Source organism: Cynocephalus volans, chromosome X, assembly GCF_027409185.1.
Source record: "Cynocephalus volans isolate mCynVol1 chromosome X, mCynVol1.pri, whole genome shotgun sequence".
NCBI lineage: Eukaryota > Metazoa > Chordata > Mammalia > Dermoptera > Cynocephalidae > Cynocephalus > Cynocephalus volans.
In genome coordinates this window covers 130,360,954-130,505,132 of record NC_084478.1, presented here as the reverse complement: position 1 = coordinate 130,505,132, position 144,179 = coordinate 130,360,954, and the positions used below count along the sequence as shown (strand labels likewise).

Sequence of the window (144,179 nt, the reverse complement as noted above, 5' to 3'; positions counted from 1 at the left end):
CTCAGGTCTTCTGATTCTCAGTTTAAGCCAACTTCCTTTATACTTGGTTGGTTTTCCATGGGTGATTGTTAGCTAATTTCAAGTGAAATTTAGTCAATACTATTTAATGATTCACTATTGAATTTTCTGGATATTTTGACTATTTAACTTTTTAAAAAATTCAGTTCCTTAATATTTCTAAGATGTTCTATGGACATTATTAGGTACATGAACGTACATTTTGTCTTTAAATTTGTCATGAAATATATAAAAATATTATAAAGCTAGCACAATTTGAAAATTATATTACTGATTTTCGTAGTAAATATTGGCTTCTTTCCCTCCTGAACAGGTCATTATCCAACTTTTAGAGGTGATGGATCGTCTGCATAGAGGGGAATTGGTTGCTGCAATGCTCCGTAACCGGTATATTTATGGAAACAGTCTTCCTTATAAGTTATATAATGTCTCTCCTTCCTATTTGTGTATAGCAGGTACCAAATAAATGTTTTTTAATACCTGGCATAAAATAAGAAGTATTTACTGTGTGAATAACAGAATGACTGAATGCCAAAGAAATGGAATAAAGAGGATGTTAATGACAGTGTGTCCTGAGCTAATGAGAAAATAGAGACTATAATTAGAAAATATGATTGGTATAAATTGTGAACACTGGAATACAGTCAATAGAGATGTTGATTTGAATTTTTAGTTTTAAAAGCATATCTGTGAATAGATACAGGCATCCACAGCTTAAGAATAAATATCTCAACAATGTATTTTTAAAAATAGGGTTGCCCTGTGATAGCATATACATTTCTGTTATTTAAAAATCCAGTTAAAATCTTTTCAGGGAGTTACTATGAGACATTTAGAGCTTCCTCTGACAATTTAAGATTTTAAATTCATGGTTTAAAGAAACATAGCCTTGTTTTGCAGGTGTTAAAGAGTATCTCATTCTCAATAGCTTGATTGTACAGTTTTGGAGAAGCATTTAGAGTAGCATGTTAGAGTTGTCTGTACTAGCAGTGTAGTTTTAAGCAAGTTTCTTAATCATTCTCTACCTCAACTTCCTCATCTATGAATTGGGGCCAGGGTTGTTGTGTGGATTAAATAAACATGCAGTGATGTGTGTGTGTGTAAGCGTGTGTATATATGTATATGTATGTGTGTGTATATCTATATGTACCTATATGTATATAGATATGGAGAACGAGCATGAGTGAGGGAGCTTGGCAAACAGTAAGGGGTATATGAGTGTCGGTATTATTGAAATGCAAATGTGAAAATTTAATTGTTTTGAAAATGTAGTATTTGTGTTTCCAAATTCTGAGCTGCTTTAAAATACAGGTGTGCTGTAACAGAAAAAGAAAAGGTGGGAGGGAACATATATAAAGTCACTGTTATTTGGCAGATACTATAGAAAGAATTTTATGTAGTAATAATATTAAAGGAATATCATATGAAGGGTGCCTGTTTGTTGGAATGTATACTATCATCTGGGCAAGGGTGGGATACTGACCATAGATAAGATTTGCTCAGAGATACAGAAAGCAGGAAAATCATAGCAGAGATAATATGTGGCCATGTTTGGGAAAAAGACAGAAAAGGAGTAGATTGGGGGATGTTGGATTCATTGCTGTGTATATCAGTAGTTCCTCTTTACTGAAGTGTAATATTCCATTGTTTAAATAAACCACAATCAATCAATTTTCTTTTTGATAGTCATTTAAGTTGCATCCAGTATTTGGCTACTATGAATAAAACTGTTATTGACATTCTTGCATATGTTTTTTTTTGGCCATATGAACTCACTTTCTTTGGATATATACCAGGAGTGAAATTGCTGGGATATAGGATAGGCACACACACACACACATACACACAACATAACATAGGTTGTATACATATAGTGTGTATACACACACACACACACACATGCACACACACACACATAATTAGTAGAAACTCCCAAACACTTTTCTAAAGTGGTTGTACCCATTTTATACTCCCACCAATAGTAAGTGAGAATTTTCATGAACTGTTCCTGTTGTTAGTCTCTTTAATCATGACCATTCCCAGGGTATGTAGTGGTTCCACATTGTGGTTTTCACTTTACATTGTCCTTATGTCTAATGATATGAGTATGTTTTCATGTGTTTATTACATATTTGGATATCTTTCAGAAGCATATGTTCAAGTTTTTTACCCATTGATTTTTAGGAGTTTTTAATTTGTTCTGGGTATTTATATCTATGTACTGTGAATATTTTCTTCCAACCTGTGGCTGGTCCTCCTGTATTCTTATTTGTGTCTTCTGATGAACAGTAGTTTTTAAAAATGATTTTCAATTTATTATTTTTTTTTATGATTAGTGCTTTTTCATCTTGCCCAAGAAATCCTTGTTTTTCTAAATTTTAGGCTTTCTTCAAAAAGTTTTATGGTTTTAGTCCTCACATTGTAAATGCATTCTTGACCAGAAACCAAAGAATGAACTTATGTGCTGAAGACCAGCTCCAGTCGAGTTGTGGGTACCTGAAAAGGGAGAGGGAGGGTCGGTGAAAATAACAAACACAGACAGAGACCTCAATGCATCAGTATGCACGTTCTCTCTCTGCGGGCTGTCAGCATGTTGCAGCTGGAGCCCAGTAGAGCATGAGACAATGCCTTTTATTGAGATTTTTCTCTGCAGGGGGGTTTTGGGTATTATTTTTATTGTATCAGCAAGCTTAAATCAATAGTCCCAAAATCAGGGAGGAAACTTTTTTAGAGGTCAGCATGTCTTAGGTGATCAACTCGTGCTTCTTTTTCCTGGAATCAGGTTTATCAGATTCAAACCATCCCTTCATTGTCTTGAAGTTATCTTGTGACCTTTTTCTGTTAGCAAACTGTGGTTAATATCCACCCTGTTAACAGGGTGGGAGCCAAATGTAAAAAGAACAGTGGATATTTGAGCAGCATTATCATGCACATTTTAAGGTTATGCATTGGCTGTGGCCCTGTAATCTTGATCTAAATGTTAAAGTGTCCTTGTGCACAGCACCATCCCTCACAAAACCAGTTACACTCTCTTATTTTTCTAAGATCTAATTTTGCAGGTTTAATAATTTTACAGCGTATATTTTTATCCCAATCATATAATTTCCCATTAATACCAACCATTCTCTTGCCATTAGTATAATCTCCAGTAAATGATGTTTGCCAACTTACATTAGGCTGCAGCTCATATTTAGTCATGAGTGGTGCTTTTGGAACATATGTTGGTGTGGTCAATTTTTCATAAGGGGATAATTTTGAATTGTCCAATTTACTCGGATCCTCTGTGGGAATGTTTAGTTCAATGACCGTATAATTATTTGTGTTATTTTTATAATCTTTTGGGAATTCAGAGAACTGCCACGCTAACCAAAATATCGAAAGAGAAGGCAAAAGCCACGAAGCCGAGGCAGGAACCCTTATGGTTGTAGCAAGTGCTCATAGCTGCGGCCTTGCCAGCAGCTCTCCCTCCAGCGGCCTTGCCAACTCGGAGAGGGCAGCCCAAGCTGACTCCTTTAGGATCCTGCCATGGCATGGACTGCGCCACTTATGGCCTAGATTTCACATAGAATTTGAGTAATTAATAAGACCACTTTATAAAAGAAAAGTCTCTTTGTACTTTTAATTCTAAGTTAACGCCTTTGTAAATGGCAAAGTAACTGAATGGTAACTTGAGCTAAGCCTGGCACGGCATAGGGAACTAGTCTTATGATCCCTAGTTTATAACACAGTGGCTTTTGATTTCCTTCTTTTATAGTCATTCTCATTATAAATAAGACACCTTTGAAAGTAACAGATAATTCTGATTCTAAGTTATCTGTTCTAGAGCATAGAAAATGATGGGAAGCTGCCCAATTTATTTTATAATGCTGCATAATTTAGATATCAACACCTGAGAAAAATGTTGCTTGCGTGCATCACCAATTATAGATCAATTTCAAATTTTAAATAAAATAAAACCAAACACATTCAGGAATATATGAAAAATAACCTTTGTGATGAAGAAAGTTTTATCTCAGCAAGGGAGTGGTTTAATATCATCAAAGTTATTCATATACTGCATCCTATCCATATGTCTCATAAGATAAGAGAGTTAGAGTAAATGCAGAAGGAGTTTGAAAAAATTAAATGCCCATTTTAAGAATAAAATAAAAATTTCAAAAAGTTAGTGATAGAAACTTGCTCTCTTAACAAGAAAGACTGGGCAAAGACTTTATGAATAAGACCCCAAAAGGGAACAAAAGAAAAAATAAAAAAATGGGATTATATCAAACTAAGAAGTTTCTGCACAGCAAAAGAAACAATTAACAGAGTGAAAAGACAACCTACAGAATGGGAGAAAATATTTGCAAACTATGCATCTGACAAGGGATTATTATCCAGAATATACAAAGAACTCAAACAACTTGATAGTAAGAAAACAAGTAACCCAATTAAAAAATGGGTAAAGGAGCTGAATAGATGTATCTCAAAGGAAGATATACAAATGGCCAACAGACACTTGAAAAAAATGCTCAACATCACTCAGCATCAGGGAAATGAAAATGAAAACTACATTCACATATCATCTCACCCCAGTTAGACTGGCCATTATAAAAAAGACACAGAATAACAAATGCTGGTGAGTATGCGGAGAAAGGGGAGCCCTCCTACACTGTTGGTGAGACTGTAAATTAGTGTAGCCATTATGGAAAACAGTGTGGAGGTTTTTCAAACAACTACAGATAGAACTGCCATACAATCCAGCAATCCCACTCCTGGGTATATACCTAAAGGAATGGAAATCTTCATGTTGAAAGAATGCCTGCACTCCCATGTTCATCACAGCTCTATTTACAATAGCCAGGATATAGAACCAACCTAAATTTCCATTGGCAGATGACTGGATAAGGAAAATATGGTATATATACTCAATGGAATACTACTGAGCCATGAAAAAGAGAATGAAATTCTGCCATTTGAAGTAACATGGATGACCTTGGAGAAAATTATGCTAGGTGAAATAAGCCAGGTACAGAAAGAGAGATACCACATGTCCTCACTCATAAGTGGGAGCTTAAAGAAAGAAGAAAGAAAGAAAGAAAGAAAGAAAGAAAGAAAGAGAAAGAAAGAAAACAATAATACATTGAACTTTCAAAAAGAACAGAACTGTGGTTATTGGAGGTGGGAAAAGGGGAGTGGGACAGGAGATAGTGAGAAATTAGTTAAGGGTCACAAAGGGTGATTATGTTTTGTAAACATGAGTATACTACTTATTCTGATTTGATCACAACATATTGCACATATGTATTGATATTCAAATGCTGTATCCCACAAATATATATAATCAAGCATGTTTCAATAAAAAAATTTAAAAAACTATCTAAAACCAAAAATCTCTTGGATTCTGGTCAAGATGGCAGAGTAGACAGTCCCCAGCATCACCCCCCCCCCCCACAGTCAACCAATTTACAACTGTTAAAAGCAACGACTGCCAAGCTGGAGCTGCAAGAGCTCAGGGAAAGAGGAGAGACCTATGGAGCTCATAAAGGCAGGAGAATCCATGATGAGAGAAAGAAAGGACCACTCTGACAGTTTTGAGCACTGACCACTTCAAGGCTGGCCCTGGTGAGCACATGGAACATGAGCTGGCAAAAGCTGCTGCTGTGCCCTTTGGATGAAGTTGCTTGGCTCAGGCCAGTAAGACCACTAACAGAGTCCCTGTAGACCCACATAGGAGTGAGGGGCCACAGACAACTGAAAAAGGAGCCACTCAGAGGCTGGTGAGTCATTGCAAGGGACTGGCACATGGCCTGTCCCATGGGAAGTGTTTGGGGTATGGGGGGGTGGGGGATGGGGGAGACTGGCCCACTGGGGGAACACTGGGGCACAGCATAGATAGCTGATCTGCACCCCACAATCAGCACAGGATCACTCAGTGGAAACTGGTGAGGAATATAGAACTGCAGGGGGTGCCATTTGCTGAAAAGACTCAGGCCCATACCAGAGTTTCTACACAACCCAGGTGTACTAGATTTCACAAGTACTGGAAGTGCTTACAAGGTCAATGATTAAAACCTGAGCTGCACAAAAAGCCTTCCCCAGGGGATCAGCAGCAAAGCAGCAATTTAGCTCAACTACAGGACTCAAGTTCTGGTCCCCACAGGAAGTTCCTCCATTTTAGAAGTAAGCAAAGGACAACAAATTCGTTCTAGTGCAGAGTTTGAGTGGTGGGAACAGCACATAATCCAACACAGAGCTGAAAGAAAGAACAAAATACAACCAGAGACAAAGTTTTGACATTAATGAGTGAAGGTCTAACACGACCAAAGAACACCTATAAAACCTAGAAGGACCAGAAGCCCCCTGGGCTCCCAAGCTGTGGTTGGGGGGCCTGAAGGCCTCAGCCACACCCCCCTGATGTCCACATCCAGCCCAGTGATGACCAGTGAACTGCCGCCAGAAACACCCTGGGCTCCCTAGCTGGGGTAGGGGGGCTGAGGGTCTCAGCCATGCCTACCTGACATCCACATCCAGCCCAGCAATGACCACCAGGCCACCACTGGAAGCGCCCCCAGCTCCCAAGCCAGGGTGGTAGGGAGCCGAGGGCCTTAGTCATGCCTAGCCAATATCTATATCCAGCCCAACAACAACCACCAGGCCACCACTGGAAGCACCCTAGGCTCCCAAGCCAGGGTGGGAGTGGGGCCAAGGGCCTCAGCCACACCTACCTGACATCTGCGTCCAGCCCAGTGATGACCACCAGGCCACCACTGTAAGCACCCTGGGCTCCCAAGCTAGGGCAGGGAGGGGGCCAAGGGCCTCATTTACCCCACCCCTATGTTCACATCCAGCCCAGTGACTACCACCAAGCTGCTGCCAGAAGGGCCCTGGGATCCTGAGCAGGGGTGGTTGGGAGCTGAGGGCCTCAGCCATGTCCCCTGATGTTCCCATCCAGCCCAGTGACAACCACTGAGCCACTGCTGTATGTGCCCTGGTCTCCCAAGCTGGGTTGGTCAGTGGGCCAAGGGCCTCAGCTACACCCCCCAAAATCCACAACCAGCCCAGTGATGACTGAGCTGCCACTGGAAGCCCCCTGGGCTCCCCTGCCAGAATGAGGGAGGTGCCACAGGCCTCGACCAAGCCCCCCTCTCCTTCCTTCCTCTTCCTCCCACCTTATTACTCTCCCCTTTCTCCTCTCCCCCTTCCCCCCACATCCCCCACAACATCTTAGAATGTAAAAACATAATAATAATAATGAATAAATAAATAAAGCTATTGAATAAGACAGTAAAAAATAAATAAAACCAAAAATCTTAAATTTTTTAAAAAAATTATTTTTATTTATACATATTTATGGGGTAGAGAATTGACTATCAGTATTTGTGTACAGTATGTAATGATCAAGTCAATATCATTAGTATGTTCATCATTAAAAATTGTAATTGCATTTTGTGTCCCTTATCTAATTACTCCCTATCTCCTCTCCCCCTCCCCCTTTCCCACCTCTAGTAACTATAGACCTGTTCTCTCCTTCTGAAAGTCCCTTGTTTTATTATGGTCTTTCTTTGTTTTTTAGCTCCCACTTGTGAGTGAGGACATGGGGTATTTCTCTTTCTTTGTCTGGCTTATTTCACTTAACATAATTTTCTCCTAGCTCATCCATGTTGTTGTTGCAAGTGGCAGAATTTCATTCTCTTTTTTATGGCTGAGTAGTATTCCATTGTGTATATATACCACATTTTCCTTATCTAGTCATCTGCTGATGGGCATTTAGGTTGATTCCATATTTTGGCAATTGTAAATAGAGCTGCGATGAACATGGGAGTGCAAGTAATCCTTCAATGGGTTGATTTCCATTCCTTTGGGTATATACCAAGCAGTGGGATTGCTGGATCATATGGCAGTTCTATCTGTAGTTGTTTGAGGAACCTCCATACAGTTTTCTGTAATGGCTGTACTAATTTACAGTCTTTCCGACAGTGTAGAAGAGTTTTCTTTTCTCCACATCATCACCAGCATGTGTTATTCTCAATCATTTTGATAATAGCCAGTTTCACTGGGGTATAATGATATCTCAATGTGGTTTTCATTTGCATTTGCCTAATGGTTATTGATGTTGAGCATTTTTTCATGTACCTGTTTGCCATTTGGCCATTGAGTTATTCCTTAAGCAGCACCAAAAGAAGGATGCATACAATTATCATTATTTAATATGTATCTATAAATTCTGGTCAATGACAATAAAGGGCATAATTAATGGATAGGAGACAGAATTATCAATTTTTCGAAGATAAATGGTTTTGGGAAAACTGGATATTCACATGCAAAAGAGTGAAACTGTACCCTTATGTTACGCCATGCACAAAAATAAACTCAGAATGGATAAAAGACCTAAATGTAAGACAGGAAAGCATAAAACTCTTAGAATAAAACATGGGGGCAAAAGCTTCTTGATATTAGCCTTGGCAAGTGATTCTTTGGATATAACACCAAAAGCTCAGGCAACAGAAGCAAAAATAAACAAATTGGTACTACATAAAAAGCTGCATGGCAAAGGAAACAATCAGCAAAATGAAAAGGCAGCCTTTGGATTGGGAGAAAATATTTGCAAACCATATATCTGATAAAGGGTTAATATCTAAAATATTTAAGGAACTTGGACAACTCAATAGCAAAAACAAATAAAAAACAAATAACACAATTACAAAATGGGCAAAGGACCTAAATAGACATTTTTTCCAAAGAAGACATAGAAATGGCCAACAGGCATATGAAAAAGTGCTCAACATCACTAATCATCAGGGAAATGCAAATCAAAATCACATTGAGATATCACCTCACACCTGTTAGGATGGCTATTATCAAAAAGTCAATCGGTAACAAGTGTTGTCAAGGATATAGAGAAAAGGGAACCCTTATGCACTGCTGGTGGGAATGTATATTAGTACAACCATTATGGAAAACAATACGAAATTTCTTCAGAAAAACTAAATATAGAACTACTGTATGACCCAGCAATCCCTTGGTTGGATATATACTTCCCCAAAATAAAATCAGCACCTAATTGAGATATCTTCCCTCTCATGTTCATTGCAGCATTATTCACAATAGCCAAGATATGGAAACAATCTTCAATAGATGAATGGATAAAGAAATTGTGAGGTATATAATATTTAATGGAATATTGTTCAGTCTTTAAAAAAGGAGATACTGCCATTTGTGACAACATGGGTGAACCTGGAGGACATCATGTTAAGTGAGTAAGTCAGACACAGAAAGACAAATACTGTATGATCTCACTTATGCAGAATCTAAAAAATAGTCAAATAGAAATGGAGTAGAAACATGGTTACTATTGGCAGGGAGTGGGAAGAAATAAGGGAGAAATAGATCAAAGGATACACACTTGCAGTTATGTAGGATGAGTAAGTGTGGAGATGTAATTAATGTACAGCATGAATACAATAGTTAATAATATTGAATCGTATACTGAAAATTCACTAATAAGAGTACATTTTAGGTGCTCTTACCACACATAAAAAAGGCAACTATATAAGATGATGGATATGTTAGTATGTTTGGCTGCAGTAATCATTTTACTCCAAGTATACCAACACATCATGTTGTATATCTTAAATATATACAATAAAAATAGAAATAAATAAAAAGAGGATAAGCTTATATACCTATAAAAGCTAAGCCTTAAAAACAACTCCTTAGTTGATAGGATAAGTAAGTTACAAAAAGTTGTTGGATATAAATAAAAATTGAAAAACATCACTTTTCATCTGTATCAGAAATAGCCATTTAGAAGATATAATGGAAAACAATCCATTTACAATTGCCACAAAACATAAATATTTAGTTATAACTCCAACAACATCTAGGACCTATATGAAGAAAGTTTTAAAATTCTGCTCAGAGACAGGAAAGACGACATTTAAAAAATAGACATACCGTGGTCCTTGATTAAAAAATTAAATGTTGGGAAGTGAAATTCTTCCCAAATTGTTCTATATATTTAACATGCACTTAATAGGATGTTTAAAAATTTGCCAAAGTGATTCTTCAATAAGATAATGAGTATATGAAAGAAATGTATCCTTATCACTTAACACAATGTCTGGCACATAGTAATTGCTCATTAATTATTAGTAAATATATGAATGGGCTAGTCAGAAAAATCTAATAATTTGTTATGTTTATATTTCAACAAATATTTATGGTGTCACTGCTAAGTGGTAAACATTATCGTGTGCTAAAACATGATGAAAAGTGATGAATCCTTTTTCTCATTGACCTTATATTTTTGGGGTGGGGATGTAGTCAGATAATAATCAAATTTGTATCATGGAGAATAATGCTATGAAAAGTTAATAAAGCAGGTGGAAGGATAAAGAGTTAAGTGTGGGGAGTGGCAATGCAGAAGGGTGTTAACCTCTTGGTACTTGGGTGTTTTTAGTCTTGTAGTCTGCCATCCATCATATATTTTACCCTATATGAAGTTTCATGCCAGTGCTTTATGAGGTGCAAGGAGAGGTCAGCCATACATGGCTTGCTTTGTTGCAAATGGCATCTTAATCTGAACAAACAACCTTATGCACACATTATGGTAATATCTAGAAGGGCACATTGTATTGAGTCACTTTGTTGTGGTGGTGATGATGTTTCCGATGGCATTCCTAGATCTAATAAGGACTTCTGCAATGATGTGTAATGCTCTGATAGTGATCCCATACTTTAAAAGTACTCTTTGATAGATAAAACATAGTTCAAAATATTGTCTGGTATTTGCAACACAGGAGAAAGAGTGCCAATCACTGTATAATTGTATATTTATCCCTTTAACAAACATTATGTACCACTTTCTGTGCAAGGTGCTAGGGATATAGCAGTGAATGATAACACATGGTTACCTGCCTAGTGGGGAATACACACAAGTAATTGTATTTCTCAAGTGTTGTGAAAAGAAAGTATAGACTGCTATTGAGTGAGTGTGACATATATACTCACCTGGTCTTGAAAGGTCAGGGCAGGCTTCCTTGGTGAAGTTATGTTTCCTCTACTTCTCTCCATCTCCAGTTACCATTACCTTAGTCCAAACTGCTGTTATCTTTTGCCTGGACTCCTGCAATAAACATATTGCATCCATCCCTTTCTCTGACTTTTATCCACAAGTTGATACTGATAGAAATAGACGATTAAATAAACAAATAAATGGGGGAGAAAAGTCTTCCATACAGAAGAGTTCCACATTTTATGTGTGTGTGTTGTGTGTATATATATATCTCTCTCTATATATCACCACCCCCAGGAAGTGGAACTTCATCTTCCTTCCCCCTTGGGTGTGGATTTGATGATTCACTTCCAAAGAAAAGTGTGTGGAATGGAAAAAATGGTACCTTTATAATGAAGAAATCTGACAAATACTACCTGTGGTAGACAGAATAATAGCCTCCCAAGGATGTCCACATCGTAATTCCCAGAACCTGTAACTATGATACTGTACATGGCAAAAAGGACTTTGCAGATGTGATTAAATTAAGGGATGGGGAGATTATCTTGGATTATCTAGGTGGGCCCAATCTAATCACAAGGGTTTTGACAATAGGGACACTGGTTAGAGTCAGAAAAAGGAGATGTGATGATGGATCCTAAGGTTGATGTGATGCCCTTTGAAGATGTAGGAAGGTGCCACAAGCCAAGGAATGCAGGTGGACTCTAGAAGCTGGAAGAGGGAAGGAAACTAATTTTCTCCTGAAGCTATGTCAACAATTGATTTTTGACTTCTAACCTCCAGAACTGTAAGATAGTGAATTGGTGTTGTTTAAAGCCACTAAGTTTGTTGTCATTTGCCACAATGGCAATAAGAAATCAATATGCCCTGTTTTCAGAGCCTGATGCACAGGCTAATATATTCCAGGAGCTGTAATTTCTGACTTGATGTAAACACAGTAGAGGTATTAATGGTGTGTTGTAGAAAAGGGGCACACAGTAGACAGGGACAGCACTCCCGCTGCTTTAAAAAGCAGCACCTCTGCCAGGTCTCAGATTCAGTGCTGATGCTGGTTGTTCTGACTCTTTCTGTCTACAAGATATTTAGCAGTAAGCTGAGGGTGGCAGGATCAGAGGCTATTAGCTATTTGTTATTTAAAATTGAACATTCATGTATTTATCTACGTTTTCTTCATCCAGTTGTATAATTTATGCTCATTGTGAAGTATTTGTAAAAATTACAGAAAAATTACAATCCCGCTGCTCCAAAAGCACTGTTAATATTTTGGAATTCATAAATGCAAGTGTTTATTCAACAGGTGAAGATTCCCCAGTATTGTAAACACGACATGTCCAAGCCTGTCTAATCTTAGCCCCCGCTACCTGCCTCCTCATCGATAGTCTTGGCTTCATTTAATGACACCACCATTTACTCAGTTGCCTGCGTCAGAAACTTGGGCATCATCCTAGACTCTTTTTCTCATCCCCTCATATTCAGTCACCCACCAACTCCTGTTACCCCTTCCTAGTTATTTCTCCAATCTGTTCTTTCAGCCATTTATTCTTATTACTACTTCCTTAGTTCAGGTCTATGTGATTTGTCACCTAGATTATTATAATATCCTTTTTTTTTTTTTGCCTCTAGTCTTAGCCTCCTCTAGTCTTAGTCCACCCCCCCACCCCTGATAGTTTATCCCTCTCATTGCAGCCATAATGATCTTTCTGAAATGTAAATATGTTCATATCATTTCCTTGTTTAGATTTCTTCAGTGGCTCCCAGTGTGGCAAGTCCTCTCATATGGCTCCTCTCTACCTCACCAACATCATCTCCTGCCCAGAGCATGTGTTGCAGCCTCCCCCAACATTGGAAGGTGACATGTTCCCTAATAATTCCATCCTTCTTTCTGGAATGCTTTCTTTCATGTTCTTGGCTTAACCAACTCCTGTTTATCCTCCAGGACCCAGCACAGGTATTAACTCTTCTGTGAAACTTTTCCTGACATGTACGCCACTGCCTTTTCCAAGCAGAATTAGGAATCCCTTTCTTATGGCTCCCGTATCATTGACTCTGATCTCTGTGGTGTCAGTGGTGATCAAAGTCCCAACAGTAGTGGTAGTTGTATTGACAGGAGTCGTTATAATAGGTAACTTAAATAGCATTAACTTTGTTCCAGGTACAAATCTTTTATATATATTAATTTATCTTTTTCTTATAATAATGCTATGAAGTAGGTACTCATCCTTATTCCCATTTTATAAACATGGAAATTGAGACACAGAGAGATTAAATAATTTGTTCAAGGTTGCACAGTTAAGCATGGATTCAGGGTTCAAATGCAGCAAGTCTGTCTAGCTCTAGAGTCTGTGCATTTAACCATGTGACAGTTTGTCTCCTTTTGTGGATTATGAGATGCCTGAAGATGGGAGTTTTGACTGTCCTATGTCACCTGTCCTGTTGTCCTATTACCTAAAACTAATTTGTCGTAGGTAGTTAATGGTTAAACCCTTCCCATGATGAGACAGGGCAGGAAGTGAATGAAAAGGAATGTACCACCCCGCCTCTTCCAATCAGAATTAGGTGTTTCTTTCCTATGGCTCCCATGTTACTGACTCTTTTATCTGTGGTGTCAGTAGTGGTGGTCAAAGTCGCAATAGTGAGAGAAGCTGCATTGAAAAGAGTCATTATAATAGCTACTCATGGTGTTTACTCTAAGGCCAAGCCAATTTTGCTTGTTTTTGGTGTGCATACATTTATGCTGATATATTAATGCCATAATTGATCAAAACAATTTTTTCCTTAAAATGTTTTCACTTTCATCTTTTTTATTTATTATTTATATGATTTTTTTTTTAAATCACACTGAAAGCCATGATACCATCCTGGACTCAGTATGAAGATATTAATACTCATCCTAGAGCAGATACCTCCCCCTTTGTGCCCTCCACCCCCCCCTTTTTTTTGTAGAAAGAAAGTGGTTACCCTGCCTTTTGCAGGGATGATAAAGAATATTCCAATAACTGTTTATTTCTGTGGGTATCTTAGGTATGCTGCCAGGGAAGTCAGGATAAATGCTTCTGTGTAGCAGGATTGTTATTTATTTATTTTGAACACATGATTGTACATATCTGTGAAGTACAGTATTGAATATCAATACCTGTGTGCAATATGTTGGTGGGACTGTAAATTAGTGCAGCCATTGTGGAAAACAATATGGAGGTTCCTTAAACAAGTACAGACAGAACTGCCATACGATCCAGCAATACCACTGCTGGGGATATACCCAAAGGAATGGAAATCATCGTGTTGAAGGGATACCTGTACTACCATGTTTATTGAAGCTCTATTTACAATAAGCAAGAGTTGGAACCAACCTAAATGTCCATTGATGGATGACTGGATAAGGAAAATATGGTATATACATACAATGGAATACTACTCTGCCATAAAAAAGGATGAAATTCTGCCATTCGCAACAATGTGGATGAGCTTGGAGAAAATTACAAATGAAATCAGCCAGGCACAGGAAGAGAAATGCTGCATGTCGTCACCCGTAAATGGGAGCTAACAAAGAAAAAAGACAGACCACAATAAAACGTTGAACATTCAGAAGGAGAGAACAGACCTATAGTTACTAGAGGTGGGAAAGGGGGAGGGGGAGAGCGGATACGGAGTAATTGGGTAAGGGTCACAAAAAGTAAATATGGTTTGTAATGATGAACATGCTAATCATATTGATTTGATCATCACATACTGTAGACAAATACTGATAGTCAGCTCTGTACCCCATAAATATGTATAAATAAAAATAATTAAAAAATAAATAAATGAATGAAAAGAAAGATACAGCAACCACATTAATTCATTGAATTTTCAAAAGGAGAGAACAGAACTCAGGCCACCAGAGGTGGGAAAGGGGGAAGTGGAGGTTAGCGAGAAATTAGTAAAGGACCACAAATGATTACGTTGTGTGATGATAAACAGAGTAATTATCCTGATTTCCTCCTTTTTAAGTATATCATTTTATGTCCTTTTCATCTTTCCAAAAAATGCAGTTGCAAGGTGGTGAGTGTTACAAGATTATGTAAAATTTCCAAATCCTAAACGACAGTTGTGTCATGTTATATTTTGGGTTACGTGTGACAAGGAATATAGACCCATGAAATAATTCAGAGCCTTAATTAATGTGAATGCTTTTAAAAAATAAATAGCCAGAGGACAAAGTTTTTCCTTATCTTTCTAGTTATCAGTGGTTTGTGATAATTTGACCGCATCCCTCCCCCCAGCACTTCATTTTCTTTCTATGATTGCATCAATTCAGATTACAATGAAAAGAAAAAGAGTAATACATTTTTTCCCCTAGAAAATCTTGCATTGGATTATAGTTTCCATGCCTGCCTTTGGGGCTTAGCTATGGCAATTTAAAGCTTTGTTATCCACAAATAGCCCTGCTATGGGTCTCCTCTGAGAGCCTGAGGCCTTAATCTGACATTGAGGGAAAGGAAACATGTCTTTCTCCCTTCCTGACGATCTATGTATGCATGCTGTGTTATGAAATGAATTATCCTGAAGGTGAAGACGTTTTCCTGTATCAGCACAGCATGGCATAGCTGACATAGATACGGGCTATAGAAATCTGTTTTAGGGGAAACAAGTAACAGAGGTGGTGAAGTGAATTCAAATAAAATTTAAAGTTATTTTTGACAAGAAGAGCTGTGCCTAGATGTAGATGGTGTCATTTATTTTCCCTGGCACATTATTGCAAATACCAATATATAACTTTGTCCAAACTTATCTGAGATCAGCCGTTGTCCAGAGTTGGCAGGCCTCTCAGGCTTGGCTTGGCTCCCACTTTTGCCCTGTTAAGCGTGGGTGACTGTTCTGAATTGGTGGAAGGCAATCTAGAATACACTTTTCTCTCTAGGTTCCCTGAGGCAGTGCTAAAACTGAGAAGGCCTTTAGGGAGAAATAGCTATTTGATCTCCAGACCCCACTGCTTGCTCCTCCATGTTACATTTATCCTTTGACCGAGTGACATAAAGGGGAAAATTCATAAATACTAGTTTTTGATCCCATACTCCTATTCATTTCCCATTAAGGGCAATTTACCTGATTTAGCCTTCTGTTAAAAAAGCAGAATGCAATACTGAGTTTGGAGTTGGAAAAGCCCTGTTTTTTGGTCTTGGTTCTGCCAACATAGCAGTGGCAGTTTATTTAACTTGCCACCAGTTTCTTTCTTTTTTCTTTTTCCTTTTTTTTCCCCGTAACAGAAATGCTTTCTTTGTCTTGTCTTGAAAATTAATGAGATGATATGCTTGAATCACTTTGTTCTCCCTGGAAGGTGGACGCTGAATAAATTCAAGTTGATTTTTTGAAAGGAATTGAAAGTAGAATTAAGGCTATTTGTTTTTCTAAGAATAGTTGTGGCTCCACAAATAACAGACTACATTTCTTTAGAGATAGGAAAAGATTGCAGAGATAGTGTTCAACTCTCTTAAATGTAAAAAGACACGGTATCTGACAGGTAAAGGTGAGAGAACTTCTCTAAGTTCACATAGCAAGGGAAAGAGCCAAGATGTGATTACCTAGGTTTTTTGATGCAATTAAGTGTTATTTTTATCTGAAACCTGCATTTCACACATTTAATGCAAAATATAACCTATGTTTAAAACTATTCTGTTAGATTTTCAATATTATATAGTGCATGTGATAAACTTAATATTTACATTTAAATTGGTGTAGGCTTTACTGTTCATTTTTATGTGTAAAGTACTTTTCCTCTTAGCTAAATAATTCCAGTAGTTTCTTTTCTGTGGGTTTGATAGAGAATAAGTATTGATCTAATAATCATGAGAGATAGGGAGGTGGATAAAAATAGAATGGAAACTAAACCGAATCTGTTCTAAACTTTGCTAAGAGTGCAATTCTAGTGTATTATTTGGCCTTAAACATATACTTAATGACACACCTACGAGGGTACTTCAAAAAGTTCGTGAAGAAATAGAATTAAAAGATAATATGAATTTCCATGAACTTTTGGAGTTACTCTTGTACATCCGGGCACAGCTCTTTCTGTTAACAACATTGTTAATTCAATTCCAATTCACTCTTCTGCCTCAGTTGTTTTGTTACCCCTAAAACTGATTACTCAAATCATTACATGACTTCTTTCTAGCTATGTGTAGCCCCATGTGTATTAGTTTCCTATTGCTGCTGTAACAAATTACAGGTATCACAACCTCAGGGCCATAAATAACACTGATTTATTATCTTACAGTTCTGGAGGTCATTGGGCTAAAATCAAGGTATAGGCAATACTGTGTTACTTTCAGGAGGCCCTGCAGGAGAACCCATTTCTTTGCCTTTTCCAGCTTCTAGAGGCCACCTGCATGCCTTTGCCAGTGTCCCTGTTCCTCCATCTGCAATGCCAGCAATGATGAGTCAATTTCTTCTCATATCTCATGACTTGGACCTCTGTTGCTTTCCTCTTCCAACTTTAAGGACCCTTAGAGTACACTGAGCCCACCTGAATAATCCAGGTTGATCTCCCCATCTCACAACCCTTAACTTAATCACACCTGCATAGTCTCTTTTGCCATGTTAGGCAACATACTCACAGGTCACAGGGATTAGGAATCGGACACCTTTGGGGGCCGCTATTGGGCCCACCACACCCATACCAATGTCAACTATACCATGCTGTGTGTTTTCCTTTGGAGGGTGTTAGATTATTGCTATTTTTCAATTAAAAAATCGTTTTCAAAAATATTAATCATAACAGAACTGTGGTTACTAGATGAGAGAAGGGGAGGGGGGTTAGGGAGAAATTGGTTAATGGATACAAAGAATGATTACGTTTTGCAATGATGAATATGCTGATTTTCCTGATTTGGTCATCACATATTATACACAAATACCATCCACTCTGTACCCCACAAATATGTATAATCAATTATATTTCAATAAAAAATATTTGTCATAAATCCTTATTTCAATGCCCCCCCACACAAGAGAATTTCTACCCATTATAGATAATTGTTTAATATTTTATATATATGAAAAATAAAGAAATTTTGAAAAATGCAGAAAAGAAAATCATACATAATTCCCTCTAATGCAAGCCGTTTATGTTGGTATATTTTCTTTCAACCATTGTTCATGCGTATACTTACCACAGTCATAATGTATGTGCAATTTTGTATTTTACCTTTCTTATACAATGTGATACTGTTAATACTTCCTATTGTTAATAGTCTTCCTAATAATCATTTAATAAAAACATAACATTTCTCCTTATAAAATCACTCTAGGTTCATTATGGAAAATTTAAAATATACAGAAAAGTATAAATAAAGAATAATTTCTAATCCCATCATTCAAATTTAACTACTGTTAACATTTTGGTATATTTCATTCAGTCATTTTTTTCTTCCTGTTTTTTTTTTATAAAGCAAAATTGGACTTATACCTTAAGTATTTTCATATCATGCTTTTCTCTTAATAATAATGCAATGTTAACATTTCCCATTTAACATGTTATATGAAAAAAAAAATAAGAAAATACAAATCATACATAATCCAATTGAATAATATTACAGTTAACATTTTGGCCTATATTCATATAAAATGTATGTGTGTGTTATTATTATTACAAAAATGGGCTTATTTTATACATGCTATTTTCTATTTGTGTTTTTCACTTAATATATGAAGGGTATTTTCCTGTGTCCCCGTTTCTCTTCAGCATCACTCTATGTAGTATTATATGGGGTAGCTTATAAAATGCTTAAGACACTATCTGGAACATAATAAACACTCAAATGTTCTTTGTTCTTGTAATTGTTGACATCAGCCTCATCATAGGTATTATTTTATTGTATGTGTGTACCAAAATTTGTGTTAGCATTTTCCTATCTACAAAACTTTTTCTTTTGAAACATTCTCAAATTTACAGACAAACTGCAAGATCAGTATATAGAACATTTCTTTTTCTTGAACCATTTTACAATACGTTGCTTATACAATGCTCATCAGCCTCAAATTCTCTAGAGCATAATTCCTATAAACAAGAACATTCTCCTACATAACCTAACCTCAATTCAACCATCAAATTCAGGAAATTAACATTAATACATTATTACTACATTCTAATCAAAGCCCATTAAAAATTTTCCAATTATCCCCAAAGTGCTCTTGATTAAAAAAAAAGTTCAGAATCACGTGTTGCATTTAATTGTAATGCCTCTTTGGTTTTCTTCCATCTGGAACACTTCCTCAGTCTTTCCCTGACTTTCATGACCTTGACACTTTTGAAAACTGCAGACCAGTTATTTTGTAGAATGTCCCTCGGTTTGCATTAGTATTAAAGGTTCCTCATGATTATATTCAGGTTTTGCTTTTCAGCAGGAATTGCATAGAAATGATCATGTATTTTTCTCATTGCATCCTATCAGGTGGCACCTGGTGTTGATTTGTCCTATACAAACTTGATAACTAGATTAAGTTGGTATCTGTTAGGCCTCTCCACTGTAAAGTTACATTTTTTCTTCTTTCTAATTAATGGTCTTTCTAAGAAGGTGGGGAGTATTTTGAAACCATTCTTATTCCTCATCAAATTTTCAGTATTTATTGCATCAGCATGGAATCATAGTTTCCTATTTTATTTAAAAAGTTACAATCTGTTATTTATTTTGTTGCCAAATGGTCCTGGATTTGGACAGTAAGAGCCCCTTCAAGTTGTTTTCTGTGTCCTTTTGACATGCCTCCATCATTCTTACTTACATTCAAATTTCATCTTGTACTTTCCAAGTGCTTCCTTAGATTCTGGTTCATCTTGTACTTTTTCTACCTTTGCTCTGAAATCAGCCATCCTGGTTCCTTTTAGTAGAGAATAGTAACTAGAACCAAAATCTATGTTCAAGGAGTGCTCATTGCTATTGGAGTATTGCTCCCAGGTCCTTTCAGGGGACAGAGCTAGGACACACACACACACACACACACACGCACACACACACACAATTTATACCTATATTTCTATATCTTTATGTATTGAAAACCATGAGTTCCCACCAATACCTCAGATTAATACCATAGGGTTCATTCTAGTTTTCTCCCTTTCCATGATTTCACCTCTCAGTCGTTGGCATTAAGAAGCATCTCTACCATTATTTGGCCAATCCCCCCATATGTAGCCAATGCCCTGTCGATGCACTCTTGCCTCCCACACTCTGAATTCCCTCTCCACTCTGCTTGGCCTCCAGCAATCCTGGCTGTGGCTGCTGCTTCCCTGCATGAAAACACTCCTCATTTTATTCACCTCTCAACTCACTGTGCTAGGTGGATATTGATGCTGTCTTCCTGCAGTAACACTTTCCTCATCCTCTCAAGCCCCACAAAGGGTTTTCACCATGTCCTTTCCCCAGGGCATGCCTACTTTGGTTGGCCCCACTAATGTGTTTTGGACTGAACTGTTCAGGAAGGGGAAGGGAAAGAACATTTTCTGTACTTTGACTTTTATGCTGTTGTCACCTTTTCCCTTACAACCATGATTTTTAGTGAATATATTACCCTTCTCTTAGATGTTTAGTTATCTTACATACTTTTTGTCATGGTGGTTTTTGTAAATAGTGCTTTCCTGCAGTCAACATCCACATATTTTTATTATAATTTATGGGATTTTTGCTTGTTAATTTGAGTACTTTTCTTCAAATGAATATTAATTAGCTTACTGGTTTATCATTTATTACTGGCTTAATTTTTACCTAATTATGTTGCAGAAATAAGGTGTTAGAAAATGAGGCAGCTGGGAATAAGATGATTTTTCAGATAATTATGGTATAATTTATAGAATCACTACTGTTTTTGCATAATAATCATTTTTGAATGGAGACGATTTTAAAACCTATGGCACAAATAACCTATTCCTGGTTATTAGGGTTAGGAACATGAGTTCAAAAAGTCCTAGTTCCTTAGCATGGCATAGAAATCTTTGCTAGCCCCACTTTTTGCTACTTCTCATTTTGGTACCCTATGCTGTTACAGTATTGCATTATTTGCCTTTTCCCAAATATGCCACAGTTTTTCATATTTCTGTGATAGTGTTGGATTACCCAGAAGGTAGATCAAGCACATGCTCAGAGCACCAACCATGCATAGGTACCAAACAATGAGGAGAAAAAAAAAAGAGTATTTGATATTTCATGAGCATCACATTTGTCATCATCAAACAAATTAGATCTTTGTTGTACTTCCTTACACTAAATTTACAGTTTAGAATTATTTTATTTTGAAATACATGTGAGGGAGGCACCACAGCCTTTTTTGTAATTAAGGCCTCTAAAGGTTTATTCAGACCCTCCTCTGCCTTTGCTCTTGCTGGATCTTAGCACTGTGAACCCTGCTTCTGACAGAATTAAATGCTATTCCATCCCATTGCATTTTATTACACATTTATCATAAAACTTAGCAATTGTGTAATAATTAATTTTTAATAGTCTCTCTCAACTAGACCATAAAGTCCATGAGGAAAATGACATGCTCCTGTCTAGCCATCCATTTTTTGCATCTAACTCAGTGACTTATGCAGAGTAGGACTTATTAAATGTCAAACCAAATAATTTATTGCCTTGTTTATAGATGCAGATTAAATTATTTCTTTTAAACTGTAGGAGACTTGATTCACTAGCATCTGCTAAGATAGAATTTGACATGTTCAGGTAGTCTAGTTTGTTAATATATCAAACTGTTTAAAGAATAGGCAGTGTTCAGAAATAAGCAATCTGAAAAAGCCATAGGATTCTTATGCAATAATATGGTTTACTGGTGGTTTTTTCTTCCAGCTTGACCATTGTTCTCAGCACCACGCTCAGCCAGTGAGCAAACCGGCCATCCCTATATAGGATCCGAACCCGTGGCCTTGGTGTTATCAGCACCGCACTCTACCAAGTGAGCCACAGGCCGGCCTCCAGCTTGACCATTGTTCTAACAATCAGGATACATCTTTAGGTTTTCTAGATTTATTCCTGTACATATATGTTCATTCACTTGTGTTAATTTTTTAAAGATCAAAGAACCTTTTCAGTTAGGTTTGGACCAGAGTTGTAGGCACTTCTGATTTGTTCAGTAAAGACAGTTTAAAAAGAAAAAAAAAAAAAAATGTAAAATTTTGTTGGTTGGATTTCACATGACCACTAGCTCTTTTTCTGCTTAAGCGTCCTCTATGTATGGCCTGAAGGAACCATAGAATGGCTTAACTCATTCCTATCTATAGGGACAGTCCTGACACATACTACAAAAGGGTTCCAAAGGTTATCTTTTGAGTGTGGGGCCATTTGAGTAGAATGATTTCCAACGGCAGTGGTTCCCATGTGCCAGTTAGCACATGGAAGTTGGTTCGTTACAGATATTGTCACAGGTCTGCAGTGAAATACAAAAAACAGCAGTATAGTGATTTTCCTCAGAAAGTTAACTTTATTGATTATAAAGTACCATCCTTTATTCTGAGATTGTCCTTCATACTTTTTGGTTGTTAAAATGCTCATTTGCCCTTTCTTTAATAAAAGATGGTGATCAGGGATTGTGAATCTGTACCCTTATTTTTTGAAACCCTTGAGACAAGATATATTTCAGAATTAAGGTTCTATTTGGATTTTAGAACAGTAATAAAGTCCATGTATCATATATTACATAACAGCACCAGCAGAGTCTGAGGTGACACCCCATGATCAGTTACAGTAATGTTTCTACAGCGAGACATAAGAATATTTATACTAAGTGAGAGAAAAAGCCTGTGAATAGCCTCATGTCAGTTAAGGTCAGGCTTTTCTGCCAGATCAATTCAGGTCAGTTCAGAGTTTGCTGCCAAATGAGTTACAGGCAAGAAAAAAGGGGAAATTTGATTTCCAAACGTTTGGATTTTGAAATCGTGGATAAGGGGTTGCCTTTTAAATGTTTTTATTTTGGAAAATAAAAGTTGGCTACCCTATCTAGGACCCCAAAATGTTTTTGAAATTTCACTGGTCAACAAAATCCCAAAGCATGGGAAACACTCCCTTGAAAACTATTGAAGTGAGCATAACTTTACTTTTATACTCATTCCTAGCCAATAATAATGTTCCTCTCTATTTTGTTTGCAAAACTGTTGGTTATAATCCTTGAATGTTGCAAGATTCTCCTAATATACTTCTAATTTAAGTAAATTGAAATTGTTTATCTCGTAGCAATTTTAAGAGGTTGGGGCAGGAGAGAAGGTTGTAAACTAAACCCATCAACAGTTGCCAGTGATAGGTTAGGCTTCTCTGATAGAGATGAGTTCTAACCTGAAAGGTTCTTGTTTGTGTTTGTTGGGCCAAATAGATTAGTGAACTTAAGACTCTAGAGGTTGGTCTGTAGAAGGGAAGGGCAATGTCAAATAGCCGTATGAACTTAGGTTAGCTGATTAATCTTTGGTGTTTATAGTTTATGTTCTCATCCATCAAATGAGGCTAGCAGTTTCCAGCTCACAATTGCAACGTGAGTTAGCAGCTGTGAAAATACTTTCACAGCGAAGGCCACTTTAACAAGTCAAATCGTTATTCTGAGGAATAATTTATATAGTATGAACTAATAGAATCAAAGCGATACAGCTACACAATTCTTATCCTAGCAAATTTGTCCAGAAATACATGTGGTAATACATGTATTTGACCTAGCTGGGCTATAATTTGGCTCTTGCTTAAAAACAATACGAGTATTTCTCTGTTAACCAATGTACCAGTTATCGATTTATTGCTCCTCAGCTTCAGATTCATCCTTTTTTGCCTGCTCTGTGAAAATGGGCCTGAACCCTTTAATATCCGTTTCCTTTACCATCTAGCACTGAACTTTTGTCAGTAGAGGGTGCTGGAAAGGCAAGTCAGGAAGGAAGGGTTTTACTTCCTGGTTCCTGTGTGCTCGCTCAGCAGGCTATTCCTTGGGCATCTTCACTCGTGCCTAACTTCTTTGCGCAGTGGTCAGTAGCTTTTCTTGGTGCCCTCAGAGACAGTTTTGTAATAGAGTGCTTCTGGTAGGACACTTCACCGAAGGTACATTTCAGACATGTTCCAAAGAATGGGTTCTGGCAAATTCCAGCAAATGAGCACTACAGAAAATTCTCTGCCCTTCATTGACCTACACCTGTGCCTTCTCCAGTAAGGTGTGAATCTCAGCCCTGGGTGGGAGGCACTTCCTTGGGTGCTGTATCTCAACCCTAAGGGAATTGGTTGCTCCTGATATCTGTGATTCTTGTATTTTGTAGAATTCTTATTACTAGCCAATTTGAAATCACTCCAACTCACTGTTAATCCAATCCCCTGTCATAGTTAAGAATTCCTTATGTGAAACTTTCTGAGTTCAAATTACTGTGTGATTTCCATCTCCCAATCAGACTGAGACAGATGCAACCATGAGCCACCATGTATTACTTGCAAGGTGATTCTTAAGAGATGACGCTATTGTACCTGTAGCTAAAAAAAATTAAGACAACACATTTCAAATATTCTTTAGGGAAATGTCTTAAATGCCATAAAGTCGAGCTGTTCTTCCCATAGAGTCTCTGTGTATCTGTGTACTCCATCTCTGTCTCCATTTTCTTCACCTTCACTGTTCTTACTCTTCTCCCTTTCTCCCCCTATTTGTCTTTATAAACTTAGTTTCTTTTTACAAATTTTTTTTAAAGATTTCTTTCTAGGTATTTTTTATTCATTTAAATTTTTAAAAAATTTTGTCATTACACAATGTAATCATTTTTTGTGGTCCTTTACCAATTTCCGAGCCTCCCTTCCCCCTCCCCTGGTGTCCTCAGTTCCATATTCTCCTTTTGAGAGTTCAAGGAATTATTGTGATTGTTCTATCTTTCCTTCTTTCTTTTTTTGTTTCTCTTTTTTTTCAGCTCCCATTTATAAGTGAGGACATGCAGTATTTCTCTTTCTGTGATTGGCTTATATCACTTAGCATGATTTTCTTGAAGCTTATGCATGTTGCTGCAAATGGGAGAATTTCATTCCTTTGTATGGCAGAGTAGTATTCTGTGGTGTATATATACCCCATTTTCTTATCCAGTCATCTATCGATGGACATTTAGGTTGGTTCCAACTCTTAGCTATTGTAAATAGAGCTGCGATAAACATGAGAGTGCAGGTATCCCTTCGACATGATGTTTTCCATTCCTTTGGGTATATACCCAGCTGCAGAATTGCTGGATTGTATGGCAGTTCTATCTGCAGTTGTTTGAGGAATCTCCATACTATTTTCCATAATGGCTGCACATATTTATGGTCCCAACAACAGTGTAGGAGGTTTCTCCTTTCTCCAAATCCTTGCCAGCATTTGTTATTTTCTGTCTTTTTGATACTGGCCAGTCTAACTAGGGAGGGATGATATCTGCTGTAGATTGGATGACCCCCAACCTCACTGAGGTTTAATCCCCACTGTAAGTGTTGAGGATGAGAAATCCTATTATGGTAATTGAAAACTGGGGCCTTGAAGCGGCGATTAGATTGTAGGACCATGCTGTAGTTTATGGGTTAATAATGGAGGTCAGGGGCATGTTTCTGAGGGCTTTAAAAGAAGAGCACATAAGAGGTTAGCCTCTCTCTGCTCTGTCATTTCCTGCCATGTGAGAGCCCTGTGTCACTGTTGCCACCACCAAGACCCTCACGAGATGTGTTCCCTGGACTTTGGACTTCCCAGCCTCAGAAACTGTAAGCAATACGTTTTGTTTTCTATAAATCACCCAGTTTCAGACATTTTTTTATAAGCAACAGAAACAGGCCAATACGGAAAACTGATACCAGAGAAGTGGGGTGTTGCTTATAACAAATACTTGAAAATGTGGAAGTGGCTTTGAAACTGGTTATTAGGCAAAGGTTGGAGGAGTTTGGAGGACTTAGAAGACAAAAAGACAAGGGAAAGTTTGGAATGTCTTAGAGATTGGTTACATGGTGGTGGGCCGAATACTACTAATAGAAATATGGACAGTAAAGGTCATTCTGAGAAGATTTCAGATATAAATGAGAAGGGACTTATTGGAAACTGGTGCAAAGATCACCCTTGCTATGAACTGGCAAGGAACTTGGCTGCATTCTGTTCATGCATGTATTAGTCCATTTTTGAGTTGCTGTAACAGTATACCTGAGACTGAGTAATTCATAAAGAACAGAGGTTTATTTGGCTTTACATTCTGGGACAGCTATATCTGGTGCAGGCCTCAGGCTGCTTCTACTTATGGCAGAAAATGACAGGCCACCCCACAGGTACAAGCAGATCACATGGTGAGAGGAAGCAAGAGAGAGAGAGAGAGAGAGAGAGAGAGAGAGAGAGAGAGAGAGACTCTTCCCACCAATACATAGCACAGCCAAAACAATGCAATATCTCATCTACTCGACTGCTTTTGGGACTTTGTTCATAAACTCTTTGCCCAGTCCTACTTCCTGAAGTGTTTCCCCTATGTTTTCTTTTAGCAGTTTTATAGCTTTGGTTCTTATACATGTCTTTAATCCATTTTGAGTTGATTTTAGTATATGATGAGAGGTACAGATCTAGTTTCATTTTTCTACATATGGGTGTCCAGTTTTCCTAGCACCACTTATTGAAGAGGCCATCATTTTCCCAATGCATCCTCCTGTTGCCCTTGTCAAATATCAGTTGGTTGTAAGTATGTGAGTGGATTTCTGGGTTTTCTATTCTGGTCCATTGGTCTGAGTGTCTGTTTTTATGCCAGTAACATGATGTTTTGTTTACTATAGCTTTGTAGTATAGTTTGAAGTCAGGTAGTGTAATGCCTCCAGTTTTATTTATTTTTTTGGTTAGGATTGCTTTGGCTATTCAGGGTCTTTTGTTATCATTCCATATGAATGTTAGGATTGTTTTTTCTATTTCTATGAAGAATGTCATTGGTATTTTGATGGAGATTGCATTGAATCTGTAGATCACTTTGGGTAATATGGACATTTTCACAATGTTAGTTCTTCCAATCCAAGAGCATGGAATGTCATTCCATCTTTTTGTGTCCTCTTTAATTTCTTTCAGCAGTGATTTGTAGTTCCCATTGTAGAGAACTTTCACCTCCTCGGTTAAATGATACCTAGGTATTTTATTTTCTGGTAGCTTTTGTAAATGGGCTTGCTTTATTCATTTCTATTTCTAATTGTTCATTATTGGAATATAAAAAAGCTACTGATTTTTGCATGTTGATTTTGTATGCTGCAGCTTTACTGAAATCATTTATCAACTCACAGAGTTTTTTGGTAGAGTCTTTAGGTTTTTCTACATACAGGATCATGTCATCTGCAAACACGGACAGTTTTACTTTATCTTTTCCAATCTGAATGCCCTTTATTTCTTTCACTGACCTGATTGCTCTGGCTAGTACATCCAACACTATGATAAATAGGAGTGGTGAGAGTGGGCATCCTTGTTTTTTTCCTGCTCTTAAGGGAAAGGCTTTTAGCTTTTCCCCATTCATGATGATATTGGCATTGGGTTTGTTGTATATGGCTATTATGTTGAGATACTTTCCTTCTGCACCTAATTTGCTGAGAGTCTTTATCATGAACTTATGTTGAATTTTGTCAAATTCTTTTTTGTGTCTATTGAGATAATTGTATGGTTTTTGTTCTTTATTTTGTTGATGTGGTGTATCACATTTAGTAACTTGTATATGTTGAAGCATCCTTCTGTCCCTGGGATGAATCCCACTTGATCATGGTGTATAATGTTTCTGATGTGTTGCTGAATTCTGTTTGCTAATATTTCGTTGAGGATTTTTGCATCTAGGTTCATCAGAAATTCTGGCCTGCAGTTTTCTTTTTTTGTGGTATTGTCTGGTTTTGGTATCAGGGTGAGTGATGCTGGCCTCATAGAATGAGTTTGGGTGAATGGCTTCTATTTCAAGTTTTTAGAATTGTTTGAAGAGAATTGTATTAATTCCTCTTTAAAGGTTTGGTAGAATTCAACAGTCAAGCTATCTGGTCCTAGGCTTTTCCTTGTTGGGAGACTGCTGATTACTGTTTCAGTCTCATTGCTTGTTATTGGTCTGTTCTGAGTTTCTATTTTTTCTTGGTTTAGTCTTGGTAGTTTGTATGTGTCCAAAAATGTATCCATTCCCTCCATGTTTTTAAATATGTTGGCATATATTTGTTTATGATAGTTTGAAATGATTCTTTGTGTTTCTGTGTTATTGGTTGTGATGTCTCCTTTTTCCTTTCTGATTTATGTTATTTGGGTCATTTCTTTTTTTTTTTTTAGTTAACATAGCTAATGGTTTGTCTATTTTGTTTATCTTCTCAGAAAAACAACTTTTTGTTGGTTTATTCACTGATCTTTTGCATTATGTGTTGGGTATCTTTTTTATTTAGTTCTGTTCTGACCTTGATTATTTGTTTCTGTCTACTAATTTTGGAATTGGATTGTTCTTGTTTTTCTAGTTCTTTGAAGTGTAGTGTTAGGTTGTTATTTTAGATCTTTCTGTTCTTTCAATGTAAATGTTTATTGCAATAAACTTCTTTCTTAGTACTGCTTTTGCAGTATCCCACAAGTTTTGATATGATGTGTCTTTATTTTCAGTAGTTTCAATACATTTTTGATTTCTTGTTTGATTTCTTCTTGGACCCATAGTTTGTTTAGGAGCATGTTGTTTAGTTTCCATGTGTTGTTTAGTTTCTAGAGTTTTGCTTGTTATTGATGTCTAGTTTTAATTGGTTATGGTCCAAAAAGATGCTTTAAATAATTTCAGATTTTTAAAATTTGTTGAGACGTGATTTGTGACCTAACATGTGGTCTATCCTGGAGAATGTTCATGTGCTGATGATAATAATGTATCTTCTGTAGTTGTTGGATGAAATGTTCTGTAGATATCTCCCAGGTCCAATTGGTCTAATGTGTGCTTTAAATCTTTTGTTTTTCTGTTGATTTGTTGTCTAGATGATCTGTCCAGTGCTGAGAGAGGGGTTTTCAGATCCCCTCCTATTATCATATTGGGGTCTATCTCTTCTATCTCTTTCATTAGGCCTAATAGTGTTTCCTTTATATATGTGGGTGCTCCAGTGTTGGGTGCATATATATTTATGATTGTTATATCTTCTTGTTAGGTAGACTCCTTTATCATTATATACTGGCCTTGTCTCTTTTTATGGTTTTTGCTTTAAATTCTATTTTATCCTATATAAGAGGAGGTACTCCTACTCATTTTTGGTTTCCATTTGTGTGGTGTATCTTTTTCCATCGCTTCACTATTAATTAGTCTTTACAGATGAGGTGAGTCAAGTGAAGACAGCATATAGCTGGGTTTATTTAGCTTTTTGATACAGTCAGCCAGAGTCTTTTGAGTAGGCAGTTTAATCTGTTTACATTTATGGTTGTTATTGACATGTATTGTCTTACCCCCTGACATTTTATCAATTTTCATTGGGATGTTTTAAATGCCTTTTTTTCCTTTGTTCCCCCTTTATTGTTTGTTAGTGATGCTTGTTAGTTTTTGGAGGTGGTAAGATTTGTTTCTTCCTCATTATTGTTTGCTTTTTTGTTCTAATAGTGGGTTTTTTCTTTCTTGTGTATTAGTGGTAGTGATTATCATTTGTTGGACTCCAGATGTAGGACTCCCTTGAAGATTTTTTGCAGGGCTGGTGTAGTGGTGATCTCTCATGGTTTTTGTCTGTCTGGAAAATACACTATTTCTCCCTCATTTTAAAAGGATATCCTTTCTGGGTATAGTATTTTTAGGTGGCAGATTTTTTTCTTTTAGTATTTTGAGTATAACTTCTCATTTTATTTATTTTTTTGCCTGTAGAGTTTCTGTTGCGAGGTCTGTTTTTAGTCTGATGGGGCTCCCTTATAGGTGACTTGACACTTTTCTCTTGCTGTTTTTAGGTTTCTCTCTTTGTCTTTGAGCTTTCCCAGTTTGACTATATTGTGTCTTGGAGAGGATCTTTTTGGATTGAATTTGTTTGGCGATCTTTGAGCCTCCTGGATCTGAAGGTCCATGTCTCTCCCTATATGTGGGAAGTTTTCCATTATTATTTCATTGAATAGGTTTTCAATGCCTTTTCATTTCTCCTCCCTTTCTAGGACACACATAATTTGGATGTTTGTGTGCTTAAGTTTGTCTGTCTTAGATTTTCTTCATTTTTTAAAAATTCTTTTTTCCTTTCTATATTTTGTTGAGTGGATCCTTCAGTTCCAGGAGTTTTGCTACTTTCTTTTTTTAAGGTATTAATCTCTGTAAATTTCCTCCTTCATATCCTGGATATTTTTTCTCATTTCTTTTTGTTGTCTGAGTCTTCTTGTATTTCATTGAGTTTCCTTAAGATTGTTGGTTGGAACTCCTTTTCACTCATTTCAAGGGTTTCCTGCTCTACAGAGTCTGGCATTTGAGAATTACTGTATCCTTTTTGTGGTGTCATATTTTCTTGGGTTTTTGTATTTCTAGTATCTCTATGTTGATGTCTAGTCATCTGGTATAGCAGTTGCTTCTTCTATTACTGTGGAGCAGGCTTTGAGCAGAGAGACTTCCTCTTCTTTTTCTCTCATCTTTGCTGGTGACTCTCCTTGTGTCTATGGAATTAGGTGTCTGGAGGACCACCTGCATGATGGCTGTGGCTACTACTGGGGTGGTGAGCTGATTTTGCGGCAGCCAAGGCTGTGGCAGTGGCTATGGTGGGCCACACATGCAGAAGTGGTGTTTTCTGTGTGCTCCTGCATGCTGCTGGCTGAGGGGTGCTGCCTATGGCTCCTCTCTAGGACCCTGTGCATGCTCTTGCCTCTGCTGGGTGGTTGGGGCTGCCCATGGCTTCTGCATAGGACCCCATTTATTCTCCTGCCTATTGCCAGGCAGTGGGGGCTGCCCATGGCTCCCGCGTAGGAGCCCATACGTGCTCCTTATAAACTTATTTTCTAATCCCAGCTTTGCCTTTAACAAGCTATCACTTGATCTCCTTGGGTGTCAGTTTCCTTCTTGGTTAGGCAGAGATATAAAAGATAATAGATTATTGAAAGCAAGGACATGAAAGTGCTTTGTAATTAGTAGGGCACCATAAAAAATTAAGGTGATATTATTTGTGTTTATTAAATAGTTTTCTCCTCCATGTTTTTAATTTTTAAATTGTGCTATTTTTAAAGCTTTGAGGTGCTTTCAGGTGTGCTTACCACATCATAAAGCGGATATATAAGTTCATAAAATTATTAGATGAGGCTGAATGTGCTGGGTGCCAAAACAGGGAGACAAGTAAGGTTAAAGGAGCTTAGAACTTAACTGTGGTCTAAGGATTCATGAATTAGTTCCAAGGAGAGGCACCTGATCTTGAAAGATCTAAGCTGCCATTTGTTAAATTGCTGTGACACAAATGGGCCTTGTGCTAGGCACTTTACACATAGTATCATATTTAATCCTTACATTCTTATATTCTTATTTTATTATGTCATGAACTTATTTTCAAAATATTTTGCTTGAGGACAGATTTTTGTTCATTTGTTTTGTTTTTTTAATTGAAACTAACCTCTGTTTATATGTGAAAAGTCAGTGTTAGTAAAATCTTTAGACAGAAAATTATTTTTTATGTAGCTTTTCAGGTATATTTTAATTTTGTATATATTAATGGATACCAGCATTTGAAAAAATTGGTCAAATACTTTTCACCTCAGAACTACAGTAGATAGAAATATTATATGATAATCCGTATATTGAAAAGAGGAAATAATTTGTTTAAAAATCAGTAAGACACAGTCCCTCTTGTTTGCCATTAGGGAGCGTGTTAGGGGGCTTAGAACATTCTAGGGGATTACATAGTTGGTTGAATATTGGGAGAAATGTAGCATACTGTTTAACTTAGAGATGGTTACTCTTTGAATGCAAAATATCCTGTCAAATCACAGGATGAGTGCATCTCCCAGTGGAAGATGTTGCAAAGTGCAAATGAGTGTGAGTCCTCCCTAAAGCACTCATCTTTACAGCATGGATTCTATAGGATGCCCACCAAAGTCACTTAACCTTTCTCTTAGGAAGTCAAGAGGGATGAATTTTCAGATTTATTAGAAACCGTTCTTCAGTTTCGAGTTCTTTTGTAATGAGTCCATACTTTTTCTTTGTCAGTTTGTACACAAGATGGACACTTCCTGTTTCTTTGTCAAATAAAATATGAGAGCATAGTATGTGCAGCTTTAAAAAGAAGCCCCTATTAGGTCAGTGTTTTCTGAAGTTTGGCGTGCCTGCACACCACTGGAAGTAGACAGACTAACATGATTTAAACACATTTGCCATTTCTTTCAATGTTTATTAGAAAAAAAGCCCAGTTTACCACAAATGTCATTTCTTAGACATTATTGCTAAAGTGAAGACTAGAGCATGTAACAACACCTCTTCCAGACCAAGTGAATTACTGGTGCAGTGCTCAGGCATGCCCGCAAATGCATTGCTGTCTTCTTTTCAGAGATACAGCAAAGCTCTACTTCCAGAAAATGGTAATACTTAAATATACAAAGTATTTATAGTATTCATAATTGTGAATTGGAATCAATCCTGTGCTCTGTTTTTGTGGTTGTTGTTGTTGAATTCAACATGGATCAGTGGATAAAAATGGAATTTTTAAAATGTAAAGGTGCAGACCGTAAGAGAAATGTTAATATTAGAAGATGATTTTGATGAAATCTGTTTTGTATCTTTAGATAGATTTGAAGATCAAATTTAGTAATTGCCTGAATTACCTGCTGCAGACCGTTATGGAAGAACCAACTGCAAAGAAAACAACCATCACAGAAATAAAATGAAAATTATTTGAAATTTTTATTTTCATAAGCATGATGAGAATGAACCTCATTTCTTACATGTCATATGTTTAGATACACACATTCTGGTGTGAAATATTTCGATCCTAAGTGTTATTTTGAAACACACAAAGAGTGCTGTACAAAACCTACCCAAGAGGTTCCTCAAAAAGTTAAACATTGAACTACCATATGACCCAGAAATTTCACTCCTAGGAATGTATCTAAAAGAACTGAAACCTAGTACTCAAGTAAGTGTACACTCATGTACACCCGTGTTCAGGGTAGCACTATTCACAATAGCCAAAAGGTGGAAAGAGCTCAAATATCTATCAGTTGATGAATGGATAAACAGGTTATGGTATATACATATAGTGGAATATTCAGCCATAAACAAGAATGAAGTACTGAACCTCTAAATCATTATGCTTCGTGAAAGAAGCCAGGCACAAATATCACATATTATATAATTCCATTATATGAAATACTAAAATAGATAAATCGATAGCAACAGAACGCAGATGCCAGGGACTGGAAGTGGGAATGGGAAAGAGGGGAACAACTACTTAATGGGTATGAGTTTTATTTTGGGGTGATGAAAGTGTTTTGCAACAAGACAGAGTTGGAGGTTGCACAACGTTCTGAATGCACTAGATGCCACTCAATTGTTCACTTTAAAATCATTAGTGTTGTTTTGTGAATTTCACCTTAGTAATTAAAAAAAAACCCTACCCCATAGTATGGTGTGTGTAGCACTGTGTGGGGAATAGGATGATGTTAGTTTAGGTTGTACAGAAGCATTTCTTCTATATAATATAGGAATTACATATTTATTTTTACAGTTGCCTTCTCTTTATGGCAACTTATAGCAGTTTTCCATTTGTAGTAATATAAGTTTTCCTTTTAAGATAGATATAAGTTTAAAAGTGTTGATATAAAGAAAAAGTAAATTAAAAATGAAGGCAATTCACAGATGACTGAAAAATGGAAACTTCCAAAAACATTGCATTCTATGTTCAAGCCAATTAATTTTTATTGAGTACATATTGGGTACTAATCACTGTTCATCAAAGTTGAACAAGATGTGTTTTTTGCCTTAGGAATTTTCAACCCAATAAAGGTGATAAGCCACATCTGTAAATAGTTCTAGGAAGAGGCTGAATGTGCCAAGTGCTAAAACAGAGGACAAACTGACTGAGGTCAAGACCAGGTATCCATTTGATTACCAGTATCATTCAAGAAAATGACAGAATATATAAGAAAATGAACTAAAGTCTAAGTACAAGTCCAAACAAAACCCCAACTTAATTTTGGCATGTTGGCTGGTGGAATGGGGGGTGGGGGGGTTGGTGGGATATCATTTTAGAAAGAAATTTGCTTTTGAAATTAGGAACAAGGAGCAGAAGTAATTAATAAATGCAGCAGAAAATGTATTCAAGTTTCATATACTGTGGTCCTTTCTGCCTCTACCTTTGTCTCTCTCAGTAACGTGGCAGTCATACTGGGCTTCCCCTTTCTCTAATGATCTCACATTTACAGATAATGTACTACAGGGCTTACGAATGTGGGCTCTGGAGCTAGACTGCCTGCGTTCCAACTCCAGTTCTGATATTTACCCATTGTGTAACCTTAGTTATGTCATTTGATTTTTCTATGTCTTAGTGTCTTTCTCTTCTGCAAAATGGGGATATTAATAGAACCTACATTGTAAGTTTGTGGTAAGGATTAAATAAATAAAAAGATTAAGTGGGTAAAGCATTTATAATACTGCTTGGCGTGTGGTAAGTGATCAACAAATGTGAATCATTACCATCATCTCTAGTCAGTAAGTCCTGTCTATTCTATCTCCTAAAATGTTTTTTGAATGTCCTGCACTACCATTAACTTAGTCTAAGAATTTATGTTGTTACAATTGCAATTGTACCTTAACTAGTTTTGCACCCCCCTTCCCCAACCATCCCCTCTGTCTCACTTGACTGCCTGACATGCCCCTGCTTATTCTTAAATACGCAGCTCAGGTGTCACCTCTATGAAACTTTCCCTAATCTTCTGTGCTAGTCCAGTTAGGGCTGTCCATGAGCATTCATACTGCCTGGAGCATACCTCCATTATAGCACATCTCACAGTACTGTGACTGTACTTGATGTCCCCTGGGCTGTGACCACCTTGAAGATGAGGAACTGGGCTTACTCAACTTTGATCTTCAGCCTAAACACAGTCCCTGGTACAAAGTAGATGCTTATTAAATGCTTGAGTGGGTGAATGAATGGCCTCTGCCTGTAGAGAGTTACCTTGCAGTATTCATTTGGGAAACTAAGGTGAGCACCCATAAGGATAAACAACTATGAACATTGTGTGGTAAGTACTACGAGAATTTTTTTAAAAAAGAATATTTGGTGAGTATTGGAATAATCAAATTAGGCTTCCAAAAGGTAGAACTTGATTTAGAATGTAAGAACAGGCAGAACTTGTGTGAATAGAGAAGTGGTCACAATCTAGGCAAGGGGAATGTTTTAGGAGTTGAATGAACGGTGACTGAAAAAAACATTTAGCATTTTTGCAAAACAGAAAAGAGGCCAGTTTAATTAGGGTGTGTGTGCGAGGTGGTTGGGGGGGGGGGAGAATATGTTGAAGAGTACAAGCAGTTCCCAGCCTTAAAATGGGTATGTTCTAAAGGTTTCCTTACAAAACATTTGTTTGGACATGGCACATCACATACATGATGTTGAGGTTTCTGGCCCAGTCCAAAATATTGTGTTTAACCTACTTACCTAGTCAGTTTATCCCACGGAGAGTACTAGCCTGATCTCCAGGGCCTGAGAGAAGAGGGTCAGGAAAAGCTGGTGGATTCTGGCCTAGAAGACAGAGTAATAGAAGAAGTTGAGCTTTGTTGTTCTCCTAGCACCCTTCCTGCACCTTTTTTTACATCTCAGTTTCTCTATCTCTAAGAGTTAGTTTCTCTATCCTCCAAGGCCCTCCTGCTGCTAACTTCCTTGAAATTGCACCCACCCAAGGTTGGTAGAATTCCAAAAGTCTCTCTCCCACCTCCAGCCTGTCCCATTCCCTCAGGGCAACAGCTCTTTGCTATTTGAAAAGACTTGACTGAACTCAGTCATGCCAATGTGTGAGTAACTGATAGCCACCTCATCTTGGCAGCTGTACTTACTACAATTTTAACAGCCTTCTTGTTAGCTCAAACAAACCTGTAATTGCTGGAATTTCTGGCAGTAGTACAGAGCAAACAATGGGGGGGAGGGTGGCAGTGAGGGTTGGAGAGGAGAGAGCTCCACTGTAGGAGAAGATATTTTGGGATGGGGAAAACCTTGGCTAAGAGCTTTACCTAATTCCCCTTTCTTCTCTAATTGTTTCTGTGTATTCTTCTCTACAGATTTACTATAAGCTGCAAGTTGTTTAATTTTTTACAATAGCTTCTGTGGCATTTCTGGGTAAAGTAGTACTGTTTTTTTTTTTTTTTTTTCAGTTGTGTGCAAATCTGGTACCACCTGTAATAGGAAATGTTGGGAAAATAGAATAATTTAACCAAGTCCCCTCACCTTAGGTCTGGTTGGGGGTGGTGTGGTGCATTCTTTGTAAATAAGTTGTGTGTGGGTGGAGTTAGTGCACATGTGTGGTGTCGCTGTTTTGGCTGGCATTTACTGCCTTGGGCGTCTGCTCTGCACAACTGTGCTCTCCAATCTACAGCTTCCAAGGACCTGTTTGCCAGTTACCTAGCTCATAGACCTGCATGTGAAGAGTCTGCTGACTCAGCCTGGCATGTGAAGGGTTTGTGACCCAGTCTGGACAATGAGCTTCAGGGATCTGTGACCTCCAGACCCATCCCTAGCTCGACAGTTGGCCCAGTCGGCAGGATTATGGGCAGGTAAAAGAGCAGGACAGGAAATAGGGTTGAATAGATAAGGTGGAACTGGGGTTGAGGGGACCTTGAAAATGGAATCTACAAATAACATCCTCACATATAAGTAGTCATGGAAGGTTTTTGAAATAAAGATTGAGTCGATGAAAGCAATGTGGAAGGCATAATTCTAAATTTTAGATTAGAAATGATGGGGTGTCAAGTTCACTCTTGGCTCATAATTTGTTAATACAGAATCCTATTTTTGGCTACCATTTTTTGTTGTCCTGGGACTTCTTCCTTTAACTCTTAGTGTCTGTTTCCCTGACTGTCTGGCTGTTCTCTGTGGCTCTTGAGCCAATCCTCCTTTAGGATTAAGGCTCCTAGAGGCTTTTATGACTCATGTATTTCCAACTATCCCATAAGGACCTACATACTATGTTTCTGTGTCTCAGACAGAATTCAAGTTCAGTGTTAACAAAACAGCTCCCTTTTATAAGACCACATTTTTTTTTTCTTTTTTAATAAAACTCTCCAGCCTTTCCAACTATGTACCCTAGAACACACCAGAGATAGTGGTTAATGATCTGTACCGGTTAACCCTCACAGCTGCAGGAGCCTCCACCCCCACTTCCTAACCTATGCATGTTAAACCACGTTGTAAATAGGCTCTTCCTCTTGGGGAACCCCATTGTCTTTTATATTGTTCATTATGCTGATATCCTTGATGTTTCTATCCTGCTAGTTTGGATAAAGGAGAGGCCAGGAAGTGGAGTGAGAAAGGAATTTGAGATACTTCCTTCAGTTGTAATTCTCTCATTAGAACAGAATTCATAGATTTTTAATCAAATATGCATATTTTTCTCTATTTTGAAAGTAAAAGGGGCTTGTTAGTATTGGGCCCTCCTAGGTTTCATTTGTATATTTTACTCTTGACTGCTCACCATACTATTTGTGTTAGTAGGTATTAGTGGTGTGCAGTGGCTTGTTTGGTCAAATTTGCTTTTATTTTTTGCTTCATCTAGTGGAACATTAATTGTCAAAACAGAATTTTATGGTTTACTCTTTCATCATCACTCATTGCAACAATAATTAATAGAACATATTAGTCTAAAGAATATGCTTTTATCCTTTTCAATTACCAGTCTGTAGAAATGCCTGGTTTTAAGAGATATGGTTTCATTTTTCAGTATTCACTGGTTTAGGTGGTGACAAACCAATGAAATGCATTTCTTCATCTTCTAGCTTTACCAATACTATCTTGACTTAGAAAACTGATTATTGGCATTTCTCTTCCTTATCATATCTAATGTTTCCCTTGCTCAGTTCTCTTTAGCAGTCACTTATTAAACCATTCACCCTCTGCTATTATTTGAGTGTTTGTGCCCTCTGAAACTCATGTTGAGGTTTGGTCTCCAATTTAATGGTATTGAAATGCGGTGGGACCTTTAAGAGGCATTTGTGTCATGAGGGATCCACTCTCATGAATGGATTAATGCTGTCTCTGGGAGTGCATGAGTTCTCCCTTTCTGCTTTCTTGGGACTGGATTAGTTACCACGAGAGTGGGTTGTTATAAAGCGAGATCGCCCCTTGTGTTTTGTCTCTTTTGCATGCACTTGATAGCCACTTTCACACACACCTACTACCATGTGATGCCATCCACTGCATTATGACGCAGCATGAGGCCCTTGCCAGATGTGGCTTCCAGATCTTGAAGTTGCCAGCCCCCAGAACTGTGAGCTAAATAAACCTATTTTGTTTACAAATTACTCAGTCTCCAGTATTCTGTTATAGCAACAGAAAATGGATTAAGACATCCCCCCACCATTCACCCATTATAAAGTCATTGTTATACTTACTATGCTGAGCACCCTGCCAGCCACACAGAGTCTATCAGGCAGACATTCGAAGGAGCCTTTTATGTAAACTGTTTGCAATTGTAATCTTTTATTTATTTATTATGATTTGCATCTTAGTTTGGGAAGGATAAGGTCCTTTAATTAAATTTCTTGTTTAATTATAATTAGAAAAGTGTTCTTAGGCATGGAGGAGGGAAGAACCTACCTCTGCTGACTCGAGTTCACCAAAATTGCCTCCTATAATTGGATTACTATGTGACAAGCTTTGAGTTAGGTATAATAAAAACATAAGGAAGACCCAATCTCAGCTCTCAGGAGTTTATAGTCTAGGGAGGCATAGGAAACAGTTATAATCCAAAGTGACAGGAGCTATAATATTCAAAGTACCACGGGAGAATAGCAAATCTAGCACCTGAGTCTGCTAAGGATGTGAGGGAAGGTTTCACCGAAGGAGGTATGCTTGAATGCTTAAGCATGACTAGAAGTTTGCTTGGTAGACAAGGAGCACAGGGAAGTGGGATCATATGTGAAACTACTGAAGCATGGGAGAGTATGGTGCATTTGAGGTCTATGCCAAGAAATTGCTAATTGATGGATGTAAGGGAGCTCTTCGCTTTATTTATTATGAATACTCATGAGGTACAAAGCTAATTGTCACCCCTCGTGCTCATGATGTGAGGGCCAGATTCATACTGGGGGCATACTCTTTAACAGAAATTACTTTTATACTGCGTGTCCCACACCGATTTATCCCCCAACCTCCCTTCCCCTCCTGCTTTCTCCCCGACTCCACTTTGTAGCCCTAGGAATGTTCCCTCTCTCTGTAAGACCAGCACACTACCGTGGTCTTTCTTTCCTTCCTTCCTTTCTCTCTTAGCTCCCACATATGAGTGAGCACGTGGTATTTATCCCTCTGTGCTTTGCTTATTGCACTCAATATAAGTTTCTCCAGGTTCATCCATGTTGTTGCAAATGGGAGTATTTCATTCTTTTTTATGGCAGAGTAGTATTCCGTGGTGTATATATATATGGAATATATACACAGTTTCCTTATTCAATCATCCATCAATGGACATTTAGGTTGGTTCCATGTCTAGGCTATTGTAAACAGAGCTGCGATAAACATGGGAGTGCAGGTATCCCTTTGACATGATGATTTCCATTCCTCTGGGTATATACCCGGAAAAGGGATTGCTGGATCGTATGGAAGATCTATCTGTAGTTGTTTGAGAAACCTCCATACTGTTTTCCATAGTGGTTGTACTAATTTACAGTCCCACCAATAGTGTAGGAGTGTTCCCTTCTCTCCACATCCTCGCCAGCATTTGTTATTCACCGTGAAAGGGAGCTCTTTGAATTGACATTGGGAGGGTATTTCTGTCACAGGTCCAGGTTGATTATTCTGCAGCTTTTGTCATAGAGCCATTCTACAGCTTCCATGAGCTATTCTCTATGCCTCCCTTCCTTCAGCCACTTACCTCCCCATGATGAGTGTGTGAAGACCTTTTTTTGAGTGGGGGTTGTTTAGGAGTCATATTTGTAGTTTTTTTCCCTAAAATAAATATTAATATAATACAGAGGTGAACCTAATGAACACTGAATTAGGTGTCAGTATACCTGGTTTTTTGTTTTCCAATTCTTTCAGCAGCTATGCCACTTGAGCCAAGTCATTTAACAGCTCTGTTTCTTCACTACTAAAATGGGTATATTAACACCTTCATTGCCTTCATTGCCTAGCTCAGGATAAGGTTGAAAATGAAAATGAGACTTTTAAAAATTAAGAGGTATAATAAACCCTTTTACTTGGAATTCTGATGGCTGAGTTTAAACTGACATTTGGAACAAGTACAATACTTTGTGGAATGTCTGGATAGGAAAATTAGGTTAAAAAGTAATTGACAAATAGAAATATTCTTACTTCCTCATTAACCCCATATGCCTGCCCTTCTGTCTTTGTAATGTCATTTAGCCTATTTCTTTGTTTCTAAATGAACATGATAAAATTTTTAACTTCCCAATGTTCTAGTGTATGTATCTTAGCCTATTTCAGATTTTCACTATAACTATTAAATAGTAATTGATTTAAGATTTAGGTTAGTAAAATATGAGTTGGTATATTTCATAGTCAATCCTGAATAATTAATATCTATTAAGTAGTTTGGATTACTCATTAATTATCCCCAATCATTTGTGGTGCTATATACTGTATGACCTGAGTTTTGTTTCATTTTAGGGATATATGACTTTTCTGATTCACTCAACTAGGATTGGAAGGTTATGAAAGTTTGGCCTTCTGCCTCCTTTGCCATTTTTCCTAATCCAGTGACAATGCAGGTAGCACTTTATTAATAGCTACGAAAGACATTCCCATTTATTTTCTTTCCTTTGACCCCATCTCCCCCATTATATTGAGTGGTAATTCTATTGAAGTGTAATAATTCACCTGAAATATGAACTTCTGGTCTATAGGAATATGAGTGATTGATCCGAATATAAATAACCCTGACCAACCCTTCTTTAGACCAATGGTTCTCAAAATCTATCATCCATAGATATTTCAGCAGGACAGAAAACTCTATAAACCACTTAACTCATCCTCCTCTGAGCCATCTTATATATACGAGAAGAAAGAGAAAGAATACTGCTGGGGATGATATAACATGATATATATATATATTTTTAAATTTTATTATGTCAATATACAATGTGGCTGATTATTGCTCCCCATCACCAAAACCTCCCTCCCTCCTCCCTCCCCCCCCCAACAATGTCCTTTCTGTTTGCTTGTCGTATCAACTTCAAGTAATTGTGGTTGTTATATCTTCTCCCCCCCCCCGGGTTTATTTATTTATTTTGTGTGTGTGTGTGTGTGTGTGTGTGTGTGTGTGTGAATTATACATTAATTTTTAGCTCCCACCAATAAGTGAGAACATGTGGTATTTTTCTTTCTGTGCCTGACTCATTTCACTTAATATATTCTCTCAAGGTCCATCCATGTTGTTGCAAATGGCAGTATTTCATTCGTTTTTATAGCTGAGTAGTATTCCATTGTATAGCTGTACCACATTTTCCGTATCCACTCATCTGATGGTAGACATTTGGGCTGGTTCTAACTCTTGGCTATTGTAAAGAGTGCTGCGATGAACATTGGGGAACAGGTATACCTTCGACTTGATGATTTCCATTCCTCTGGGTATATTCCCAACAGTGGGATAGCTGGGTCGTATGGTAGATCTATCTGCAATTGTTTGAGGAACCTCCATACCATTTTCCATAGAGGCTGCACCATTTTGCAGTCCCACCAACAATGGATGAGAGTTCCTTTTTCTCCGCAACCTCACCAGCATTTATCGTTCAGAGTCTTTTGGATTTTAGCCATCCTAACTGGGGTGAGATGGTATCTCAGTGTGGTTTTGATTTGCATTTCCCGGATGCTGAGTGATGTTGAGCATTTTTTCATATGTCTGTTGGCCATTTGTATATCTTCCTTAGAGAAATGCCTACTTAGCTCTTTTGCCCATTTTTAAATTGGGTTCCTTGTTTTTTTCTTGTAAAGTTGTTTGACTTCCTTATATATTCTGGATATTAATCCTTTGTCAGATGTATATTTTGCAAATATTTTCTCCCACTCTGTTGGTTGTCTTTTAACTCTGTTAATTGTTTCTTTTACTGTGCAGAAGCTTTTTAGTTTGATATAATCCCATTTGTTTGTTTTTCCTTTGGTTGCCTGGGCTTTTGGGGTCGTATTCATGAAGTCTGTGCCCAGTCCTATTTCCTGAAGTGTTTCTCCTATGTTTTCTTTAAGAAGTTTTATTGTTTCAGGGTGTATATTTAAATCCTTAATCCATTTTGAGTTGATTTTAGTATACGGTGAAAGGTATGGATCTAGTTTCATTCTCCTGCATATGGATATCCAGTTATCCCAGCACCATTTGCTGAAGAGGCAGTCCCTTCCCCAGTGAATAGGCTTGGTGCCTTTGTCAAAGATCATATGGCAGTAAGTGTGTGGGTTGATTTCTGGATTCTCTATTCTATTCCATTGATCAGTGTGTCTGCTTTTATGCCAGTACCATACTGTTTTGGTTATTATAGCTTTGTAGTATAGCTTAAAGTCAGGTAGTGTTATGCCTCCAGCTTTATTTTTTTTGCTCAGCATTGCTTTGGCTATGCGTGGTCTTTTATTGTTCCATATAAATGTCTGGATAGTTTTTTCCATTTCTGAGAAAAATGTCTTTGGAATTTTGATGGGGATTGTATTGAATTTGTACATCACTTTGGGTAGTATGGACATTTTCACTATGTTGATTCTTCCAATCCAAGAGCATGGGATATCTTTCCATCTTCTTGTATCCTCTCTAATTTCTCTCAGCAGTGGTTTGTAGTTCTCATGATAGAGATTTTTCACCTCCTTGGTTAACTCAATTCCTAAGTATTTTATTTTTTTGGTGGCTATTGTAAATGGGCAGGCTTTCTTGATTTCTCGTTCTGCATGTTCACTATTGGAGAAAAGAAATGCTACTGATTTTTGTGTGTTGATTTTGTATCTTGCTACTGTGCTGAAATCATTTATCAATTCCAAGAGTTTTTTTGTAGAGGTTTTAGGCTGTTCGATATATAGGATCATGTCATCTGCAAACAGGGACAGTTTGACTTCATCTTTTCCAATCTGGATGCCCTTTATTTCCTTCTCTTCTCTGATTACTCTGGCTAGTACTTCCAACACTATGTTGAATAGGAGTGGGGAGAGTGGGCATCCTTGTCTAGTTCCTGTTGTTAAAGGAAAAGCTTTCAGCTTTTCCCCATTCAGGATGATACTGGCAGTGGGTTTGTCATATATGACTTTAATTATGTTGAGATACTTTCCCTCTATACCTAACTTATAGAGGGTCTTTGTCATGAATGAGTGCTGAACTTTATCAAATGCTTTTTCAGCATCTATAGAGATGATCATATGGTCCTTGTGTTTGAGTTTATTAATATGGTGTATCACATTTATTGATTTGCGTATGTTGAACCAACCTTGCATCCCTGGGATGAATCCCACTTGATCGTGATGAATAATTTTACGTATGTGTTGCTGTATTCTGTTTGCTAGTATTTTAGTGAGGATTTTTGCATCTATATTCATCAAGGATATGGGCCTGTAGTTTTCTTTTTTGGTTATATCTTTACCTGGTTTTGGTATCAGGATGATGTTTGCTTCATAGAATGAGTTTGGGAGATTTGCATCCGTTTCAATCTTTTGGAATAGTTTGTAAAGAATCGGTGTCAATTCCTCTTTGAATGTTTGGTAATATTCTGCTGTGACTCCATCTGGTCCTGGGCTTTTCTTTGTTGGGAGCTTTCTGATAACAGCTTCAGTCTCCTTTATTGTTATTGGTCTGTTCAAATTTTCTACATCTTCATGGTTCAGTTTTGGGAGCTTGTGTGTGTCCAGAAATGTATCCATTTCCTCCAGATTTTCAAATTTGTTGGCGTATAGTTGTTTATAGTAGTCTCGAATGATTCCTTGTATTTCAGATGAATCAGTTGTAATATCGCCTTTTTCATTTCTCATTTTTGTTATTTGAGTCTTCTCTCTTCTTTTTTTTGTTAGCCGTGCTAATGGTTTGTCAATTTTACTTATCTTTTCAAAAAACCAACTTTTTGATTCATTGATCTTTTGAATTGTTTTTTTGGTTTCAATTTCATTCAGTTCTGCTCTGATCTTAATGATTTCTTTCCATCTGCTAACTTTAGGTTTGGATTGTTCTTGTTTTTCTACTTCTTAAAGGTGAAGTGTTAGGTTGTTCACTTGCCATCTTTGCATTCTTCTGAGGTGAGCATTTAATGCAATAAATTTCCCCCTTAATACTGCTTTTGCAGTCTCCCACAGGTTTTGGTATGATGTATCCTTATTTTCATTAGTTTCAAGAAATTTTTTGATTTCCTGCTTGATTTCTTCTTGGACCAATATGCCATTAAGTAGAATGCTGTTTAATTTCCATGTGTTTGTATAGTTTCCAGAGTTTTGTTTGTTATTACTTTCTAGTTTTAATCCATTGTGGTCTGAGAAAATACATGGGATAATTCCAATTTTTTTGAATTTATTGAGACTTGATTTGTGACCTAATATGTGATCTATCCTGGAGAATGATCCATGTGCTGATGAGAAGAATGAATATTCTGAGGTTGTTGGGTGGAATGTTCTGTAGATATCTGCCAATTCCAATTGGTCTAGAGTATTGTTTAGATCTTGTGTTTCTCTGCTGATTCTTTGCCTATATGATCTGTCTAATATTGACAGTGGGGTGTTCAGGTCCCCTGCTATTATGGTATTAGTGTCTATTTCCTTCTTTAGGTCTAATAGAGTTTGTTTTATAAATCTGGCTGCTCCAACATTGAGTGCGTACATATTTATGATTGTTATGTCTTCTTGATGGATCAGTCCTTTTATCATTAAGTAGTGTCCCTCATTGTCTCTTTTTATGGTTTTTAGTTTAACGATATAAGAATAGCTACTCCAGCTTGTTTTTGTTTTCTATTTGCATGGTAAATCTTTTTCCATCCTTTCATTCTTAGTCTATGTGAATCTTTATGGGTGAGGTGGGTCTCTAGTAGGCAGCATATAGTTGGGTCCTCCTTTTTGATCCAGTCAGCCAGTCTGTGTCTTTTGATTGGGGAATTTAAGCCTTTTACATTAAGAGTCATTATTGAAAAGTGTTGATTTCTTCCTAGCATTTTATTGGTTGTTGGGTTGTCTTAGTTGTCTTTTTTTCCTTGCTTTCTGATTTACTGTTTGGTTTCTGTGTTTGTTGGTTCCTTAGGTTGTAGATAGCGTTTTTGTTTGCTTGTTTTCTCTTCATGAATGCCATTTTTATTATACTAGTGGGTTTTGATTTTTCTTGGGTTTTTATGGCAATGGTAGTTATTTTTCAGGAACCAAACCCAGTACTCCCTTGAGGATTTCTTGTAAGGGTGGTCGTGTGGTAGTGAACTCCCGCAGTTTTTGTTTGTCTGAGAAATATACTATTTGCCCTTCATTCCGGAAGGATAGCCTTGCAGGGTAAAGTATTCTTGGCTGGCAATCTTTGTCTTTTCATATTTTGAATATATCATTCCATTCCTTTCTAGCTTTTAGGGTTTGTGATGAAAAGTCTGATGTTAGCCTGATTGGGGCTCCCTTATAGGTGATTTGACACTTCTCTCTTGCAGCTTTTAAGATTCTCACTTTGTCTCTGAGTTTTGCCAATTTGACTATGACATGTCTTGGAGAAGGCCTTTTTGGGTTGAATACGTTTGGAGATCGTTGAGCTTCCTGGATCTGAAGATCTGTGATTTTTCCTATACCTGGGAAGTTTTCTGCCACTATTTTGTTGAATATATTTTCAATGGAATCTCCATTTTCCTCCCCTTCTGGAATACCCATGACTTGGGTATTTGAGCGCTTAAGGTTGTCTGATATCTCTCTCAGATTTTCTTCCATGTCTTTGATTCTTTTTTCTTTCTTTTTGTCTCCTTGTGTTATTTCAAACAGCCCATCTTCAAGTTCAGAGGTTCTCTCTTCAACTTCGACAAGCCTGCTGGTTAAACTCTCTGTTGTGTTTTTTATTTCGCTGATTAACTTCTTCAGTTCAGCAAGTTCTGCTACATTTTTTTTCAGGACATTGATTTCTTTGTACATTTCCGCTTTCAGGTCCTGTATACTTTTCCTCATTTCATCATGATGTCTATCTGAGTTTTCTTGTATCTCATTCAGTTTCCTTAGAATTATCACTCGAAATTCCTTGTCAGTCATTTCAAGGGCTTCTTGTTCTATAGGATCTAGAGTTTGAGATTTATTAACTTTTGGTGTTGAACTTTCTTGATTTTTTGTATTTCTGGTATCTTTTTTTTGATGTTTATTCATTGTGGCAGGGGGTTTCACAGTCCACCGGTTTGAGACTATTGACTAACTAAGATGTTGCTGTGGTTGCCGATTTGGTATGGCTACCTCCATGACTGCTAAGTTGGCCTTTAGTGCCTTGTGTGTATGGTTGCCTCGGGTCTTGGGCCTCTCTGGGGAGCCTACCTTTCTGTTCAGCTTGGACTCTGCTGGGCTGCTGGATCACGTACCACAGGATGTGTGATCTCTGTTGAGCTTTCACTTGCCATGCAGGACTTCTCCCTGTTCCGTGTGCTCTGGCCCAGGCTGTTAGATCGTGCAGTGGCAACCCCACCGGGTGTGTGGTTTCTGTCGAGTCTCCGCCTCCCTGGCCGCACGTTTCCCCGGTCTGTGCGCACTGGGCTGGGCTGGGACGTGTCTTCTAGAACCCTCGTCTATCAAGTGGGCCTTCAAGACCCTGCTCGGCACCTCCTCGCCCAGGAAGTCTACCAGGTTTTTGCTAGGCACAGACGACTGGTCGCTCTGGGTGCCTTTGTAGCACTGTGTAGTTCTTTCTCGGGACTAATCACCTTCCTCCTGGTATTGCGGTTATTAGTGTACTTGTCTTATCTCCCACACCAGAGCGTAAGCTCCTCCGGGGGGGAGCCCACAGCACATGGTTCACCTTTGTATCCCCCCAGCCCGGACGAGTCCAGTGCCCTCCTGCAGCCAGCTCTCCGGCAGGTTTAAGCGGACTTGGGAACTCTCCTACCACACTATTCCCAACCAGAAATTGGTTAGGCGTTTTTCCGAACTGGTGGCCGCAGAGATGGTATCTGCCTCCCAGTAACAGGAAGTTTACCGCAGGCCGGAATCCAGGGTGTGGTGGAGTGACAGTTGGCCCCGCCCGTACTTCCTTGCCCTCCTGACACTGGCCTGGGATGCCCCATGCCACCAGCCCTGCCAGAGTACCGCGGAGGGAGTGGGAGGGGAGGCCAGCCCGCAGGCCCCGGGAAGCCCCGCAGCAGGGCAAGCAAGTGGGAAGGCTCAGTGAGGAGCCAAGGCGGGCCGGAGCTGCCACCACCTGAGAAAATGGAGGCAGCCCCGGAGCGGTGAGTGGCCTGGTGATGCAGGCGGAAGCCGGGCGGGTGTCAGCCCCCTGAGCAGGGCCGGGCCAGGGGTCACTCACAGGGCTGTGCCAGGTCGGGTGCTCACTCTCTGCCTCTGGTTTGTCGCCTTCCCCGTTCTCGGTTCCTGCCGCCTTGGGCTGCTTGCTCGGTCCCGCGGCGTGGCTCGGGCGCTCCCAGGAAGCTTCTTTTATGCCGGCCTGAAACCTGGAATCATGAATAGGGCAGCTGGCTGCCTTCAGTGTGGCCCCGGCCTCCGGGATCCTGTCTGCATCCACAGCAGCCCTGGCGCCGTGTTCCCTGTTTAGAGACTCGCTTTTGCAGCTAAGAAACAGTTCTTTTCCTGCTCCACACTTCAAAGCTGTTGCCTGTAAATGAGGCAGCCTCTCCTGCCAAGGGCAAAGTGGCGGTCAGCCCCCACGACCGGCCACCAGCAGCGGTGCTCCCTTACGAGATGGCGAGAGGAAGGTCCACAAGTTTCCCGGCTGCCTGAGGCCCAGTGGCCGCCTTTTCCACCTCAGCTACTCCGCGCCAGCCGCCGCAGCCGCCGCCATCTTGAAACCCTAACATGATATATTTTAAGTGGAATGCAAGTCAATTATTTATACTAGACTAATATAGACCCTGTCATCACAGTCACTAATATTATAAGATACTTACTTGCTGACTTCCAGGAGGTGGTTTGTTCCTGCTTTTCTCCTTTTACAACTTTGAGATGAACTAGTTATGTGAATTTGGATAAAATACCTGTTGTATTCTAAATATAATATAAAATGGTTGTTGCTTTTTTCCTGCCAGGGCTGAAGGAAATATCTGGCAATTGGTATATTTTCCACAAAACTAAGTGAGAAAATGCTCTGGCTTATTTTCTTTTTGTTTTAAAATATATGGGACCATTGATAAAAATATTCTTCTGAAGACCTGGTTGATTAAATCATTTTTGTGTCACCCTAAGTACTGCCCGTTTTTTGAAGATTACTTGGGAAATGTGGCACATTTCCAAAATCACATTCTTCATTTTTTCTGTATTTGAATTTTTTTCCTTACAAGTTAGTGGAAAAGAAACCGGTCAGTTTTTGCACTCAATAAACAATAAGGAAGGTGTAGACAGCTTTTATCTGGGAAAGTTTTAAGTCATTAAGAGAATATTTTCAAGTATTAACTGCGTTTTGAAATTATTGGCAGAATCCTCTTAACCCACTTTAACGGAAAGTGGTTGACTAAGATGAAAAGATTTTTTATTGTCTACGTAAATGAAAGCACCATGGTTCTTGCATCATTGCATAAATCTAAGAAATTGTTCATACATAAAAGGGATGAGACAAGGCTTAATGCTAAATGCCAAATTCGACAAAAGCTTGAGGACTTACTGAGTATGTGACACTGAGCATAATGAGATGTGGTTTCACAGGGTGAGAACACTAAATATTTATACCCAAGGACATGTTTCTCTGATAAAGCTTCTTGTCCTAGATTAATCTCCCAGCTAACACTATTAACCCTCTTTAAAAACACCCCCTTCTTACACTTAGATTGTCTCCCTTAATAGCCTGTCCTTGGAGATTCTAAACATTACAGATCCAGTCACCTACCCTCGCTCTCCCATCTTGTTCTGTGGTCTTCATGTATTTCTTGTGTTTACTGTATGTACCTACAGGTGAATTCTCTTGGATTACTGCAAGTAGTAAAATACAATCACAGCCCCCAACCCCCAGCTCTATTTTTCCAAAGGTCACAGCTTCTTCATTCAATTGTTCTGTTGGTATCCCTTTCTAATCAGTTCTGTGGAATTTTTGAACCAGAGCTGTGATGTATACAGCCAGCAGTGTTGCATGGTAATGCAGAGATGCTGCCCAATACAGGTGCAGCTATCATCACAATTCATATGCTTTCCTTTTCAGGCTTGGGAGTGGTGAAGGAAGTTACTAAGATTAGTGTGTACTATGAAGGCTGGGGAGGTAGGCTTTCTTGGGCCCACTTACTTACACTCAGGCTCTGATCTTTGCCTTAGTGTCAGCTCTACAACATCCTATTTGACTTTATGGGCAAAGGATCAAAAAGATTTCTAGAACATTGGGTGTTAAACATTAGGAAGAATGCATGGTCCCTGTAATGGAGGAATATTCAAAAAAACTGTTGACTCAAATTGCAATTGAAGACATCACAGAAGAGAATGGAATTTGAGCTGGATCTGGAAAGACAGGTTGAGTTCAGAAAAGTGGAGTGAGGAAGAGATTTCATGCAAGGAGGACCTCTGGAGCTAAGGTGAGAAAGAACAAAGCAGGCTTGTGAGGTAGAGAACAGGAAGTTGGTGTTATCAGATACTACAGTAAACTAGAAGAGTAGATTGGCCAGTGTGTAGTGAGTTCTCTGTGCTAGGTTTTGTTACTTGATTAATTATTTTATTGATCCACACATTGAACAAATTGTTTTCTCATACCCCACAGGATAAAATCCAAACCTTCACCAGTGTGCTTGGTCTTCTGTGATGTGGTTTCTGCATACCTTAAAATTTACTTCCCTCAACACTAGGTGCCCTCTTTCCAGTCATATTGAAGACTTTGCCGATTCCCCCAACATGTTGTACTTCCTCAGATTTCTATATGTGGCACAAACTATTTCTTCTAAAGTCCATCTGATAATTGCCTCTGCTGCCGTAGAATCCTGGGCATATACTACTAAAGCTTCTGCACCATATTTTGTATTGTCAGAGTACATGTCTGCTTCCCTCACTCAACTAGGAGCTTCGGGAGAGCAAGGCATTGTGTCTTGTTCATATTTACATCCATATCACCTAGCTTAGTGCTTAACATGTGACTAATTCAACAAATATTCATCAAACATTTAATTTACATCACATGTAGTTTTATTTTGCAAGAGCAATCTAGAAGCAATGTGATTGATAGATTAGAGATGAGAGATGCATGGAAGCCAGTTATATGTATTTTTTGAAGTAGCTCATTTGTTTAAAAAAACAATAGGTGGTAGATTCTTGGAAAATTGATAGAAGATAGGACTTAATGACTGGGTACTGTGGGCAAGAGAGAGGGAAGAGTTAAAGATAATGAATATTTAAGGTAATATGACAAATAACAGGACAGTGACCATTGAAACATAAGGTTACTTTCAGGTAAGCATGTTTTTTTCTAAGCTAGACCTCCTGGTGTTTGTATGTGCCTCACCTCTGCTCTAAAGATGAACACTTTGTTCCTGTTCAGTTAACTAGAACTAAGGTCAAGATTCATGTGGTTCTTATTTTCATATCTGACCAGGAGTTTAGATATGGAATATAAATACTTCAACCACATTGACTATAATTTCCTATCAAGGGAGGGTATGAAGTGCATAGATTTTTGAATATATAAAGCCTGTTTCTGCTTTTGGGAGCTGTAACTAAAGTGTTATACCAGGCAGATGCACTGGGGTGCGCTACTGTGTAGCAGAGCCTAGCTGTGCATCACAGCTCTTAACTTTAAAACTCCAGAGAATTTGATGAGAGAGGGATCCACAAGAACATGACAAATGATGAGAGTTCAAACCTTAAGAGAAAAATGGGCTTATTGGTAAGAGACCTTTCTTTTCCTTTATTTACTGCTGTCACTTATTCATGAAAAATGCAAGCCTGTTGTTTTCATATGTGGCTGTGAAGCGGTATACCAAAATCAATTTTATATGTATTATAGAATTCAGGAGACATATTGGTAACCATGCAAAAATCATAGGAAGCATGTATAAAGCCTGATTTTTAACAAAATCTCTAAGGAAATTTTATTTTACTTCAGACTGTGGTATAGATTTATTTATATAGCTAAAGTATAATGCAGGTTAAGAAATGTGTGTGTGTATATATATATATATATATATATATATATATATATATATATATATATATATATATTTAAAAAGTTAAAATAAAGAATAGTGACTTGTGTAGAAATACATAATTTCACTCAGTTTCCAGAAGGTGGCATACCAGATTCTTAAGTACACAAAGAAAAAGAATAATATTAATAAAAATATAAAATAAGCTGTATTTAAAGATATTTTAATGTATTTTTAAGCAAAGAAATAATATAATTATTTGCTTCATGAGGCTTAATTCTAAAACATGATAAATATGAAATTAACTTATTGTAGCTTTTTATCATTCAACAATGATTTTTATGAATATAGCATTTTAAAAGTAGACTTTGAAATAGTATTGTCATTAAGGAAATGCTGTTTTAAATTTATCATTATAAAAAAGAAATACGATACTTGAGACCTACCTTTTTTTGTAGGAATTTATTTGATTTAGTATAACACTTTAGATAAGGTCTTTGTTCAAGGTCTTTCTAAAGATACTATCAGACTATGACTTTGATTTAGTTATGACTTTAATAATGCAATAGTGCTTGTGAGATGACCCAGAAAAAAGCAAGACAGTTTATTTTGAAGAAAACATTAGATACGCTAATGTTACCTTCTAGAAGCTAACAACAACATGAATGAAATAAGTATAAATAAATTTTGTGTTAGAGCTCCTCAAACATCTGCCAGTGTACTTTAAATTTTTAAGAGAGTTGACTGTCGACAGCATATACTGCAGTGCTTCTGTAGTAGTCTCTATTTTTAAAACTGCATTCCTGAGGCAGTACCAGAAGTAGGTCTATCCAACATTGCTTTTTGTATTAGCCCAAAGGAGATAGTTATATGACAGAACTTCACAAAAACCAAATTTTCTGGTTAGGAGACAGTACATCTATTTATATGTTTTTATTAGTTACAGGCAGTATGACAGTAAGAAAACTGGTAGTAAATGAACCTAGAAGAACATTAGCCATCTGTTCTCTGAAAGCTCGTAATGTGTGTCATTTGCCTTCGGGTCTTTATGGCAAAGCAGTATATCAGCAAAGAATTGACCTTTAGGCTTTCAAAGCTAGAAAATGACAAATCATTCCAAGGGCCGAGTATATATTTACTGGAAAAGTGTTTCCTTGTGTCCAAATTTAGCTAGTTTAGTCTTTTAGATCGGCTGCCAATAAATGTTGTACTTAATGTCTATCTGTATTCCAGAGTTCCTGAAACATTAAGAGAGGTTTTAAAAACAAATAGAATGTCATGACTTTCTAGCTAAGGTTTTTAAAAGTTAATTTACATAGTTTTAAGTTGTTCTGTATGGTCTTAACTTTTCAGGATTTATAAATATGGTTTATTAATTTACAGTTAAAATATTTTCAGGATATTTTTTGAAAAATTTGAACTAAAAGCAGTAAAGCGACAATTAACCAGATTTTTTTTTTGCACTCAACTTTCAGGAGACGGAGGCAATTGTCTTTAAAACAAACCGATTTCAAGGATATATTCAAAAAATCAACTTCAGGGTATGTCCAAGGGTCTTCATTTTCCTGTACCTTTTTTTCATTGAGACATTATTTTCATAAAAGACCCTGAGATACTAGAAGACATTCAGTGATCAAGTAACATCTCAACAATGTCTAGGGTACTGTATTTATTAAGGAAAAATATATAAATTATGCTGTTAAAATACCATACGTCATTGTATTGTGCTTTCTATTTTCCAATGTGCTTTCACAATCATAAGTTCATTTGGTTTTCATGACATTGCTGTGAGATGGGCAAGGAAAGTAGCATTTTCCCTGTTTTACAGGGAAATGAGGGGAGATGACACCGGAGGTGTTAAAGCTAGTTAGTGGCAAAGCTGCAGCCAGACCACAGGTGCCTAGCTCTGTTTTCTTCTGCATTCTTCCTCATGGAAAAAGTTTAAAGCAGGTTTTTAACTTTTTAAGTCAGTATTGCATAATCAATAGAATTTATACTATATTTGTTTTCTAATTTATGTACCTCACAATTTCCCACCTAGCATCTGTCTGTCTGCCTCCATGCCTGTCTGTCTGCCAGCTGGAGTCCTTGCTTTCAGATTTTCCCAGACTTGGAAGGAGCTGGAGTGTGGGAGGGTAAGATAATGGCTGTGGACAGTTTGGTTTGAAAACTGGTGGTGAGCAGCCAATGCTGATATGTCAAGGAGGGCCAGGGACCAAGAGAGAAAACCATCTTACCATAGCTGGGGTGTCTTGAGCAGGGATTAACCACCTTGACTTTAAAGTAGTGTTTCTTTGAGTTTAGTACACCTGGCACGATAATCACAGGCATACTTGTTTAAAATGCAGTGCACTGGGCCTCACTTCCAGACTTCTACATTTTAAATATTCACCCCAAGTGATTCTTATGCTCACTAATGTTTGAGAGCATCTACCTTAAAGTTATTAAACTTTTCTCTTGGTATACATATTGCAGAGTAAAGAGCCACTTTTCTCTTGGCAACATCTGTGTTCCATGTCAAAGCATATCAGTCAGGGCAACGGGGGGGGGGGGAAGGGCAGGCAAGGGTGAGGAATGACAGATAATATTTGCACACATTGCTATATCTACATCTGAAGCGTATCACAATAGCTATTGTGCTTTATAGTGACTGATGTATTTTTAAAAGGCTCGTGTCCGTTTTAGACTTGAAGAAGGCAAATGACAGAAAGATTTCCACCAAAAGATGAAAAATGAGTAAGTTTTGATATTTTAATAGTTAACCTCTTCCAGTTGTTTTTCTTTAAAAATAATTTTAAAAGAACTGTCTAGAAAACTAGGCTATCCAGGGTTCTGGATAGTTAAAGCTTTACTGTAGTAGTACAGAACACTCACTTGTGTTTCATATGTGAATATCTCATCTGTTGGATTAGATTGTAAGGGCCTTGTGGTCAGAGAACATGTGTTCGTTTGTATATTTGTTACATCTAGCAAAGTCATAAGTTCTGAGTACTTATTGACAGTTGAACTAACCCAGCAGCACCTCCTCTAGGGGTTTTGGGTTAGGAATAGTAGGATGATGGATTTTGGTATTTGTGAAGTTCAAGGAGTCTTATACTGTCAGTGATGGCTAATGTATCAAGGAGTCCTCAGTTGAAACAAATGCATTTTAGTTGACAAATGCAAAAGTCTGGTGCCAATTAATAAATTTGCTAATGCTTTTTCACTGTTTAGACTATGAATTTGAGCTCATTTTTGCTGCCTCTTCACCTTTTCCATAATACAAGTTATGTTGTTCTGTGCTTTACAAATCTGAATCTCAAAAATGGGTATTTCTGGAAATCCCTAAATATAAACATTTTTGTTTAGTGTCTGAACAGTATCATAGCAATTTAAACAAAATGACCATACCCTGTAGCGGAAGACTCATAAAAATGCTCAACAGTGTCTCTGACTTAGATCGAGCTTAATAAGGAATGAATGAATAAATATATGCTAGCTTAAGGGAAGATGTATTTTACTCAAGTGTTATATGGCTTTGGAGTTCTGTGAGAAATAACTGATTATTTAAGAGATACATTTGATTTTGAAGACATGCAGTGGTTCTTTTTTTTTTTAATTGGTTATGAATATTCATGGGGTACAAAGCTGATTGTCACCACTCGTGGAGTAGTTGAAGTAGACAGACTTAGAAAAGCAGTCGGGAAACCCAAATTTAAATTACCTAGCTTAAATCTAGGGTCAACCTAGAAGATGAATTCTGTTTTTATTCAAAATTGGATTTACTTTAGTTAGTAATAGAACATGAATTATAGGAAAATAAATGATTTTCCCCCATTGGGTAACCATTTGATCCAAATAATAAAGTTAGACTTAATGCCAAAACAATGCTGTGGTTAGATCACGTTACACAAACACTTCATATAATATGGGCTAACGATGTTCTACATCATAGGATGCTAATTGAATTGCTGTTTTGTAGGCATAGCAATTTTAAAATACATACTTTTCAACTAGCTTCTATAATTTAGACTTACACTGTACATTTGGCATCTTGAAACTATTTCTGTATTCTTTACTTGTTTTGTAGAACTTAAAATCACCAAAGAGAAGAATTCTAAATTAGAAAATGAGAAAGATCTGAAAATAGTCGTGAAAATAGACGTATTGACCAGGTTGCTAAGTGTCTTGGGTACCACCATAGTAGGCAAATACCATGAGTATAAAATACACCCTTAAGAAAACTGTTGGGCTTCACGTATGGCAATGGGTCTTTTTTGAAGTGTAAGATATTTTCATTCATTATATTGTTAAAACCTTTTATTTTTAGACAATAATAGAGTTTTAGTCCATTTTGTGTTGCTATAACAGAAACACCTGAGACTGGGTAAATTTATAAAGGAAAGAGGTTTATTTGGGTTACGATTCTGGGACAGCTGCATCTGGCATGGGCCTCCGGCTGCTTCTACTCATGGCAGAAAAGCAGCAGGCAGCCGGTGGGTATGAGCAGATCACATGGCAAGAGGAAGCAAGAGAGAGAGAGAAGGTGCCAGGATCTTTTAAACAACAAGCTCTCGTGGGAACTAATAGAGCGAGAACTCACTCATTAACTCCCCCCCCCCCCCCAGGGAGAGCATTAATCCATTCGTGAGAGATCTGCCCCCATGACTCAATCAGTTTCCAACACTGGCACATTGGAGATCAAATTTCCACATGAGTTTTGGAGGGGACAACATATCCAAACTCCATCATTCCGCCCCTGGCCCCCCAAAACTCATGTCTCTCTCACATACAAAATACAATCATTCTATCCCAACAGTCCCAAAAGTCTTAGCTTGCTCCAGCACCAACTTTAAAGTCCAAAGTCTCATCTGAGACCAAAAGCAAAAGTCCTTCCAGCTGTGAACCTGAAAAACAAAACCAAATTTATATACTGCCAAGATACAATGGTGGAACAGACATTGGGTACACATTCCCATTCCAAAAGGGTGGAATAGGCCAGAAGAAAGGAAAAACAGGCCCCAAACAATTCCGAAACCCAGCAGGGCAGACATTATGTCTTAAAGCTCCAAAATAATGTTCTGTGACTCCAAGTCCTGCTTCCTGGGCACAATTGGGCATCTGGGCCCCCAAAGCATCAGGCAGCCTTGTTCCCACAGCTCTGCCAGGTACAGCACAGTGGGCTGTGCTGGTGCCTGTGGCTTTTCCAGGCTTGCATTGCTCATTACCAGTGGCCCCAAAGTTCTGGGGTCCTGGTGGCAGCCCTGCTGCCTTGGCTCTACTAGACATTTCCCTAGTGGGGGCTCTCTGTGGGGGCTCTGACCCCACTGTCCTGCTTGGCATTGGTCTAGTAGATGGCCTCTGGCTCTGCCCCTGCAGCAGGTCTCTGCCTGGGTCCCCAGGCTTTTCCATACATCCTCTGGAATCTGGGTGGAGGCTGCCATGCCTCCACTGCTCTCACGTCCTGCTGGTCTGCAGACTTAACGTGGATACTAACAAGTTTCCGGGCCTCTACACTCCAGGGCTGCTGCATGAACCACACTTGGTGCTGCTCCAGCTGGAGCAGCTGGGATACAGGGAGCAGGATCCCGAAGGCAGCTGCAACCCAGGTCTGTCCTCCAGGATAGCTCAGTCCTTCTAGGCCTCAGGGTCTGTGATGTGTGGGGCACCCTTCTAGACTTCTCAAATGCCTGCAGGGCTTTCCTCTCATTTTCTCCACTATTAGCATCTGGCTGCCTCACCACCAAGATAATGTCTTTAGCAACCAGTTTATCTGCTTCACCCTTGCATTGTTCTCCGGCTCTCTCTGCTTCTTTACTGCATAGCCAGGCTGCAAAGTTTCCAAATCTTTACACTCTGCTTCCCTTTTAAATTCTGGCTTTATGTTATGCCTTTGCTGCCATAACTCAGAGTAGGCTGTTAGAAGTAGCCATGCAGCGTCTTTAATGCTTTGCTGCTTAGAAATTTCTTCCGCCAGATACTCTGGTTCACAACTCTTAAGTCCCACCTTCCACGAAGTCCAAGGGCATGGACACAATGCAGCCAAATTCCTTGCTATGGTGTAGCAAGGGTGTTCTTTGCCCCAATTCCTGATAAGTTCCTCATTTCTATTTGATACCTCATCATCCACATGATCTTTACTGTCCACATTTCTATCAACATTCTGGTCACAGCCATTGCATTCTCTAAAATCTTCTAGACTTTCCTTCATCTTTTTCTCTTCTTCTAAGTCCTCCAAACTCCTTCAACTTTTGCCCATTACCCAGTTCCAAAGTTGCATCCACATTTTCAGGTGTCTATATTAGCAACACCCCAGTCCTCAGTACCAATTTTCTGTTTTAGTCCGTTTTGTGTTGCTATAACAGAAATACCTGAGACTGAGTGATTTATAAAGAAGAGAGGTTTATTTGGCTTACGATTCTGGGACAGCTGCATCTGGCATGGGCCTCAGGCTGCTTCTACTCATGGCAGAAAGTGGCAGGCAGCCAGTGGGTACAAGCAGATCACATGGTGAGAGGAAGCAAGAGAGAGAGAGAAGGTGCCAGGGTCTTTTTAAGCAACGAGCTCTCGCGGGAACTCATAGAGTGAGAACTCACTCATTAATCCCCCCTCCTCCAGGAAGAGCATTAATCCATTCATAAGGGATCCGCCCCCACGACTCAATCAGTTTCCAACACTGCCACATTGGAGATCAAATTTCCAAATGAGTTTTGGAGGGGACAACACATCCAAACTCCATCAAATAATTTCTGTGGATACATGTATAAGAAATTTAAAGTTTTAATGATTAGGTCTGGAAAATGGCAAAAGAAAAGTAAAACTATTGAATATAAAGGGCTTTTTGTCATGGAAAATTTAAATAGTGTGATATAATCTTAATGAGTTATTAGGATTAACTTTCCACAAAAGTGTTTACTGCTTGTTAGCAAAACATTATTGTGATTACTCTATAAGTATTTGTAACCAAGATTTTCAAATAGTCAGGAAAAGGAGGATTGGACAACCAGGTAATCTTCTAACATCATTTTTGACTATAACATTTATGGTGTACATGTGAATGTTGTAATAACTCTTTGGATATAAATATATCCTTTTCAAGGCTTTTCAAGGTAGTAGCATTATTTCATTAATTTAAATTGGAATGTTGAAGAAAAAATACTATTCTAAAGATCTCTGGGAACTCAGGTTTTTACAAAAGTATAGGTATTTCTGAAATAATGTAGAATATAGCAAATGTTAAATTTCTTCAACTGGCATGCCTTTGGAGATTTAGTATGTGATGTGCTTATTAACGAAAAGTTTTTCAACCATCATAAATGAACATTATTAGAAATTGTTCATTTACTCTTGCCAATATAGTGCAGGATTTCCAAATAAAAAGATTGCAGTTTTGCTTACATTTTCTTCATGTAACTTTGGTAGTCTTGCTTCTATATTTGATGCTACCAAAATTAAAACAAAGTAAAGAAACTATTTGAAAAGCTTTATGTGGCTCTGCTTTTATTCGGTAGAGTCATATTCTTAACTGTTTTTTCAGTTGAACTGTACATTTTTGTTTTTTATGGGTGGCTGGCTGGTTGAGGGATACGAACCCTTGACTTTGGTATTGTAACACCATGCTCTAACTAAGCAAGCTAACCAGCCAGCCCACACTGTACATTTTAAAGGGCTTTTTATTATGATACATTTGCAGGTTTAATGTACAACACATCAGAAAAGCTAACAATGGCTTGGCTATTTTGTTTACCCAAAGTAATTTAAGGAGATACTGAGGAAGTTGCTGAAAGATGAATAAACAGATACCAATTTTCTGTTTTAGTCCGTTTAGTCCTAATCATTTTTTGAGGTGAGAGCAGAGATTTTTTTTTTTATTAGAGCACTTTATTTTATTTAAGAAAGTGGATATTCTGGATGATTTTCTTCAACATATATCTATTTTTAATAGGATAATGTATATACATGATTTTTCATTTTAAGGACTTTATAGCCTAAAATTATCAAATTAACAGAAAAATATTCCTTTTACCTAAATTCCACTTTTAGTAATAGCAGATTTAACAGCAATATTTTAAAAACCTCCCAGGATATATCCTGCCTTCAGTATATAATTTTTATCTAATCACTCCTCTGCTTATAAACTTTCAATTTATTTAACAAATACTTATTGAGTGCTTTCCAATATGCCTGGAATGGCGCACAGTTAGGAAGATACAAAGATTCAAGGATTCCTTCTTGAAGGACGAATTTGGGGAGGGTATCTTGGGCACACGAGGTACCACAGAGTGTGGCAACAGCATGGCCTCTTATTGGAGCATTGGATGCATTATCCCTATTTATTGATGATAAACTGTCTATATTGCTTTTTTCAAACAATTTAAAAATGGTAATGCAAAATCAGGTAAGTAAATAGTATATATTTTTAAATCATTGATTTCTACTACCACCACTCCCAACACAAACACTCTGATTTGGAGTTTAAAGCATATTTTAACATACGAAAATACTTTGAGGCACTCAAGGGTAGAAAAGAAGAAAAGCCATAAAGAATATAAATACTATCAGAAAACAAAAGGAAGAAAGAAGAACAGGAACTTCTGAATTTCTCATTCCGTGATATTCTTTTTTTCAGCTTTAGTGAGACAATAAAAGTAGTCAGAATATGTGAATTATTGGGTCCCCAACAACTGGATCTTTGTTCTCTGCTCAGTCTCTCTGTATTTTTCCCCACCCACCTCAACTCCTATCTTAGCCCAATAACCTCTTTCATCTGACTCCCAACTATAAAATGTGTTACATAAATATCAGGAATTACTACCATTCTGACTTTCCATTACTTTTCCAGCCAATCATTGTCTTCCTCGCCCCTACTGTCATCTCCTTTGGTTTCCTTATCTAGTGTCTACTGCTTTTTCAGCATATGTGCTCCTCATATTGCTGTTCTGTTCCTGCCCAACATAGTATCCTTCCTATCCTCTGGAAATGTTAAAGATGGGAAGATTACTGCCTTTCATGTTACTTATGCCATCAGGGCATGAGGAATTCTCTATGTACTTACATCAGTATGTGCCTGCACAACAATTGTGTCTTTTTACTTCTTTGTGTTCTGTGTATAGCTTCTGTATCAATCCTAGGCATAGTCATAGCTCCAATAGTGTATGTCTTTGTAGATTCTTTGTGGGACTATAAGGAGCCACACAGTTCTGTAAGGGAAATTCCCAACATATAGCTTTTTAATGTCGTTTTCTCTGAGAATCACTTGGGATTTTCCATTTTGATTATAGCAAGGCTACGTATCTGAGTGTCTAGTAAGAAATTTTTAATGTGGGAGGGATAGGAACTATTGTATTTTCTGTTCAATTTCTCTGTAAAACTAAAACTGCTATAAAATAAAGTATATTACTTATTAAAAAAAGAAAGTTTTAATGTATTTGATATTTGATTTCCTGAAACAAATAAAGAAGGTACACACACGCATACACAAGTATATATAGTCACAAAAACATTTTTATAAAAGATACACCCCACATACCCCCACAACTGTATATAGGCATGCATGTGAACAGTTCTATTTCCTGTAAGAAGAAGCCCTTAATGTATTAAGAATTTGGTTTTGCTCTCCAGAGTTTTTGTCTGCTTTAAAGGGTTTAACAGTCCTGCTTGGTTGCCATCCAAGTACTTTTACTGATTGGTAGTACATAAACAGAGCACACAGTTTGGCATGATCTGCAGTCTTGTGTGAGCAATGTGAATAACAGTGAAATTCTAGATTAGTCTGAAGAGACATTGTCAGGACTGAAGAGATTACACAGTGCTTGCTCACACAGACTGTGGCTAATGGTATTAGTCTTTAGCTTTACCTACCACAGGATTAGCCAAAACTTGCAAGAAAGAGGTAGGTCAGTTCTTAGGGCACATCAGGAAAAAATGGAGAGAGAAAGGGATCATTCTTAAACACCTTCTGGAATTAAGATTTTGGAAATGATTCTTTATTCACATTTTTGTATTTTTGGTGTTTCCCACTTCTATCTTTCAGTGTACATATATATATATATATAAAATTAGAGGAGTAAACATCTTGTTCTTGTTTCTTTAGAATACGTTGAGACATTTATAATATGTGGTTCACTTCAAATGGAAACATGCATCTTATTGAATGGTCTCATTGAGAAGAGGGACCGTAGGGATTCTAGAGGGGGAGTCCTGGACTCAGAGATTGAGACAGACTTGGTTTCTAGTTCCAGTTCTGCTGGTAGCTAGCAATATGACATTGGACAAGTTAACTTCTCTGGGTTTCAGTTTTTTCATCTATACAGTGAAGGAACCGAGCAAGATGACTTCTAAGAGTTCTAAAAGTTCTAAAAATCTTCTCTTTCTACACTGGGAGCCAGGGAATTCTGTATTGTAAAATTTGGCCAAAAATGACTCTTTGTAGCCCTGGCCAAGACCCATCATAGTCTTTTGTTTATTATATCTCTGAAATATGCATTTCTCAGGTATTTTTAAATGATTAGTTAATGTTCATAAAATGTTTTGAAGAACTTTCGTGTATATTGTCTTTCTATCCTGTTTTATGCAATTGTCCATAATAGAAACCAAGTGCTTTGTAAATGAAATCAGTGTTTCCTATGATGTGACCAAGGATTTTTGACATTTACTACTCTAAATATTAAAGTAGTGGGACACTGAGCCTGTGTAAAATTGTATTTAAAGTACATATTTGATCATTTTATTCCTTTCATTCTTTAGGTGAAAACATTATTGGCTCCACAATGTAATGGTAATTACAATTACACTCCATAGTTGATATTGGAGTCTCCGCCAGGGTAGTAAAATCTGATTAATTTGTATTATGCTAATCTGTAATTGGGGTGATTTTACCTGAGTTTATTTCTAAACGATGTATGAGGAATAGTGTTGTTAAGCAAATTAATACTGTAAAGTATAGTTCATGGATCATATTTCTGCTAGAAATTATTTTTAAAGCCTTTGGCATAATAGTTGTTTTGCTCATGAGAGATAATTGCAAATGATTTAGCAATTTATTAAAGCAAAAGTAAGAACCGAATATAAATGAATGTTCACCATCATATATAATGCTTTTAGGGTTTTTGAGTCTTTAAGAGAGCTGAGGGTGAGGTGGAGGAGAGCAGTCTTATTTTCTTTTCACTTTGAACAAATGTTAAAATTATTGGAGTGTCACAAAGACTAGTATTATACATTAGGTCTATGAGAAATCTAGACTGAAAATTGACATAGAAGATTCATGGTATTGGTTGTTTTCTTTGAAACCTAATGAGATTAGACAAAAAATATGTTGGTTTTTTGAGTCAGTGGATTGCTCACAAAAGAATAATGACTTGAAAACCTTTCCAATAAAGTGGTCTTCACCTGTTATTGGGTATTACCTTCTTGGAAATTTGGAAACTCTACCTTAATCCTGTTTCCCACTCATCAATTTTGAGGAGCCTTCATAGCCAGTTAAAATGCTAGAAACACTTAACTGCCATGTTTTTACACAGATTTGGGTGTCTTTGCTTTCAGAAGGTTAAGTCACATTTGCAAGTACTGCTTTGTAAGGTTTCCATAAGCTGGAAAGTGGTTTAATCTTTTTTTTTTCTAAAATATGGCCTCCTTACTACGTATAGCTAATATATAGCTGTTTTATGTTTTGTGTTTTTAAATGTTTGCAAATGCTTCAGGTTTTGAAAATTTGTGAAACTCATTCTGGAATGAGACATTCCGAACTTGAAGTGTACTGTGTGTGTGTATGTCTCTTTGTGTGTGTATGTATGCATGTATGTAAGTAGGTAGGTATTTTTCCTTCCTTGGGTTTCAAACAAATTGCCACTGCTGATTGTACCTGGAATCTTTTGCTCCATAACCATTAAGGATTATTACACAAAACCTTCTGATGTAAAATATTGACTATAGTTTATTTGTATTAGTGGCAGTTTTTTTTTTTAACCTTTTAAATATATTTTGGCCACAAAGGTATTGATACTCTTTTCTTCTATTCCTTTAAAGATTTCTATGAGACAGTTTTGTGTGTGAGTACTAAAAGGAATTGGAAATATACTTTAACCCTTCAAGTTGCTTGGCTGGGTTTTTTTGGGGTGTTTGTGTATGACAAATTGAATAAAAATTATATGTGAGGTAGTGATGGCTGGCATCAATTTAATATTTGTAAAGTTCATGCATTACTGGTCAGTGTTTTTAAAAAAGCTTTCTCTACATACGTATGTATGTGTGAATGTATGTATTGCATATACTCGTATATATACGAGTATGTTTGAGTTTCGATGGAAAGTTCTAGTTTGTCTTTTTGCCTTGATATTGATTTGTATCTTAAAAAGATGGTAATTGTGATTATCTTAGCTGATTGCTTGCTGTATTCCTGGCATGTTAAATTATGTATTTTGAAATTTTTGAAAATAGTTTCTTGCTATAGAAACATTCATCAGTGCTTTTTCAATGCAAATGAAAAAGCCTCTTAAGGGACTAAATCTCAATCTTTAAAAAGTAGGAATAATTTGTAAAAAGTATCTGAAAGCCAGTTATTTCAGTTGGAATCATAAGTTTATTGTTTAGATACAGACTTGAAAGTAAATATGAGCTCTTTGTCACTATGGTGATTTTTTAAAAAAGATAGTGGCTTTTGTGTCAATGATGCTGCCCTTACTAAGCTTGCATTGATGGAGATAGATAGTTTTGATTTTAGGTAGAAGTAGAAAGGTGCTATGAAGGTAGATATTTAGTGATGCCGACTTGCCTGCATCAGAAGTGAAATTCTTCAGCCTGTAAAAAAGAATTCAGTGTAATATTAGTTTGACCTATTTTCACGTTTTAGAATTGTATAAAAAATTTGTGAGTTTGTTTTGGTGCTTTAAACAGAAACTTAAAACACCTGGTCACATTCGGGGCATTGACAGTGCTATTTTCTGGCAGTATTCTAAAACAATATAGATGAACCCTTTATTTGCCATTGCTTTCATGAAATACCTCAAGCAGCCATTGACAGCAGCTTCAATTTTTGAACCTCCTTGACAATTGCTAATCTCTAGAGGTTATCGGACCCGCTGCTGAGCTTTGGAGTGGTCCCTGCTGGACACCTGCTTGGCCAGCAGTGTTGGTCTTTCCTCTAGGCAATTTGTGAGCTGTTTGGGGGAGGGGGGGACGGGGAGGAGTTGAGGGGTGAATGGGAAGAGAAAGGGGGAGAGAAGAAGGGGAGGGCAGCATTGAATTAGATTGTTGATAGCGTCCCTCCGAGGACTGCTATTAAGAGCACGCTACTGTGTACTTCTCTGCTGCAGAAGACAGAGTGATATTCGTGTTACCACAGCATGTTGTAAATGTATGAGGTTTTTCTCATCCCGACTTGGAAATAGGGAAAGGAGAGCAACTTGAATCAGAAGCTACTAGAAGAGCGTGCAGAGTTCTGCAGCAGTTTATATTTGTTCTTACATTTTGCCTTCTTCTAACTGGAAAACAGAGGGACTGGTATTTTTTAAACGGGCTTTTCCCATAATGGCATTCTTGTATTGTGTGGCCAGAGCTTGCACGGGAAGAAAGCAGGCTGCTGAATTTAGTCACTGATCTCTATTAGCTGTGGCCTAAGGCTATGCTGAGGTTTATATCCCATTTGTATTGTTGCAGCTCAAAAGAAGAATGTTCAGAGGATGACAAGTGTATTCTGAGTAGGTATGTTGTTTCATTTTCATATGAAACCCATATATATATTTTTTCTTCTACTATTGGTCAGAAATCAGGTTAATAGGTGCAGAATATAATACTATGCTGCAGTATCCCTGTAAAGGTAGAACAATGGTATTGCGAGTTGAAAAGAAAAGAAAAGAAAACCCTAGCTGTTTTTATTAAATAAAGCTGCATTGTGTGATATGCACAGTGCAGTCTCAAAAAAAAAAAAAAAAAAAAAAAAAAATACTGCAGTCAACGCTTTCCTAACGAGGTGGCACTATTGTTGAGTTGGAACGATAGAATCATCATATTGCTTTAGGGGACAGGAGGATTTAAAGGAGGTACCTTGCAGCCCTATTTTACAGATTGGAAGCATCGTTTTAACGGCACTGGCAGAATCGTTTGCTTGTTCTCCGCGGCAGCCACTGCTGTGTCAGTATAGTGTGGAATGGAAGTCCTAGTTGGTAGTCTGTTATGGAAACGCTGTTTACTGTTATTGTAGTACCGTGCTGACAACATGCCATTGAAATGGAAAACGAGCTCTCCTGCTATCTGGAAATTCCCAGTTCCTGTGCTTAAAACATCCAGGTCAACTCCACTATCTCCAGCGTACATGTAAGTGAGAGAAAATAGGATACTAAAGTGGGATTTCATTCATGAATCTGCCTTGTCGCGAAACGGGGGGGAAATCCCAAATAGCAGCATCCCCAAACCCACAAGATTAGAAACCTCAAGATTGCTTACATTTAAAGATATTGGCATGCCCACATTTTACCATTGTTTTAATTTTCTAGAGTCTGTATTTATGTGCATTCAAAGTGTTTAATGGTAATCTAATTACTAATGTAAAAGAGCAAAGGAATAGCTAAGGAATTGCATAAGGATAAACTTCAATCTTTAACACGGGTTGGCTTTTTTTGAATTTTTATATGTCTAAAACACATAAAATGGCTTCTTTTGTGTAATGGCATAAAAAAACTGTTAATGATTGATGGCGATGTGTTAAGTATGGAAATTTGAAACATTCAGAGTTTACATATATTGATCAGAAAATGAGTGTTAATCAAGACTTTTATACTTGTGTATGAATATTAATAAGTTTGATATATCTTTCTCAGTTTTATCATTCAAGTTCTGAAGTGTAAGTTCGAATTTGTGCAAATTATACTTCTATGAGCAGTTATTTTTATACAGGGGTTGAAGAGTATTCTACAACTGTCTGTTTTAGAAATGTATTTTAAGTAAATACAGACTGAAATGCATTGGGAAATCTTTCCAGAATTTTTGAATTCTTTTAATTCACAAAGTGTTGCTTTAAAAGCAAAATCCAGGAGATATAATAAAATGTTCTTTTAAAGGATTGTTCGTGATCTCTTTTTTTGGTGGAGGAAGGAGTGAGGGAAAGCTGGACCTGTAATTAAAAAATAAAAATAATGTTAGTACAAGAAAAGCGTTTGAGTAAGAAGGATGTCTTAATTGTGAGTGTTCTCTTTAAAATATTTTTCAGTAGGAAAGATGTGGAAAATTCCTCCTGCTTTAGGTTAATTGTGTGTTTAGAAATCTGGTGAGTTGCCATTTCTTTATTAATTTTTGTTTTATGTGAGGATATCTATCTGGTTCTTTGAAAGGCTTTTAGCTGCTGAGGAAGTGTGGTTATTTCTTGGCCCAAAAGAAGTGATTCCCTGGAAAGCGCTGAAAACTGAGGACATTTCAGAGTTAAATCCTGTCATTTCATTTTCAGATTCTTTTTATGTTCCTTCCTTTTTAAGCTCCAGGTTATTTTTATCTGTTTGGGTGTTAAACTTTTTCTTGTGAAGTAAAAAAATCTAAAAAATTTTTTTTACAATATTTGTAAAAAAAAAAAAAAATCAGTTGTATTTGTTTTTCAAAAGCTGTGTTTGTCAAAAGCACAATTTAATAGAGGTTACAAGTTAATGGAGGTGACTAGTTAATGGAGCTCTTTCAAATAATTTGAGAAAATAGGATGTGCATGCTGATTTTATGAATCTTAGTTGGTGAGAAATGACCAAAAATTAACCAAAAGCAACTTTTTCATAAAAACAAAACAAAAAAATCCACTAAAATTGGTAGGTTACCATTCATAATGGTTATTAATATTTCTAGTATTATTGCTGTATTTTACTGCCCAAAAGATCCAAATTGCAGCTCCTATTGCAGCTGATTTGTCAGTTTTTAGAGATGGTTAAATAAATGCCCATATTTTTTTAATTCACACTAGCCACAAGCTCAGATACAATTTAATGCAACATTTTTAATGAATTGCTTTCTCCTTAAGTATTCATCTCTTTGACTTGATGATATGAGTGAATTGATTTAGAAGACAGAACCTAGAAAATATCACAGATGTTGTATGTTGACTGTTGATTGTTGGTAGTAGACATAGGTAGAATGGAAAAATATATTTGAAGAGCTAATGGTAGGCCAGACTATTTTGATATTGTAACAGTCTATATTATTAAATTGGCCTTATCTTGTTTTTCTTAAAAATATATTAATACTTAATGTTAAGTAAATATACACAAAGGGTAAATGTATTCAGTATAGGAAAAGACTAGCTTGGAGGTTTAAATAAGATTTTTAAATAAATTGTTTAGTTTTTGACTATTTTGACAGTTCATTGCCTCACTTGGCCAGAAATAAAAATATCATATTTAAAATGTTGTGCTTATCGGTACTTCTTTATATTTCACAACACTTCTACACAGAAAATGATACTTAAATTTAGCATAATTTCACTCTCAAAAATGATAAAGACTAGGTTAGATTACAAGGTCAGGTAACATTGTATTTGCTCTCACAATTGTTTGCCTAGAAAACATAGGTTAAATGGTTATTTGTGTCTTTTGGTTCTAAACTCTTCACATTGAGATGGAATAGTTAAATTCTGACTCCTTGATAAATTGTGATGTATTAGAAATTTACCTGTAAAATCGTGTATAAATATTTTAGGTAATATTTTGAATCATAGTTGATATAAGATCTTTTCGTATGTATGCTTGTGTAGCATCAGTATTGGTTGTAATATTATATCATTATTTACTGAGATTTGTCAAATACACTTTATGTGGTTTTTATCAAAGACTTGGGTACTTTTTAAAGACTGAAATTTTCATATAAAATATTCTTGGTTGTAGTAAAAATGTGTTGTAGTAATTGAGCAAGTATAGAAAAATATAAAGGCTCTTTAAGGTCTCTTTCTAAATCCAGTATAGGTGCTGCTTAGCTGTAGCTCTTCCACCGATGCTGTAGATAGGGCAGCACTGCAACACTAGTGAAAGCTGTAATAGAGAACGTTTTACCTACTGCAAACATTGATCAGAAAGACTGTTTTATTTTATTTTTCCTTGTAGTTTTAAAGTCCAAGTTTTCTTTCTGCTTGTTTAGAACCTGAATGACAATTGAAACTTCCCAACATTTTTAAGGGTTATTGATGATAAGGACTGTTTATGGCAATATTAAGGAAAATAGTTTCTTATATAGTATAAAGCGCCTTTAAATTGTGTTATAATGTGATATGGGAGAAGTGGAGTATCTTAAAGACAAAAGATTTGGGAAAATAATATTTTGGCCTCTGGATAGGTTGAGGACCAAATAACTTAGTCTTTATTGAGTAGGTATAGTCTTCCTTCAGCTTCAGATTCGAACACTTGCAGGGTGGCATGCCATCCATGTGGATTTCCAAATGGATTATCTTGGTCGAAAATGGGTCCTTGGTGACATGTGTTTGCGCTACACTGTTCAACAGTAGGTGGAAGTTCAACCTTAGCCTGAGGGAGGATCTCTTGGTCGGTGTAAACTGCGTTGGTAAAGACTCTGCTCCTGACAGGTGTGAACCATATAAATTACCCTGTGTTTTTGCCTAAATTAATAAAACTGAAAGAGCAATCGCATTTAAATAATTGTTCTGGTGTTTGGTATTCATTGTTTTAAAACAGCAAATGGTTTCTTCAGGCTAATGTTATAGGGTTAGTGCATTGTTAGGTTTTAAGAAAGCACTGAAATAGAACAGGATTAGCACTAGTGATCCTTTTATCTTTTCTTCACAAGCAGCGAGTTTTGACAATAATAGTATGGCAAGAAGGAGGAAGGAAATTAGGTAAAAATTACCTAGCGCAGTGTAACAGTGAATTCTAGCAAGACAGACACTGTGTGATGTTTTCCTTAGAATTTTACCTTTTTCAAGCTGAAAGACTGAGTGTTAGTGAACCATGCTTGTCCTCCTTTAGCCCCTGCACTTGTATTCAGTTAGCTTTCTGTTCACAGTTATTTTGTGAAGTTGAAATTTTGTTCTAAAGTCTAATGTGTATGTTTTTAAAAAAGACCTCTTGAAACCATCTAATGTAACTGAAAAATACTGCACACAAGACACTTGCAAGACAGAGCTAGTGTTTTTATTGCTTTTGGATATCTCAAACAATTTTATTCGGCAATAATTTATCGATATTCATGTTTTTAATTGAAAAATTATACATATTTGTGGGGTACAGAGTTAACTATCAATCCTTTTGTGGTGATCAAATCAGGGTAGTTAGCATATTCGTCATTACAAAATATAATCATTCTTTGTATCCATTAATCAATTTCTCACTTACCCCCCTTCCTTTCCCACCTGTAATAACCACAGTCTGGATTCATTGTTTTTTATACTTAAATGAGTCTTGCTTCCAAGTACCTCTCCCCCCGTCCCCAAAAAACACTTTCCTCAGAGGGATCTCAAATCTCCATACCATCATGGGAAGTCCAGAGTTACTGAGAATTCCACTTAAAATTTAGAATATTTAGATGAGACCTAAGTAGAGCAAAATTCAGGGGAGAGGGAGGGCTGAGACAGAAGTAAGAGATAGGCCAGTATTTCTGTTAATAACTTTGTTATTTGTGGTTAAAGAGTTAAAAATTACAAGCACCGTCCATGATGATATTATAAATTGAAATGGTAGTCATGGTGTGTTGCTTTATTTTCTCAAGACTGTGAGAAAGAGGTGGTATAAACATGAAATTATTGGGGAGTCTGTATAAAGAGAAGTTACTGAATAATCCATTTTTGAAGTGCTCCATTCTTTTTCAATCACCTTGTATATTAAATTTATAACATTCAGCAGTTACTCACTGTCTATGATGTGCCAGGCACAACTCTGCTGAGTATTAGGCATATAGTCCTTGCAGTCATTCAAAATGACTATTCTCTATCTTTCATAATATCTTTAATCATAAACAATTAAATTGCTTATTTTATTTTACTGCTGTGAAAATTCTGAACCAAGACAAACAGGTTAAATAACATTTTTGTTTAAGGTACTTTTAGTATTGATAATAGATTTAAGGGCGATGAAAACACTACAGAAGAAAAATATGTCTGGGCTAAATGAAGGGACATGAATTGGAGATAGATACCAGATTTTAAAGTACATATTGCACAGGATGGAAAATGAAAAAAATTATGTTTGTACTTGAAAGTATTCTTTTTAACAAGAAGAATGGAGTACCATTCTTTACATTGGACAGGGAATAATTTATTATTTAGGTGCTTTATAGCAAACAAGGGTACATGTATTACCTTCCAAGCAGCAAAAGTTTGATCCCACAGTATAAGATGGAATCTTAGTTTAAAATAAAATTATATTGTTTCCAATCATGCTAAAATATTTTCACTGGCATATCTTAACTATGATGAGGGTATCTGTTGTTTTTACCCAATATTTTTACATTGTTGACTTCTAATAGTATGGTTCATTGTAGAAATGAAATAACTTATCCTTAAATAAGAAAAATATAAATTAAAAAAAACTTTCGTAACTGTGGAAGCTTAAAAATTTAATCTAGACAGTTCAATGTATTGTTGTGGTCTCTTCTTTCCTTCCTCTCTTCCTCTCATTGTCCCTTCCTTTCCTTCCTTCCTTTCCTTCTCTTCTTTTCTCCCAGTTATAAGAACATGAGGTGTTTCTCTTTCCTTGTCTGACTGATTTAATATAATTTTCTCCATACTCATCCATGTTGCTGCAAAAGAAAACAAATCTAAGGATAATGGAGATGGAGGGGAGGTGGCGGGTGGGGGGGCAGAGGGGCTTGGAGAGGCATAGGTTGGGTAAAGGGCATAAAGAAAAATCACGATTTGTAATAATAATTTGCTTTTAATAAATAATAATAAACAATTTAACCTAGAATGTATATCAGGATATTGTAAATTTTATATGAGACATATTTATTATCAATTTTAGAAAAAGTCCTGGTTTAGCATAGTTAAATATAATACGATTTATTTAGTGCTACTAAAGAAGTGCGAAGCACCTTGCATGTTGCCTCCCCAAAAATCTATACGTGTACGTCTTCTCCCTCTTTTACACGTAAGGACACACAAGTTCAGAGAGGTTAATTAACTTGCTCAATGTTACACATCAAGTAAGAGGTTAAATCAGAATTCAAATTCAGGTCTCCCTGTTTTCAAAGCTCTTGACTTCTGTAATGTCTTTTCATTTTATTTTTATTTTTAATTTTTGAATGGAAACATAATTGATTATACATATTTATGGAGTACAGAATTGACTATCAGTATTTGTCTACAGTATGTGATGATCAAATCAATATTATTAGCATGTTCATCATTACAAATCATAATTATTCTTTGTGTCCCTTACCCAATAACTACTTAACCCCCTTCACCTCCCCCTTTCCCATCTCTAGTAACTATATATAGGTCTTTTCTCTCCTTCTGAAAGTTCAACATTTTATCGTGGCCTTCCTCCCTCCCTCCCTCCCTCCCTCCCTCCCTCCTTCTCTCCTTCCCTTCCTTCCTCTCTCTCAGCTCCCACGTATGAGTGAAGACATGTGGTATTTCTCTTTCTGTGCCTGACTTATTTCACTTAACATAATTTTCTTCAAGCTCATCCATATTGCTGTGAATGGCAGAATTTCATTCTTTTTTATGGCTGAGTAGTATTCCATTGTGTTTATATACCATATTTTCCTTATCTAGTCATCTGTAGATGGACATTTAGGTTGGTTTCATATCTTGGCTATTGTAAATAGAGCTGCAGTGAACATGGGAGTGCAGGTATCCCTTCAACATGATGATTTCTGTTCCTAGGGGTATACACCCAGAAGTGGGATTGCTGGATCATATGGCAGATCTATCTGTAGTTGTTTGAGAAGCCTCCATACTGTCTTCCAAAGTTGCTGTACTAATTTATAGTACCAACAACACTATAGGAGGATTCCCTTGTCTTCACACCCTGAGCAGCATTTGTTGTTCTCAGTGTTTTTGATTACAGCTGGTCTAACGGGGGTGAGATATCTCAATGTGGTTTTAATTTTCATTTCCCTAATGATTAGTGATGTTGAGCATGTTTTCAAGTACCTGTTGGCCATTTGTATGTCTTCTTTTGAAAAATTCAGCTCCTTTGCCCATTTTTAAATTGGACTATTTGTGGGGTTTGTTTGTTTGTTTGTTTGCAGTGAAGTTGTTTGAGTTCTGTGTATATTCTGGATATCAATCTCTTGCTGGATGTGCAATTTGCAAATATTTTCTCCCGTTCTGTAGGTTGTCTTTTCACTCTGGTGATTTTTTGCTGTGCAGAAGCTTTTTAGTTTGATATAATTCTTCTATTTGTTTATTTTTCCTTTTGTTGCTTGTACTTTGGGGGTCTTTATTCACAAAGTCTTTGCCCAATCCTACGTCCTGAAGTGTTTCCCCTATGTTTTCTTCTAGGACTTTTATAGTTTCAGGTCTTATTAGTCCATTTTTAGTTGATTTTGATATAAGGTGAGAGGTATGGGTCAAGTTTCATTCTTCTACACATGGATGTCCAATTTTCCCAGCACCATTTAGTGAAGAGACTGTCCTTTCCCCAGTGCATGTTCTTGGTGCCTTTGTTGAAGATTAGTTGGCTGCAAGTACCTGTGTTGATTTCTGGGTTCTCTATTCTGTTCCATTGGTCTGTATGTCTCTTTTTATGCCAGTACTATGCTCTCTTGGTTACCATTGCTTTGTAGTATAGTTTGAAGTCAGATAGTGTAATGTCTCTGGTTTTATTTTTTTTTACTCAGGGTTGTTTTGGATATTTGAGGTCTTTTGTTGTTCCATATGAATTTTAGGAATTTTTTTTCTATTTCTGTGAAGAATGTCATTGGTATTTTGATGGGGATTGCATTAAGTCTGTAGATCACTTTGGGTAGTATGGAAACAGAGGCCATTCTTCCAAAATCATTCTATGAGTCCAGTATCACCCTGATACCAAAATCAGACAAAGACAACAGAAAAAGAAAACTACAGGCCATTATCCTTGATGAACATAGACCCAAAAATCCTCAGCAAGATATTAGCAAATGGAATACAGCAGCACATTAAAAAGATTATACACCATGATCAAGTGGGATTCATCCCAGGAATGCAAGGATAGTTTAGCATATGCAAATCAATGAATGTGGTACATCACATCAACAAAATCAAGGACAAAAATCATATGATTATCTCAATAGATGCAAAAAAAGCATTTGACAGAGTTCAGCATCACTTCATGATAAAGACTTTCAATAAATTAGGTATAGAAGGAAAATGTGTCAACACAATAAAAACCATGTATGACAAACCACCACCAACATTATCCTGTGTCAAGAAAAATTAAAAGCTTTCCTTTAAGAACAGGAACAAGACAAGGATGCCCACTCTCACCACTCTTATTCAACTTTGTATTGGAAGTATTCACTAGAGCAATCAGGCAAGAGATAGAAATAAAGGGCATTCAGATTGGAAAATATCAATTCAAACTGTCCCTGTTTGCAGATGACATGATTCTATATATGGAAAAACCCATAGCCTCTACCAAAAATCTCCTAGAGCTTATCAACCAATTCAGTAAAGATGCAGGATACAAAATCAATATACAGAATCAGTAGCATTCTTATACACCAGCAACAAACAAGCAGAAAAAGAATTTAAGAAAGCAAGCCCATTTACAGTAGTTACCAAAGGAATAAAATACCTAGGAATCAATTTAACCAAGGAGGTGAAAGATCTCTACAATGAGAACTACAAATCACTGCTGTAAGAAATTGAAGAGGAAACAAAAAGATGGAAAGACATTCCATGCTCTTGGATTGGAAGAATTAACATTTTGAAAGTGCCTTTTCATTTTTATAAACTTTTGCTCCTTTTATACCATCTATTAATTAGGTAATATGTCACTGGGATTAGAAGAAAAAAATAAGTATGATGGATGGGAAAAGCTTACTTGGATTGATTGATGGTATAGGAAGAAGTTAGAGAGCTTTACTTGCATAATGTCAAGTAGTAAAGTTGTAGGAGAATACTGATATGATGTTGGGATTAACCCCATTGTCTCCTGAAGTTTTCATACTTTCTTCAAGCATTGTCACCTTAACTGTTACCCACCTTTTCCCCCATTGGTAATTAGCCACCATGGGCAGTGCTGTCACTGGTCTGCTCTTTTTAGCGCATTCCAAGGGTACTACCCCAGTTGGTATGTTTAGTACTTTCTTGTGGACATTATTGATCCCATTGCTTAATTGTATGCAAGCACTTGATGAAAAAACCCTCCACATATTAGTTTTCTATTACTTCCACAGCAAATTACTGCAAGCTAATGGTCTAAAACATCACAAATTTGTTATCTTATAATTTTTTTATGCCAGAAGCTTGATACTGGTCTCACTGGGCTAAAATCAAAGTGTCAGCAGTGCTGAGGCTCTAGAAGAGAATCAGTTCCTTGCTCCTTGTCTTCATTGACAAAATTCAATTCTTTTTGGCTGTGGGACTGAAGTCCCTATCATATTGCTGGCTGCAAGCTGAGAGACAATTTCAGCTTCTAGAGGCTACCTGCACTCCTTGGGTTTGGCCCCCTTCCTCCTCAAAACCAGCAAGGGCTGATTGAATTCTTTTCACATTGCTCTCTAACCCACTCTTCTGCCTTCCTCTTCCACTTCTAAGGACTCATGTGATTAGATTGGGCCACCTGGATAATATAAGATGCATTCTCCACATCAAGGTCCTTAATCACATTTGCAAAGTCCACTTTGCCAATGTAACAATATATCCTCAGGTTCCTTGGGTAAGGATATGGACATCTTTTGGAGTCCATTATTCTATGAACCACATTGTAGTTGAACACAATCATGTTAGGTTTACACAAGCATTATAAGAAATTGTTCCTATTAACTCAAGTGCTTCTATAAATTTATTACTAAGCTATATTTATTAATCTCTGGGCCAGTAGTTTTGTTGTTGAAAATTATAATAATTTAAGCATTACATACACAGTTTTCAACTCTCACAACAATGATTTCCTCAAAATTTTATTAAAAAGTAAAATTATCCAGTGACAGCATTGTAACCTGGGGTTGTGTTGAAAGTATCATGAAAATAAGTTCTACTGTTAGAACTTTTATCATTCTCCACGTCCTATAAAATAGGCATAAATGTATTGAGCACTTCGATTTTGCAAGTATACACAATCACATAAAATGCAAATATGAGTAAAAACTATGATGCTAGTTATTTAAAAACTTTATTATTTATTTGCCTTTTAAAATACAGGCTCTTTAGGGATGATTTGCATGATCCAAGTCTCTTTTTAAAAGCTAATAAGGAGTAGTGCTACCTTTTGAATAAAATCATGGGATTTGTTTTCTTAATAAAGTTTGATTTAACAAGCAGAAGCACTCAAAATTACTCCATTGATACCAAAGCTCTCTACACAGTACTAAAGTGAATGCATAATACAAGTTGGTTGATGTTGATTGTGTTTTATTGCATTGAAGAAGTGAAGAAACAATTTCAAAGGACTCACATTTCTTTCCACCTTTTCAAAATATTTTCAGCTTATTCAAAAGACTGATTAAAATCAGATCAAACATGAAGGCTACCAGAAAATAATACTTCACAACTAGAAGATCATCATATGTCTCTGAAGTCAAATAACACAGGTTGTTAAGAATCTTTTAAAAAATCTTCAAAACATATTACAGAATTAGCTAGCAGAGGCATATGGTTATGTCATTGTTGCCTTGCTAATGCCCTTCAGTGCTTGGTGTTTGGCAGGTACAGGGGTCCAATACTGAAATTAGGAGTGTTACTTAGTTAACATCTGTGGGGAAAACAGGATAATTTAGTCAGGCTCCCTTAGCTCAGGTCTGGTTGGGGGTCAAGCAACACATTTCTTGTAAACAAGTTGTGTGTGGGTGGAGTTAGTGTGCATGTGCACCAATGTATCTTTTTAGGTTTATTGCTATTGTGTGTTCTGCAGTTTGTGAAGCAGGCTGGCCAGCAGAGAGCTCCCATCTAAAAATAGAACATGTTTACTCTGCTGGCAGCTGCTCAGTTTTTCTTTGGACTTTGCCGATAGCAGTTGAGTTTCTGAGTTTCTGCTTTGGGCTGTTTAACTCTTAGGTGTGTGTGTGCTGAATAAAGAGTATTTCTACTTCAGCCAAGGCTCCAAGGACCATTTTGTCCAGTTTCCTGGCTTGTGGGCCTGTGTGTGAGGGGTTTGTGAGTGGACTCAAGGGGTGTGTGAGCTCCAGACCCAGCCCTAGCTCTACAACATCTATTAAGTGTAATAGGACCAGTAAAATAACAGGTGAGGACCGTCTATGCTACTTAGTTATTGAGCATTAAATCTGATTCTCCAGCAAGTTACTAAGGCCTGAGAAGTGGCAGTTCTAATCTTGGAGGTGAGTGTAGGAAAGTTCTGAGCTCAGATCTGGTTACTGAACTCCCTAGAAACTGTCTGCTCCCTATTGTGGAAGGTGCAGGGGCTTGATTGTATTTTGGATTTAAAAAGTTTGAATATTATATTTTAGAACACTAAAATTTTGAGAACCAAACATTATGAGAATGATGTATTGGAGTGGCAAGCTTAGTTGTGTGTATTTGGGCCACTAGGCTAAACCAGTCCTTGTGTCATCCCTGTGCACCTACTTTCCCTCCCTTCTTCCTTTCCACATTAAAGTCTCTCACTGCAGGTGTTTCTAAAAATTCTAAATGATCTTTACTCATCACTTACAAGTTATCTTCTTCTATTTTCACTTTTTGTTTTTTTGGTTTCAAAATACAGAGCTTTTTCAATGAAGAATGAGATAACAACCTTGACATCTTAAAAAGAGCATAATTATCTAATTCAGGGTTTTTTGAATCCAAGAGCTGGAATGAACCTTAGAAATCATTCTTTTGGTTACACCATTTACCTTGAAAGAGAATGTGGTATTAATGCCTGATCATTATTTCTCCAACTGTGTACATTTATGTTTGATTATTTAGCCCAGTCTTAATTTATATTTCCTTTTTGTAAAATCCTGTTTTATCAAGTGTACTACAAATTAATGTTAAAGAATGGCTTACTAAAAAAACCTCAACTAGATTTCTCTTTATAGATGTGATTACATCAGAGTTTATCTCTTGTCCAGCAGTAAAACATGTGTGTAATTAATAGCTAGTTTGATCTAGCTTTAGTTTGGATGGACCTACAAAATATTTGAAATAGCATTTTGAAAAGTATATGGGTGTTCTAAGTTGTGAATAGATTATTCAATAGACAATTCCTTAGCATTGCCAGTTTGAAGTGATTTTTCTTTTCTTTTTAAATTTATTTTTTATTATACATACATGTGGAGTACAACGTTGACTTTCAGTAATAGTCTACAATACGTGGTGGTTAGATCAGTATAGTTACAATACATAATCATTTTTTGTGTCCGTTAACCAATTCCTCATTAGCCCTCATTCCTCCTCCTTCCCCTTTTCCACCTCTAGTTTTCTAAAAGTTCAACGTATTACTGTGATTGTTGTTTCTTTCTTTTTCTTTCTGTCTCTCTTTATTGTTTATTTATTTATGGATTCAGCTCCTAGTTATGAGTGAGAACATGCGGTATTTCCCTTTCTGGGCCTGGGTTGTTTCACTTAGGATAATTTTCTCCAGACTCATTCATGTTGTGGCAAATGGTAGAATTTCATTCTTTTTTTATGGCTGAGTAGTATTGCACTGTGTATATATAGCACAATTTCCTTATCCAGTCATCCATTGATGGACATTTAGGTTGGTCCCATCATCTAGCGATTGTAAGTAGAGCTGCTTATTACTTTCCTACAGAGGTATGTGTACATAATCGTTTCTGAACGATACACAGCTAACCAAAAGTTTGTAGAACTGAAACCAAAGTTTTGATCTTAAGTAGACTGGAGACCTAACTCATTAGCATATTTTCTTAGACATGTTGCTGAAGTATATAGATACATGCAATTAAGCACTGCCTTTTTGCAAATAATGTGATCCACCATTGCATCATCATAAATTTTGGCTTTCTTTCATATAATTATAATTTCAGATTATACTTTTGAATAGTGGATATTGTTTAATTGCTGATCCAGCCTTGCAGGTAACCTAATCTGGAATGAGTAATCCTTTAAAATAATAATAAAGTTGGTGTTTTTTATTTTTTTTTTAATTTGGTGCTTATATGCTACCTATAAACTGATACCCTATGGACTAGAAAACGAAGTTTGCAGTTGTTTTGTTACTGTGGTATATATGAACTATGCAACATTATATTTGTTATGTATAATGGTGAACATTTGTTATAATTTTTATACCATTTGATCCTTTGGAAATCATTTTATATCATTTTATATCCTTTTATATCATTTAATTCTTTGGTGATGATCTCTTAGCAAGCAAATATCCTGACTGCTCTTTGTTTGCCTATCTCCTAATGCAGTGCCTGCCATATAGCAGATGCTCAGTAAAGGTTGAGTGTGAATGAATTTAGAGAGTATAGTTATTAGGTCTGTAGCTGTGTGCAAATCTCTTAAGAATATTGAATTCCTTTATTTGATATATGCAGTGATCTAATATATTACAGTCTTGTTAGAGAGTAAGATATGGCTATCTTTTCTACTAATCCAAAATCCAGATTTTGTTCATTGTTGCAGGTAAATACCATGATGCTGGCACAGACTGAATGTAATTTTACTAGAAGCAATTTAGCAGTGACCAAAATACTGTAGTCATGGTTGCTCAAATTGTAAATTGATAAAGAAAATAAGGCTATAATCTGTTCTAAGACAGCAAGTACTCTTAAAGTTGAGTTATTTGACTTATTTTCCTATGTCCTTTATTATAGTGAGGAAAACTATATGAGACTAATTTGTGTTTTGAAGCTAGTATATTTGCACTTAAATGATGATATATTTTGTGTGTATAGTTTCATAAAAAGGAGTGGCTGACTAGGAGATAAGGAAACCTGACTAGTGCTTAAGAGAAATAAATTTAAAATTAGTTCTCAAAAATTATTCACATTTATTTATGTTCTAAATGTTTTATATTTAAAAGGGCTTCAGCCTAATTGCAAAGGTTTAGCAGATATTATATTTAAATTAAATGAATTTTCTTTCTATTAAAATGTTTAATTAAAATGGCTTTTACATGTTACTTGGTTAGCAATAGGCAAGAAGGCGTTGCTGTGAATATATAATAGAAATATATTCTAAAACAAAACAATTGGTAGTCTGTAAATATATTTGAATTTTTGTTTACTCTTTAATCATTAAATATATATTGAGTGTGAATAATTTGCTGAGATGTGTGATTAGCTAAGGAGGGCTAGGCCAAGAAGCCCTGAATCCAAGAGTGTGGGATTTGGTTTTTGTTCAGCAATCAGTGAGTCATTGAATACTTTTTTAGCAAGAGAGTGATTTTCTGAGCTATAAATACAATCACAGTACATAAAAAAGCTGTACTTATAATGTATATGAAATTTATAATCATAACCAGATCCAGGTAAAAGGTAACCGAGACTGGAACGATAGTAGGGGCAGTGAAACTGTAGAGAGGAAGTGAAGGATAGGATCATTCTAGAGAGAGATTCAGTAGTATTTGACAGTTGATTGGACATGGGAGTGGGAAAGAAGCAGGGGTCAAGGATGACTAAAGTATTTTGATGATAGCAATTGTCTTTTAGAATCCAAAGTATTCTGCTTGTGGTTCTTTTGAATGTATGGCATCAGGATCCATTTGAGATTCCTGAAATTTCTTGACTGACCCAGCTTCCAGAAATGGTTACTAAGAAATATGTAGTCAAATTAATTTCCATTAGAATATCTTTGACCAATGAAAAGATTGGAGTTTGAAGATTTGAAAATGATGACAGCTTCAAGAAATAGCTCATGGAGATGGGGCGAGTGAGGGCAGGAGCATTTAGAGTAGCGTTTTCCAACTAGCTGGGCAAACTTTTATCACCTTGATTCCCTGCTACTTTTACCTACCTATTGGGTGACTCTTCTCTCCCATATCTGCTTCTCACCTGCACTTTGAGAGTCAGAAATTGTAAGTTAGGTGTGAAACACTGACTTGGTGCTAGGCATTTATAACTAACAATAATTTATTGTATGTTCTCAAATGGCTAGAAGAGGAGCTCAAATGTTCTCATCACAAAGAAACAATAAATTTTTGCGATGATGAATTTGATCACTATCCTGATTTGATCATTACACATTGTGAACATGTATTAAAATATAACTCTGTACCCCATAAATATGTACACTCAGTATGTTTCACTTAATAAATAAATAAATTTCTAAAAAAATAAAGGACTGAAAGAGGAAAGAAAGGAATGCTTCTCTCTTTCCATTTGTTTCAAACAGATTAAGGTAGTGAAGTGCTTTATCACTACTTCACAATTCATAGATCACTTCTGCAAAACAAAGGCACACATAATCTGAAAATGTTCCAATTATCTTCTGTTTAGAATTCCCATTTAAATGACTGAGAAATTTGAATGCTTGATGCCTACTGTGTCATTTCATCAAAATGATATAGTCTGCCTCTACCATGTCAGAAGCTTAAACAGAAGCTTAAACACCTTACCTCCAAAGAGGCAAACTCCCCAGTGATTTATAATTTGCACACCGCCCCCCACCCCCATCACCAGTCTGCATTTCAGGATAACATTACAAATTTTATTAAGAGTTTTTAATATTTTAGGTAATCAAATATAGTCATAGTACATAAGTACTTTGACCAAATGACTCTCCCTTAGAATTACTGCACCATGGACAAAAACTCATAAAAGTGTTTTTGTAGAGCAACTTTTGTTATGCACATTAGCAGAATTGTCTGTGGCTAGATCATGAAATTGCTTTGTTATATGAAACAGAACATTATGATGATCTTAGTTAAACTAGTTTCTAGGAGTGTAGTAAAATCATGGATCTTTCATGGCATTAATACTCGTAGAATAGATTGAGTGTATAGGTAGGTGAGTGGGTTGTAAGTAACAGAGTTTTTGCATCTCCTAACAACTTGAGAACTTTAGGCCAGCAATGGATATGTTTCTTTATAGGAAGCATTAGTACAAGAGGGATAACTCAGTCTTACAACAAAGTTTTATGAAAAAACCCTTAATGGTGAGGCAGATATGCAGAAAAAGGAAAATAATTTTAATATAAAAATGATACTTAAATTAGACTTATTACTTCTGTAAGTTGCATATCTGAGATGACTTTGAGAGAACTATCCTAAGAGTGATTCCCATACTCATTAGGTTGAGAGACTGTATTCTGCTTTTTTGCATGTTATCCCCCCTGTCTTTAAAAATACCGGCTGTCATATTAAAAACATGTGATTGATTTGATACTGAAATTCTTTCTTCACTTATTGAAACAATTAGAAATGCCGCTAGGTCATTGCAAAATCGAGGATGAGATTTGCTATGTTTATTACAGGCTTTAATTCCATAGTCAGTGGGACTCTTGGAGCTGCCAATTATATCAAAACATGGAATGCTGTGGTTATTGTTTTGCAAGTCTTACCCTGGTTTTTCGTGTTTCCTTCTAAAAGAGAAATAAATATTCCCTTAAGACCTAGTCATAAATTATTGACTTTGTGAAGTTGAACATAACTGGGAAATTCAAAAAAGTGTAGGATTTTCACTGTTTTTTACCACTTGATTAATGCTTCTCCTGTTTCCAAATGGATTTGTCTCTGATTTCTAATTGGTTTTGAGTTTGTGGAATCTACCTTTATAATAAACTCTAAATTTGGATAACCTGGATGTTTGAATATTTAATAAATTGAAATTTTAGGCAGGTGAAACTCAGTTTTTTCATAACTCACTTATTGATTTAAATGCACCATAGCACAATAGTTAAATTTCAAAGTTGGCAAGCTACGGATAATGGGAGTGAAACAACACCTTGGTTAACAAATCCTCAGGAAGCAAAGCTCCTTTAAAGAAAATTGGCCTGGCTGTTGAAGGGGTTGAAGTGCCCATTTCAGTTTTTTTAATTTTGGGATTGAAGGAGAAGGCAAGTTCACTGCCACAGGTACAGTGAAACTTCTCAGTGGGCAAGTCTAATGCTAGCTGTAGAGTGAAACATCCTTCCAGAGAGCTTATGGATGGCCAGAGGATTGTAACTGTTTCCTCTGTGCACTGAGAAAGGGACTACTGACAGTGATGGAAGCATGTGCTGTTTCTCCCAACCCACTTCTAAATATTGCCATCTCCCTACTGCCGCTACCACTTGAGCACTCTCTCACCTTATATGGCTTCTTAAAGGCAAGGGAGCTTTGACTTAGCTTTTTTGTATAGTGGATATGGAATCAGCATTTAGAAACTTATTCCTTTTATTTCTACTTCATGAAATAGAGTGGATTCTTACATACTCAATCTAGCAACCTTTCACCCATCCATCCAGCAAGTCGTCCATCTTTCTACCTACCTACCTACCTATCTACACCATCTACTGATCTACTTATCTTGTTTTCACTAAAATATTATGAGAAATGCGAAAAACAAGAAATAATATATAAAGCAAGCTCCCTAACTGGAAGAATTTTTTTTTGTCAAGATGCATGAGATTTGATGTAGTTTAATTGGTATATGCATATTAAAAGATGAAGGGAGACTAAAGTCTTGAAATGTGGTAGATAGAGGGAACAAACATTAATTTTAAAGTTTTTCAAGGACAGGACTGAAATATTCAGTGCAAATGCTTTTTGGTTTGGATAATTAGCTTTCATCCTGATATAGTTATCTAATGGAGTATCATTTGTCATTCCATTTGTCTAGCCCAATTCCCTCATCTGTGTCAGAGAGCTATTTCTGTGATTGTGATAGTTGGCATAGGAATTCAGAATCTGTTCTTTAAATGTTGATATCAATAATGTAAAATTCTCCCTAAATTTGATCTGAGTTAGATTCTAGGATATACTACCTCCCTAACCCAAAGGTGTTGAGAGAATGGCATGAGAGATTTTTAGCACTGGTTTTGTTTATATGGAAATAGAGTAGTAAAAGTGGGTAGTTTTAGATTTAATTAATCAAACCAGAAAATTACTTGACTATGACAGAATTTATTTCTCTGATATCCTCCTTGTATTTATAAATTAAGCATTGAAATGTGAATTACTTTATAGACTCTACTTTCTGCTATTTTTAATTTTTTAGGTTTGGTGTAATGGGAACCACATAGGCTTTAGATTCAGATGTGGGTTCAAATCATTGTTACCAGACTCATGGTGAGGACTTAAACTCTCTGAGCTTCAGTTCCCTGTCTTTAAAATGGGATTGTAATGAGGATTAAGCAGCATACTAGAACATGCCTGGCACAATGCCCAGTACACAGCAGGTGCTGGGGAAATGATCTTATTCCTATGTTAAAACGGACATCAGCTATATATTAATGTGATTCTATTTTAAATTTGACAGACATATGCCTATAAGAAGCCTGTGCAATAGCTTCTTTACTTTGGAAAATCATTTTCCAGCATGACCCTATTACCTTGATTTTTTTTTTTTTTTTCTGTTTTGTGGTCTCTAGTACTGCTATAGCAGGGGGAAAGAAGCTTTGGAAAGATAATAGCTATTTTATAAAATATTATCTATGCTAAATATTTCCATTAGTGAAATCATTTCAAGTAGACAATAATGTACATATATTTATGTCATTAAAAAATACAAGTAACTAACCAAAGCTTTATGTTTCTTGATTTCTTTCAAGTAAACACCTCATTAAAGTGATACATTCCCCATAGTTTCTTAAACAGCAATTAATTTATGCCTTATTAAGAGAAGTTGCTATGACATTTGTAATTTCTTCATGTAATGATACTGTAAATGACATTTTAGTTGGGGGACAAATCTTTCAATATTTGAAGCTTTACGTTTTTTTCATTCTTTCAGTGAAAATGCCAGGCTTATTTTATAGACATTAGCTTACTTCATGAGTTGGAAATTTTGTTTCTGATTATTTCAAAATATTTTACTTCTTTTCTAATAATGGAAGTTGTGTATGCGTGTGTGTGCACACACATGTGTGTGCACATACATGCATGATATCATTCCGTTTTTGTTTGGGGGCTGGAGAAGGAGAGGAGTAGAAAAGCTATAAATATCTTTAGAATTTAATGCAGTATGCATACTTTGAATCTATCTGAAAACCAATGGGAAATGACTTCTACCATCTTAAGTTTTTAATTTATTTTTCAAGAGTGGAAGGAAATACCTTGACAAATTTAGCACTAGAATTCAAATGAGTATGAGAACAGGTGGCACATTTTCTCCTCCACCTGCCATGCAACTTTATCACAAGAAATGTTTCATTTAGCAAATGCTGCTGCTAGCAGACACTTCTCTGTTTCAGAGCAGAAAAACGAATGGAGGGGGAATACTACTTTGAAGAAAACCTTTTTCTTGATTTTCTTTTTAAATTGTGAGTGTGACAAAAATGTATTTTATTTTTGGGGGGAACGGGTGGTGGAAAGCATGAGTCAGTGCCTTGATTAACTAACCTGTCTTGTATTGTTAAACCATTCATGGCTTTCTTGTTTTTGTTTTGTTATTGTTACCATTCTTGTATACAAACCCACTGATAGAAACTTTCGGTTAAGATAATATTGAACTGGAAACTTAAAATATTTGTATAATAGTTTTGACAATAACTCAAGAGACTCCCATTCTTTTGTTACAGTGAAATTGTGTTATTAGAATATATTGTTATATTTAAACTTGTAATGAAATGGTGGCAAGCAAAAGGAACTAAATAGAGGAAAGATAAAGCTGTTGTTCATATACTTTTACCTTTCTGGCTTTTTTTTGATTCATTTTTCCCTCAGGAATTACAAACAATGCAGGAAAGTATACACAACAATCTTTTATTCACAGCAGTATTAATGTGCTACTCTTCATTTGGTGTGAGCTAGACATTAATGTGTCAATGCATGAGTTGGCACACATAACCTCTCTATCAAGTAAGGTGTTCCATTGTGCTCTCATGCTTATAATTTCAAGAAGCACTAACGTGTTCCCTTTTCCTTGACAATGAAATTTGACCTCACCTGGCTTTCTATAAAACCTGAACTGTTGTTTATTTACAGTGATAGAAACCAAGAAATTGAGATGTGCATTTTATAATTTATCAAGATGATATCACTTTTTTTTTTTTTTAAACAGAAAAGTACTGTTTTTTTGGGTCTTGGGGAATTTTTTTTTTTTGGTATGGAGATTGAGGAGCATTGGAAGATTATTTGTGGCTTTGGAGCCAAATGATGCAATTAAGAGATGCTCTTCCCTTTTCCATGTAGCATACCAACAAATGCATTTGCTGCACTGAATTCTAATAGTACACAGTTCTCTATAGAACCTCTACCAAATTAAACTTCTACAGAACTATTCATTGGAGAAAACATATTCGAACCAGATTGGCAGAGCACTCTTGCTGTGGCCCACTTACAGGACACAGCCATAATACACAGTCTTTCATTGTCATGATGTTTGCTGTAAAAAGAAAAAAGATTTGACCTTTTAGTGATTTTTGAGATTTTCTTTAAAAAATCCACTTGGATGAACAATTTCATACAGATAGTAGGGGCTTAATACATGTTTGCACTAGCAATTTTGACAGTATATATTCTACTCTACTCTTTGATGGTTTTATAGATTTAAAAAATAGAATCTTTGTTTTAATTTGCATATTTCTGGAATACTGATGAGGATAAACGTTTTTCTATCTGTTAATTATTTATACTTAGATCTTTGTGAATTGTGTGCTCATATCATTTATACATGTTTCCGTTGAGGTAATTTTTAAAATATGGAAGTTTTAAGGCAAGATTATAATGTTGGCATCACTTTGTTAATATATGACAACTGCTTAGACATTTTTTCCCTTTGTCTTCAAACAGCAGTGCAAAGAGATACCATAGCCTATGTATGTTCGGTTTGACCGGGTTTGCAAGCTTTCAGTATAATGATGAGACAGTGCCGCTGTCTCTAACCTAATGCTCTTAAAAAAAGTAATTGTTTTCTTTGAGCAAGTACAGTTGACTGATTCAAACACACTTTGTGAAAGATTGCTTTTGTGCTCTGTGGTTGGTCATTTTTTCAAAAATAAGTTGTTACAGTAGTGATGGGTTGGATGGGGGCGGTATGGCAGCAACATGCAGACTATAATGTTGTAGGAAAAAACATATTTAATTTTTAGAAAGAATATTGGTGAATGTAGTCTCTCCCATAAATAATTTTATAGTGTTGATGTAATGGGACAATTCGGACAGCATTTGCCAGATTCTAACAGCAAATAAAAGTGAATCTATGTAACATTGTTTTAAGCAGAATTCAGACATTATTATTCTCACATGAGCTTATATATAACAAAAGCTTTGCTGCATAATTGTATTGTAAACTTCAGAGCCATTATCTACTTATCTGCTGTGAACACTTGATTTTTCAAATTGATGGGCCTAAGGAGAGCAGAGGTATTCTATTAGGTAACCTTGGAAGAGTTAGTGGTAATTAATAATCCTACTGTGGTTTGTACTGCTAACATTACCTCATGGAATCAACCCTAGGACTGGGAAATTATTAATTTATTTATTTTTAAAATTTTAATTTAATTTAATTTTATTGGCAGATGGCTGATATGGGGATCCGAACCCTTGACCTTGGTGTTATAACACTGTGCTCTAAACAACAGAGCTAACTGGCCAGCCCAAGGGAAGTTATTTAAAACATGAAATTGCTTGAGAAAAATTTTCATGAGGAGGTAAATCCCTCTATATCAGGGTTTCTCAACCGTGACACCCTTGACATTTTTACCTAAGAACATCTTTGACTTGGAAAACTATCCTGTACATTGTAGGGTGTTTAGCAGCATCCCAAGAGATGACAATAATTCCCCCTATCCTGTTGCTACAATGAAAAATGTCTCCAAATGTTGCCAGACGTGGAGGTGAGGGGTTGGCAAAACGTCTTCCACTTCCCCTCCCCCCATTGAGAACCACTGGAATGTATATTGCTCTTAACTGTATGACTTGAAAAAAATAAGATTAAAAAATGTTATTTGTTCTTGGAATTACTCATATAATCATTACTTTAAGTATACTTTGATATAATTGTGACCTGGGGTCTGCAGATAGGTGTCACCCCTTTGCAATGTTGAAGACCAGTGCTCTTCACATCCAGTCAATAAACTTAATGAGAAGAAGATAGAAGGGAATATTGAATCTGCTAAGAAGGCTGACATGGCATGTCCCGTTACCGATGCAGAAACAATAGGGAGTGTTTTGAATGTTAAAAAGTCAAGAGATGCTGATCAAAAGTCATGAAGAAAATGATGTTAGTAATGGCTTCATCAGCTTTTGCAGTAATTGATTAGAAAGCCAGCCATATTATATTGCCAAGAAAGAGCTGCATTTTCACATTCTGCTTTTCAATTTTAAGAGCAAGAGACAAACTACAAGTGAACAAGTTGTTATCTGTAGTTTATTCAAAAAAGCAATTTCCAGGATATGTCATAGGGGCGATGTGGTTTCACCTTTACTCCTGTCCCTTTTACATCTGTGGTTTTATAAAAAATGCTAATTGATGGTCATTTAAGCACTGCATGATAAAGAAATGTCTTTGGAATGATCCACACAAGTGAGATTTTGTATTCATTCTGAGGACACGTACTAAGCCTCTCATGCCAGGCTCTGTGCAGGGAATACAAAAACTAATAAAACAGTCAGCTTGAATATCCTATTAAATTAATTGTGGATGAATAGAAATTTTCTGGTTAGGGATACCAATCACCGTCAATCTATTCCTGACTTCTCCAATTGATTCTAATTTTAAATATCTATCCACAAAGCTTTTAAAAAGTATGTGTGACTATGTGTATGCTATATATCATATGTATAATTTAGTTCTTTTTAAAGCTATTTCTGAAACTCTAGTAGAAAGCTATATCCATTTTCTTTTATGCTTGTTAAAATCTTATTTAAGTTATTCTCTTCTTTATTAAACATCTGTGACAGTTGAATAAAACATAGTTACATATTATTAATTAATTTTTGGTTATACTATGGCTCAAATATTATTAAGAAGAATTGATGTCACCCTTAAGGCCAGAATTTTTGCTAATTATTGCAGGATTTAAAACCATTTGGTTGGTGTCAGAATTCAAAAAGCAGGATCTTTATTAAAAGTATGATATAGTCTTAAAAACCCTTTTTCTTGTTGAAACTGATCAACTTAGATTATAGATACAATAGGAAAAATGCTGTCATCTTTATGAAAATTGAAGAATTTTAGCACTTGAAAATCCATTCTCATCCTTTTTCCCTGATGTGCATTTTAGTAGTGTATAACATGAATGCACAAACCAATTCAGAGCCATGGGCTCCCTTCTCTTATCTGCAGGTGATCCAGAGACAATTTTGGCAATGTATTCTAAGGAAACACAAGTCTTCTTCTAAGGAATGATGAAAGGTTCCATGATGGCCAGTTTTTAGTGTAACCTAACTGAGGCCCTTTAACTATCAAATATATTGTCATATTCTCTGTGCAACTAAATGATCTACTGACTACCGGTTCTCCAGCCCTTTCTCATGGCCCCTGAAAAAATTATTGTCTTAATACATATGGGATAGCTTGCATTTATTTTTTATTATTCATTTCTTTTAAAAGATAGAAATTCCACTAGATTGTGGTTATTTAGTTAAACAATCCCAAACTAAGTGAGAGATAGTGCTAGAAAAGAAATTATTTCATGTGTAAAGTTTCATCCAGTTGGTGTTGCTTTGCCTCCCATGAATTTGTCACCCCTTTTTCCCCCGGGTGACGGAGCTGCCAAAGATTACTCAAAGCCCATCTCTTTTGAGCAGTGAGAAGCCCCAGAAAGGGGTTAATATCCCAGAACTTCCTCAAGCATGAGGCATTTCTTCCATTTGGGAAATTAACCATGAATTGGGGTTCTCTTCCTGCATTTATTCTCCAGACCAAGAAGTTACAGGAAGAGACATAGGTGGAGTTTTGCTAAGTACAGTTTAACAAGTTTTAGAATAGAAGCTGGTAACATTCAGTAAAAACCTGTCAGATGACATTCTGTTAGGCAATTAAGTGATCCACTAACAAAGGCTTGATTTAGCAAACATTCCTTTTCCCTCCAGCAGCTTTTTAGTAACTTTACATATCAATTAGTAACTTGTCTGTCTTAGAACCAGCAACCTTCCTGTGTTATAATTCTTATCTTGCAACAGAGATTCAATAGCCTAGGGAAAATTTCCTGTCCTTTACAAGGTAAATATTTGAAACTGCAAGGCTTTGGAAAACCAGGCCCTGTGAGGTACATTTGTTTTATGAATCCTCTAAGTTGGGGTTGATTAAAAGTATTACTAATAACCAAAGAGGAAGTAATGTATTAATATCACAGTTTATTTTTGACTTTTGTTAATTAGGGCTTTGGAGTCAGAATCAGACTAGACCTAGATTCAAATCCTGGCCCAACCACGTTAATAATGTTGTGACTCTGGATAAGTTATTTTTAACCCTTCTTTAGCTCATTACCCCTACTCTTAATAAAAAGGAGATAATAATAATAGTGCCTATTGCATTGGATTATTTTAAGGATTAGGAGAGCTCATGTGTGTAAAATTCTTGGCAAGTATCTGACTCATAGTGGCTATTCAATAAATGGTAGCTATTATTTTTTATCTTTCTAAAATTATGTGCTCCAAATTAATTTTAACTGTGAGTAACACAATTTGATGGCATTGATACCTAAACAGTAAAATACCAAAAGCAATTACTGTGGTCCTAAAAAACCCTTGTGACTGTAATTTTGAACCAGCTTTTAAGTCGATTTCTCAGTTCTTATCTGTCTTTTGTGTCCTTGGAAAGTATTTTACAAATATATATTTCTTATATGATATACAGTGGTATTAGCCTATTAAAATACAGTGAAACAAAATTCAGTATACTCCATAATCAGAGAGTGACTGATTATTTCTGTAAATAATCTCATTATTATGAATTGTACATGTTTTAATTTGCTTTTTTTTCTCATTTAAAAAAAAAATTTCAGATCTCTTGTGGAAGAGGAAGACCAACACATGAAATTGTCCCTTGGAAGCAGCGAAATGGGCCTCTCATCCCATTTGCAGTCTTCCAAGGCAGGAACCACACGCATCTTTACAAGCAATACTCACAGTTCTGTGGTGTTACAGGTAATGTGAGCTTTTCCTTTGGTGGTATTTACATAGCTTCAAAAACCCATCAGGGTTTTTGTGGTGTGGGATGTTTATAGTGGGAGAGGTTGTGGGTGTGTAGGGACAGCAGGTATATGGGAACTCTCAGTACTTTCTGCTCAATTTTGCTGTGAACATAAAACTGCTCTAAAAAGTAAAATTTATTAATTAAAAAACAAAAACAAAAACCCACCAGTGGAGAAATCTTGATGGAGGAATGAATACCTTCCTGATGTTAAAAAAAAAAAAAGTCCCCAGAGTTTATTCTTTGTTTTATTTGTGTAAAGGACGTCATGCTAGCTTGCCACTTTCTTACAGAATACTGTATCTGGCAACACTGACTTTCCATCACATAGCAGCCAAAATAAATATCACAAGGTCCCTACACTAAATTTTCTAGTTTCCCATTTACAACCTATTTTTACTCTCAGCTTTGTCAAAGTTCTAACGATCTATTTGGTCTCTCAACTGACAGCGGCAATAGTAGGTATGGGAGTAGGGGTGAGAACTGCTGGATGCAAACCCACTGACAGATGTAAGAAGTAATAAGTAACATCAAAGAAAGGGACAGAAACATAGTAGAAAGCTAAAAGAACGCAAAACACAGCAATGCAGAGCTATTTAGCATAGGGATTAGCAGCTCATGTACTTTTTACTTGTGGATATTCTCTGTCCTCTGTGGGCATTGCCGAATTAGAGAATATAATACTGGATGTCCATAAACGTCTTCTAGATATAGTTAAATTGTATCAGTCCTCTCTGCTTAATGTGATAAGGAAAATATATCTTTCTAAATGTATATACAAAATATATATACATTTTGGTGGCTAGATGGTACAGGGATGGAACCCTGGACCTTGGTGTTTTCAGCACCACACTCTAACCAACTGAGCTAACTGGCCAGCCCTCGAAATGTGTATTTGAAAGAAATCGCCCAACATGAATTTCATATTTATATATATCCCTGGTCAAGAACCATTATAGTAAAGCAGTATGAGAGTCTGAGTGGCCTGGGTGGAAAAGACCCACCCTCAGTGTGGGTGGGAACCGTCCAATTCACTGGGGGTCCTAAGAGAACAAAAGACAGGGGAAAGAGGTGAAGCTCTCTCTTTCTCTCTCGATCCGCTGGAGCTGGGATACACTTTTCTCTCCTGTCCATGGACATCAGACCTCGAGACTCTTTAGCTTTTGGGTTCCAGGACTTACACCAAGGACACCATCAGCTTCCCTGGTTCTGAGGCCTTTGGACTTGGACTGAGCCACGTTACCAGCATCCGGTTTATAGACGGCCTATCGTGGGACTTTTCTTCATAGCCACATGAGCTAATTCCCGTAATAAATCCCTCTCATGTAATTATATCATATCCTATTGATTCTGTCTCTCTGGAGAACCCTGACTAATACAGATTTTGGTGCCAGGAGTGGTTCTAGAGAAACAGAATCTTAAAGATGAATTTCTTCAATTGGTTTCAGGGCGTTAGACCTAAAATTGCTAACAGCTCGACTTCTAATAATACGGAGAGCACTGATAGTCCTTGGCGTGAACTGTTTAAAGAGATATGCAAGATAAATACATTTGATGGTCCTGATTCACCGCTTGTAAAAGACAAGGGATTCCGTGACTCTATACGTAATACTTTTGAGTATTTGTGGAAATCTGAGGACTATACTGACATTGGCTGGTTGCTCCTCACAACACTGGATAAACTGAAGAAAGAAAAGGGGGAGCTCAGTGAAGTGATTTCTCGGCTCAAACGCCACATAGATGACTTAAAAGTTTCTAGGTGTGCTCTAGGCCAGAATCTTCGCTCCAGTACCCACAGGGCTGAAATTGCTGAAAATCAAACACAAGCCCTCATCATAAGATTGGCTGGGCTACAGCGGCAGTTGAATCATCAGCCTCACAGGGTATCTACTGCTAAAGTGAGAGCATTAGTTGGGAAAGAATGGGATCCTGCAAGTTGGGATAGGGACGTGTGGGAAGACCCTGATGAAGCTGGGGACATGGAACCCCTAAATTGCATTGAGGCTTGTTCACTAGAAATGAACTCCCAATCCTCATCCCCAGAGACAGTGGCTTTTCCACATCCGCCTGAGGGGATTAATTCTGCTTTGCCTAAGGAAAGAGTAATGGCTTCCCCTGAAGCAGTGACTGAGCAAGACCATGCTGATCCTCCTCAGGACCCACCCCCACCTCCTGTCTTTGATTCTAGACCCATAACTAGACTCAAGGCCCAGCAGGCCCCTAAAGGTGAGGTACATAGTGTGACCCACGAGGAGGTGCGTCACACTCCAAAAGAAGTAAATGAATTTTCTGCTTCATACAAGCAGAAACCAGGAGAATATGTATGGGAATGGATATTAAGGGTGTGGGATAATGGTGGAAGGAACATAAAATTGGATCAGGCTGAATTTATTGATATGGGCCCACTAAGCAGAGATTCTGCATTTAATGTTGTAGCTCGGGAAGTTAAGAAAGGCGCTAATAGTTTGGTTGGTTGGCTGAAATATGGCCCACTGTGAGTGAGTTAGAGATGCCTGATCTCCCTTGGTTAACTGTAGATGAAAGGATTCAAAGGCTTAGGGAGATTGGTATGAGATGGTAAAACCTACTCACCCACAATTGGGGGCTCCAGAAGACATCCCTGAAGGACAGTGGTGAGGGCAAATCTTCTCAATGGGCAGAACTTTGGGCAGTGCACTCGGTTGTGCACTTTGCCTGGAAGGAGAAATGGCCAGATGTGTGATTATATACTGATTCATGGGCTGTAGCCAATGGTTTGGCCGGATGGTCAGGGACATGGAAGGAACATGATTGGAAAATTGGTGAGAAAGAAATTTGGGGAAGAGGTATGTGGATGGACCTCTCAGAGTGGGCAAAGGATGTGAAGAAATTTGTTTCCCATGTGAATTCCCATCAAAAGGTGACCTCAGCAGAGGAGGACATTAATAATGAGGTGGACAGGATGACCTGTTCTGTGGATACTAGTCAGCCTCTTTCTCCAGCCACCCCTGTCATCACCCAGTGGGCTCATGTGCAAAGTGGCCATGGTGGCAGGGATGGAGGTTATGCATGGGCTCAGCAACATGGACTTCCACTCACCAAGGCCGATCTGGCTACAATGACTGCTGAGTACCCACTCTGCCAGCATCAGAGACCAGCACTGAGCCCCCGATATGGCACCATTCCCCGAGGTGATCAGCCAGCCACCTGGTGGCAGATTGATTACATTGTACTGCTTCCATCATGGAAGAGGCAGCGTTTTGTTCTTACTGGAATAGATATTTACTCTGGATATGGATTTTCCTTCCCAGCACGAAATGCCTCTGCCAAAACTACTATCCATGGACTCACGGAATGCCTTATTTACCATCATGGTATTCCACACAGCATTGCTTCTGACCAAGGAACTCACTTCACAGCTAAAGAAGTGCTGCAGTGGGCTCATGCTCATGGAATTCACTGGTCTTACCATGTTCCCCATCATCTTGAAACAGCTGGTCTGATAGAACGGTGGAATGGCCTTTTGAAGTCACAGTTACATTACCAGCTAGGTGCCAATACCCTGCAGAGCTGGGGCAAAGTTCTCTAGCAGGCTGTATATGCTCTAAATCAGTGCCCAATATATGGTACTGTCTCTCCCATAGCCAAGATTCACAGTTCCAGGAATCAAGGTGTGGAAATGGAAGTGGCACCACTCACTATTAGCCCTAGGGACCCATTAGCAAAACTTTTGCTTCCTGTCCCCGCAACTTTATGCTCTGCTGGTCTAGAGGTCTTAGTTCCAGAGGGAGGAATGCTTCCATCAGGAGACACAAAAATGATCCCATTGAACTGGAAGTTAAGGCTGCCACCTGGCCACTTTGGGCTCCTCTTGCCTCTGAGTCAACAGGCTAAGAAAGGAATTACTGTGTGGGCTGGGGTGATTGACCCAGACTACCAAGGGGAAGTTGGACTACTACTTCACAATGGAGGTGAGGAAGATTTTATCTGGAATACAGGAGATCCCTTAGGATGTCTCTTAGTGCTACCATGCCCTGTGATTAAGATCAATGGAAAATTACAACAACCAAATCCAGGCAAGACTACAAATGGCCCAGACTCTTCAGAGATGAAAGTTTGGGTCACTCTACCAAGTAGAGAACCATGACCAGCTGAGGTGCTCGCTGAAGGCAAAGGGAATACAGAATGGGCAGTAGAAGGAAGTGGTTATAAATACCAGCTTCGACCACGTGACCAGTTACAGAAACGAGGATTGTAATTGTTCTCCCTGTTGTGTTAAGAATATGTCTCTATGTACATACTGTACACATATTAAGCAATTATCTTTGGTTTTGTTCCTCTTGTTCTCTGTCATGTACCATGAGACTTACTGACTTTATACCAGCATTTAAATGTTGTTAACCTTACTTCATAGTATTGCAATTTTAAGTTATGGGATATTGGGAGAAGGGTAAATATCATTTAAGGACTTTACCTTTTTCTTCTTGGAAAGGGATTAATGTGTTTCCGGTTGTATGCAGGATAATGTATCATGTTAGGTGAAACTATTATGTTATTGTATCATTTGAAAATTAGGTGTGATTTAAGGAGATAGTATGGACACCAACTTGACAAGGGGTGGACTTGTGAAGGTTAATTCTAGATGTCAGCTTGGTTAGATGAAGGAATGCTGAGAAACCTGGTAAAGCAATCTTTTCAGGTGTGTCCATGAGGGTGTTTCCAGCAGAGATTAGTATGAGAGTCTGAGTGGCCTGGGTGTGAAAGACCCACCTTCAGTGTGGGTGGGAACCGTCCAATCCACTGGGGTCTGGAGAGAACAGAAGACAGAGGAAGGAGGTGAAGCTCGCTCTCTCTCTCTCGATCCGCTGGAGCTGGGATACACTCTTCTCTCCTGTCCGTGGACATCAGAGCTTGAGACTCTTCAGCTTTTGGGTTCCAGAACTTACACCAAGGACACCATCAGCTTACCTGGTTCTGAGGCCTTTGGACTTGGTCTGAGCCACGCTACCAGCATCCAGTTTATAGATGGCCTATCATGGGACTTTTCTTCATAGCCACGTGAGCTAATTCCTGTAATAAATCCCTCTCATTAATTATAACATATCCTATTGATTCTGTCTCTCTGGAGAACCCTGACTAATACAGGGAGGGTCAGGAAAGAAAAAAGCTTTCCCTTTCCTGGCATCTTAATGTTGTGTAAATGGTTTAATCATTGGGTTTTCAAGGCTATGGGAGGAGAGAATAAGGGGTCAAGCAGATAGTAAAAGTATGAGAAGAAGTTTTTTGGTATATTAAAGTGCTCTCTCTGACGATTAATAAAAAGTAATACAAAAAATAGAGATCCTTACCTCTCCACTATATTTCTGTCCTATGCATGCCCACAGTCATGTGTTAAGGCTAATTATTGTGGTCCAGCTAATTCTTAAATTTTACTTTAATCCAAATAATGACAGGCACCTGTGGTGCAGTGAGAGCGATTTAGAGCAATTATTCTCAAATTTTAGTGCATGCTAGGATCACAAGGAGGACTTGTTAATACTCTAAGCACTGGACCCAACCCAAAGTTTTTGAATCAAAAACTCTGGGGAAAGGGCTCAGGAATTGGCATTTCTAACAAGTTCCCAAGTGATGTTACAGATTCGGGGGAACATACTTTTAGAACCACTGTTCTAGAGGCAAAGACCTTCTTCTATCACAATATCTTCTATCTACCTTTCCCTTTCTCCCTGTATATCTTATGTAGATTATAAATTATTGTTACAATGGGGAAACATTGGCAATAGCTTAAATACCCATCAGTAGGGAAGTGGTTACATGAATTATGTTTTGTCAACTGTGCACTACTGTGCAGTCACTAAAAAGGAGTAGTATAGATCTGTATGTCCTTGTAGGGCTAGGTCTCACAGACCCCTTGAGCCCGTTCACAAACCCTTCACATGCAGGTCTATGAGCTAGGTAACAAGAAACGGTCCTTGGAACCGTGGGTGAAGAAACAATAGGCTCTATTTCTAGAACCAAGCTCTGCTGACCACCAGTTCAGAGCTGCTGCCTCACACACACTGAAGAGCACACAAAAATAGCAACAAACAAAAGGATACACAGGCTCACATGTGCACTAACTCTACTCCCACATGACTTATTTACAGAGGATGTGCTGCACCACACCCAGCTGGACCTGAGCCGAGGGGGCCTGACTAAACTTCTCTATTTTCCTCACAGTACTGAATGAAAAGAATGTAAGATACTAAATGAAAAAGAAGTAACAGGAAAAATGTGGGATTTCCATACAATGGAATATAATTCAGCAATATTAAAAAAAAAGAGTACTGATATACGCTACCATATGGATGAACCTTGAAAACATTGTACTAAGTGAAAGAGGTTAGTCACAAAACTCCACATTTTATATGATTTAATTTTAAGTGGCTGCCTAGGATTGGGGATTTTTTTTTTTTTTTTACAATGGAAATATTTCCCTGTTTACTCTATGTAATTTTAAAAATATAGTGGTTGACAAAACAGTTATAGCTGGGCCTTAGAACCCTTAGTTCTGTCACACTTTAGCTCATTGGTTCAGGCTGGTGGTAAGAATGATGATGTGAAAGTAACCAAAAAAAAAAAAAGACTGTCTCTTCAATTAATGGTGCTGGGAAAATTGGACATCCATATGCAGAGAAATGAAACTGGACCTGTACCTCTCACCATATTCCAAAATCAACTCAATATGGATTAAAGACTTTTATAAGACCTGAAACCATAAAATTACTAAAAGAAAACATAGGGGGAACACTCTGAGAGCTAGGACTGGGCAAAGATTTTATGAATAAAAGCCCCAAAGTGCAAATAACAAAAGAAAAAATAAAATAAACAAATGGGATTATATAAAAGTAAAAAGCTTCTGCAGGGCAAAGGAAACAGTCAACAGAGTGGAAAGACAACCTATGAAATGGGAGAAAATATTTGCAAACTATACATCCGACGATGGATTAATATCTGGAATATATAAGGAACTCAAAAAACTACACAATAAAAAACCAAAGAATCCAATTAAAAAATGGGCAAAGGAGATGAATAGACATTTTGCAAAGGAAGATATACAAATGGCCAACAGGTACATGAAAAAACCCTCAATATCACTAATCATCAGAGAAATGCACATCTAAACCACACTGAGGTATCATCTCACCCCAGTTAGACTGACCACTGTTAAAAAGCCTGAGAATAACAAATGCTGGAGAGGATGTGGGGAAAGGGGAAGCCTTCTACACTTTTGGTGGGACTGTAAATTAGCACAGCCATTATGGAAGGAAGGAAGGAAGGAAGGAAGGAAGGAAGGAAGGAAGGAAGGAAAGAAGGAAGGAAAGAAGGAAGGAAGGAAGAAACCACAATAATATGGTAAACTTTCAGAAGGAGGGAACAAACCTAAGGATACTGGAGATGAGGGGCAGGGAGTGAGGGGGGGTTGGGGAACAATTGGTCGGGTGAGAGGCATAAAGAATACGATTTGTAATTATGAATATGTTAATCAAAAATATATTTTTTTAAAAGAATGTAACCTGAATGTTTGTATTACTTAAAGATGATCTTTCTGCAACTGATTTTTAAAATGTTATTCTAATATTTTCTGTGGTGGCTTAGAACTACCACTCTATATTGCTATTGAATATTATCTGTTTAAAAAGTCTATTAAAAATTGTGTCCTCACAAACTGAGATTTTTAAGGCCAAACACTAATGGGGAACCTTTTTGTGTCTAATCTTAGGTTTGTGGTTGTCAAGGGAACAAGCTAGAGAAGAGTTTCATGTGTAAGTGTTATCATTGTTTTAAAATTAGCAATAACACAAACTCCAGCTTCAAAAGGCACTCAAAGTAGCTCTCAGGGGAACGGATCCATGGAGAGAAACTGTTCTAAGAAGTCTCACTCTGCAGGATTAGCCACTGCCTAACTGTAGTGAGAAGGACATGGGTTTTGGCCCAAACTGGAATTCTAGTTGTGCCACTTACCAGCTAGTTATGTGACTTTGGAAAAGTCACTATCCTCTCTGATTCCTTATTTGTAATCTGGGTAAGAGATGTGAGGATTAAACATCACAATTTATGGAAAGTAAAGTGCATAATAAATATCCATTTCTTTTCCTTCCCCTTGACCTAAACAGAGAAGGTGTCAGAGGAAATGGTACTGATCAGGAGTGATGGGTACACCAGATAGTGTCCATCTGGTTGGCTTGAAGGGCTCTAGCAGATTAGTCATCTTCGTTAAATAGGCTTGGGCAAACTAGGTTCAAAGAAAGTGCCTACCAAGACATTGAGTACCCAATGGGCTTGGTTTCCTAGAACCTTGAACAAATCTCAGGAGAATCTGTGATGGAATTAGCAGTGCAAATTACTTTTACTCAAGTAAGGAAGATTAACTATGGTTAGTTTAAGTTGTGATTGATAAAATCAAGGATTATTTTATTTCTCTTACTCCTCGATTCCTCGATGACTACTGCATTTGTGGTTACTTCTCATGGAAGCCTTCCATTCTTTGTCTTCTCCCTGTTATCCCAGGTTGTCACTTTCTTTTACTACCCCATACTATGGTAATTTGTTGAATCATACCCTTCCTAGCACCTTCAGTTTTTTAAATAACAGCTTTATTGAAATATAATTCACATACCATATAATTCACTCATTTAAACTGTACAATTCAATGGTTTTTAGAATAGTCACAAGTTCTGCAACTATCACCACTATCAATTGTAGAACATTATCATCACCTCAGAAAGAAACCTCTATCTGTTAGCAGTCACTCTCCATTTGCCCCCAAACCCTTCCTCAGCCCTAGGCAACTATTAATCTACTCACTGTCTCTATAGATCTGCATATTCTGAGCTTTTGTATAAATGGAATCACAAAATATATGGTCTTTTGTGACTTTTTTTTTTTTTTTTTTTTTGCTTATCATAATGTTTTCAAGGTTCATCTATGTGTAGTATGCAACATGCTTCCTTCCTTTCTTTGGCCAAATGATATTATTTGTATGGGTGTACCACATTTTGTTTATCCATTCATTCATTGATGGATAGTGTTTTTTTTCCCCCACATTTTGGCTATTTTGGATAATGCTGCTATGAATATTTGTGTACAAGTGTCTGTGTGGACATGTTGTCATTTCTCTTTGATGTATACCTAATAGTGGAATTATGGGGCTCTATGTTAATTCTATGTTTAATCTTTTGAAGAACTGCCAGAATGTTTTCCAAAGTGACTGTACCATTTTAAATTCACACTAACAGCGTATGAAGGTTCCAATTTCTCCACATTCTCCCCAGTACTTATTATCTGGCTTTTTGATTATAGCCATCCTCGTATGTGTGAAGTGGTATCTCACTTGGTTTTGATTTGCATTTCCCTGATTGCCAATAATGTTGAACATCTTTTCATTTGTGCTTATGGCCATTTGTATGTCATCTTTGGAGAAATACTGTTCAGATCATTAGCTGATTTTTTAGCTGGGTTATTTATCTTTTTATTACTCTCTAGATACAAATCTCTTATCTGATACACGATTTGTAAGTATTTTCTCTAAGCACCTTCAGTTTTATGGTCCCTTGTTCTGCCTTAACTGCCCTTTATCCATTCAACCATATAATCTTTGCTTCTGCATTACCTTAGCACAGTTAATAGAACAGAGAGTCAAGGCGATGCATGGAAGACTTGTGATTTTTCACTATTCCCTAAACATATATTGTTCTTTCACATGTCAGTATTTTTGTACTCATTCTCTCTCCTTGGAATGCCCTTACTTTACTTTTTATGTATGGTAAGCCCCTATTTATTTATAATGACCCATCTTAAGTAAAACCTTTTTTGACCCAAGCAGAGTTAGTGGCTTCTTCTATTCCTACCTTTAACCCTTATTAATATCACCTGTCAGTGAGATGCTCAAGATCTAGCATGTAAACTGTTGTTTCTGTATGCCTATGATCTAGTGTTGGGATATACATGGCTATGTTTAAGTAAATACCTGGTGTTTCTTTTATTATTATTATTAGTATCATCATTGTGATTAAAAGAGATAAGACATATAAAGAGCTTATTAGCTCAGTACCTGGCATAGAGGAAACACTCAATGCCTTTTATTGTTTGTGGAATAAATGAATTTGAATGGCAGTTTATAAATCACTTTCATGTATGCTTGCCTCATTGATACTTGAACAAATGTTGTAAGGTGGCAAAAGGGAGACTTGTTATCTCTCTTTTATAGTTAAGGAAACTGAAGTTCAAGGAAGTTAGGAGGCCTGCCCAAGTTCACATAGCCAGTGAGTGACAAATACTAGGACTTGAACCCAGGTTTTCTGACTGTAAATTTGTATTCATATTTCTTCTAATGTTGATCTACACTGTATTACCTTTTAGAATATGTCTATAAATATTTAAGTGTTCATTAACTCTAAGTATAAAAACATATGTTAGCAAAGGCTAAAAGATAATTTTGCATGATTGATATAGTAAAGAATTATGCAAAATATCTTTTTGCCTGCCTGCCCTTCTCTTCTTCTTCCAAAAAGAAAAATGCAAAAACAAGGAGAAAAAAATGCCAATTGGAAACATCACTCTTAGGACAAGGAGGCCAGAAGTAGGGCACCACACTTCAGCTGGTGGCAGTGTATATTAATTATAGAATACTTACACAGGTGAAAACAAATAATTTCCTGATTATTGGCTATACTTACATAAAACTATAAAGCTTGAAAATGCCTCCCTGCTCTGGCTATCTAGACTCTTTATTTTCTCTGTCCAATTTTAGTTCTATAGTCAACATAGGATATTATTTTATAGCCTTAAATCATTATCTAGCTAATAGACTGTTAAAGAAATGTATTATTCAAAGAGCTAATACAAATTAATGTGTGTTGCTTTCAGCTGGGTTTACTTTATGAAATGTTTATCCTAAGGTAAATATATCCTAAGGCTCATGTCATGTTGATGAACTGTACTCTATTTTAAAACTTTATGATCATGAGATAAACAACTTTAAAAATGTATTGTTAACATAAAAAACAGAGACATAATGATTAGGACAAGTTAAATTTTATAAAATCAGAGCATAAATCTAGGTTTTTGAGATCTTTATGAAAATGATACCTTTTCTTTTCAGTTTCTGAATGGCAGCTAGAATACAGGGAAATAAGTCTGTAGTTTTTCTTGGGCATAACTCCTGGGACACTCAGGTTAGAATACAATGTTATTTTTTTACTTCCAATTGTATCTTCCAAAGTGTATCCTAGGATGTAAGTTGGAAGAAAGAGAGTCTTCCCTTTTTTGGGCCACTTTAGTGTGTTATTACCCTGCTCTCTCAATTGAATATTTTTTGGTTATTTAGCATGTGTTGAAGTGATAGCGAGGACTAGCACATACCAACTTGAGAGTCATATGTGCTGTAATACATAATTTAAATTTCTGATTGTTGCTAGTATGTAGTAATACAGCTTCTTATTGATTATTAATCTTGTGTTTTGCAATGTTGGTAAACTGACTTCTTAGTTCTAGGAGCTTTTTTCTAGACTCTGTAGAATTTTCTATATAGAAAATCATTTTTGCCTACAAGTATAGTTTTATTTCTTCCTTTTAAGTCTGATGCTCTTTATTTCTCTTTCTTGCCTTATTGCACTGGGTAGAACCTGCATAAAAGTGATGAATAGAAGTGAAGAAAATATACATTCTTGTTCTGTTCTTGATGTTAGGGAGGAAAGCATTCAGTCTTTGACCACTAAGTAGGATGTTAACTGTAGGTTTGGGGAAATTCCCCTCTATTCTCAGTTTGCTGAGAGTTTATTTTATTTTTTAATCAGGAATGGATGTTGGATTTTTTCAAATGCCTTTTTTGCAGCTGAGATGATCTTATCATTTTTCTTTCTTGGTCTGTTAATATGATGAATTATATTGATTGACTTTTGAATGTGAATACAACCTTGCATTGGATATATTATTAAATTTGATTTGCTAAAATTGTGTTGAGAGTTTTTATATCAGTGCTCCCAATGGATTTTGATTTTGGTTTTCTTTGATTGTCTTTGTCTGGTTTTGGTATTAGGATAAAGCTGGCCATGTGGAATGAAGTGGGACATATTCTCTCCTAAAATTATCAATGTGTGCAGTATTGGTGTTCTTTCTTTCTTAAATGTTTGGTATATTTCAGCAGTAAAACCATCTGAGCTTAGAGTTTTCTTTGGGGAAGCAATTTTAAATTTATTTTTAAATTTATTTTTTAAATTGAAACATAGTTGATTATACCTGTCTGTGGGGTACAAAGTTGAATATCAATACCTGCGTGCAATATGTAATGCTCAAATCAGGATACTTACTATATTCCACATAACACAATGTAATCAAATGTCACAGCCCTTTACCAATTTCTTGCTTACCCACCCCCACTTGCCCATCTCTGGTAATCTCAGTTCTGTTCTCTCCTTTTGCAAGTTCAGCATATTATATGCAATAGTTGTATCTTTTTTCTTTCTTTTTTTATTCAGTTTTTTTATTTTACATTTTAAATTTATTATTAGCATATTCATTCTTACAAATTGTGATATTTCTTTATGCCCTTTGCCCAACCTATCACTTCCCAAACCCCCTCCCTCCCTCCCCACCATCTCTAGTATCCTTGGGTTTGTTCTCTCCTTCTGAAAGTTCAACGTGGTGTTGTGGTCTTTTCTTCCTTTCCTTCATTCCTTACTTTTTCACTCCCTCCCTCCCTCCTTCCCTCTCTCCTTCCCTCCCTCCCTTCATTCCTAACAGCCAGTTATGAGTGAGAACATGAGGTATTTCTGTTTCTTTGTCTGGCTTATTTCACTTAACGTAAGTTTCTCCAAGCTCATCCATGTTGTTGCAAATGGGAGAATTTCATTCTTTTTTATGGCAGAGTAGTATTCCTTATCCAGTCATCTGTCAATGGACATTTAGGTTGGTTCCATATCTTGGCTATTGTAAACAGAGCTGCAGTGAACATGGGAGTGCAGATATCCCTTTGACATGATGATTTCCATTCCTCTGGTTATATACCTAGAAGTGGGATTGCTGGATTGTTTGGAAGACCTATCTGTAGTTGTTTGAGAAACCTCTATCCTGTTTTCCATAGTGATGTACTAATTTACAGTCCCACCAACAGTGTAGGAGTGTTCCCTTCTCAGAGAGGACCTTTTTGGATTGAATTTCTTTGGGGATCTTTGGACCTCCTGGATCTGAATGACTGTGCCTCTCCCTATACCTGGGAAGTTTTATGCTATTATTTCATTGAATAGGCTTTGAATGCTTTTTCCTTTCTACTCCCCTTCAGGAACACCCGCGATTCAGATATTTGTGTGCTTCAGGTTGTCTGCTAGCTCTCTTAGATTTTCTTCATTTTTTATTATTCTTTTTTTTTTTTGTCTGCCTGGGTTATTTCAAAAAGACCACCTTCAAGATCAGAAAATATTTCTTCTGCTTGCTCTAACCTGCTGCTTAAGCTCTTGGTTAAAATACTGCTGAATGAATCCTTCAGTTCCAGGAGTTCTACTACATTCTTTTATAAGGCATTAATGTCTTTGTACATTTCCTCCCTCAGATACTGGATACTTTTTTCTCATTTCATTGTGTCATTTAACTGAGTCTTCTTCTGTCTCATTGAGTTTCTTAAATATTGTTGCTCAGAATTCCTTTTCACTCATTTCAAGGGCTTCCTGCTCTATTGGGTCTCGTTCTTGAGAATTGTTATATTCCTTTTGTGGTGTCATATTTTCAAATTCAATTTTATCGCAGATGGATGGCTATTCAGGTTATTTATTTCCTCTAGAATAAACTTTAGTAGCTTTCGTCTTCAAGGAATTTGTCCATTTCAACTGAGTTGTCAAATTTATTGGCATACAATTATGCATATTTCCTTTTTATCCTTTTACTCTCTGTAGAATGTCTAATGATATTACTTCTATCAATCCTGGTTTTGATAATTTGAATTTTCTTTGTTTTTCCCCTGATGGAGTTTGGATGTGTTGTCCCTCCAAAACTCATGTGGAAATTTGATCTCCAATGTGGCAGTGTTGGAAACTGATTTAGTCATGAGGGTGGATCCCTCATGAATGGATTAATGCTCTCCCTGGGGGAGGGGGGATTAATGAGTGAGTTCTCACTCTATTAGTTCCCGTGAGAGTTGTTGCTTAAAAAGACCCTGGCACCTTCTCTCTCTCTCTTGCTTCCTCTCTCTTGCTTCCTCTTGCCATGTGATCTGCTTGTACCCACCAGCTGCCTGCCACTTTCCGCCATGAGTAGAAGCAGGCTGAGGCCCATGCCAGATGCAGCTGTCCCAGAATCGTAAGCCAAATAAACCTCTCTTCTTTATAAATTACCCAGTTTCAGGTTGTTCTGTTATAGCAACACAAAACTGACTAAAACATCCCCTTAATTAGTCTGGCTAGAGTTTCATCAGCTTTATGGATCTTCTCAAAGCAACAGCTTTTGGTTTTATTGCCTTTTCTCTATTTTTCTGTTTTCTATTCCATTGATTTCTGTCAGATCTTTATTATTTCCATTATCTTGCTTAATTTTTGCTTCTATTTCTAGTTTCTTAAAGAAAAACCTGAGATTTTTATATGAGACTTTTCTTCTTTTCTAATTGAGTCCTTTACTGATATGAATTTCCTTCTAATACATCTTTTGCTGCATCCCATAATTTTTTATATATTATGTTTTCATTTGTTCAAAATACTTCTAGTTTCCCTTTTGATTTCTTTATGGGTTATTTATAGGTATGTTATTTAGTTTCCAAATATTTGGGTTTTTCCAGAAACCTTTCTGTTTTTGACTTCTGTATTAGTCCATTTTGTGTTGCTTATAGCAAAAAACACAAAAGTGGGTAATTTGTAAGAAACTGAAATTTATTGCTTACAGTTTCTGAGGCTAGGAAGTCCAAAGTCCATTTGGTGGTGGCAACAGTGACCCAGGTGTCTCACATTGCGAGATGGTGGAAGCAGAGAGAGCAGAGAGAGAGAAAGACAGATTCTCCTCTTCTTTTAAATCCCTCAGAACCACACCCCTGACCACCATTTTTATCCATTCACTATGGCATAGTCTTACAATCCAATTACCTCTTCAAGGCTCCACCCTTCAACAACCACAATAGGATTTCCCACCCCCTTAACAGTCACCGTGGGGGCCAAGCTTCCAATACATAAAACTTGCGGGACACAATTCAAGCTTCAGGGAGTTTTGGGGAGACATAATTCAATCCATAACACCTTCTAATTTAAACTGTGGTCGTAGAACATATTTTATATGACTTGAATCCTTTTAAATCTTTTAAGACTAGTTTTTAGCGCCAACTGTGGTCTATCTTGGTAAATATTCAATGTGTGCCTGAAAATAATTTGCATTCTACTGTTGTTCGATTAAATACTATATAAATGTCAATTAGGTCAAGTTGGTTGATAGTGTTGTTTAGGTCTTCCATATCCTTCCTGATTTCTGTCACTTGTTAAGTCAGTTATTGAGAGAACAGAGTTGCAATCTCTAATTATGATTGTGAATTTGGTTATTTCTCTGTTTAGTTCTCTAAGTTTAGTTTTTGCTTCATGTATTTTGAAACACTGATATTAGACACATAAACATTTAAGGATTTTATATTCTCTTGGTGAATTGACCCCTTTAATATGAAATTATCTACTTTACCCCTGGTATTATTCTTTGCTTTGAAATCTATTTTGTGTGATATAGTCATGCCAGCTTTATTTTAATTATGTTAGCTTGGTATATCTTTTTCCATCCTTTTACTTTTTTTATTTTGTAAATTAACATACAGTAAAAGTGATTTTTATTAGTGTATACTTTTATGAGTTTTAACACATGTATAGTTTCATTTAATCACCACAATTATGATACAGAATTGTTCCATGATCCCAACATACTCCCTCTTGTTACTCCTTTGTAGTCGCACGCACCATCACCCCTAAACCCTGGAAACTACTGATCTGTTTTCTATCACTATATTTTTGTCTTTTTGAAAATGTTATATAAATGACACCATACAGTCTCCAAGCTTTTGAGACTGGCTTCTTCTACTTAGCCTGATACCTTTGAGATCCATTCACTTTGTCATGTGTATCAATGATTTGTTCCTTTTGATTGCTGAGCAGTATTCCATGTGTGGAACTTTGCAGGGTCTATTTTCTATCCTCCTCCATTTTGACCATCTCCTAGATACTTTCCAGTTGCCAGGGCTCTGTTTTTGGTCTTTTGGCATAAAAGCTGGAGCTTTATTTCCCCCGCTCTTCCACACACTTTCCACAACTGCACCGCCATCTTGGTCCAAGGGCACAGAGAGAGAAAACCTTGCGTATTCACCACAAAGGGGGTATTACAGCTCCTCTGACCAAAGAAAAAGGTTCCTCTTCCTCAGAGTTTTAGACATCCTCCACCCCCACTGTTACCACTGTCACTGCTTCCACCACCATTGCCTTGGAATTGCCTGTGGATTGGGGATCAAGAGAACACAGAAAAAAAAGGGGGATTCTTTCCACTCCCTTTGAGCTTTAAGAATTTCCTTTTCTGCTCTCCCAGCCAGAATAAAGAGCTTCTCCTGGAGCTTTCTCTGTTGTCAGGTGCCTGCTTCCAGGTTACATGATCCCCTAACTCCAGGTTGCATATACTGGGAAAAAAACCAGGATGTGGGGTGGGGACTTACCATCAGTTTGGTAGAACTTTGCAGTCTGATTTTCTTTCACACTTCATCTGCTTTCATTAACATTTTTTTCATTTACTTTTAGGCTTTGTGAGGTGGCACCTGAGCAGTATTGATTCTAGAGCAAATTTTTCCACAGTACTGAGGCATCTTTGTGAGCCTTGGAGAGTGTTCCTTCTGCTCCTTTTGGGTGATGCTTTTCCCAGATAAATGAGCTTATCATTACTCACTTGAATACTTGAGGAAGCCTGTTTTGAGACCTTAGGAGTCCTCTCTGTGTAGATCTCTTCTCTAGTATTCTTCCCTACAAACCTAGCTGCCTTGGTTTCCCCAGACTCTCAACCACAGGAGAATGCTGGGTTTTCCCTGAGTTCCTACTCCCTGTACCTCAGTCTGGATTCTCTAGACAGTAAGTTGCAACAGCTGTAGGGCTCACCTAATTTATTTCTCATCTTTCACAGATCCCTCTCCTTCAATCCCTTTGAACTTTTTTCCCCCATGTATTTTGTCTGGTTGTAAGATGTCAGGAGGTAATGTAAATCCAGTCTCTGTTACTTCTTCTTCACTGAAAACACTAATTTATAGTATGTAATCAAATATGAAATTGTGAAATCCAGACTAAATGTACCTAATTATTATAGAGGAGATTTAGTTAGAGATAGGTTTACAAAGGAGGTCAAATTTGAACAAGTCTTTGAAAGAGGGAGAACAATACATGTGAAAAATAATAGCATAAATAAAATAACTGGAAAAGGAGTAAGCCTATGGTTTTACCAATGAGGCAGTTTAGAGAACAACCTGATAAGATGGGTCAGAGTACATAGGGAAAAAATGAAAAATAAGGTTGAACAGCTGGGTTGGGGCCAGATTAGAGAAGTCTTTGAAAACCAGGAGTTGTGATATAAAGCAGTGATAGGGAGCCATTAGAAGTTTTAAAGCTCTAGGCAGAGTTTAGACCATGCATAATGAGAGCGTGGTCTAATATTAATATAAACTTTTATGTCCAACCTATATATTTCTTTTAATTGAAGTGCATCTGTTTCTTTTCTGTCCTCTGAATAAAATGAAGAGCAGCCTCATAAAAACATGGCTGATATTGTTTTGATTAAAAAAATTACATTTACTTAAAGATTGGAGTAAAGCCATTTCTTAACCTCTTCTTTAGTCCCTTAATCTTTGTTCATAAAGCATATTTTTCATTAATAATTTTTATTGCTCTTATCAGGATGCATTTCCTTTTTTCTCTACTTCCTTTCCAATATTACAGTGATCAAAACTAGATATGATATGCTAGTGAGTTCTTTCTAATGCAGAGTTCAGTGAAATATTCACTTATCAGATTCCTTTTTAATACCTGTCAGTATCAATGTAGCTTTTTTTTTTTCCCACAATGGCATTATACTTCACTCAAAAGCTATGATATTCAACCAACTTTTATATAAATTATTTGTAGCTCCTTTAGTTTCTATATTATAGTTCTGTAATGTAAGCCCATATACTCTTCTGTTTTAATATGATATTTTAAAAATTTATCAAATTCATTTAATATTTTTCAGTCTTTCAGGGTATTAAATATGTACCTTCCTCTATTTAATAGCATTTGAAGTTTTGATACATTGAGTAGGTTTAATACAGAGAAGAGAAAAACATGTTTTTTTAATGCTAATTTTTCCCAAATAAAAGATAGGTAGAAGGAAAAAATAAGATATGGAGAGATTTATAGAAGAGGGAAAGGGAAATATTAAAGAAACTGAGGACAGACAAGCCCTTCTTAAATCAAACCCAAGGCCCAGAAGAAATAGAAAAAATAGAGAACTAAGATAAGTGTTGAGACAGAAAGATGAGTTTAAATTAATAAAGCAGTTTTAAGGACACTCTAAAAAATCTAATTGGAAACTGAGCAATTTGTGTAAAGCAGAGCTGTATAGGTGTATAGTGGACTCGCATATGGAAATAGACAACAAAGTTTATGGAGATATGACAAGAGGAGTGAGTACAAATTTGGTTGAAGAAAATGATTTTATAATATAAGGACATATTTTGAGTGCATGGGCCATCTTTGAGAGTCTTTCTAGAGTTAAATCGGGGAAAAATAAATAAGAGTGAAAGCAAAAAGTAGATATATAGCAGGTGGATGAGAACTGTGGAAAAGAATGCCCCCCCCTTTTCTTTAAATGTGAGCATACTCCACTAGAAGATTAGAGTATAAAAGTTGTTTAGAAAAATGACTGCCTTCTTCTATACAACAATGTGTATTGTAGAGGGAACTAATCTTTAGGCAGAGCTGGGATATCCAGAAAATGACATACAAATAAGATATTTAGAATTTGTATGAAAACAATCTGAATTGACAGATCTCATTTGGATAAAAATAGCAATAATCTAGAATAAAATTGACAAATATGGAATTGGATAGTGGGATTGCTCATTTATGCATATGAAAATAAAGGTTGTGAAATGTATAGAAAGAGAAACTACTTTACACGCAGTGAAAAATAAATGTAAAACCTCACATAAGCAGACAGTTTGCCAAACGTAGATAAATTAAGCTCAGAGTAGGAGATACTCAGAATGTGGTAAAAAGTGGTCTAGGTGCCTCAGCTTCTTTTCTTTTGGGACATCAGATTATACTGAGAAGATTAGAGGGTTTAAAACAAACAAACAAACAATAGTGTAAAGGGAAGCAAAATGATCTAATTTGTATTATACTGAGAAGATTAGAGGGTTTAAAACAAACAAACAAACAATAGTGTAAAGGGAAGCAAAATGATCTAATTTGTGAAGAGGGTTAAGGCTCTTGGTGTCTTAGCCAAGCTGAGCTGTGCAGATTTTGAGGATTAAGTACATACTGCTATAAGCAGTTCTAATGGAATACGGACAAAATGAGAAATGACACAGTTAATGATACAAGAAACATTAGCCATACCTTTTTCAAAGGGGGGAAAAAAAGGAATAATAAGTAGTAGGAATGGAGCCTATTGACATCACTCAATTCCAAGTGTAAAGTATTTGCAGGAATAGTTTGAAGGTGGGAGGGCTAGCAAATGAACTGAAAAGGATTTTTGTGTTTTTTTAAATGAAAGAAGATAACTGATTGGATACAATCATTGATTTTGACTGAATAAGCCATGATTGCTTTTCAAAAATATTATTTCAAAAATATTAATTGTTATAATATTTAGAGAAGAAAATTCAAAAATCTTTTCATGAGTAAAAATAAAGTAAGGAGGCATACAGTACCTAGTCATCTCATCAGTGTCTTGATATCTCTCTTTTTTGCCAGTACCCAAGGTATGATATTTCTCTCAAGAAAAACCAAATCCTTTATTTTGCTAGCAGCTATCAAAACTTTTAAAATACGTATTCTTCAACCAACAACTCCACTTTTGAGAATATCTCCCACAGATATACTTACACAAGTAAGTATATGTATAAGGAGTTTTATTGCAGCATTGCTTATAATTACAAAAGTTGAGAGACAACTTAAATGTTCGATCAGAGGGAAATGGATGAATAATTTATGGTATACCCCCACTATGGAATACTATGCATCCACTAAAAAGAATAAATAAATCCGTGTGCACTTAAACAGAAGGCTATGATATCTGCTCAAGTGAATTTTAAAATACACAACAGTATTTATAGTATCCCACTTCTAAAAATTCCATATACACAAGCATAATGTAGATTATGTATATGTATAGAATGAGGTCTTGAATTATATATGCTAAATTGTTAACAGTAGTTGTTTCTAATAAATTAAAGAGGTGGGCTTTTAGTTTTCAACTTGTATCTTTCTGTATTTTGACTTTTTAAAAAATAAGCATATATTTTATTTGTTTTAACCTGAAATTTATTTGAAGGAGGAAGAAAGCCAAGCCCTTGGAAGCCAATCTTTTCTCCCCAAATTCTGGCTTACTTCCTTTTCTCTTACCTTAGCCTTTACCATTTACTACAAACATGCACTTTAAACACAACTTATTTTATTATTGGGAGAGGTTTCACAAATAAATTCTTGGTTCCCAGTTAACGTATTACACAATTAGAGCTCTGTCCACCATGACTACATGACTTTAAAGTACCAAGTGATGGCTTCGGGTAAAATCTGGTTTGTTTGTTTGTGTGTTAATTGAATATTTATTAAGTGCCAGTAGTGTGCCAAACACTGGGGAATTTAAAATTGCTAGTCCCTCAACTCTTCCAGCTCATGGTTTCCTCCCTCTCAATTTCTTGACTATTTTATCCCCCACCCCAGTGTCCTCATTCAGTATTTCCCAATACTCATCTACATTTGAAAGGTGATTCCCATAAACATATTGCACTTTAGACCTCACATATGAATTTTAAAAGATGCATTTCTTGCCTTCAGCATAAGAATATTCTCCTAAAATTGATATCTCCTTTTACAGGATGAGCTATTATTCTTTGACTTCTGCTTTTCTGAATAGCAATGATAGTAGATGGAAAATGAAAATAGTGGGGTGGAGTATATAATGTTTGTATTTACAAAGAAATAGGGGCATTTGTGAATAATTTGATATTTGTGAACAAAAGCATGTGTCAATCATTGTTGAAAGAAGAAAAATGTGATACATAATCCTGTCCTACAGTATATGTATAATGTATAAATATTTTTGGAATAAAAATATTCATCTCTCTCCCTAGAGGGAAAGTGGTTGAATCAGATAATCTCTTTGAAGTTCCAGTTCTGTAGATTCAAGCATTTTCTTTAAAAAGCAATTTAAAAATTATGATGAGAAGTTCGGGCTGAGGTTTATATATACATATGTTATGCACATGTGTAGAATCCGTATTTTAAAAACCACATTCTTAGTATGTTATGCCTTTTATTTCTTAAATCTGTGAAGCATAACTTTATTTAAAGTTTTATTTGAGGTCATTAAAATATGAAGGGGATAGAATAATCACTTCTTTTTGTTGTATTACATTATTATATTACTAGAAATTTGTGTGAGTATCTATCTTCCAGACTTTAAAAAATGAAACATTTCTATTTCTGGAACTACAGAATCAATCTTGCCAAAATCTTCATTTTTTTGCCTCATTATTAAATTGTATATTGTCCCCTTTTGATGCACTTTACCAGCTCGTTCTAATTTTTTTTATCTATTATTTTATAATTGACAAATAAAAAGTATATATATTTATCATGTAAAACATGATATTTTGAAATATGTATACATTTGTATATATATCAGCCTGTTATAATCTTAAAAGTGTTCCATTCTCCCAAGAGTAGAACAAAGGAACAACTGCCCGTTTGCCATGGGTTAGGACCACCAGGGCATAGGTGGAAGAGCTGATTGACAGGCATTCTTCTCACCAGAGCCCTGTCCCTCCTCTGAACTGTGGGTGCTAGTCTGTTAAATCTCCACTAAACCTTTATGCACTTGGGGACAATTAAGTCTCATGTTGAAGATCCCTGGGCTCTTTTTACCAAAAGTAATTAAATCTCCAACTTGATACTTCAAAGATAATTGATCAAGCAGCAACGATGTACTGAGTATAAGAATATCTAAAGCACAATCCCTAATTCTGAGAGAGATGGAAGAATCCAATTCATAGAAAGAACTCCTACCTTGCACTTAATATAGATGCTCTCTATCTTTCTGTAAACATCAACAACACCAACAACAATGACAAAAACACCACAAAAACAAAACAAGATGTTTTAGCAAAGCATTCTAAAAGAACTATTAAAGTATATTATCATGGAAAGGAACATTGGACAGTGTAATACCCTCATTCTGCAGATGAGAAAATAAATGTACATGGTAAATTTTTTCCAAAATAACATAAAAACTGATGATTGTGTAAATAAGCAAATGTATATACTCTTTCCTTATTTGTTTCTAATCAAAATTAGTCTTAATTTCATCTTATTCCTATGGCGAAAAAGATATACATTGCTACATACCAAGAAAGCTGTTCAGTTTTCTTTTCTTCTCCCGAGTAATTATTCTGTTGGCTTTATGTTCCAAATATGTTCCACCACATTAATATGTAAACAGAATTTTAGCACACCGATTTGTAACCTCATCTTACATTGATTAGTGGCTCAAGTCATGCTCTTGTTATAGGGCTTTGACCAGCTTCGACTTGAAGGATTGCTTTGTGATGTGACCCTGATGCCTGGAGACACAGATGATGCCTTCCCTGTGCATAGAGTCATGATGGCATCTGCTAGTGATTACTTCAAGGCTATGTTCACAGGTATTTTGTCTTTTTAAACTCTGCATCCACATTAAAGCAATGTGAAAAGTCTGAGTTTAAATCTTTTTAATGATAAAATACAAAAAATTTTTAAAAATATTTTTATTTCTAATGTGAAATTCAGTTCTTTTGATCTGTGTCTTTAGAAGAAGAAACAGTTTCAAAAGGAATATACACCAGTATGTATGGTTGTGGGTGGTGCTATTGTAACAAGGGAAATTGAAGCACTTTTTTTCATACTGTCCACCTTTATTTTGCAGCTCTTCTTTTTCAAACTCATATCTGAATGGGTCGCCAGAGACTCTGTCCTGATAATATAATTTTTAATCCATCGAAAGATAGGAAGTGACAGGAGAACATTTTGGAAGCACTTGCATCATCTGTAACCTCCATTAGTGTAGAGATAATTCTTTTTAAGTACTCTCTTTTAACTGTAAAATATGCAGAAGCCCGATTCTGATACGAATGCTTACATAGAATAAGACTTTTTCTTGATTTTATTGCATCTAATTAGCAGCAGAAGTGAGTTTGACCTTAATTATCCACTTTCACTTAATTGAATGTCTTTTTATTTAAGGTGGAATGAAAGAACAAGATTTAATGTGCATTAAGCTCCATGGAGTGAGCAAAGTTGGTCTTAGGAAAATTATTGATTTCATTTATACTGCAAAGCTTTCTCTTAATATGGACAACCTTCAAGACACACTGGAAGCTGCCAGCTTTCTACAGATTCTGCCAGTGTTGGACTTCTGTAAAGTATTTCTCATATCTGGGGTAAGACATTTTCAAATCTTATTTTTCTTGTGGTAGACTCTGATGTAGCCTGTTTAGAGTAGGACTCATGAAATCTGTTGTGTAGACATGTGAAATTCTTGCCATTAGAGAGAATTGTCATATAGTTTGTGGTCTGGAAGCAAGTTGAGATTAAAACAGGTGCATTTTTACAAATTGGAATCATTTAACATCTTCTGTATAATAAGATGACATCCGATACTAATAGTATTTGATAAAAATATATACCTTGACCTGTTTGATAATGTGATATACCTTAATTTGGTTTTATTCACATTGGTTATTTTATACAAGCTTGCTTCTTAAGTGAAATTTTATGGAAAAGTCACTTTTAAAATAGGCTTGTTAATTTTCTACTTCCTTTAATATGGGAGCTAGATCTTAAGAAGAACTAACACCTATGTGCAAACATGTACAGATGTGTCTTGATTCTATAGAAACCTATCATCCACTTAATAGTGTTTAGCCTTTTTTTAATAGATAAGAGAGGGCACATAGAACTATCACTCAATGAAGTACTTCACAGTGACCTAGTTCCTAAAGATAGTGTTTTATCTTAGTTGAGACCCTTAAATTTTACTTCTGGGAAACTAAATGCCTGGGTTGTACAGAAATATTTCCAAGGTTTTCAGAACTCTTAGGGCTTGCTTTGGTGAGTAAAAATTATGACAATAGTAATTTTTGATATATTTTCTAATTCATTATATTGATGGATAATGTTTTTCTATAATTGGTTTTAACTAATATCAGTTTTAATATTGAGAAATAATTGCCTTTAAAAACTTTCATTTTTTGAACATGGAGTCTTCTTTAAAACACTTAGTTTCAAGAGAACATCTTTAATTATTTTATTAATAAGGTGCTCCTTATCTTATAAAGTCAGCCAGTAGCTAATTTAGTTGGACTATTAGATGTGTGTTCTTTTGTATTTTTGTTTCCATTTTAGGGTACTTGTCAGACTACTGTCTCACAATTACTTGTACATTTTTAAACTAATTGCTACTTCTAAGGGTTTTATGGCAGCATGGGTGTTATATTGTTGACTGGTATTGTCTTTATTGCACAAGTAGCCCAAGTGAAGTTTGTTAATTTCCCATGGTACTGCTTGCCACCATTACTGAATTTGGGTGCTAAATTTCATTTAAATTTATTTTTAAAATTTTTTAATTTATTTTTTTAAAGAAAAACATTTTATTTGATGCAGAAATTCTAAGGTACAAAAACATTTTGCAAATGTCACCTGCAATCTGCTGTCACTTACTCAGAGTTATGTACAAATCAAATAAGTCATTAACACTTTTAATGTAAAAATATAGTACACTGCTACCGTCTGCCAGAGCTCACTATTCCACCAAATCCCATGAAGGACAAACCTAAAGGTGAAACCAAGACAGTGACATCAGTAACCACTGTGTTCCACAGGCTTTTCCCCCATAGGACGTAATAACAGGGATTTAGAGAGTGGGTAGCTTCTATTTTCACTGTTAGTTTAAATTTCACTTTAATTTAATCATACAGGCCCATCCCCTCAAGAGCTATTAGCATCTTTCCTCTGGTTGTGTCACTGACATCATATAACAACTTTATTTCAAGGAAAAATGAATTGTGTTCAATGTATTTTTCAAAATGTCTCAAGTCCAATAATTAATTTAGTAGTAACACTTAAAGCTTATGTTGTTTGTAAACTCTTAACATTGCTCTTCATTGACCTTAGCAACACATGGTCATCCTGACCCAAACTAGTGATAGCGCCATGATTTCTCTGAAAATAATCATTAAGAAGAGGCATTGTTGACCTATTTTCTAATACAGAAGTTTAGTACTTATAACTTTAGATATTGGTTGTGATCAGTTTCTTTACCTGAAAGAAAAGGAGCAGACTGGATAATCACAATATATAAAAAGTTATAGAAGTATATTATTGTCAAAATAATGGAAGAGAATTTTGTTCTATTTTAGACTATTTAAAGATGAGATCACAGTAATTTTGTAATATTTACAAATTTCCAGTAATTAGAATGTTGCCTTCTTAACCTATTTGAAACATTTATTATAACTGTCTGTTTTAACCCTTTGGAAATTTCTTCAATTTTATAAACACTTAACATTGTCCTAAAGATTATTTTCTTCATTCCTAGTGTCCTCTGCAGACATTCTAAAACCCGTTTCTAATGGAGAAGAGGCTTCTCCCTGGCAAAGCTTACTTGTTGTATAGTTTACTCTTACCTCCCTTGGTTTTAGAACTTCTTTGCCTATGAACTTTTAGGAAAGAACTCTTTTCTTAGCATCATTCTAGTTGTCCTTTATGCTGTTTCCTGAGGATATGTCTGTGTGATTTTACAGTGAAAAATTTCTCTCTGAAAATCCATGGTAATTTTTGAGAAAATTTGGTAAATTATTATTTCCAGGAACATGTGAAATCCCATTATCCTTCTTTTGTGCATTGTTTCTTAGTTAAACCTATGTTCAGTCGTGCCCTATTTATTTTCTTTTCCTTCTCAGCAATTAAGTGAAACAGAAAAAGCCCTATGTGCCCTTTTCTGCTTATAAGAGTTGAAAGTTTTAAGACACCATAAATATTTTTCAAAGGAGGATTTTTTTTTTTTAGTTCTCCCACAAGCTAAGTTATAGACTTTTTTTAAAGTAATGATCTCATGTATTAAGGACTGTGTGCTAAAACCAAATGTTTTAGAGGAAATAGGCTTTATATTTTCAATGATATAGTGAGATTATATCTCACTATATAACCAAAACACTACTCAGGTCAGAACATTTAGAAAGAAAGTTTTCCTTCTAATACAATTCTACTCTATCCCATTCATAATCATTTGTGTGACTGAAGAGGAGCAGTGAATCAGCAAATAACCCAGAAAACATTTATATGTGGGTAATTTGAAAAGTTTTTGGAAAAATGGAATTAAAAGATAATACAAGTCTTTCCATGAAATTTTTCCAGTACTGTCACATATTAGTTTTGAAAGATAACTTTAAATATGATAGTAAAGCCACAATTTTCTTTTGGTGGGGTAAAAACACCAGTTTTCTACAACAGAGTGCCAGGCTCAAAGGAACAAGAATCAACCCCCCTCCTAACTTTGCCATTCTTTGCAGTAATACTTTTCTCATGGGGTGGTAACTAGTACCATGGTTTATAAGATCTGGCATTTTTGTTCTTGCTGTGTTTATTTTATTGGCCGTTACAGAAAAGAGGACTATGAAATGAATACAAAAGGATATCAGTGAAGGATATAAAGCAGAGTAGGTAAAAATCTCTGTAAAACTAAAACCACTTACATATGTCATGGCGATAATGGTAATTTGCCTTTTTTAGTCATATACCTTTAAAAATTACATTAGTTTTTGTCATTATCACATTGCATAACTACAACATGCTAAATACCGTATAGCCATTACTGATTTACAAACAGGTTGGGGTTACATTTTTTGTTTATCATTTGCTTGCAATTTGAAATTTTTAGCATCTAACGTTTGCCCCACAGAGTTATTGTTATAGAGGATTACAGGCTAGCCCACAAAACAAACCCAATTTAACATTAGGTTGCTGAAAGAGAATGTTTGAAAATGAACTGGAAATATTACAATTTAAATATACAGAATAAACAAAATAATAAAGGTGAGAAAGAAGCCATTTTCTTTATTTTTATATAAAAACATATTTAATCAGAGAATGAAGATGCCATTGGGCTTTAGACTTGGTGATACGCTTTTTTTAAATGATTTTTTTTTTTAAGTTGTGTTTTTTATCCTCTTGATACAGGTACATCACTGGTCCCATCTGTACATTTATTATCATTGATGGGGTGGGGAGCTCACAATGAAATGGAGAGATTTTATTGAGGTGACTGGAGGTAATGAAGAGTTGGAGACAGAAAATAAAGGAGGTGCATGTGTGGTAGAGAGGCAAAAGGCAGAGGAAAAGGGAGAACTTGGTTCTCTCAAAGGAAAAACGAAAAGAATCAGAAGTCATTGGAAAAGGTAGTTTCTTTTGCTTTGGGGACATTCTTCTTGCCAGGAAAATTTCCTTTATAGTACATATATTTCCCATTCTTTATTTAATCTAAATTAGATTTATCCATAAAAATTAACAGGCATGACTTTTAAGATCAATTTATTCACCTTTGGGAAGATTTAATGCAAGTTAGAGAAAAAGTTGTATAGATAATTGGAGTTGACAATCAAAACTCTTTCCCTCCCCACTAAATCAGTCTTATTGCCAGGGCTGATATTGAGCCGGTAGTACCCAAATGGCCATGACGGTTGTTTATGGTCGGGTGTCTATTCTGATTGGTTGGTATCCAAGCTCTGCTGGCTGTTAAGTATTCTACATATCATCCCTGCCTATAACCTTGACCACCCATTCCTGCACATTTGGCATCTAGGACTCTGTATGGCAAAGAGAATCCTAGCCTGGGCTCAAACCACTTCAGCCCCACAAAGACCATTGCTATAACTAACACTGCATCTAATAAGGGAAATACATTTAAAGTGCAAAGGAAGAGAGAATTGGATTCCCCAGGCTGGAGACACCATCTTCATTCACATCAGATGGCACTTAGAAACTGAACAAAAACAAAGACTGAGAAAGAGTTTTTTGCTTTTTAATCATCCCTTTGTTATTCTTACCAAAATGTCCCTTCCTTGTATCCTGTGATGTTCTCACCTGTGGAAGGAGGCTTGGGAGAAGATGCCTGTTGCATCCTCTGCCCCCTGAAAGTAGCTCGTTTCATTTCTTCACAGTCTTTTTCTGTGGACATGCTTTCTTTCTCTGCATTGGTAGTACTAGATGTCAGGCTGTCATTTTAAGAAACTAGATAGCATCAAGGAAAATTTGGTACATTGAATGGCTGAGGAGTCCCCCAAATTTTGCCAGATTTCTTAGTCTTTGCATTTTCATTGAGGGTAAAAAAAGCAAGTACTCATTTTTTTTTTCCCTAAATGGGAGTTTCTTTGTATAAAACACCAATCTTAAAATAACATCACAGATTTCTGATGAAATCTGCCAATAAAATATCAAATTATGTTAATGACAGTGTTTGGGTGTGCCAGGTGTAATTTGAACAGTACAGCAGCAGTGAGTACCAGTTTGTTAATGAGAAAAACACTTGCACAATTGTATTGGAACTGCCTTTATTATGACCATGAAGGTTGTTTGGTTATAAAAGGATAATTTATAATAATTTATATCAATGAAACTTAAACATGCATTTGATTATTTTAAAAACAATTTTATATGTTTCCATACATGGTTGAGGAATTTTGTCCTTTTTTGCCGCTCTATCCTTTTATATGCCAATATAATTATTTGGATTGACTTGTGTTATAGCTCTGTTTTTAGGTGTGCCTTCTTCGGAATTTTGGCTAGATTTTCAGATGAAATTATATGAATTCAGATGAAATTAGAGTTCTTTCTACTTAGGAATATTTTAAATAAGCTTTAAACTTCATATTTTATATTTTCAAAGTGTAACATATTCTATTATATACATAAATTTCATTATATTATATGTTATGTTACTCCGTATATCTATTTTTTAATACTGTCTAGGCTAAAGGTTTGGAGATCTTCTAGCTGAGACACTTTTAAGAATCATGAATGAAAAGTGGATAATAGAATAATCCTGTATTTTGCCAAAAATTGTTTACCATTATTTCAGCATTCTTGTTCTGCTTATATTGTTAACTAATATTCTAGACTGCTTCTTTAGTTCCTATATTCTATTATTAATTTTTTAGCTATGATTGCATGCACTTGATAAGAATTAATTTCCTATTACATATTTTTCTAATTTGTGTCTCATTTTAAAATTAATAATTTTCTAGTAATTTGCCATATTAATTAAACGGGAATTCTGTTTTTAATCACATCTATCATCACACATTTAATTTTTATATTGTTGATATTCATAGTATTTAACCTATGTTAAATGTGGTTAACTGTTGTGTATGAGCTATAGAAAATACTTAGTCATCCTATCAAGAAGATGACAATTCAGAAGGTTATGAAATGCCATTCTCCGGCAATTTTTGAGAAAAGAGCAGGCAGCTATCTGTATTGACTAAGTGGTCTGTCAAAGTCTTCTTTTTCCTGTGTGTCTGTACATATGAGTGTATTGATATGTTGAAAGTACTTTCCAAATTCCCTTAATTAAAAGGTAGGCTTTTTTCTCATGCTATTTCAGTAATTGTTTTCTCATGGATAAAGTTGAAGAGGAAAAAAGAAAAGGTATTAAATACCTTGATCCCATTTCTAGATTATACAGTCTGGTTTCTAATCTTTAATCTTGCTCTATTTTACATGTTATAAATTTCAATTTAAATTTGGTGACTAACAACTGGTAGTATCATTTTGCCCGTGTAAAGTACTCACTCTGTTGTTTTTATTAGTAGTTATATCAATAATGATGAGAATCTGCATACCTGGGAATTATATTTGTGTTGTCATCAACTTTTACTTATCCATTCTAGTAAACATGTTCAAAAGTGCAAACTACCTTTGCTATGGAAAAGGGCTATTTCCTACTTGCCTTAGGAAGTGGGTCCATTACCCCAAACAGGAATCCCTTCCACCAAGGGTGATTTGGGCAAATAGATATTGACTGTAACTCCATTTATATAACTTAAAATTTTGTGAAACATCAACCTGCCACTCCTAAAAGTAGATTAAAATGGATTTTTTATTAACCAAATTAGAAGTCCTAGGTATTGACACTATTAAGCTGTGCATTTCTAGAATCTCATAAATTGTTAATTTATTTTCTTAGTTCTTATGTGTTACAGTTATGTTTTAGGTATTTTTTAGTATGTAGCTACTAAGTATAATAAGCAATTAGAATTTTTTGGTGATTTTTGTAAAGTAAATCAGCTGCTTAAGAGTACAAATTCTTCTTGTGTAGTAAATCTGTGAAAATAGCCATGTGTGTGTATTAACCTTAGAGCTTTCAGTGGTATTATATCCTAACTGGGCTGTTATTTTATGCAGAGGAGTAATGCTTTTAGCTGCATTTCAGCTTTTAAATGAAATGTCAATAGAAGGATTAGCCAGTTTTCTCTTAACCATCTGCCGATCTGTTAACAATACAGTTGTGAGGTTAACAATACATTGACGAAGTTTGTGTGACATTGGAAACACACACCCTGACAAAATTTTTAAAAATTTGAGTCCTTTGCCTGTGACCTATGTCTGTGTTTGTATACGTATACACTGACATTTGTATGGTAGCCTTGTTTTTGTGATTTAATCCTTACGTTATATTGCCAATGTTATTTTCCTGATTTTCCTTTTGACCTGACCAGTTAGTTATTAGAATATTGAAAAGTAGTCCTGTTGAGTAAGGGCCTCTCTATTACCTCTCTCCTTTGCCTCCTTTCTGCTTTGTGGTATATTTTGCTCTGTGATGGGGAAATGGTTCTGGGCTCATTTTGACTCCAGACAGAGGTAGAGGATGCTGAGAATAAGCGAGTGGCTAAGGAAAGCTGCATTGTCCAGATGCAAGCAGTCATAATAGATACCAAAACTTCACCTACATGAGTAATTTGATGTAGATACGCCCTTCCTGTGCTCAAGAAAGCCATTCCATTGTTTATATTTACAGATAAATAATGTGGAAAATAACTTCACCTAGGAATAATTGTTCTATCAGGTTATTTTATGAGAAATAACTTTTGAGGGAACCAAACTGAATGATGGCGATGAGTGATGCCTGCTTACGTGCAAGGGAAATCTAGGGATCGGGGTATTAGAGCTTTTCTGTTGTAGATCTACTAGCTGTGTGGTACTTTTAAGAATCAAAACTGAGAAGTGGATTGGCATGAGCCATAATAGAATAATTCTCTATTTCTCCCAAATTTCCAACTAGCAAGAATTTTAAGAGTATTTATTGGGGGGGGGGGTATGAATACACATTTTTGAGGACAGAAGAGTAATTATTCTGGCCATAGTCAAGCTATAGCTTTGTTTCTTAGAGTAACTTTTAACCCATTGACTTTGATCTCTTTCTTTTAGTCACCCTTCTACTGAGTTAGATAAAAGTGGTTTGCAAATTCTCTTTAGCTTATTGATGCATTTAGATAAGAATCTTTATTTGCCTGTATATGAACATTAAAATGCATAATGTACTCTTATTCTAGAACAGGTATTTTTGTTATCAAGATGTGAGTGTCATGAAAGCAGTTGTGTTTTAATTTTCTTTTTTTATTGGCTTAACAGGTCACGTTAGACAATTGTGTAGAAGTTGGGCGGATTGCCAACACCTACAATCTGACAGAAGTGGATAAATATGTTAACAGTTTCGTCTTAAAGAATTTTCCTGCATTGCTGAGCACCGGGGAGTTCTTGAAACTCCCTTTCGATCGTCTTGCCTTTGTGCTTTCCAGTAATAGCCTTAAGCACTGCACTGAACTTGAGCTCTTTAAGGCTACCTGTCGCTGGCTTCGCCTGGAAGAGCCTCGGATGGACTTTGCTGCAAAATTAATGAAGAACATACGATTTCCACTGATGACACCACAGGAGCTCATTAATTATGTGCAAACAGTGGATTTCATGAGAACTGACAATACTTGTGTGAATTTGCTTTTGGAAGCCAGCAATTACCAAATGATGCCATATATGCAGCCAGTTATGCAGTCAGACAGGACTGCCATTCGGTCTGACACCACTCATTTGGTTACACTAGGAGGAGTGCTGAGGCAGCAGCTGGTTGTCAGTAAGGAATTGCGCATGTATGATGAAAAGGCACATGAATGGAGATCGTTAGCCCCCATGGATGCCCCTAGGTACCAGCATGGCATTGCCGTCATTGGAAATTTCCTCTACGTAGTCGGTGGACAGAGTAATTATGACACAAAAGGAAAAACAGCAGTCGATACAGTCTTCAGATTTGATCCTCGATACAATAAATGGATGCAAGTTGCATCTTTAAATGAAAAGCGCACCTTCTTCCACCTAAGTGCCCTCAAAGGATATCTCTATGCAGTTGGTGGGCGAAACGCAGCTGGTGAACTGCGTAAGTGTGCGCATTTGTATAAAGCATAGAGACTAATTTGTTTGTCCAGAAATTATTGTCACATCATAAAATAAGCAGTTCTGAAAAATTAAAGACATAAAAATGTAGCTAGGATTTTATTTTTAAACTATTTTTCTTAGAAACTGCCATGGATCGTCTGTATGCTTTACTTGAGCCGATATTGTTGGCTAGTGTACAAATTATATCTTATAAGTATGTCAGTATGTTGCAGAATATTTTATTTGTGCAGTATATATGGTTTTCATCTTGAAGCTTCATCTAAAAATTGTATTCAGCTAATTTAAATTTTAATAGAATCTTGGACAGAAATTTCACATGTTTCCTCATTTTCTATTTTTAAAAGCCCACATGATACTTTAATGAACGGGTTAAAATCCTTTATTACAAAGGACTGACTTTGGTTGTTTCTTTTACGTAATTTGTTACCTACCACAGCCCACATGGTAAAATAATTTTCTTTGTAGATTAAATGTACAAAGCTCAATGTTATCCAGTGTTTATTTACTATGAGTATTAATTATGATCTGTGACTATTAGTTTTAAAAATCATCCTCTCTTGGTAAAATACCAGACAGTTTTTTCACTGTAAACTGATCTGGTAAGCTTTATTTGATAGTCACTTTTTTCTTTCCCCAGTATAAGATTGGTTACAAGTACACTTTAACATAGAAATACTTTGGCTATATAAATTAACCCTAAAAGGTGTAATTTAGTTATTTTAGATAAAATTGGAATAGTATAGATTTTCCAGAAAGAAAGGCAGAAAGACTGCATTTTAGATTGTTACTTATATATGAGTCATGGCCATTATTATTTGACCTTTTTTTCACTCCTCTCCTTTTATTCTCTGTTATAAGTAGTATTCTTATAGTTGGTGGATACTTTAAGCTCCATAATGCTGAGGAAGTTCAAAATATTGGCATTGGCTGTGGATAAATTCAGAGTAATTCTCAGTATCTTTTTGTTTTCCAGTATTCTAAGAAAAAAAGTTTAATGGATTTAAGACTAAGCTATTTATTGAAAAGAACTGTTCTTAGCTCTTATACTTTCCTGTTTATAAAGCCCTTTCTTGTTAGTGACATGGTCTTAATGTTACTGATCTTTTCTACCCATACTGTTTTTCCTTTGCTTTTACAGTGATATCTTTTCTAAGACTAAACTTTCTAAGTTGTTGGGTTAGGTGGTATGATCATGGACTACATAGGTTTCCCAATATATTTTAATAATCACACTTTTAAAAGCATTTGAGGCATTAGTGCCCTTATTGTAGGATTGTCATTTCAGGTCTCTTTAGTCAACCCGCACATTATTTTCGTGTTATTATACTATTTTAGATTTATGGTATCTGGAAATATCCAGAAAGTGCAAGTAGTGACTTGGTGGTTTCTTAGAAAAGCCACTTTTATAAGATAAGCTTTTAGAGTTTCCAAATTATAGGTCATCATTTCTGGCAATCAGTCGTCATTTTGAAACTTGTTTTCTCAAAGGAAATAGCTTTATTTTTCACTCACTTCTTGCTTGTTGATGTTATCCCCCCTGCTAGTATGCAGCTACTAAGTTTTTAATATACTGTTCCTAATATTAATTAGAGACCGGATTCTTCTGGGAGTTTATAATCTTCAAGCCAAGGAGAGTAATTATATAAAACCAAGAAGCTAGAGCTTCCTTTTTCTGACCCATTCCCACCCTCTCTGAGTTTGTCCTATGTTGTAAGAAGAAAAGAAGAAGAAATAGACTCCACTGTCAGGCAAGTGGCTCAGGCACAGGCTTCCTTGCACGTGACCTTCAGAAACCACCCTTCCATCTCTGATTAAAAGTGGTCTTCTGAGTTCCATTAGGAAAGTGAAAAGAAGCAAGAGAATCATGCTTTTCATGAGCTATTCCTAAATTCATATTAACCATTTGATTATATTTAGGCTTTAAAAATAAAATCCCTGAAGCTTAAAAGGGTGATAACTATTTTTGTACCAAGAAGTAACTCTAATTCCAATTATAGTCCGATTATTTGATATTTCATTTGAAATGATCTCCTGTAATCTGTAAGTTACTAAACTTTTGTAGAAAGTAACTACTTCCCTTAAAATCAGCATTTCCATCAAGAACTTTCTTTATTAAATATTTTAAGTTAAAGTATATTGGAAATTTAAAAAACAATATGTGACTGACTTATTAAGTGCACCCAAATTGAGAGTCTTGATTCCAAGCCTTTAGTTCAAAAGAAGTCATTACATAAAACCAAGAAGCAAGATGCTTCATTTTTTTCTGACCCACCCAACCACCTTTGAGTTCCTCCTGTCACACTCAAGTGGGAGTAAGAAGTACGACTGTCTCATCTTGTCACATTCTGTATTGTTGGGGTAATCAGACTTGATGTAACCTGCCCTGATACCCCCCCCACTCCCAAAGAACAATATCAATGAGTTCTTCTGAATTCTATCCATTAATAATATTTCTCTTTACATAAATAAGAAAATTGTTTCTGTCAGTTGCCCTTTCTAGTTTTCTTGGGCCCATTGTTTTTACAGAATAACAGACTTTGGTTCTAAAGAAATTCTTGCTTATATTTCTGAATGTTCCAGCCAGAGGCTGAGTTTTTAACTTTTCTCCTTCCCTACAATTGTTTTTAGTTTTTAATGGAATTCCCCCTGCTCCACACACACACACTGACATCTGATGTAATAAATTAACATTTCCATCTTTAATTACATAGACACATTCATATGCTTATGTAAATTAATACCAGTATATGATTTATTCTTCATATACACAAGAACTATTGCCTGTATATAATTATAAAAAGAAAACAGTGACAACATTTGCAACATATTTTAGATCATTTTAAAGTATTTGGCCTTTTGAAATCATTTCATAAAATGTATGGACCTAAGGAAAAGCTAAGCCCATAGTACATCAAAAAAAGACTACGTGTGTGCGTGCGTGTGCATGCACATGCCTGGCTTATTGCTAAAATATAATTCCTTGGAAACACTGCTTTCCTTTGACACTGGTTATCATAGGAAACTACAGGAAGCTTAGAGTAGCTGTCACTTCAGTGAAAAAGGAGTCAGTTATTTCTGGCATCTTTTAAAATTATGTCATATAAGAAATCAGTCTTACACTGAGATTTTCTATATTGAAGAATATGACAGCTCAGATATACTTCATTTCAGCTAAATATTGTCAAGCTTTCAAATAATGAAATAAGTTATAGAACACATGCGAGATTTTTTTCAAATAAATGTACAATAAAATAACTAAAATTTATCAAATGCCTCCATATCCTTTAATGGATTTGGGGTTTTCTTGATCACTAACCACTCTAGGATCCCCCTAGGATTCTAGAATCACTCTAGGATTCTAGAGTCCATCACCCCTCTGTGGGAGCCATCACTGTTCAAATAATTTTCTTCAGGCCTAATCGCTTTCCTAATCTCAAAGAACAGGTAAGTTACACACCATCCCTTGGGACTGATTCTGAACTTCAGTGGAGTCATCTGAGAAAATAGGAACTCCTGATATATGTGAAATAACCAACCTAAGTGTAATTCCTAAATTGGAGAGATTGTCTAACTTAAACATCAGCTCACCAGATTACTGAAGTTGATTCTCTAGATTAGGGGTCAGCAAACTTCTGTAATGAGCTAAAAGGTATATATATATTTTCAGCTTTGTGGGCCATTCATTATCTGTCACAACTAATTGACTCTGCTACTATAGTGCAAAAGAAACTGTAGACAATCCATAAACAATGGCCAAGGCTGTGCTCCAATGAAGTTTCATAAACACTGAAATTTGAACTTTTATATGTTACAAAATAGTCTTTTGATTCTTTTCCAACTCTTTAAAAATGTAAAACCATTCAAATTTTTATCTTGTGGGCCATATAAAAACAAGAGTTGGACTGGATTTGACCCCTGGGCTGAGGCTTGCTGATCCCTGCTCTAGATTTTCACAGCTGCCTCTTTACTATTCCAAATTCTCATAGACTGTGAAGGAACCACTGCTTTGTGGCTCAACTCCTTGCTTTGCTTCATCCCTGGCCCTCTCCTCCCATCAAAGTTGTTGGCACTAACGGTATATTTGACTATCTTGTAAATATGGAAAATAAAAATAAGAGCATGTGTGTCTGCTTTTTAATTAGATGCATTCTATTTTTAAATTAAATGCTATTTCTTTTTTTCTTCTTTTATTTTATTTTGTCAATATACAATGTGGTTGATTATTGTGGCCAATTACCGAAACCTCCCTCCCTCCTCCCTCTGCCCCCTCCCTCCCAACAATGTCCTTTCTGTTCACTTGTCGTATCAACTTCAAGGAATTGTAATTGTTGTGTCTTCTCCCCGCCCCCCTCCGGTTTTTTTGTGTATTTATTTATTTTTAGCTCCCACCAATAAGTGAGAACATGTGATATTTCTCTTTCTGTGCCTGACTTGTTTCACTTAATATAATTCTCTCTAGGTCCATCCATGTCATTGCAAAATGGCAGTAAATGGTATTTATTTTTCTAATAATAACAGCAGCTCTGCATGGGGAAGGTCTAAAGGTTGACAGTGAAGTTTAAAGGACTGTAAAAGCTAAAGGAGATAGATTATTTAGCTGAAAGAAGAAAAGTTTAGGGATGATGAACTATTACAGTTATTGTGTAATTGGTGGTTAATAGCCATCTTACACTGAGAAACTACTGTATGAAAAAGTGTAGATGGATTCTTATAGCCCCTATTAGGAAAAAAATGCAGTTAATTCACTGACAGAGAAAGAGCACTATCTTTCTACATAGGAAATATGAATAATCATAAAGATTGAATAGCTATTCAATTTTTAGCTCCACTGTAAAAAGAATAAGAGGAAAGTAATGGGAACTGCACCAGAACAGTTTGAATTAGACATGAGAAAGGAAAGTTACTATCTAGAAATTTCAAAGTTCATGGCAGAGCCCTGCATTAAGAAAAGTATAGAATTATAGTGAAACCTGTCTTTGGTTTCAAATAGATAAAGAAGATGATCTCCGGAAGTCTTTTTAAACCCTTTTCTGATAGGATGTGTGATTAGATTATTTTATCATATAAAATCTCTCCATTAATTACTTTGTTAATGCCAAGTATCAATCAATACACTGGGTCCTCTGTTACGTGTAGAGAGAGAGATAATAATGTACATTCAGTAGGATTTTGCTTGTCAGTGAGGTGAAAGTCATGTTAAGGCAAATGGAAATGGATATCAAAAAAGACATCTAGTGACTGGAGATAGTCAAAAAAAGTATTGAGATATGTGGCAGTTTAACTCGTTATTAATTGTGGAAATAGCCCTTATTTTAGGAAAAGAATTTTGAAGGGTCCTGTTATTTGATGGAAGTGTTTAGAAGAAAACAGAGTTGGTAAAGATCCAGGCCCGAAGCAATGAACAGAGGCAGCAAGAGAGTAGATCAAAATGAGAATAGTAACAGCCTTTGAAATAAGACTGAAAATTTAAAGCTAAAGGAAGTAGAAAAGGAAGTCAGTAGAGGGATATGAGAAGGGGTATAATGTAGGTGAGGTTAGAGAAGATAAAAGTACTTTGCACAGTGAATTTGATGAAGAAATAAAATGATTGAATAGGACAAAAACGTAGTCCCCCCCCCCCCCAAGCCCCATTTTGCCTGTGGGCATGTTGTTTTTTAAGTAGGAAATCTCATTCAAAGGATGATTTGTCAGTTAGGCAGTTAGGACTGAATTTGGCCACAAGTAGCTAAACCTTATTTTAGTGCCTTGGTCAAATAACCCCACTCCATAGACTTATGCTTATGTGTCACTGCCTAGAACTATATCATATGGTTGACCAAAGCTTCAAGGGAACCTGCTAATTTGAATTTTATTTTCAGTTTGGTGCAGTGCTTCCCTGAGCAGTGTTGTGGTTCTGTTAGTAAGAAAAAAGCAGGGTTGGGAGAGGCAAGAAATTGGATTATCAATTAGTAGTGTCTACTATAAATAATATGAACTTTTCAAGTCAATCTAGACTTTGTGCTTTTAGTCCTTGTAACAGTCCTCTTTCTTTCTGCCTTTGAAAAAAGGATTACATTTTCCATCTGTGTAGAGTGTCATTGTTCTGTTCTTGAGGTTATAACAGATTGATTGAAAGATATTTAAGTGAGTCGAAGTTGCTTCTACAAAATACTTTATGTTAAAGATGATAAATTCATTACTAAGAGGAAGTACCCTTAATAAAGATCTTAACTTTATATTATGCTGCCAATCATCTTCAGGTTAGAAGTAGTACTGACTGCAATGGTACTGGGAGTATACAAACTTAGTTTTACACTATAAATGTAGAGAAATTATCATCAGTGTCTGTTTTGTAGTCTGGATATAAAATAACGCATTAAGCTTTAGAACATAAACTAGGCAGTGTGTATACATTCATTCTTAATTTAAAATTTTGCTTCTTACATATTAATGTGTGTTCCTATAAGATATCTCAACATGGGGACCCAGAACTGAGGTGTTTTTCCTTCCTTGTGATTTTTTTCATCTCTTCTTTCCACATTTTTAGAGCAAATATTGGAGAAATGTCAAATTATTAAGATGTAACCAGATTCCAGAAGAAAAGAAATCTTAGCAATTTCTGTAGAGACAGAAATGTGTTACATTTTTACATTATCTAGTCTAATGTAATATGTACTAATGGTTCATATTGTTAATATATCGAGAACATAGTCTCGATAACTACTGTAAGAGCCCCCCTCCCAAGGATCTCTCATACCTATAATAGATATGTTTCAGAAATTTGGATATTATTGTTAAAAAGGAAAATAATTAATTGCTAACTTTGAGATTAAAAATTCTTTTCTTTATTTTAAACAGCTACAGTGGAATGTTACAATCCACGAACAAATGAATGGACCTATGTTGCCAAAATGAGTGAGCCCCACTATGGCCATGCTGGAACTGTGTATGGAGGAGTGATGTATATTTCAGGTAAACAATTATTATGTGAACACAATATAATACATAAGCTTTTAACTATATAGTCATCTTTCCATATAGTGGTAGTAGTAATAATAATCCAGAAAAATGCATAATCACACTATAATTTATGTTGATTTTCGAAGGCATTTTTGTGTGTACATTTCATGTGGATGCCTTGGGCATTCTGTAACATCATAAGACTAGCAGTAAACTAATCCTGCTGTAAATATATAACTTAGAAGAAATTGGAAAGCGCGCAGATTCTCCAGTTTGCTTTCTAGTTCCCATGCTCTGTATTCTAATAAACACCATTTATATTCTTTATAGCAACAATTAATTCATTTTATTTAACATTTAACTAAACTATGTGAGAAAATATGTCATTATATAATATATAAACTCTCCTGTGCATAATAATGTTCATTCTCTCTTTTAGTATAATACATAATATGTGTTTCCTTTTTCCTTAGCATTATAATGAGGCTCTACTATGGCGTCATTGCATAAATAATTCTGTGCTGATTGTCTGTATTTTAGGCACATATTTTTCTATTAAAAAATTCTGAAATGGCTGCTGTTTATTCACAGTGTTCCAGTAACAACGTTTATTCTTCAATTGTTGGTGTTCAAATCACCTTTCCATAGAATTTAGAAAGAAGTCTTACTTTAATGTCATGGTCATCTCTGGTATTGACATTTAACTTTGTTAGGCAGATTCTTATCATTTGGCCCTGACAGTCTACCTGTGACAGTTTTTTTCTCCCGTTTGAAGGCCTGCCAGTGCCAGTTCAGCAGTTACATTAACGAAGAACAAAGGTGTTAAGGTGATGTTTGTGGTCTGATTCTCTGAACACTGCCTTAGGAAATCTGTAATCAAGAAGGATCAGTGAAAGGCCTGTAGTATGTGATTGGCAGGTTTCTGGTGGTATATTCATGAGCAGCTATGGGATGTCTTATATTGAAGGAGCCATCCAGGACATCATATGCTCCACTAATCAATGATTTATGCCATCTACCTATTTTATGTATGTAGCGGCTGTACCATTGTAATGAGAGCTCCAAATCCTCTGGGAAAAAAGAAAAAAAAAAGACACCTAAATTGTTTTAATGATGCTTTGGCATAACTGATATATATTTCAGAAATGACTGTCCTAATCAAGAGTAGGATAGGAACCATAACTGATTTTTAAAAAAATAGTGATTTTCATCTGGCCACTTGATAGTAGAGCTTTGAATGATATGGCTGAAGATTAGCTTAGTTCTGTCCCTTGTCTGCAGAAGATATAATCAGATACTTTTATTGTAGAGACTGTTTTATATGTGATCTAACAATACACTTTGTAGGTGATATGGACTCGACAGACCAATAACAAACTGCTGCACATATAAAACTCCACATATGTTGAGCATTCTAATTTTTTAGCATTTTAAATGTACATTCTGACAGAAGACATTACCTACCCTCACCCCACCTACTAAAAATTCTACAAAAACAAACAATTCTGAATTGCTATAAGCTTGTATATTTGGACAAGACTTTCAACTTTGGTATATACTAAAGCATTTTGATAAATATCCCACTTTATAGTCACATCCTAATGATATAACTAGAGTAGATATTCTATATGGCAAATGAGCGCATATGACCACCTGGAATTTAAAGTGCTCTAGCCCAGTGCTCAGCACCCAGAGGGTACCCATGAAAAAGCAGTAAGGAGTAAATGATGCTTTGTAGTTGGGATGTACTACAGACCCAACTCCAACAGTCGCCAAAATATATTTTCATTCAATAAGCCCTCTTAAATACCATGGGCTTCCATTTGAGAAAGTCATTTCTACAATATAAGCCATTTATTTCATTCTTTAAGAAGATGAAAATGTTATCTTTATTTTTAATCCAGAGAGAGTATTTATAGAGGGGAGATTTTGTAAGAATACTGTTGGTAAGCTATAAAATATCATAATATGAAGCTAAAAGTTAATTGTCTATGACAGCGAACCTTTACTTTTGTGTTTTTATAATAATTTTAAATATAATTTTATGTAATTCTTTAGGAGGAATTACTCATGACACTTTCCAAAAGGAGCTGATGTGCTTTGACCCTGATACTGACAAATGGATCCAGAAGGCGCCAATGACCACTGTCAGAGGTCTGCACTGCATGTGTACAGTGGGAGAAAGGCTCTATGTCATTGGTGGCAATCACTTCAGAGGAACAAGTGATTATGATGATGTCCTAAGCTGTGAATACTATTCACCTATCCTTGACCAGTGGACCCCAATTGCTGCCATGTTAAGAGGGCAGAGTGATGTTGGGGTAGCTGTCTTTGAAAATAAAATCTATGTGGTTGGTGGGTATTCCTGGAATAATCGTTGTATGGTAGAGATAGTGCAGAAATATGATCCAGATAAAGATGAATGGCATAAAGTTTTTGATCTCCCTGAGTCCCTTGGTGGCATTCGAGCTTGCACACTAACAGTTTTTCCACCTGAAGAAACCACACCATCACCTTCTAGAGAGTCCCCTCTTTCTGCACCTTAAGATCATCCCTACAACTAAGATGCTGTGGTCCTATCTTTGTAATGTGTCATGAATTCTCTTCTTTTCCCCCCTTAAATAGTATATATGTTAGGATTAGCCTCCAGTAATTGATAGAGATATTGGAAAAGAGATGAAATTGATGTTATTTGTGCTGTTTGTCTGGCCTAGAATGTTTATAAAGTGGTACCACAGCCATTCTGGAAATGTATTCCATAGAAGCTGATGTTTAACATATGGAAAAAAAGTATTGTCCATAAAATTTTTCTTCAGTACTTTTTTAATGCTGTGTACTGGGTGTAAGGTATTTGTCATCTCACATTAGTAAGCCCAATAAGCCAAGTTGAAGGTGGGTTATGGTAAATGTACAAGTGTGCTCACTAGGCTTCAGAGTAAAAAGTTTTCCTTTCATCTTTGACTGTACCGTGTCAAAGGGAGGCAGCCTGCTCGAGAAGGAAACGACACACGAAAGGTTGCCTCCTTCTTTTCATAAGGTATTTTTGACATATCTGTCAACCCACCTGACTGCGTGGGTGCATTGAGAACATATGAAATTTCTTAGACACACAGGAGAAATAACTGAAATTCACCATTATTAATGGGGGGGAAAAAAACCCAGCACGAACCCAGTACTTAAAAACAAGGGTTTGGGGTTTTTAAAATGTGTATAAATACACACACACACATTTATCAGATACAAATTTTTAAAAATTGAGTGGCATGTCAAATAAATGTGAAATTAAAAAAACATTTTCCAAAAAGCAGCTTCCAGTAAAATGGGAATTCAGTATGCACACAACTGAACGTGCATATGTAGAACCATACTGAATTTAGGTGGATAAGGGCTAGAAATTTTGAGCAATTAAATGTGTTATTTTACCAAATTTTATCTTCAAAACTGTATTCTACTTCTCCTTTGCTGTTGAGGTAAATTACATATTATATGTATTCTGTATACTCAGTTCATGAGGTTATTTAGCACAAAATATACCAGCTTCACCTGAAGAGCTGTTTTTGCTCAATGAATTCAACTTCCATGTTTTATCTTTTTTTGTTCAATAAAAAACATTTAATGTCATTTTTGTCTGAAGCATCCTATTATTGTCTAATTTGGCTTCTTTTTATTAAATATCTTTTTTTTTGATATGGCAAGTTTCAAGTGATCAAAATTTAGAGCACTGAGCAGCTTAGATGAGTGAATATTTATGAATTTATTCAAGGGAAAAAAAGATTTTGACCAGGTCTAACTTCATTGGTCAAAACTCATTGCTGGTTATCTTTGAGGAGTTAGTTTGTGGAAGATGCTAGTTGACTCTTCTTCATTCCCACAGAAGGACTGCCAGACATGTCTAAACCATGAGAGCAGTTACATTTCTGAGGTCAGTTTCCTTGATCTTCAAGAGGCTCTATCTTGCTTAATGACAAGGGATTGTGTAAAATAACCTCAGAGATTTGTTCTTCATGTAGGATCCTAAAGGAAAAATGTTTTTGTAAAAGATTATTTGAGAATTATTTTAGGGCCATATTATGATCATTCCTGCTTTGTCTGCAAATAAGCAAATTAAATCAACCAAAAATTTAGGGCTGTTCCAAAACAGCTAAAGGGTCATCAGATTTCTTCACCAGTGGGTATTTAGCAGTGCAGATGTCACTACCTCTGCCTTGAGTTAAACATAATTAAGAAAACAATTTTCTTATTAGTGGTATATTTGAATTTTGGGAGAAGCCTGGTATGGATTTGAAAGACCCCCTTGGGCAACTGGTCCAGTGATATCAGTTCCCTGCTTATAGGCAGAGCACATTTAGCCATTTGCACATAGTTAACACCTACCTAAAAATGGAGGAATGTACAAGACAGACTAATGATCCTGAAACAGTCCACTGTGAGTGTTCCTGGCCAGGTGACTCCCCTCCATGTAGCAAAGGTTCTTTCCATCTTGTGGCCTTCCGCCTTTAGGTCATAACAGTTCTTTCCATTCAGTCAGTATAAGAAAAATAAAGCATTGCTGGTGAGGGCTGTAGTACTCAGGCCTGAAGAGGCATCTATCACTTCTTCCCACCTTCTGCTGGCCAGCAGTCAGCCCTGTAGCTCCATATAAACACGAAGGGAACTGGAAAATATTAGACAGCCGTGTGCCCAGAAAGATGAGGAAATAGGGTTGCTGATCTTCTAGCAGTCTGCCACAGGGCACACACAGTTCTATTTGACAACTTACCTTTTCTGCATCCATGCCATGTGTTAGTTAGAAGAGCAATTAATTTCACACTTTACTGTTAAGTGATATTATTAAATAATTCTAACAGCTTGGAAATTATCACACATTTTCTTCACAGTAAATTAACTATTTTTCTTTATGAAAAACTACCTGCTAGTTATTGGTTGGCTTTATAAACATTTCTCACATTTGCCCTTCTTAGGTCTACTTGAAAAAGAAGTTATAGAAATTAAATCTCATGACTTAATGAATCATAAAGGTTTATGATTTTCCTTCTTGGTCAGAGTTGCTAGGATGTGAAAAATGAAAGAGTTTACTTTGCCTATATCTACAATTTTAGAAAATCCATCTGGTAATCAGTATTTGCCCTTAAAAGTGAAATTATGATCTGAAAGTCTCTTTTCTCTAATAATACCTTAGGGACTTCTAAAATGTACGTGTAAGTATATAATTTTGGGGGGAGTTGCTAAAATAATTCTGTCATATTAGCCCATGATAGAGTGCTCCACAGGGCATCTAAGTAGTGTTTTACTCAATTAGTTCTACCATGTGACTTTTTCTTTTTTTCTATTTCAAGGGCCTTTCTGTGTTTTCCCCCCAAGAACAGTAAGGAAATATTCCTGTGTGGAAATCTGGCTCTGCTTCTAATTTTATTCTTGACTCCTGTGCCTTGTGTTTTATATTCTCAAGCCAGTAAAAATTAGATTTAGTCCTTTGCACATCAAATAGTTTTTTGGGTAGGCAGGAAGGGAAGTAAATGCGAAGCAAGTTCTCAAGGACTAAAGGGATTTTATTCTAAATTGGCCAAATAATGCAGTGTTTAAAGGCTTTTGGTAATTATAAAAGTGAAAAATACAGGAAATTGGAAAGTATAAGAAGGAAGAAAAAATGTCACCTATCATCTCCTCCCTCCCCATATCAGGATAACTATTGCTACTTTTGAGTATATTTTTTTTCCCAATTATCATTTAAAAATCAGTATAATTTTTTATATACCATATAAAGTATTATCTGATAAATCAATGTCATTTTCTGATACAAAATACATTCTGATAGATCAATGCATTAACTTCTGATACAAAATACATCAATGCAATATTTAAGATAAGATTTTCTAACCTGTATTAAGTGAGATTTAAATATTAGGCAATGTGTTGGGCTTTTGTCAGTTTAAAACATATTAAATATTAATGTGGCTAAATCAGATGTCTGCATAATTTAAGCAACAGTGATGATAGACAACTAAAATATTTATTTTATCAGTGAATCTAATTCTTATAATTCAGATCTTATAGTGGATATTTCATCTCTATTTAAATTTAGTGTTGCTTACTGTCTCTGCTAATCATGTATTACCAAATAATTGTCAAATGTTTCTTTACCTTGTATATGTTATTTGGCAGTGTAACTAAGATAAACAAAGACTGAATGAAAAAAGTGGGACTAAAGGCCATACCTCTATTAAGAGAAAAACAAAAAAGGAAATATTACGAGGTTCCGCAAGCTTTTTCTGTAAAGAGCTAGTAAATATTTTAATTATTGTGGGCCATATGGTCTCCATCACAACTACTCAACTCTGCCGTAGTAGTGTGAAAGCAGACATAGACAATATGTAAATGAACGAGCATGAATGTGTTCCAATAAAACTTTATTTATGGACATGGAAATTTGAATTTTATATAATTTTCACGTATTACAAAATATTACTCTTCTTTTGACTTTTTTCAATCATTTAAAAATGTGAAGGCCATTCTTGTCTCATGGGCCATACAAAAATAGGTCACAGACCAGATTTAGTCCATGAGCTCTAGTTTGCTGGCCCCTGCATTACAAGAGCATGTTTCATAACCATCTATTCTTTCAACAAACATTTATTGCGAACCTATTTCGTATCACTCAATGAAGAGTTTTAGGGCTACAAAGAAACAATCCTTGCCTTCATGACCTCAGTCTAGCTGGGTAGATAGGTAGTTACAATGTAGAGCACTGGAGGCTATGATGGGTGTGTACACAGGCAACATCTGAGCATACTCATAAGAATAAGAGTGTTTGTAAACTGAATGAGAATGAGTGAAAATTATAAAGAAATGAGGGCCTGCCTTAATAAAGTACAACTTCTGGGACCACAAAGGTGGAAATGAAATAGTACACATAGGGGAAGGGAAGCCAATCTTTGAAATCTGAGCTTCTGCCCTCTGAGATAAAACTTTATCTTGCAAATCTCTCACTAATTACCCCAACCATCAACTTGCTAGTTCTGTGCTACGTAGGATCACATACAATTTGCCCTTTAAAATACTCTGTAATCCAAGTAAAGACCAGGATAAAATATTTCACAAGGCTTCCCTAAAATCTCAGTATATTAATATGCCTTTTACTATAAGGAACAGAAAACCCCAACTCTAACAATAAGGAACTGTGTTTTGTCACAGAACTGTAACGCCTTCTAGGAGGTAAAGGAGGCCCCAGGCATGGTATAATTAACTCAGTGTCATCAAACACCCAGGCTCTTTTTTTTTTGTCTCTACACTCCATTTGCAACAGCATTGCAGCCACTTTGTTTTGCTAGTAGTGTCCCTAGCTCACACCCAGAGAGAGGAAAAACCTCTCATCCAAACACAGAATTAAAACTCTTCTTTTCATTCTGATAAAGTCAACTTAAAACATATGACTGCTCCTGGACCAGCTGCTAGAGGAATGTCATGCATGGATTGGCTTTGACTAATTATCTGATGTGAAATTGTTGTTGTGAAATTAACCATAATACCCTTCTCACTCAAGAAAAGCAAAAGGGAAACACACAAGGAACGAAATTTGGCTAATTGGATTTACTTGGTTCAGTTTGTCCATAATCAGCCTGGGCTTTTTCTAGATTACTGTTTTTCAAAGTTTGGGTCATAATTTATTAGTACAGAGGTTCTCAAAGGGTCGTCCAGGCACCCTGGTGTCCCTGAGACCCTATCAGGGGTTCTGAGGTCAAAATCCTTTTTATCATAATAGTGAGACATCATTTGTCTGTTGTGCCCTCTCATTCCCCTACGAGTATGCTGTGGAATTTTCTAGACACTAAAGGATGCATGAATACTTTGTAAATACTTGTGTTTCAAATTATTTTTATTTTTCATTTATAATGCATTAAATATCAATAGATATAACCCACATGAACACAACCTCTTTTGTGTCCTTAACAGTGTAAAGGAGTCCTGAGACCAAAAAGTTTGAGAATGGCTGGTGTATGTTTTTTCTAAAATAAATTTTAGTGGATTATAACCAAAATTTTTTGATTTCCTGCTGAATTTCTTCTTGGACCTATATGTCATTCATGAGCATGTTGTTTAGTTTCCATGCACTTGAATAGTATCCAAAATTTTGCTTGTTATTGATTTATAGTTTTGATCTGTTGTGGCCTGAAAAGATACTTGAAATGATTTGGATTTTTAAAAATGTGTTGAGAATTGATTTGTAACCTAACATGTTGTCTATTCTGGAGAATGTTACATGTGCCAATGAGACAAATGTATATTCTGTGGCTGTAGGATGAAATGTTCTGTAGATATCTGTCAAGTTCAATTGGTCTAAAGTGTGGTTTCAATCCTGTGCTCCTCTGTTGATTTGTTGCCTATTTTATCTGTCCAATATTCAGAAAGGAGTACTCAGGTCCCCAACTATTATCATAGTTGGGTCTATCTCTTTCTTTAGGTCTAATTGTGTTTGCTTTATATATCTGGGTACTCCAATGTTGGGTGCATATATGTTCATGATTGTTATGTCTTCTTACTACATAGATCCCTTTATCATTATATAGTGGCCTTCTTTGTGTCTTTTTGTAGTTTTTGGTTTAAAGTCTATTTTATTTAATATTACAATAGCTACTCCTGCTAGTTTTTGGTTTCCATTTGCATGGTATATCTTTTTCCATCCCTTAACTCTTAGTCTGTGTGTATCTTTACAGGTGAGGTGAGTCTCTCATAGACAGTATAAAGTTGGGTCTAGCATTGTAATCCAATCAGATAGTCTGTGTCATTTGAGTGGGGAATTTAATCCATTTCATAATCATATTTTATGACTGCTTTCTGTTTCCCCCCCACTTTTTGAGGTTTTCTATATTTAAGCTCAAAAATTCACTTATACTCAGTGGTGTGCAGGTAAATATTTCAACAACTTGGGCAGAAGAAAGGGATGTGCCCCAATTTATACCATTTGCCAATTTCCATGGTATAAATATCTCCACCACAGCTGATTTTAAGGTACCACTTGGCATCCACTTGGAAAGTGGAGTTGTGAAGAGAAGCAAACAATAATTTCTCATGAACTGGTATAATCCAGCTCCAGCACACAACTCTATCCAGAGAGGACAGAGAGGGGATATTTTGTCAGGAGCACATGGGACATGGCTGGAATACGTGGCTCTGTATGCTTCTCCCATCTGGTGGCTGCTCTTTTTGCTTTCTCTTCTTTGATAGGTTTCTCATTTTAATCCCTATCAGCCACTTATCTCTTCATATGATTCAGCTGACCTGGTCTTTTTCAAGAGCAAATTTGCCAGATATCTTAGAGAAGATAAAAGGAAAAACTGGGGGTCTTTGGAAGGTGAAAGAATGTGCCCTCATTTATCAGGAAGGCACTATCAATTTTGCTTCCAAGGCAAAAATTGTGTATGGTTACAGGTTGGGAAGACAGAATTTTCAATGAGCTGGCAGGGCATATAAATGGATGGGAGAATGGATCCCTTTGTTGAGGGTGGGTTATAAAGAGTCAACTATCCCTTCAAAGAGTGAAGGTAGTGAGGTTGCAGGAAGAATTGCCTCTTGAACACATTGGTCGGGGAGCCCACACATCTGGTACCTTCTTCTTTCCTGAATTAACCGGACAGCAGACTTAATGGCATAGACCAAATCTGGCACATACTACTCATGTTCTTGATTATAGGTGAAGGTGGCCATAATAAGACTTGAGCACCCATTTAAATGGGGTATCCTAGCCACACCACTCATGCTGCTGCATGGACATACAGGGCTGTCTTGTAGCATACAAAATCCAAGAAGGCATCATGGAAAATTAAAAGTCTCAACAGATTAGGAAGAAGAGAGCAATGAATGGCTTTTAGTGAAACTAAACATTTCATTAATTATGCAGGAAGCCACCAGTCTGTTATTTTCTCTATGTAGAGATCAGACAGCTTGCCAAGACTGAGATCCCAGTGAGCCACCCATGTAGTTTGCCCAGACTCTAAGTATATATAGGAAACCAACAGTTGTGTGGACTGGCGTGCTGGAGGGTAGGAGTAGACTGACTAAGATTTAGCAGCAAGAGCACAATAGGTATGAAAACAATGAGCCTATTCCACACACAGATGTCTCTGGCAAGTGGCTCATTTGGTAAGTGTGGAAGAGTGGACCATGGCATCTTACAGGTTCTTGATAGCGGAGGGTGAAGGAAAAATCAGCCCTACATTGGCAAAGCTTTTGGCCACAGATTCATAGTCATTCACAAGGATTGAGAAGAGCCCAATCTAGGGCATGTTTGAGGGTAGCAGCAATACAAGGAGGGAAACCATCACTTGAGCAGTTTTCTACTAATAGTGACCATAATCAGATCTCAGGAGGCCCACATGAAAGTGTCAGTGCCTTGGCAGGGTCCAGCATGGTACTAAGAGCATGATTAAAGGCTGACTTCTGCAGGAAAGAGAAAAGCAATAGAATACTAATAGTCATAGGCAGAGGCTTCTCAATTGCTGATATGGCACAAAAGACAGAAGCTCTGTTGGGAATGGTAGCTAAATGAAAATTGGGGTTCCCTCCACTCTCAAAGAGGGGGCAAAGAAACAGTAAAATATTGTCTGTTCTTACTACTGTTTTTAGGTGTGTCCAAGGTAGAATGTATGCAGTACAAGAGAACAGTGAAATCCCATCTGTCTATACTATTGCTTTCTGGTGAATCCAAGTTAAAATGTTTGTCATCTCTAATTAAAGGAAAAATCAAGGGAATTGCCTGAAGCCTGCCAAGGTGGCAACACATAACAAGGCAACACATAATAACATAACTGTTAGTTCCTCTGACCCTCAGTGTTTAAGATCAAGGATGCAGTTGATTTGGGCCAGAAGAGGATATTGGTCCAAGTACCTTTAGAAAGCAGAGAGCACATCAGTAGGAATTCACATCCAGTTCACCACCACCTGCTGCCGCCCCTTGTGCTTCACACTCCTTGGTCTGAGAAACTGACTTTAGGGAGGTCAGGGTCTATGCTTCACATGCCTTTGTGCAGGAACCAGGAAACAAGTTTTATGTGGCTGAGGAGGCCTCAGGATGCCTGTGCCCTTCAGGATTCTGGCCTAGGTTTTCTACCTCATTAAATACGTAAAAAATATCCACAAACTTTTTCCTTCTAAAGTGGGGATTAATGTAGGATTACTGTTGGCTCTTTGATTCACTGGAAGCCAGCTCTCTTCACTGATACTTTCTTTGCAATGCTGCCACCACTGGGATCAGCAGCTCTGACTGTCCTCCGAGGCTCCTTCGGCCACCTAAGCCAGAAAAGCTGTTCAACATCCTGGCAATACAAAAAGGAGTGGTGGGTTTCATGTGGCATCACCCCTCCAAGAGCGAATATGACAGACCTCAAATTATGTAATGAGAATGTAAGAGAGACCTTTTTGGTGAGAGTAAAAAATTCGTATCTTATAATGATTAATAATCCTTTATAATAAAATGGAATAAGCACCTGGCATGCATTACACAGTTTTAGATATTTCCCCACTGACAGCTGCACATTCAGTAGCCTTAGTTTTTTTTAATAAGGGCTTCCTGCTTCCTTAACCTTAGGTGTAGCCCACAGGCCTTCTGAATAGAGAGCTGCCTTCCCAAGAGGCTTTCTGCTTGTCAGCTTTTCTTTTACGGAACCCAGTGTCTTAGTTGACTCCTTTCCTTCAGCCCCTATCCCATGTGACCTTCTGATTAAAAGTGTGCCTGGCTTTCTTTCCACCCAGTGGTCACTCAAACCTGCACTCACCTCCTTCTCTTAATCTGCTTCTCATTCCTAGTAGCTTCCTTTAGGACCAAATGACGGTAATAAAGTCCTAGAAAACTAAGCCTAACACTATTATAAATGACTAGGGGACTGCATGTGGTATACCTTAAAGCATTTAAAAAATTAATTTACTAGATTTATTTTCCTTTTTTCTAGCACCACCTAAAGTCATGTGGTTACCCAGGGTGGGCACCCCCTAACCAATGTCTACCTGTGCTGCAATCTTTTAATGACAGTGCACTGGAGCCCTTGGGTCCAGCTGACTGGTTCTTTTCTGGACAGCTTCCTCAGTTTTTGGAGCAAGGTTAGAGGGAGCAAAATTCCAGGGTATTAAGAGAGCCCTTTGGGCACCATTTAAATCAGAAGACCCACACCAGGACTATCTCCAGGTGCTACACATGTGCTGATGGTCAAGGACAAAGCCTTGGGTGCTTCTGTGAACCGAGACAGAACCTGGAGCCTATCTGAGCCTTTCACATTGTATGCCTGTTCTTGCTCCCATTCCCCATATTTGTAATAATTCATCACGGAGGATGAACAGATTGGACCTTTCTACGGCCAGATCTGAGATGAAGGTCAGTGCAGGAGAGGGCTGTCATTTAAAAGGCAGCAGGACTTCCACATCTGTCTTTTTTAAAAAAAAAAAAATTGTTTTCTTTTTTTTTTTTTTTTTTTTTTTACTTCTCAAAATACATTGTACTTGACTTTCAGGCCCCTTTACCCGTTCATCTCCACCTTCCCTCCCACTTCATATCTGTTCACTTGACTTAAATAGTTGAAGGAATTTTTGTGGTTATTCTGTCCCCCCCCCCCATTTGTTTGTGTGTTTATTTATTTATTTATTTATTATCTCCGACAAATAAGTGAGAACATGTGGTATTTCTCTTTCTGTGCCTGACTTGTTTCACTTAATATAATTCTCTCTAGATCCATCCACGTTGTTGCAAATGGCAGTATTTCATTCTTTTTTATAGCAGAGTAGTATTCTATTGTGTAGATGTACCACAGTTTCCGTATCCACTCATCTCATGATGGACATTTGGGCTGGTTCCAACTCTTGGCTATTGTAAAGAGTGCTGCAATGAACACTGGGGAACAGGTATCCCTTCGGCATGATGATTTCCATTCCTCTGGGTATATTCCCAGCAGTGGGATAGCTGGGTCATATGGTAGATCTATCTGCAATTGTTTGAGGAACCTCCATACCATTTTCCATAAAGGCTGCACCATTTTGCAGCCCCAACAACAGTGAATGAGAGTTCCTTTTTCTCCACAACCTCGCCAGCACTTATCATTCACAGTCTTTTGGATGTTAGCCATCTTAACTAGAGTGAGATGGTATCTCAGTGTGGTTTTGATTTGCAGTTCCCAGATGCTGAGTGATGTTGAGCATTTTTTCATGTGTCTGTTGGCCATTCATATATCTTCCTTTGAGAAATGCCTATTCAGCTCCTTTGCCCATTTTTTTAATTGGGTTTTTTGTTTTTTTGCAATAAAGTTGTTTGAGTTCCTTGTATATTCTGGATATTAACCCTTTGTCAGATGTATATTTTGCAAATATTTTCTCCCACTCTGTTTTTTTTTTTACTCTGTGATTATTTCTTTTGCTGTACAGAGACTTTATAGTTTGATATAATCCCATTTGTTTATTTTACCTTTAGTTGCCTATGATTTTGGAGTCCTATTCATGAATTCTTTACCTTCTGTCTTAAAGAAGCTCTTCCCTGTTTAGAGAGCAACACAGAATGTGAGTGGTCCCTGACCACTAGCCCACACATTCCCAAGAGTGTGGCAGAGTCTAGTACAGGCGTTATCTGTCAGGAGGACTATTTCCTGCAGGAAGTGCAGTAGAGAGCAGCTCTTCTGGGGATGTGCCTCTCAGGCATCTGGGAACCCCACCTCTTTGAAAAAGGAGGCCCACCTGTCCCATGTACCCAGCAGAGTCTGGTGAGGGAACGAGAGGGGGGTCTGATCCTAATAGTTGTAGAACAGGATGGTCCTCCGGGGAAGATGCACCTGGGCCATAAGATGGGACAGAATAATCATACATTATGATAGGAGACCCCATCTGCTCCATGCCTGTCGTGTGGTGGAGGGACAAAGAGATGCTGAATGTGAAGGGAAACCATAAACATATCAGGGGGACAAGCTGTCCAGGATCAGGCTCTGCTCTCACCAGGTCAATGACTTACATTTATCCTTTTAAATACCTTTCTTTAAAA

General features: G+C 36.6%; 1 protein-coding gene across 4 annotated transcripts; it reads left to right on the top strand.

Moving 5' to 3' along the window:
- Positions 1-50,966: 50,966 nt before the first annotated feature.
- On the top strand, positions 50,967-132,776 carry KLHL13 (kelch like family member 13). 4 transcript variants are annotated; one of them, XM_063084004.1, is made up of 8 exons: positions 50,967-51,007; positions 52,742-52,807; positions 90,304-90,445; positions 113,265-113,397; positions 113,975-114,171; positions 122,417-123,212; positions 130,070-130,183; positions 132,230-132,776. In XM_063084004.1, the coding sequence occupies exons 1-8, from the start codon at positions 50,967-50,969 to the stop codon at positions 132,715-132,717; spliced, it is 1,977 nt and encodes a 658-aa protein (XP_062940074.1). In that variant the 3' UTR covers positions 132,718-132,776. The 4 variants fall into 4 exon arrangements, with proteins under 4 accessions (XP_062940074.1, XP_062940076.1, XP_062940075.1 ...); XM_063084006.1 differs by lacking the exons at positions 50,967-51,007; positions 52,742-52,807 and adding an exon at positions 64,864-64,943 and having other exon boundaries at positions 122,417-123,203; XM_063084005.1 differs by lacking the exons at positions 50,967-51,007; positions 52,742-52,807 and adding an exon at positions 64,864-64,943.
- Positions 132,777-144,179: the final 11,403 nt, after the last annotated feature.

Bases quoted from the DNA above. Each gene is read 5' to 3' on its own strand.
- KLHL13 (XM_063084004.1), top strand. From the start codon at position 50,967: ATGATGAGAGTTCAAACCTTAAGAGAAAAATGGGCTTATTG. The intron at 90,446-113,264 runs GTAATGTGAGCT...CTCTTGTTATAG, and splicing joins ACAGTTCTGTGGTGTTACAG to GGCTTTGACCAGCTTCGACT. The intron at 113,398-113,974 runs GTATTTTGTCTT...TTTTTATTTAAG, and splicing joins CTTCAAGGCTATGTTCACAG to GTGGAATGAAAGAACAAGAT.